Source organism: Furipterus horrens, unplaced genomic scaffold (assembly GCF_987537825.1).
Source record: "Furipterus horrens unplaced genomic scaffold, mFurHor1.1.pri manual_scaffold_43, whole genome shotgun sequence".
NCBI lineage: Eukaryota > Metazoa > Chordata > Mammalia > Chiroptera > Furipteridae > Furipterus > Furipterus horrens.
In genome coordinates this window covers 53,752-197,930 of record NW_028327213.1, presented here as the reverse complement: position 1 = coordinate 197,930, position 144,179 = coordinate 53,752, and the positions used below count along the sequence as shown (strand labels likewise).

The 144,179-nt window shown below is 42.4% G+C and overlaps 2 protein-coding genes across 2 annotated transcripts in view; both read right to left on the bottom strand.

The window, feature by feature from the left end:
• Positions 1–36,076: 36,076 nt before the first annotated feature.
• Positions 36,077–123,466, bottom strand: LOC149990002 (A-kinase anchor protein 4-like). The gene is made up of 6 exons (XM_090265719.1): positions 123,407–123,466; positions 44,144–44,239; positions 42,793–42,843; positions 42,165–42,266; positions 36,870–39,005; positions 36,077–36,232 (listed from the first exon to the last, which is right to left on the bottom strand). The coding sequence occupies exons 1-6, from the start codon at positions 123,464–123,466 to the stop codon at positions 36,077–36,079; spliced, it is 2,601 nt and encodes an 866-aa protein (XP_090121845.1).
• Positions 123,467–138,525: 15,059 nt separating this feature from the next.
• LOC149990001 (A-kinase anchor protein 4-like) overlaps positions 138,526–144,179 on the bottom strand; it is a gene marked incomplete at its 5' end in the record, with an annotated part of 8,163 nt that continues 2,509 nt past the window's right edge. The window contains 2 exons of the mRNA XM_090265721.1: positions 138,526–138,681; positions 139,318–141,453. Of these exons, the coding sequence (XP_090121847.1) occupies positions 138,526–138,681; positions 139,318–141,453 (2,292 nt within the window). The remainder of the gene's footprint in view (positions 138,682–139,317; positions 141,454–144,179) is intronic.

Below are 144,179 nucleotides of genomic sequence, written 5' to 3'. Positions count from 1 at the left end.
GAAAACTTTCCTCATTTGGTGAAGGAAATGGACATACAAGTCCAGGAAGCATACAGAGTCCCAAGCAAGCTAGGCCCAAAGAGGACCACACCAAGACGCATCATAATTAAAATGTCAAAGGTTAAAGATAAAGAGAGAATCTTAAAAGCAGAAAGAGAAAAGGACATAGTTACCTACAAAGGGGTCCCTATACACTATCAGGTGTTTTCTCCAAAGAAACTTTGTGAGCAATAATGGACTGGCAAGAAGTATCCAAAGTGATGAAAAGCAAGGACCTACAACCAAGATTATCCAGCAAAGCTGTCATTTAGAATGGAAGGGCAGATACAGTACTTTCCAGACAAGGTAAAGCTAAAGGAGTTCATCATCATCAAGCCATTATTATAGTAAATGTCAAAGAGACTTATTTAAGAAAAAGAAGAAGATCAAAACTATGAACATTAAAATGGCAACAAACTCACAACTATCAACAACAGGATCTGAGAAATAAGAACAAAAACAAGCTAAGCAAACAACCAGAATAGGAACATAATCGAAGATATGGGAATCAGTTGGAGGGTTATCAGCTGGGAAGGGGGAGGGGAAGAAATGGGGAAATGGTGCCGGGATTAAGAAGCATAAATGGTTGGTACAAAATAGGCCAGGGGATGTTAAGAGTCGTATAGGAAAGGCAATAGACAAAGAACATACAAGCATGACCCATGGACATGAACTAAGAGGGTTGGGACTGCTGGAGGGAAGGGGGGTACTGGGCAGAGGGGAGCAAAGGGAAAAGAAATGGGGACAACTGTAACAGCCTCATTAACGAGATGTAATTTTTTTTTTTAATTGTGAATCATGATTTTGGTATCATGTTTAAGAAAACTGTTAAACCCAAGTTTTGAAGATTTTATTTTATTCTAAAAGTTATATATTGAGTTAATTTTTGTTTAAAGTATAAGATATTAAGGTCAAGATTCATTAATTTATGTATGGAGTTCCAATTTCTGAACATCATTCGTAGAAATGAGTATCCTTTCTTCATTAAACTACTTTTCCACCTTTGTCAAAAGTTGTTGGCTATACTTGTTTGAGACATATTCTAAACTTTCCACTATGGTTGATTGAGCTAGGTTTTTGTTCCTATGCCAATATACACGATCTTGACAGTGAGTCTCATATCTATAACTATTAACTGTAAGTGTTAATGTAACTATATAATAAGTCCTAAAACCAGGTGGTACAAAAGAAGAGCTGTTGTGCACGGGCTGATCTATAGTGCAAGACTATTTTTAGTGATCCTCTGGTGCCATTGATGCCACCCTTCAGGCGTGTTGGTTTCAGAACTGGTTGATTAAAGCTCTGCTGCAGTCTGAAAGTGGTCATCTGTGTGTTGGGCCTGGAGACTCTTTGGAGCATCTCCAGTGCGGGTCAAACTTAGCTGGCACTTTGGCAGGCTTCGACCACTTTGTACAAGTTAAAAGGTGATCTGTGTTTGCTTGCTACTCGTGTTGGACTTGGAGGTACTTGGAAGAGGCTATACACTAAAAGCTGAGGCCAGCTGCCACTTTCCCTAGTCTTGTGGTTGCTTAGTTCAAGCTGTTAAAGGACAAGACCGGTTGCCACTTATGCCAAGCTTGGGGCCACTTGGTGGGATTCACAATGCAAATCAAGCTTGGTCGCTGCTTGTGCTGGGCTTGAGGTCACTTGGCTGGAGCTACAATGTACATCGAGGCTGACTACTATTTGTGTGGAAGTTTTGTGGAACTTTGCTATTTGTGTGGGGGGTTTGTGGAACTTTGAGAGATTCTTTAGCATGAGTTGAGGGCAGCCACTCTTTGTCTGTGGCTTTTGGACTTCTCAGAGAGTCTGAAATGTGAGCCAAATGCAGCTGCCACTTGTGTGAGGTTTGCCGACCTTCAAGAGAGTCTGAGGCACTAGCTGATGGCAGCCACCAGTTATGCCAAACTTCAGAGCCACTTGGGAGATGCTACAAAGTAATCTTCAGTTGGTTGCCACTTAGGCTAGGTTTGGAAGTTCTTGGGAGAAGCTGCAGCGTGAACCGAGACGGGCTGGCATTTGTGCCAGGCTTGAGAGTCTTCAGTGGACACTACCATGCGAGAAGACTCCAGCTGCCAGTCGTGATGTGCTCAGATATGCTTGGTTAGAACTATACTCCAGGCCACGACTGGCTGCCTCTTACAACAAGCTGTGAGCTACTTGATGGGATTTACAATACAGGTTAAAACTGGTAGTTGGCTGTTCTGGGCTTTGGGACACTTGGCAGGAGCTAAAATACCTGCAATGGCTACTGCTTGTGTGGCATTTGTGGATCTTTGAGAGACTGTAGCATGAGCCCAGGGTAGCTATCATCTGTGCGAGGTTTGCAAACTTCTGAGAAAGTCTGCAGTGCAAACTGTAGGCAGCCACCACTTGTGTGAGGTTTGTAAATTTGGGAGAAAGTCCGCCTCATGGGCTAGGCAGGTTGCTTGTTTGGAGAAGTTGCCATGAAATGTTTGGCCAGGGGAGCAAGGAGGGTGGTGCAGAATCACAGGGAGTCGCCAGGGCAGGGAGAAGTGTTAACCAGGTTAGTGGAGAGAACACGTTTGGTACCCACCTGTGCAGGGCCAGCTGAGTGGCAAGAGAATTCAACCAAGTAACAATGACACATGCCAGAACTTCCTTCCTCGGAGATTTGCCCCAACCCCTGCCTTTTAAGTCCTCCCCTTGACATTCAATTAAGGTCTACCTCCTATGTTCCTGGCACTTTCTGAGCTGCACTGGAACTTAGAAGGAGTGAGTTTGTGCTTGGATCCTTTAAGAGCAGCGTATCTATCTCCCACAGCTTTTGTCTCTCAAATGCAATCTCTGCTGGTTTTCACAGACAGATATTATGGGGATTCCTCTTCATGTCACTGGTTACCTGGACTGGCGAGCTGGGTGTGGGCCTGGGATCCCCCACTTCTCAGTGTGGGTGGGGGATTCACTATTGAGCTTCCTCTCCTGTTTTATAATCACCACCCTGTGGGTGTGGACCTGCAGGGTCCACATATTTGCCTCTACTACCAGTTTCAACATGGCTTCTTCTTAATATTCTTAGTTACAGGAGTTCTGTTCAGCTCCTCTTCAAGTAGCTCTCAATGTCTGTTTTTCCATAATTTAGTTGCAATTTCAATGTGCTTATTGGAAGAGGTGAGCTCATAGTATACCTACTCTGCCGTCTTGTCCAAAATCAGGCTTATTCTTCTTAGTTTGCATGGAATTCTTTTTTCTACTATTTTATTTTTTACATATCTACATCATTATTTATGAAGTAAATTTCTCATAGAATATAGATGGGATGATTTTGGTTGGTATTAATTTGACAGTCTCTGTTAGATGGGCCATTTATATTAAATACAACTATTTATAACTTAAGATTTAATTATGCCACTTTACTATTACCTTTCTTTTAGTTGGCTCCTTTTTTGTTCTGTTAAATCTCCTCTGCTTACCTGTGTGTTAGTTGAATTTTTAAAATATTTTCGTTTGAGATTGGCTCAAGAGAAATTAGCCATCTGAATACTACACCAAAAATATTCTAGAAATCGAACAGATTTTTAGGGACCTGGAAGACTGTAATAAAAGATCTAATGTTTTTGCACTTGGCTTATTTCTTCAAAGGGAGAGTAATGGAGAGTATCTGGGAAAGCATTCAAAAAATATTGTTTGAAAATTCTCCAAATTTGTTAAAAGACTTAAGTCTACGGACTAAAGAAGTTTAGGGAAATCCAAACAAGATAAACTTAATAAATCTCTGATAAGTTACATCATAGGCAAAATTTTAAAAATTGAGGAGTGATGTCACCAAGATGGCAGAATAGCAGATCACCAGCCCGCATCCCCCAAAGAAACAAATATTTCTCAGCCATCCATAGACCAAAATGACTTTGTGGTAGCTTTAAAATCTATGCAGAAGGTTGTGAAATCCCTGCGGAACCCAAGACTAAGGATGACTGCTTTCTGAAGGGAAAAACACACAGCAATGGTAGGCCGAACCATGGACTCTGCTATGGACAGAAAGAAGTCCTACCCTTCTCTTAACTCAGGTGTAGTTTTTCCCTTATGCGATCCCTTTGCCAACCAGGAGGAGCCGTGACCATCTGTACCATCGGTAATAGGCTTGAGAATCGTGGACCCAACTATGTTCATTAAAGCAGTTCATAACTTGAGTGTAATAGCACTCTCTCAGAATCACAAGTCAATACTGCATGCACAGTGGACCACCCAAGAGACCCAGTAGAAATCACAACTATAGGTGTTCCCATAACAGGGATGTAGACCTCAGACAGGGTTGTACATGAAGCAATCCTGTGAACAGGCTTCAGTCCTCTGGGACAGCAATTATGGAGGCAATCACTTCAGTTTTGAGCAAGAGAGGTGTTCGCCAGCTACAATCATTCTGCGCAGACTGGATGATGTTTCAGTTCTTTCAAAGTTACATCAGCATAAGGCTCCCTGGATCTCAAACATCAGGCAACCATAATGCCCCAAGAATATTAATAAAGCTCCTGTAATCAATACTAAAATAAAATGGAGACCCATGAACTGCTTCAATAATAAAACAATACTTATAAAGGAGCTCAGTGAGCAGCAAAAGAACACAGGTAGATAACTAAAACTCAGGAAAACAAGATACACAAAATGAGAAATTTTCAAAAGAAACAGAAAATGTAAGATAGAATCAAAAATAAATCCTGGAGGGGAGCTGAACTAAAAATATACAATAGAGACCCACCTTGAGCATCTGTCTCACCGAGGAGGGGTGTCAATAGAGGGGCCTGAAGCTAGAGCCCCAACTCCCCACCTCACAGCTCATCCCACACCCCTCCACCCTAGGAGTGCAGGACCCTGAGGAGCTTCATGTCCATGAACAAAATTTTAACAGGTTTGCAGGTCGTGCCAGTTTATCTCTTAAAAAAGATGTGGGAGAGACAAGAGAAAGATGGTGGCAGAGTAAATAGCAGTGTGGTCTGCCTGCTCCCATCGCGGAAGGACTTGGAGTATACACATGGAGCAGAGAGTGAGTGAGAGCAGCTTTCAGAGAGGGCGAACAGGGATGGGAGTGTGGGAACAGCGTGGGAGAGGCCAGTAACCATGGCCTGCACTCTCCAAGCAGAGTCACTGGGCTTCGTAGCCCAGCACCTCTGATGTACCAAAAGGGGCAGCTGCTGACCGGCTCATTAGCCGGGAGCTGCTTGGAAACTGCACTACCACCGTAGGCGTCCTGACCAGCGACATCCGGGAATGGAGTCAGCCAGAAGGTTTGGTGAAACAGTCGGAGGCACAGGAACACAGAGGCCAGCCCTGACTGCAAGGAACTGTGTGGATTAAGACTTGGTAGGGACCCCCGGGGCGGGCAGCCCTGCGCCCATGGGCGCATGCGCACAGAGGCTCTGCCAGACACAAATGCAGAACTGAGCTACAGAGAGGGATGCACATGGGGGAAACCTGAGGGACAACCTGGGATTTGGTAGGGACCATGGTCTGGCAGCCCTGTACCCACGAGCATGCACACACAAAGGTTCTGCCAGACAAAAACACAGACAGACCAGTGCTGCACTTTGGAAGCCACACAGAGACTTTTTTGGAAAAGGAGAGGAAAAAAGGCCCAAGACTGGGCAAGGACTATGGGCATGCACACCAGCTCATCGGCAGAGTAGAGTTGCTAAACAAAAATGAAGAGCACTACAGGGTACCACAGAACCAGTGGAGGGGGAGACCCCAACTCAGTGCAGGTCATAGCAGAGAGCTGTGGCAGACTCACGAGCGAGAGAATAGCAGCCCTAGAATTTAGCTATATCTCCTCACAGACAGAGAGCCGGAAAGGAAGATATGAAACCCATGGAACTCTGACCAGGGCCAGATCCAGAAAGAGATGAAAGCAGTAAAAACCAGATATTACTGGGGAAAATTCCACCATGGTATTTTTCGTGAGTTATTGTTTGTCCTCTCAGTTTATGCATTTTAAGTCACTATATCAGTTGTTATATTATAGTTTATTCCAAATATCATATGTTGCTCCCCCCTTGTATTACCCCACCTTAACCTCCGATCTCCTCTTCTTACTTTGGTCTTAAATTCTATCTTCTCTCCTATTTCTCTCATTCTGTAAGCTTAAATATGAAAAAAAATATTTTCCTCTCTTAGCATGGTTTTCACTCCTCATTCTTAGTATATCATCTCAGATTCACTTCCCTCACCTTTGGGCATCTCTTAAACTTTTCTTTCTTTCTTTTTACCCTCTTAGTCCCATCCCACTTATATCAACCATAGCCCAAAGGTTGTACTGGGGGAAAGCTCTTTCTTTGGTCTGTTTCCTACCTTCTCTCCCTCTTATTCTTATTCTTCTTTATGGTTTTTGTTTGCCTTGTTCATGCTCCCTCTTGCACTAAATATATAACATATAACTTCTGTATAAACGTAATACTATACACTTCCACTCTCTCACTTCATTCTACCCTCTCTGTCCCTTTTTCAACATACAATGTAAATATTACTTACTGTCTCACATTGCCGTGTCCCTACTCACTACTATTATTACTCCTCCACTTTCCCTCTCAAAAGTCATCTTCCTTTCAGTTAGCCAACTCTTATCTGCTTTTCCTTTAGTATAATAGTCTTAATCTCTTTACATCTATGTTAATGCTACCTCATTTGCTGCTGCTACAGTGATTATGGGTGGGGGATCTTTTGAGGGCATGGGTTTCTTGCCAGGGTTGTTTGTTTGTGTTTTAACATCATCTCCACAAAAGAATTGAACATGTGGTGGGAAGAGTGACTCTCAACTAGTGAGAGGAAAGGTTCCCCAAAAGAGCAATAGAACAACCACAAACACTGAAATACCACCAGACAGCCTAAACACACAGCATAAAGGGAATTCCAAGAGCATCAAGCTCAGGAGATCAAAGAGACTGCAACACTGAATCCCCCAGGTCTCCTATTACAGAAGGTCATACCATGAAGGCAGGAAGTCAAAGCAGACAAATCTAAGAAATAAAAACAAACAAGAAGAGGCACCTAAAATGGGGAGACAAAGAAACAAACCCCCAATGGGAACAAATAAAGGAGGAATAGCCAGAAAAAGAGCTAGATGAAACAGAGGCGAGCAAACTATCAGACATGGAATTCAAAAGAATGGTTATAAGGAAGCTCAATAAACTTGACAAACTCAGAGAAAACTACAACGAACTCCAAGGGAATTGCAGAAAAACTCCAGGGAAACTATAAAGAACTCCAGGGAAGCTATAAGGAACTTACTGAGAACTACGCCAGCATTAAAAAGGACATAGAAACTAGTTATAAGAGCCAGGAGGAAATGAAGAATACAAGTTATGAACTGAAGAACACAGTAGAAGGAATCAAAAGCAGGCTAGAGGAAGTAGAGGATTGGATCAGCGAGCTGGAGGACAAGGTAGAAAAAAATTCCCAGACAGTGCAACGGCAACAACAACAACAACAACAACAAAACACTGAAAAAGAATGAAGAAGGTATAAGAGAGCTTCAGGACAACATGAAACATAACACTATCCATATCATAGGGATACCAGAGGGAGAAGAAGGGGAGCAAGGGATAGAAAGCGTGTTTAAAAAGGGAATGACAGAAAACTTCCCTGACTTGAGGAGAGGAAGACATCATGCAAGTCCAAGAAGCACAGATGGTCCGAATGAAGATTAACCCAAAGAGGCTCACGCCAAGACTCATCGTAATTAAAATGGCAACATTCAAAGGCAAAGAGAGAATCCTAAAGGCAGCAAGAGAGAAACAGTCAATAACACACAAAGGAGCTCCAATAAGACTATCAGTGGAATTCTCAACAGAAACACTACAAGCCAGAAAGGGATGGCAAAACATATTTCAAGCAATGAAAAAAAAGGCCTACAACCAAGACTGCTCTACCCAGCGAGGCTCTCAGTCAAGATGGAAGGTCAAATAAGGAGTTTCCGAGGCAAAAGAAAACTAAAAGAATAAACTTCCACCAAACTGGCATTGCAAGAGATGCTAAAGAGACTGCTTTAAGAAGGTGAAGAAAAAGAGAAAGAGAGAAGAAGAAAGGTACAAAGGGGGGGGGAGCACAATGAATAAGTAACTATCTATAATAACCTTAAAAGTAAATAGATTAAATGTTCCAATAAAAAGGCATAGGGTAGCTGAGTGGATAAGAAAACATGACCCACATATATACTGTCTACAAGAGACCCACCTCAGAACAAAAGATCTACACAGACTAAAAATGAAGGGATGGAAAAAAGTATTTCAAGAAAACAGACATAAAAAAAAAAAGCGGGGATAGCAATACTTATATCAGACAAAATAGATTTCACAACAAAGGCCATAAAGAGAGACAGAGAAGGACATTTCATAATACTTAAAGGAACAACACATCAAGGAGATATAACCCTGGTAAACATATATGCACCAACATAGGACCACCCAAATATATAAAGAAAATCTTGCAAGACTATGAGGAGAGTATCAACAGCAACACAGTCATAGTAGAGAATTTTAACACCTTGTTATCACCAGTGGACAGATCTTCAAGCAAAGAAGCACCAAGGATATTGAGGCATTGAACAACACTCTAGGTCAAATGAACTTAGTTGATATATATAGAGCCTTTCACACCAGAGAAGCAAAATATACATTCTTGTCAAGTGCACATGGAACATTTTCAAAGAGAGACCACATGGTAGGACACAAAACAAGCCTCAACAAATTCAAGAAAATTGAAATTATATCAAGCATCTTCTCAGATCACAATGGCTTAAAATTGGAAATCAACCTCAAGGGAAAAACTCAAAAACACTTAAACACGTGGCGAATGAATAACATGATATTAAGTAATGAATGGGTTAACAATGACATCAAGGAAGAAATCAAGAAGTTTCTGGAAACAAATGATGATGAATACACAACAGCCCCAAACCTATGGGACACAGCAAAATCAGTCCTGAGAGGGAAGTTCATAGCAATACAGGCTTACCGAAAAAGGACAGAGGAATCCCCAATAAAAAATCTAACCCTACACCTACAAGAACTAGAGGAACAACAACAAACAAAGCCCAGAGTGAGAAGAAGGAAGGAAAACATCAAGACCAGAGCAGAATTAAATGACATAAAGACTCAACAAACAATTCAAAACATCAATAAAACCAGGAGCTGGTTCTTTGAAAAGACAAACAAAATTGACAAACCTTTAACCAGGCTCATCAAGAAAAAAAGAGAGAGAACCCAAATGAACAAAATCAAAACTGAAAGAGGAAAAATCACAACTGATACCACAGAAATACAAAAGATTATAAGAAATTAGTACAAACAACTATGTGAAAAGAGATAGGAATGATATGAAACCTGGATGAAATGGACAAATGTCCGGAAACATATCATCTTCCAAAACTGAATCAAGAAGAAACAGGAAGCCTAAGTAGACCAATAACCAAGTGTGAAATTGAAGCAGTAATCCAAAAACTCCCGGCACACAAAAGCCTTGGACTGGATGGCTTTACAGGTAAGTTTTACAACACATTCAGGGGAGAACTAACTCCTATCCTTCTCAAACTACTCCCAAAAATCCAAGAAGAGGGAAGACTCCCAAAATCTTTCTATGAAGCCAGTACTACCCCAATTCCAAAACCAGGTCAAGACACAACAAAGGAAGAAAACTACAGGCCAATATCGCTGATGTACATCGATGCTAAAATCCTCAACAAAATATTGACAAACCGGATCCAGCAGCACATTAAAAAGGTCGTCCACCACGAGCAAGTGGGATTCATCCCAGGCATGCAAGGATAGTTTAATATTCACAAATCAATAAACATAATGCACCACATAAACAAAACGAAAGACAAAAAAAAAAAATCACATGATCATATCCATAGATGCTGACAAAGCATTTGATAAAGTAAAACACCCATTTTGATGAAGACACTCAGAAAAATGGGAATTGAGGGAGCATACCTCGACATAAATAAAGGCCGTATACGAGAAACCTGAAGCCAACATCGTATTCAATGGGCAAAAACTGAAACATTCCCCCTAAGATCAGGAACAAGACAAGGATGTCCACTTTCTCCTCTCTTATTCAACATAGTTTTGGAAGTCCAAGTTACAGCAATCAGAGAAGAAAAATAAATAAAAGGCATCCAAACTGGAAAAGAGGAAGTAAAGCTATCATTATTTGCAGATGACATGATAGTGTACATAGAAAGCCTTATAGATTCCACCAAAAAACTACTCTGCCTAATAAGTGAATTTGGCAAAATAGCAGGGTACAAAGTCAATATTCAGAAATCAAAGGCATTTCTGTACACCAACAATAAAATGTTAGAAATAGAAACTAGAATAAAACCCATTTGCTATAGCAACAAGGAAAATAAAGTACTTAGGAATAAACTTAACCAAGAAGGTAAAAGACCTGTACTCGGGAAACTACAGAACACTGAAGAAAGAAATTAAGGAAGATACTGATAAATGGAAGCATATACCATGTTCACGGATGGGAAGAATCAACATCATTAAAATGTCCATACTACCCAAAGCAATTTATAGATTTAACACAATCCCTATTAAAATATCAACGACATATTTCACACACCTAGAATAACTACTTCTAAAATTTATAGGGAACCAAAAAAGACCACGAATAGTTGCAGCAATCTTGAGGAAGAAGAACACAGTAGGAGGACTCACAATGCCTGATATCAAACTGTACTACAAAGCCACGGTGATCACGACAGTCTGGTACTGGCATAAGAACAGAAATATAAATCAGTGGCACATAGAGAGCCCAGAAATAAACCCACGTCTCTATGGTCAACTAATATTTGACATATGGGGAAGAAACATAAAATGGAGTGAAAAGAGCCTCTCCAACAAATGGTGCTGGGAGAACTGGACAGGGACATACAAAAATATGAAACTAGACCACCAACTTACACCACACACGAGAATAAACTCAGGATGGATCAAAGACTTAAATGTAAGCCGTGACACCATAAAAGTCCTAGAGGAAAACATAGGCAGGGAAATCTCAGATACTCAATGTAGCAACATTTTCACCAACATATTTCCTAGAGCAAAGAGGAAACAAATGGGAGCACATCAAACTAAAGAGTTTCTGCTCGGCAAAAGAAAACATCAGCAAGATGAAAAGTGAACCAACCATATGGGAAAACATACTTGCCAATGTTACCTCAGACAAGGGTTTGATCTCCAAAATATATAAAGAACTTATAAGGGTTGGTGAAATATGGGGTGGTCTTCGGGCTTCACTTTAAAACTGGATTCTCTTTTCTATCCTAATGGCTTGGACATAAAGGGCCCAGAGGTGTGTGTGTGTGGGGGGGACTAAAATACTCCCCTCAGCCCAAAATTAGTACAGTGGACAAAAGGGCTTCGGACAGGTGTGATGTGTCTTGCACACCCTCTGTGAAAAAAGCCTTTTTCTTTTTCCTAAAGTGGCACATGGAAAAATTGTCTTCGGTAAAGATTTATTTCATTTACTTACAGCACATGGGCATGAGGACTAAGGGAGTAGGAGGTGAGCAGATTGGAAAGGTGCCTGGCAAGCACACAGTAGGTCTGCAATAAATATTAGCCAAGCAGGATTTCTTGGGCTGTATCCTGAGCCCCATTCTCTCTCCTCCCTACACCCTTCCTCTCACTTCTATTCTCTCCCAGAACTTTGACTTCTTCTGTAATGATTCCCAAATGTATTTGCAGCATGGAACTCTTTCCTGAGTTTCACATTCCTGTAGCCATATGTCCCTTGTTAATAATAAATATAAAGTTTATGAATAAACCATGTTGATTGCTAATAAGCCCTCTTCCCTTAGAAGCAGCACTTACAAGAATGTTCTTGACTTTTTATTTGAGCCAGTCCAAGTTTATTTATTTGAACAGTCCACTTCAACACAGGTGTCCAGCTCTAGTTGTAAACTGGGAGAGGAACATGAAAGGTTGGGGAAGGAAATTAACAGTGTGTGTAGGACTGCCTCTGAATTTCTGCTTGTTATCCAAAGCAGGTGTATATTCAAAGATAGCTCTACCCTTCAACCCTTATCACCTTCCTACCACAAAGTCATGAACACTGGGATTGTTGAGAGTGTGGTCAAACATGTGATCTCAAGGACCCTGACAACAGGCTATAAATGCTCCAGAACAGGAGACATATTCTGGTGATAAATAGCTACCTGGCACTTTGTTAAGGCTCCACATGCCTTAACCCACTTAAACATCATTATCAACTCCAAGGTGAGTGCTGACAATAGTCACATTTTCAGGTGGGTTCACGCTGGAATAGTAAAAGTTGCTCAAGATTACACAACTAGAAAGTAGAGGAACAAGAATATGAACACGTACTGTCATACTCCAGAGCCTCACTCTGTTCATCAAGGTTCCTTAACCCCAGCACGAGTGACATTTGGAGCCAGATACCTGTGCTGTGGAGGACCTCCTGTACACTGTAGGATGTTTAGCAACACCACTGGCCTCTACCCACTAAATGTCAAAAGCAAACCCCAAGTGGTGACAATCAAAAATGTCTCCAACATTGCCCAATGCCTCCTAGGGAGTAAAATTACCTCCCATTGAGAATCCCTGCTATAGATGGGAGTGGGCTAGTTTAGAGATTAAATAAGTTGCCGATCAATGATAACTAGTAAAGAGTCCAACCTGTATTCAAACCTAGCATGACTTGATGCCATATATTATGGCATATTAATCAATATGGCAGAAAAAACAAGAGCCTCCTCCACCACCACCCCCCAAAAAAAGAAAGAAAGGAGGAATAAAAGAAAATAAATAAGATGATTCTTTTCAAATGATTTGCTTTTGTTTAAAGCAAAAGAAAGAGAACAGAAGTAGTCCCTAAAGACTGTTAAAGAAACAGACTGTCAAAGATTGTTTTAAGAAAAAGAGTCTCTAATGTACTTAAACTTAACTAAGAGTACGCAGGAACATTCTATGAAGCAGTGTTTCCCAGACTCAGCTGTGTATTATAACGTCCCAGGGAGCTTTAAAAATACTGATATGAGTCCCAGCCCCAGGAGATTCTCATTTAATTGGTCTAGGATGTGGCCAGTGTTTAGGGATTTTTAAAGCTCTCCATGTGTTGCCCGCATGAATCCAAAGCTAAGAACCACTGCTATAAACAATTAAACTAACCTTATCAATTATGCATATTAAATTGATTATATCTCTTTAGCTTAATAGAAAACCAAATGGTTACTTAATAAACTGACTATGTACACTATTCTCAACATCCATTGAGCTACTGATCATCAAATTTGTAGACATCCATAGCATTCTATAGCCAGAAGGGAAGTATTCTCTAGTTCCTAACCTTTGGGCCATCTAGCCTCCCATCATTATTTGCAATAGAAAATGACCAAAAAATCTTGGAAAGGATATTTGTTATTTCATAATTTTTACAACATCGTAAAAACAAATTTTAGTTATTGGATAAAATCTGGTTTAGAATGGTTTTGAGGCTCTAAACATTCTTTTTATTATTCCAATATGTTTGACTGAGTGGTTTTTTCTAAAAGTTAACCTTGTCTCTACTATCATGAATAATCTAGAACTCAGTAGATGCATCAGTTTCTAATATGTGATTTATTCAGATGACAATAGGGCCTTATAGGTTTTCGTTAAGATAGTCTTCAAACTATGGAAATGATAACCATTTTTCTCAGCGAGCTTTCTGTCACAAAGACCAGGGAATCTTGTCTAATATGAACATAACCCTGCTGTTCACTCCAAGTATACTTCTTTTCCTTCCCTGGGCAATCTACACCTGCACATAAGCAATAAAACAGTGTGTGCGTTCTGATCATTTCTCCAATACCGATGACCTTTTCTAATCACACTGGACAAAAACTTGTCTAGCAATTTGCATTGATTCTTAGAAGACGGTCATTTCTCAAACACGCATCTAAATGTAGGTCATTTCTCACATACTGATCCATGGAATCTGCAAGGTTCTTCAGAATTAAACAAAAGAAACCAAAAATTATGTCCCGTTACAAGTTATCTTTCAATCACTACTCTGAAGATTAAGGGGTGGGTTTGCTTATTCTGTTTTGTGGTTTTTGCCCATTTTGTTGGGGCTTTTTTGGAGTAAGAAGAAGGCTGGGAAGTATAAAAACCTTTCCCCAGCCCTGTAAGTTTATAAATACCTTTCAAGAGTTGGATGGAGCTCAATAAGCTATGGTAGAAATGCTCTTCAAAAGAGTCTATACTTCCGTAATGGCTACCATTAGATTGGAGCCTTACTTTAGACACCAGAACTCAAAATAGCACTGACTCTGGGTAGCAGCAATATCTGAATTTATCTAACACCTAGATTCCCAAAGAGTTATGTGTAATTTAATTACATTTAATTCTGTTTTACTTATACAAACGGTCCACTATATCCTGCAGTTAACTCTTTCATTTAAAACAGATGAGGGCAGAGAGCACAAATGCTTACTTCTTTTGAGTCTCCATTGCATCTAGTAACCTGGTTTATGTTTAAAATATGCTTTTGTGTTCAAAATACGTGCTATTTCTTGGTTGTCAGAGGTAAATGATTCTTGCATCACAAATGATTATTCTCTAATTTCTGCTTTTCCTTGTTCCATTGCTCCTTCTAAACTAGAGAGAAATTTAGACCAGGATAAAGCCTATGAATGGAAAGGATGAAGTGACAAGGAAAAAGAATGGTGCAGATGTGAGCGTGGGTTTTTTGATGACTGTTGATTACTTGACTCTGGCTTTCAGTTTCCATCGATTGGTTGGGGTCGACTGGATTGACTACCATTATGCTTTGTTTCTGAGAGTGAGCATTTTATTTTCCGTGCAGCAGCATGCCCCTCGTGCATAAGTCATTTCCCTGAGACCTCAAGTATCCAGGAAACAGCCAAGAGCTAGGAAATAAGTCTGAACACTTCTGAGCATCCAAAATAGATATGGCCATTTCCCCACTGTCCAAAACCTTACATAAAGTGGTAAGCCCTTTAGAGCTCCCTGCACGTAATTCTCGTAAACTGAACTGTGTGAGTTTCTAACAAGGCATGTTAGAAGCAGCACATTTGTTAGGAGGTTTGCAAAAATAAGGCTGCCAAAGCCTGAGACACTGGCAACCACGAAATGGCACCTGAGAGACAGCAAGAGAGAAAAAGACCAAACAACAGCAACAAGATAGAAAGCCTGACAAAACAAGAACCAAGGAATCAAAACTCAGATATCTGATCATGCCTTGTAGAGGCAAATAACCCTGTAGTTGGACTGCATGTAAGGGCAACATTGTATTCTAATGGGGAGAGATTGAGTCATGGTGACAAAACTGAGAAAGCCAAGAGTAAGATACACCCAGGAAACTGTTGGAGGGGGCAGAAAAGTATGCAATATGCTTTAGATCTATAGCCAACATCGTTTTGCAGTTGTTTTTGTGTTTAAGTGAGCGAAGATCATGGGGGGAAATGATATCTTAATTCTTAACCAGTTAACAGTTTTTAACAAAAAACCCATTCTTATTTAAATGATTTAAATAAGTCATTTAAATATGCCACATCCTCCGTAACATGCTGGATACATTAGGCATTACTGTATTTCGAGCAAAGCATGAAAATCTCTTTAGAAGTGTCGTGTTCTACGAAGTGTCACCATTACAGCAATGGAAGGAGAGACAGAGAGAGAAAGAGATACAGAGAGACAGAGATTCCAAGTTCTGTCAGGGTTATTACAGTTCCATCTTCCTTGCGTTTCTTTTCCAGCCACATGTGCTTTCCATTTTGACATAGTTACTAACACAATATTTAATTCATTCTGCTTTTATTTTATTTACTATCCACCAGACTTATCTTTCCATGTACCTCCATAATAGTCACAATTTTCGTTTTGATGGCTGCCATGTTCCTAAATTGCTTCCAACTTCACTAATTATCCATAAGAACTAGTGTAATAAATAAACATCTATACATATATAGCTATTATGTGCTTTTGTAGTTCTGAATTACAAATGTACCTAAGGTAGAGTAAGAAACGTACCTGAAGAGTGACCAGCTTTACAAGACTGTGGTAAAAATAAGGTCAAAACACTAATCAAAGCCCTCCTCCTAAGATTAGCAGTAATCTAATCCCTGGAGATCTGTTCTCCCACTGCTCTGCATTGCCCAAGATCCTGGGGATTCATTCAAATTCTTCACTGAGAGAAAACTAGGTACTTACACCATCTGGCGGACACTTCGTGACACTGCTTCAGTTAGTCCTGTACCGTGGCCCCGACGACCCCATGCACCTCATGGGCAACATGCACGGCTCTTATACTGGGAACACTCCTTGCCCACCTGTGAAGGGGGCCCGGTGGGCATTAGCATTCCTCTACTAACAGAAGAACACAGAGAAGCTCTGAGAAGTGGTTCCCTGACCAAGGCGTCACAACCAGTAAGGGACAAAGGCAAATGTTTCATCCCCTAAAACAAACCGTTGTCCATTTCATCACATGATCTCATCATGCCAAGCAAAATCTGAAAATATTGGTGGGGGGGCACTATTCACCTGATTTTTTAACTGTGAGGGACACACTGTACCATATATATAGGTCTGCTTCTGTATCATAACTTTTAAAATATCTTGTGAAAACAGAAAACATACCATATGTGAAATGATGCTCCAAAACACCCTTACACATTATTGGGCTCAAATAATTTTAGTCAGTTGAAATTAACAGTGTTATTCTTTTCCTTTTCATTGAATATATTGGGGTGACACTGGTTAACAAAATTATACAGGTCTCAGGCGCACGGTTCTACAGCACATCATCTGTACACTGTATTGTGTGTTCACCACCCCAAGTCAAGTCTCCTTCCATCACCAGGTACCCTCTTTGCCCTCCTCCACCTCCCTAGACCTTCTCCCCCTTGGAAATCACACTGTTGTTGGTGTCCATGAGGTTTTTTCCTCTCTCCTATTTGCTCAGTCCCTCTACCCAGCCACCCAACCACCCCCAGACAGCTGTCATCCTGCTCTCCATCTATGAGTCTGTCTCTATTTTGCTTGTTAGTTCAGTTTGTTCATTACATTCCACATAAGAGTGAAATCGTATGGTAATACTTAGAGATTAACATAAAAAACAACGTGAAAGAATCGAGTTGGAAATGCAGTCTCCAAACAACACATTATGGAACTTCAGATGTGTAGTTACACTCATTTCCATGTGATGATATGTCACTGCAGCCTATGGCTGTGAGATGAATTCACTTCCTATTTGCTTTTGAAAGTGTTTCTCCAGCAATAACTCTGTATAGCTGTGCCCTCTGCTGGATGGAAATGGGTACCACTTTGTGGAGCTGTGCAGAGATGTGGTGTGTTATAATTCCATCTATTTAGGCAGAAATTTTCATTACTTGAAGTCTGAGTAATATTTCATAAATTAGTTGGCTCCATCCCACGCCATTCCTCACTCATCTTTATAAGTTACCGGTAAAGAATCTCATCTACTGAAGATTCAAAATACTGTTAACGATTAGGTCAGTACTGTTTATCTGCTGATACTGACTTGTTACTTCCAAAAAAAGTACTCATGAATTAATATAATAACATAAATACAGATTAATCTTTTTGGAGTCTCCCGTGGTTCAAGAAAATGCATCATGAAGCCTCTCATTAGAGTATTTAAGTTTGCAAATATCCAAAGAACCACAAGTATCATCCCATTTAATTTCATTGGGCCATTAAGCAAGTGTTCATTCCCAGGTGGTATGCTATGTTTCAAAGACACAGAACCAAATAAGGCATAGCCCCAGTTCTCAGGAGTTTTACCATGGAACAGAAGATGCTGAGAAGGAAATGGACAATTGTGGAGTAACACACGTCATGAACACTGGGCATAGCTCAGATGCCCCTTCATTGAAGGACTTGCTTCAGCCTCAGAAAGCCACCTCACCCAACACCATGCCCCCTTCCCGAGGCTCCTGTCCAGTGACTGCTGCCTATGAGAGAACAAAGGCCCTGACATCTCAGTCTAACTTGGACAACTGAGAAAGGCCATTTTAGCTCCTGAGATGCCTGCGGGTTCCACAGAGGCTGTTGTTAGGCCACATCCAAGTTCAACTCTTCTCTCTAGCCCAGTGCTTCTCAACTGGGGGTGATTTTGCAGCCCCCCTCCCCCAGCCGCATACTTGGCAATGTGGAAACAGTTCTGGTTGTCACAACTTGGGGAAGGAGAGTGGTGTGTGGGTGCTACTGACATCCAGAAGGTAGAGGACAGGGATGCTGCTAAACGTCCACAATTAGCAGCCCCACCGTAAAGCATTACCCATCTAGGTCAATATGCCAGCAGTTGAGAAATCCTGTCTACCCAGTCCTGCTTCTTTCATTTCCCTTTCATAGGTGTTGGCCCCGAGGTCATTCCTTAATAAACATCCTGCACACTAAATTCCGTTGTTGAGTCAGCGTTTGGAGGAACGGTTACAAAAGGATCTATAACAAGAACCCATTTTGGTTTTATGTGTGTATATAAGCAAGAGAGTGGCATGTATGTGTTGAAATGTATTAGTATAACACAAACCTGGAAGGACATACTCTAAAGATGAAGAGCCGGTATTTTACAGTAATGGGACTGTGTCTTGTTTCCTTTTGTGCTTAAGTGCCTGGTTTCTGAGATTTGTGTATTTCTTCTTGTGATCTGTTCTGTGCAGAGAGCACATGTTACTTTTGCAACTTGGGGAGGGAAAGTGGGGTAATTGCAAAGAAAGAGGGCATGGCCAATAGTATCAAACATTGCAGAGAGGCCAAATAATGCCAGATAATAGCTAGGAAGAAGCCAGCAGAGAGCCTCGGGGAGGTGGCTGTAGAAGGCGAGGGAATCAAAGTAGGTCGTTTTCTACAGCAGTAGGACCACAAAGAGAAGTTGAAGAATAGAAGAGTAAGGTGCAGGAGATGAAAAGTCGACCAAACCGATTGCCAAGATCAGAGCCTGGACGAGATTGATGCAGACGCAAAAGGGGCTGGGGAGAAGACATGTGCTGATGTAAGACAGAGGTGTGTAATTGGGCAAGGTGCGTGTGAGGGCGTGGGTTTGGATGCCAAGAACACAAGAATGGATTGGCCCAGGCAGAAGCCAAGAGCCCTCTTCTTCTAAAACAAGACGCACGGTCATTACGGAGTTCAGATGGCAACACATTTTGAAGTGATAAATTCTGCAACTGGTCATCTTCAATTTTTCAGTAGGAGGTGAGGTCGTCCACTGAAAGAGCGTCTGGGTGGCGGGACAGGAGTTTGCCAGGAAGGTGAAACGGAAGGGAAACGAGCGACCCAAAGCCCTGCCTGAGAGGGCATGCTCCTAGGAAACTTACCTTTCCTTTACCCAGTTTCAAAGTAAAATCTCAGGAGTGTTAGCACTACCGACATCACCGAGGCCAGGGAACGGGCTCCCAACCAGCGCTTCTCTACAACACTCAGGTGGCAGAGGGCTCCCAGAGGGTCCTAAAAGGCCCACCTGGCAGGATCAGCCACACCTGTACATCTCCACGGGGCTTTTGGGCACTCAGTATCACAGTCTGGGATTATTCTGTGCTACTTTCTGCTTTAGGGAACGGTGTCTGAAGATTTCCTTGCCTTGCCGTGGGGTTTCAAGAAGCTGTACAACCTCTCGCCGGGTCTTCTGGCATATCTCAATCTGATCTCCAGCTGCTGGGACTTCTCCAGAGTATAAAAAAGAGGGCATGTCATGCTGCAGCTGGAGCCTCGTTTTCTCCTAGCTCTCCCGGACACACCTGTCCACCCCCAGGACACGCTGATATGAGATCATTGTTAGCATATGGTCTTAATAGAGCGTGGAATTTTTAGGTGCTTTGTTAAAAGAAATGGTTCTCAACTGGGAGTAATTTTGCCTCCATGCCAAGGGGAGATTCTGCCATTTTGCTGAACATCCTACAATGCACAGGGCAGCTTCCACAACGAAGAATGATCTGTCCCCAAATGTCAATAGTGCTGAGGGTGAGAAACCCTGCTTTAAAGAGTTCCTTATCTGCAAGGACCTTTTCTTTTTTAAAATCCTCACTCCAGGATATGTTTTTAGTGATGAGAGAGGGAGACGGAGAAGGAGAGGGAGAGGGAGAGAAGGAGAGAGATTGATTGGTTGCCTCCTGTATGCACCCCGACCAGGAATCAAATCTGCAACCTATTGGTGCAGGGGAGACACTCCATCAACTGGGCCACCCAGCCAGGGCTGCAAGGACCTTTTTAAAGTCTTCCTAAAACCCATATAAGGGTTATTTTTAATTTGAAATTAGTGTCTAAAATAAATCAAAGAAAATGCCAGATGAGAGTGACGAATGGTAGGATTTATAAATGTCCACAAGATGGCACTGAAACACAGACGAAAATTCAATCTTCTCCAGCCTCCATTTCAGAATGCAGTTTCTCACTCACCCTGGTCAGCTTTCTAGGGTAACAAAAGCCCATCCTTTTTCTAAAGGGCTTGTCACTTTTTTGTGCCTAGTGTTCCCTACCACCAGTATTTTCATGCAAGTGAATTAAAATGATTAATGACTAAAACTTAGCCTGGAACATAAAAAGAACAGGGCCACCTACTCGATCAGCTACAGAATTTGCGGGAGAATCTGCTAGCTTCTTGCCTTCTTTTTAGCTTAACATTTAGCTGGACACCTGGCTAGCAGACATTTCCAAGACTCCAGTACCCTTAGGATGGTCAAGTGACAAAGCTCTGGCCACAAGTGGGATTTAAGCAGAAGTGTTGTTGGAGACTTCTGGGTAATACCCTTAAAGAAGTGGTTCTCAACGGGGGGGGGGTGACTTTGCCCCTAGGGGACATTTGGCCATGCCTGGGACATCTTTAATGGTCACAACTGGAGGATGCTAGTAACCTGTAGTGGGTAGAGCCCAGGGATGCTGCTAAATATCCTACAATGCACAGGACAGCCCCCCAAACACAGAATTACCCAGCTTCCAATGTAAATTGTGCCCCGGTTGGAAAATGCTACCTCAGAGGAACAGGGCATGCCACGGCTTCCCATACCTCTCTTCCCACTGGCTGTGACGGTACAGTGGTGCACCATCTTGGTCCATGTGGGCCAAGGCAACAAATCAGGGAGCATGAAGCTACAAGATAGGTGGCATCTGAGTCCCTGAGCCAGTGAATCTACCTTACCACTCTGAACACCTTCCACCCAGAGACAGAATATATACACACACACTCATGGCACTATAGTCCACATACTCGTAGTACTCCAGTAACTGCTCTACCTCAAACATATCTACTCTAGACCTGTCTGTTCTGCCTTACCCAGGAGGCCCTTGGCATTTTCTCCCTCCTACTTACCCCTATTTTTCTCATGGTCCTTCTCCCCTGATGTGGCCTCTTCCCTAAGGCAGATATTTCAACAGCCCCCAACTGATTTATCAGCCTCACTCCATACCTGACCTTTCCCAGAAGATACTACACTCCTAACCACTCCCCATACACCCCCACCTCCACCCCCATTCTATCCATAGATATTTCATTTTACCCCACATTCATTTCTTAAACAGAGCAAAACTACTAAAAAATGTCAGTATCATGAAAGAGCAATAAAAAAATCTGGGGAACTGTTCTAGATTGCAGGAGACTAAAAGATGGCAAAACGAAATATATGGATTGTGGATAGGGTAGAAACGAGTGGCAGTAGAGGCCATTATGGGATAGTTAAGGAAAATTGAATATGAATTGCATGTGGAAGAATGTCCTTGTTCCTAGGAGATGCATACTGAAGTATTTAAGATTGAATATCATGGTGTCTGCAACCAACTTCCGAATGGTTCAGCAAAATAAGGATTATTTTATATAATAACTACATATTCATAAGTTTAGTCAGTTGGGTGCTAGATAGATTTTAGATAAAGCAAGATGGCAAAACATTAATAATGGGTAAAACTGGATAAAGGGTCTATGAGTACTCATTGTACTGATTTTCCTTTGGGTTTTATTTTTTCCCAAAATATAAAGGGCTAATAGAACATCACTTGAAGAATGTTTTTCATAATACACGTGCTTCTGCTGTAGTCCAAAACCAAGGAATCAAGACTTTTCCTGGGTGGGACTTGGGAATCTGCATTTTAAAAGTCCTAGCGCCCCAAGTAAGAAACACGCCTGTGAAACTGCATCTCAGACCCGCCTCTGCCTCCTCTGGTCCTGGATTTCCTTCAGAACTTAAACCTTGACACTAGTTATTTTTGACAATGTTGAAAGCAGGTGCAGCTAGGGATTGGGGGTGGTGAGAAGAGCAGTGAACTGAGGATATGTTCGGGAGCACTCCAGTATTTTAAGATGGGCAGACAAGGAGAATTCCATGAGACATCAACAAGGAAGGGCCAGGGAAGTAAGATGGTAGAAATGCCAGGAGTGCACGTATATACTTCAAAAGAGGATAGAGATAGATGACAAGGCATTCTAGGTGCGCCTGCTCTAGAAGTTGCATCAGGATGAGGAAAACTAAGTTGTTACATCAGTTCAGAAATGGGTCATTTGATGCCAGAGTAGATTTTCTTGGCCAGCCCTCTCTTCCTTCCAGTTGCCAGTATGTGCCGTGGGACTGGCTGACAGAGCCACCTGATATCTCAGACGGGAGAAATTTCTTTTCCAAAAAAAGCAAGGTCTCTGGGAGGGAGATGCTATCAAGCCCCAGAGAGAAAGTTTAGCAGTTAAGGGGGGTTTCCTTTGCTTCTTCCTCCTGCTGAATTCTGGGACGGGATTTATAGTTCTTGGGAGGCAGTGTACAAAACCACCTCAGAGTCACAGAAAATACTCCTGTTTGACATTTGAGAGTGAAGCGGTTGGGGATCATGGAGCCTGGAATCTACGGCTTCTAGAATTGGGTGGTAGTGAGAGTGTTAAATACAAGCTGTGAGACTTGACGAAGGGAAGTAAAAACCTACCACTCCTTCACCAATTGACTCCATCACAGCTGGGGTTTTACAGCCCCAGTCATAAGGGGCACCCTTTCTCGCTCTTACTTGCCCCGCTAAGACGTGTGTGGACCCAGGTATGGATAAATCCTCTTCACTTTCAGTGGAGCTCAGTGAGGCATTTTTAAAAATGTAAAGTGAAAGGAAGGATACAAACAGAAGTTAACAAAGGAAGTAAAGAACAGTTGGTCAGGACAACGGTCCATTTGATCCATTCTTCCCATAGCAGACGGAGCAACTGCTCCAGAACACAAATCTCACCCTGAAAATGCCAGGCTCAGACCTTTTAAGTGGTTTTCCATTGACCTCAGAAAAGAGTCCAAAATTGTAAATGACACACAAGGCCTTTCTGATACTAGCTGACGTTTGGCTTTGTCACCCATCACTTCTCTTCACACACTCTACACTCCAGTTACCACTTTTGTATCTGTATGGCCACTGAAATCAAGCACAGTAGTTAAGAGTACAGACTCCAGAATCAGGCTACCAGGCCTTAATCTCAGACGTGAGCAAGACTCTGATCCTCTCTGCCTTCATTTCTTCAGTGACAAAACGAGGCTACCAACAGAGGTGCTTTAAGGATCAGATAAGAGGCCTGCCACAAAGTCAGCACACAATACATGTTAGCTGTTCCTCAACAAACAATGATTGGCTGACTGCCTGTCACGTCCATTTATCACATGCTACTTCTCACCTAGAGGAAAGGCAGACATGTAAACAGGACATTATCATACGTTGTGATCAAAGTGAGGATAGAGCTGTGTGAGCCAGAGGGAACAACTCGTGGGTTTCCTCCCTCGCACCCTTCCCTCAGCTACATTCATCAAAGGTGTTACTTCAAATTCAACTTTTAGCCAGGCCCTGAGGCTTGAGAAAAGTAAATAATTTCCAATTTAATGCTGGCATTAGAACTTTAGGCACTGGCATAGTCCTACTGCCTGTTAAAATATCAAAATACTTTCATATTGCTTAGCAAATGCCCTGAGCACCTGAAGTGTTCTGGCTCTCGGGAGCACTGACTGGACACCATCAGCGTCCACCCTCGTTCCCCCTATGGCACATGTGTGGCAGCTTGTCCGACACTGTTCTTTTGCTCTCATACCCCACCCCGATGGTAGCAACTCTAGGCACTGTGAGCAAATGGGAATTACCAGTTTGTTCAAGCCAGCATTCATTTGGATATCACCTTGGCTTGCACTTGGGGATACCGCCTGCTCTATGAGTCCTAGGAGCTGTCTCTGTTTGCTTGTTGAGACGCCTGTTGTCTTAGGATAGCTTTTGGCCTTCTTTTGGGCCATGGCCTATGCCTGCAATACTCTTTGGAAACCTGTGCCTATCCACCAGCCTGGCTTCCTTCTAGCCATCTATCTACCCCACGTGAGAGGTTTCTGTTGCCTCCTAAAGGCACCCAATCCATTCTGTCGGTATTACCAGCTCTACGTACGCTAGGACTTATCATGACATGTGGCATTAGGAACATGTCCTGGTATCTATGAAAGAATACAAAGTGAGAGATTTGGAACCAGAGCTATCTGTCCTTGAATCCCAGCTCTACCATTTCTTAACTCTCTGAACTTGAGCAGGGTATTCAGCTTCTCTGGGCCTCAGTTGCCTCACCTGCAAAATCAGATAATACTAATATGTACTTCATAGGGCTTTGGGGAAAATTAAAAGACATAGTAGTGAAAAGCACTTAGAAGAATGCCTGGTACATAGGAAAAGCTCAGTAAATGTTATTATTGCTATTGTTACTATTCTTATTATTTTATATCGAAGCTTTAATGGGCACATTGAGCATATTTTCAAATAGTTTTACCTTGCTTGCCTTTTCGAGTGGCTCAACACCTCCACAAATGTAGGTACGAAAGACATTGATTAGCATGCCAATTTCCAAGGGGAAGAAACTGATGCTCAGCTATATTAAGGGATTAAGTGACATTAAGTGGCAGTGGTGAATGACACATTTTTGACTCCCTATTTTCTGTCATTTTCCCCACCTGGGAACACTGAAATAGGTGGATCATTATTTATTCAATAAAAATTTATTAAATGGCTACTATGTACCAGATATTGCGCTAAGCACCGAGGATACAGTAGTGAGCAAGACTGACATTCTAGTGGGAATAAACAGTCAATAACCAAACAAATAAGAATATAAATGACATATCAATTGGTATGATGAAAATAAAACAGGGTGATGTTTAAAGAATAACTGTGAGAGTTCGGTGAAGGAAGGAAGGCTTTTCTGAGGAGGAGACTTTCATGACAAGAAGACAAGCTGGAACCCTTTTCTTTTCTTTTCTTTTCCTTTTTTTTTTTTTTTCCTGTGTGGTTGCCTCTCACTCGCGCCCGCAACTGGGGACCTGATGTGCAACCTGGTAATGTTCCCTGACTGGGAATCGAACCAGCGACACTTGATTCTCAGGCCGATGCTCAATCCACTGAGCCACAGCAGCCAGGGCTTGGAACCCTTTTCACATTTGATATGTGACTGGGATCTGGGAGGGAAGTTCTCACAGAAAGGAACTTCCTGCTCTGGGCCTCCACAGACAAGTGGAAGAAGCAGGAGGGAGGGCTGCAAGTTAAGGGTGGCTCAGGGCCTAAAGTCAGAATTAGAGACTTTCTGGAGAAGCACAAAGCAAAGAAACTCGTGAATAGTGCAAGGCATTTTCCTTACAAGTATTTATTAAGTCTATATTTTTCAATTAACTTTACTGAGATATAATTTAGATAGAATAATGTTCAGATAGAATAATGTTTACTAATTTCAAGTGTATAGTTTGCTGAGCCTTGAGAAATGTACACATAAACCTGCACTAACCACCCCCCTCTGTTATTATCAAGGTGCATAGATGACATTTCCATAACCCTAAAACATTCCCTTGTGAATCTTTGCAGTCAATTATTGTGAGGTATTTTGTATAATGTCCCTCGATTTGAGTTTACCGAATCATTTTCATGATTACGCCGGAGTCATGCTTTTTTTTTTGCAAAACTGCCATAGAGGTAATGTGCCCTTCTCTTGACATCATGTCTGGAGGTAGGTGGTGTCAATGTCTTTACTGGCAATGTTAACCTTGATCACCTAATTAAAATGTGACTGATGGGGTTTATCTATTGTAGTTACTCCTTTTCCCTTTGTAATTAATAAATATTTTGTGGGAGGAGTGATATCCCATAAAGATTTACACTGGCATTGTATGAGACCTATGTGTTGAATTAGAGAATATTGTTTTGTTTTATTTAGTTATAGTAGAAGCATAGTCTGTTTCTGTATTTATCAGCTTTCCTCTGTTTTCCTCGTTCATGTTTTATGGCTTTGTTTTTTAATAAACACGGGTTCTGAATGAATAGGAAAACAGTGTGAGAAGAATGGAAAGAAACATAGAGAAGCAAACTTGGATTTGAATACCAACTCTCCCACTTACTGATCACATGACCTTGCAAAAGTCTTTTAAACGTAAGCCTCTAGTTTCTCATCGGTAAAAATGGCTAATAACAAACCACGTCACAAGGTTTTAGGAAGAATTAAAGCACTTAGTAGTGTCTGGCACTCAGTAAGTGCTCTGTAAATGCCATTTCTTGCCTTCCTTAATATGCCAGTGTTTAATATTGTCATTGTCTTTCTCTGACTGGGTGGCTCTAGGATATAGAAACACAATCAATTTTTAGATGTTTTTCATGTTCTGACAGCACAAAGACTTTAGTGCAGGGGTAGTGCTCAACCTTTTACATGTTTCTGAGTCGCTGGGGAGAAAGAATCTGGAACTGTTTTAGTTGATGGCAAATTCTTACACCTCACTAGTATTTTCTATCTTATACTTCTGCAAAGTTCACTTATTACTTCTGGTATTAGGGGACGTGATTTTCATGGATGTACAAATATATATCATTTGCAAAAGTAGCATTTTTATTTGTCTTTTTTCCGTATTAGAACTATTTTAAAGCAGAATTTTGAAAGGTCGATTTTGTGTTGTCCCTGTTTTCAAGCAGAATTAATGCAATATGAGCTTTGTTGGGAAGATGTACTCCTATGTTCAGCAAGAGAGGAAACACTACAGACATCCTTCTCCTTCTCCCTGATATTTGTAAGGTTTCAGTGAAACTTTGATTTCTCTGCTTTTTCCTTGCTCCAAGTTTTATTTCCCCTTTCCTAAACTTGTTTGATTTGTTCCCTACGTTCTTTAAGCAGGAGCCAATGCATTGGCTTCTTTTGTACTGATACACGTTTTTAGGACAAGACGTTCTCTAAGTACTGCCTTGGCAATATAATGCCTACCCATTTTTGCTTTTGCCTCAAGTTCCATTATGGTTTGGCATGGCACTGTTACTGTATCTTCTGTATCACAATCAAGGAATTTTTTGCATTAATTTTTTATTGAATTTGTTGGGGTGACATTGGTTAATAAAATTACAATCTATAGGTTTCAGGCGTACAGTTCTATAATAAGCCTTCTGTATATTGTATTGTGTGTTCACCACCCCTAGTCATATCTCCTTCTGTTAGGGATAAAGAAGCAAGCCAGTGACTCTCAAACCAGCAGGAGATAATTAACAGATGAATCATGGAAAAGGGGCGAGGGAACGACATTCTGCAGCTCCTCACACATATCTCTGGGCTCAAAAGGAGAAAGACTGTTGTCACCAAACACAGAGAAATGGGAAGATGTAGCTAGATAACTTGGCAAGTACAGTAAGTTGGACATAGACCTATAACTAGATTACCCTTAGTTAATCACACCCTGAGTTAAGTAGTTAATCACATTAGAATAGATTGTGAACCCGGATTAACCAGTAGTGGAGAAACCGGGGAGAAGGAGAGGGGAGGAGAGCTCATCGCCTTAGTATAAAACCAGTTTACTTTGTCTACTTTGCGCGCACATGCTCCTGGCTGGTGGTGCGCCCAGCTCCGCAGACTCACGAATAAATGCCTCGCTTTGCTGCTCAAGTCCTGTGTACCAGTGATTTATTGTGAGCGTTTCTCACCCTTCCATCACCATTTTTCTCCCCTTTATCCTCTGCCTCCCCCAATTCCTTTTCCCTTTGGTAATCACCATACTGTTGTCTATGTCTATGAGGTGGGTTTTTTTTTCCTTTTTCTTTTTTGGCTTAATTTCTTCACCTTTTCCACACAGCCTCTCAACCTCCCTCCCTTGTGACAGTTGTCAGTCTGTTCTCTACCTGTTTTGTTTGTTTATTTTGTTCATTAGATTCCACATATGAGTGAAATCATATGGTACTTGTCTTTCTCTGACTGCTATTAATTTTGACTTAAAAAAACATTACACAGTATGGAATTTCCTCAAAAAACTAAAAATGGAACTGCCTTTTTACACATTGATTCCACCGCTGGGATTATACCCTAAGAACCCTGAAACACCAATTCAAAAGAACCTATGTACCTCAATGTTCATAGCAGTGTTATTTACATTAGCTAAGGGCTGGAAACAGCCTAAGTGCCCATCAATAAGTGAGTGGATCAAAAACTGTGATGCATTTACACAGTGCAATACTACACAGCAGAACGAAAGAAGGAACTCTCGCCCTTCACAAGAGCATGAGTGGACCTGGAGAATATTATGCTTAATGAAATCAGCTAGCGGTGAAAGGCAAATACTATACGATCTCACCTAATACAGGAAGCTAATGAACAAAACAAACAGACAAATGAGCAAAATAGAGCCAGTGATATATAAACAAAGAGCAGACTGACAGCGACCAAAGGGGAAGGGGAAGGGGAAGGGGAGTAATGGGGGAAAGAAAGGGAAGGGTCGAGTCAAGGAGCAAGTATAAAGGACCCATGGTCATGAGCAAAAGGTAAGAACTGACTATGAATGTGGGAGTGGGGGTGGGCGGGGCAGGGGAGAGCAATGGGAAAAGGATTAGGACAACTGTAGTTGAACAACAATAAAATTAAAAATTAAAGAACTAAAAGCATATTAAAATAAAAATAGTACATTGAAATATTATTTATCTTGATTACTGAGTTTTCTGGTACCCCCTTAAAATGTGACCCTGAAGCAAGTGCTTCTAACACTTCACCTCAACACAGCCCTAGACCTGCAGTAACCTTCTAGATGAGTTATGCTCACAACTTCCTTTTAAAATGGATGCCTGATGCTCAGATAGACTAAAACTGTTAGAGATAGCAAACCAATTAATTACACCACCTATCAGGAGATAATTGTGATTTTCCCCTCCTTCTTCTCCTGTCTTCCCTTTTTACACGTTGGGTTCGCGGCTCAGCAGAAATCTTTGCCCATTTCCAACTGTTGGCACTGAGGAAGGCCGCATTGCTAATATGGTGCCGGGGAGCACTTCTCAATTTATAGAGGTGAAAGGCCAGGGTCCCACCCTCCAGGGATAAACCTCAAGAGTGCAGAGCTGTTCCAGACACTTGCCAGGGCCCTTTGAGGCCCAAAGCATTCTTTTCTCTCTTGGAGTTTGTCAATTAGTTCTGGCAAAAATCAAGTTTCCTCACCCTGATCTTACCTCATCTACACAGGTTTCCCTGAGAAAATATGGAAAAGAAACTCTTATAATCCTGAAATATCAGAAGTAAAAAAGCCCTCAAGGAGAATCTTACCCCAATGCCTTCCACTTAACAGCACTTATAACTTCCTGTGCTGTATCTCCACAGTCCCAGGAATCCCTAAGGCTGCCTCATAATAAAAATCAGGAGCAAGTCAAGAGCCAAGTTAATCAAGGAAGTAAACTACTATGGGCCCCAGTTATGCTCAGGGAGATCTGAGTCATCAGAAATGCAGCCCTGGCCCTGTAACTTGTTTATTAAGGATTTTCCTAAGGACAGAGACAAGGATCTGTAGTGGCTCAACTCCAAAGCTCTTCATGGGGTGGGATGGGACTGCAAAAGATTTGACTAGCTTTAATTTGAGTTGTGGAGCTTTAAAGGTTCTGCTTTAAAGGGGCCTGCCTTTCCTTCTGACAGGTCCAGGCACTGTGAAGGTAAAGTTTGCCTCCATGCCTCTTATCCCCCACCCCTCACCCCGTAAAGTGTCTCTCTAGGTTACATTGTCAGAGAATTTTGTTTTTATTTTAAAATATATCAAGAACACTTGCAAATGTGTTAGGATGGGCTTTGAGACATACAGCTTCCTTCACATAGCCACATTTATAAGATTCACCTTGTGCAAAGCATCACATCCATTCCTCCAGCTTAAACAGTGAGGGTAATTTCTGGCTACATTTTACACGTGAAGAAACAGGCTTACAGTCTAGGTGACTCTGTAAGGCCACGTAGCTAGTAAGAGGCAAAAGCTTTGACTTTTGAATTCAGAAGGATGCCACATCTTGTGCTTGTTCTACAAAGCCACTCGCACCTCAAAGGTGCTAAGGTATGCCACAGCAAACTAGCTAGTAGAGGACCACAGGGTCGAAACCACTATCTTGATCTCATCTGATCTGCAATGAATTCTAGCATTATAATTGACTTCTGAGAAGCATACAACAAATCTAGGAACTTAGTGCTAGTCTCAATGGAATTCGCATAGCATGGCTATGAGGAATTTACCATTCTGTAGTTTATTCTCAGAAAAATTTCCTTTCAGACTGGTAGAAGACAAGGAAATCTCATCAATTGAAGGAAATGACTTATAAGGAAACTTTATTCACACAGGGGGGAGGATCAGAACACATTGTAGTTCAGTCAGTAAATACTAAATAGCCATGGCTAAATAGTAAGTACTAAATAGCCACATGCAGTTGATATGGAGTGTGTGTGTGTGTGTGTGTGTGTGTGGGCGTGCGCGAGCGCGCGCGTGCATGTGGCAAGTGGTCACAATGTCCTTGAGTAATATACCTATCAATTTTTTTTTTGTCTAAGCTAGCTGTCCTGTCATGATGACTGTAGTCAAGAACCCTGCCTCAACACCCACGTATTTCTCCAGCTTATCCTTACATAAAAGAGTGCCTTAGTATGCAGGTGCCACACTATCTCACAGTTCTTGTTGGCCCTGTGCTACTTCTGTTTAATTTCTTATATATATGAGTCCCTGTTGTCCAGGCAGTATGGATAATTTGTTACTGTCTTGCCTGCCGCCACGAGAATAAAGTTGGTGTGAATTCCTTCTGCAACGCCCCACTGTCATTTTGCAGTCTCACTGAATCCAAAGTTAACCTGCCTGGAGCTGAGCTCCTGCGGCACTTGGTACAGTCAGCAGGACTTGCCACAAACGAAAGCTATGGAGCAGGGGTCAGCCACGGGGCACGGCCACTCAGGGTGGGCTATCGGGTTGGCCTGCATGGATATGTGGTTCATGGTGGTGACCGTGTTGGAGGCTTCGGTGCCCCTGCAAGATTGGGAGAGGGTAGAAGTGACTCCTGAGGTGAGAGAAGAGGCTCTGCTGAAGATAGGGGGCTCTCTAGGGAAGAAAAGTGCCTGGGTAGGGGCTGGTGCTGTAGGCTGGCTATTTCTCTGTTCTGCATAAAGCATTCAGGGAGTTGCTTGAATTGGAAGCCCAGGTCCGAGAGTTGAAAGAGGACCTGTCTCAGGAGCAGGAATTGAGGGCTGCCTGGGAGAAAACATGGGAGCTATTAGAGGTGGAAGTGGCCACCCTGAGGGCCTGGATCAGGACTGGTTTTGTGACAGGATCAGAGGTACAGGTCATAGACTCCTCGGAGGATGAGGATGAGGAGGAGGATGTTGGGGAGGGCTAGACCTCACCCATTTCAGCCATGCCTGGGGTGGCGGTGGTGGTAATGCAGAAGATTAAGACTAAGTGTCCTTGAATGACTGAGGGTCAAGCCAGCCCCCTCTGCCAGTCACAGAGCACTCCACAGTGCATCCGTACTTGCAAGCAGAGCTGGTGGATTTGGGGAGCTGCTTCTGGCAAAAGGCGTCAGAATCTTTGGCGGCTTGGTTGCTAAGATTATGGGATGTAGGGGCGGGTGGCATTTTACTTCCTGGCCAGGGAATGGGTAAGCTTGTATCCAACCCCACGCACCCAGTGCTGAGGCAGCAGCTGCAAAATGCACACGAGACTCCAGGCAATCATTCCCTGTTAGATTGGATCAAGGCAGCTGATCGCATTACGTGGCCGAACCCAGGAGATCTTCCATCTACGTCCAGCAGGTGGCAGTTGTATACTGGGTTACAGCAGCTATTAGGAGAACTGGGACTGAAGGATGCTATTTATACTGTAATTTGAAAACTCATGGCCTGGATGAAGAAGTGTTCACAGCGAGAATAAGGGATTTGGTCCTACAAACTGCACTGTAGTAGTTATTCAGACCCAACAGAAACTACCCTGGGGAGGGGAGTAAAGGTGTGGTATACAAAACCAGGGAGGGACCTGATACCTGCTATTGTGTTATCTCAAGATATCTCTTTAGCATGCAGCCTACCGGACGAGCAAGACCTACCTTTGTTAGTACCACTAAAACCTATTTTTAAAATCACCCTTAGGGTCAGTCTGTAGCAATGTGTACATGGACTGGGCATACACCCTTTGCTGAGGTGGCAAATGCCTTGGCATGCAGTGTCAGCACAGAGACGCCAAGCAGAATTGCCACCGGCTTACCATGGAGAGCGTGGATCCTTTGTTCCTGTCTCACCTGCTGCCACAAGAATAAACTTGGGACTTCTGGCCAAAATGGAGACATAGGTAGACACGCTGCATCTCCTTCCACAACTGAAAAGGAATACAACTACCTCAAAACTGGAGACACCCAGAAGTTCCAGAAAGTCGAGCTGCATGGAAGTTCAACAAACACAGATTTAAAGAAGAAAAACTCATCCAGAGAGGCAGGAGGGATGGAGCCGGGGCAGAGAGGAAGCAGTGAGGTGGCAGTGGCAGCTGTGGCATCGGCAGTGGCAGACCAGTGGAAAACGCAGTCACACCTTTAAAAAAAGTAGGGAGGAACACCTGGGGAGAGCTCTCAGCACCAGACCAGACAGTGCAGCTCACAGTTCCAGCACCAGGGAAAATAAAACCCATTGCTCGTGACTGAAAGCCAGTGGGGGTTGGGGCATGGGTAGAAGCTGCTGGTCTCTCAGCAGAGTTCCTTTGTTTAGAGGCCCTCAGAGTCCTAGAATGCCACAAACCCACCCATTCTGGGAACCACAGCCAGAGAAATAGCTAGAGACAGCCAGTTCCACACAGGAAGTGGGAGAAGTGCCTGGAAAAGGGGCGAGGGTTGAGCAAGCAGCTTTGTTCCCTCTCAGACTCCTCTCCCTCATATGGCACCACAACGTGGCAAAATGGGTCGCCCCATACTAACGAAGACCTAAGGCTCTGCCCCTCACAATGTAGCAGTTGTGACAGCTCTACTAACACAGAGGCAAACACAGAAGCCTCTCAAGTTAATGAGACAGAGAAGTATGGCCCAAAAGAGAGAACGGATCAAGGTTCCAGTGGAAGAACTAAGCGATGAGGAGATAGGCAACCTAACAGACTGAGAGTTCAAACCACTGGTGATAAAGATGCTCACAGATGTGACAGATATGCTGGAGTGTGGCAAATGCAGAAGGGAACAAGTGAAGGCTAAGTTAAGTGAAACCAAGGACAATCCACACAAAACCAATAGTAAAGGGAAGGAAGTCTGGGTTCAAATCAATGACTTGGGACATAAGGAAGAAATAAACAGTCAACCATTGTAGAAGGAGGAAACAAGAATTGAAAAAAAAGAATGAGGACAGGCTTAGGAACCTCTGGGACAACTTGAAACGTGCCGTCATCTGAATCATAGGAGTGCCAGAAAGAGAAGAGGAAGAGCAAGAAATTGAACCTTATGTAAAAATAAATAAATAAATAAATAAATAAATAAATAAATAATGCCAACTTTGGCAAAGGGAAGAGACATACACGTCCAGGAAGCACAGAGTCCCAAACAAACTAGACCCAAAGAGGACCACACCAAGACACATCACGATTAAAATGCCCAAGGTCAAAGATAGAGAATCTTCAAAGCAGCAAGAGAAAAGCAGAGTTACCTACAAAGGGGTGCCTGCAAGACTATCAGCTGATTTCTCAAAAGAAACTTTGCAGGCAAGAAGGGACTGGTAAGAAGTATTCAAAGTGATGAAAAACAAGGATTTACAACCAAGATTACTCTATCCAGGAAAGCTATCATTTAGAATGGAAGGGCAGATAAAGTGCTCCCCAGACAATGTGAAGTTAAAGGAGTTCATCATCACCAAGCCCTTATTATATGAAACGTTAAAGGCACTTATTTAAGAGAAAGAGGGTCAAAACTATGAACATTAAAATGACAACAAAGTCACAACTATCAACAACAGAACCTAAAAAATAAAAACAAACCAATAAAAGTAAACAGGCAACCAGAATAGGAACAGAATCATAGGCATAGGGATCATTTGGAGGGTTATCGGCTGGGAAGGGGAAGGAGGAGAAGTAGTGCAGGGATTAAGGAGCATAATTAGTAGGTACAAAATAGGCAGGGGGACATTAAGAATAATATAGGAAAGGGTGAAGCTGAAGAACTGGTATGCACAACCAATGGACATGAACTAAGGGGGGTGGGACTGCTGGAAGGAAGAAGGATACTGGGTGGAGGGGAGCAAAGAGAAAAGAAATTGGGACAACTGTAACAGCATAATCAATAAAATATACTTAATTAAAAAAATCAACTTGGCACCTTCCTCCAAAGAAACCCTTTTGTTCCTCTAATGTGGGACATTGAAAAATTAATACCTGCCTTTTGTCATCTAGTGGTTATGGATTGAATGATGTCTTTTAACCCTGTTGCCAAAACTGTTGTCCCGAGAATACAACAAGGATGCCAGCCCGTTAAACCAAGCACGCCATTGTCCGGGGACAACCAACGGACCTGGAGTCTGCAAGACCCTTCCCCATGTGAAAAGACCACCCTCCCCTCCACACCCCCATTCTTATTAGCGATGTCTGGACCCAAGGGTAGGTAGGCCGACGGCCATGTCCAGAAGCAGCTAGAGGAGCTCCAGACCGTCACCCATTGTCCTTTATAAGATTATAAAGGGTCTTAAGTCTGAGAGGGGGGATTGTTATTTTTTATTGTTAGAATAATTAGTTAATTGATTAATTAATTAATTTAAAAAAAGAACAATATAGGAAAGGATGAAGCCAGAACTTGTATGTACGACCCATTGGCATGGACTGGGTTGGGGGGGTTGCTGGGGGAGGGGTGCTGCTGGGTAGAGGGGAGCAAAGGGGGAAAATTGGAGCTATTGTAACAATATAATTAATAAAATATACTTAAAAATAAATAAATAAACTTGGAATGAATTCCCTCTCAAACACTCCACTGTCACTTTTTGGTCTCACTTAATCCAAAGTTAACCTGCCTGGAGCTGAGCTCCTGCAGCACAGTAGCCCATCTGCAAATTCCTGACAAAGACCGAGAAAACCGTACCCTCGGGATTAGAGGGGAGATTATCAAGTTATATGTGTAATGTGGCAGAAACAGGGGGTCCACAGGTGGCAAACCTCTGGATCATAATGGACAAACCATATTACTTAGAGATTTGGACATGAGTTATATCTTTATGTCTTGGGTGCTCAGAAAATTGCCTAAGGTCAGATATAGACCCAAGCCCAACACTGTATCACTAATCCTTGGATTTAGACCCACTCCCCTCTTTTGCCTCAGATATATCTGATTAAGAAACACGACTTTTTTTTTCTAGCCCTGGCTGCTGTGGCTCAGTGGATTGAGCATCGGCCTGCGAGCCAAGTGTCGTTGGTTCAATTCCCAGTCAGGGCACATGCCTGGGTTGCAGGTCAAGGTCCCAGTTGGGGGCTCGTGAGAGGCAACCACACATTGATGTTTCCATCTCTTTCTCCCTCCGCTCCCCTCACTCTGGAAATAAATAAATAAATAAAATCTAAATAATAATAAAAAAGTTAACAATAGAACGTATATTTTAAAAAAAGAACACAACGACTTTTTTTTTAAAATTTTTAAATTCATGTTGTTGCCTAGCTTATTTAACACCTTGTACTTGCATAGTCCAACTGCTCAGACGTATTGGGAAAGACAGTCGTGTAGTGTGTTGTTCAACTTGCCTAATGAAGGGGCGCCCAGATGGCATGGAATGCTGCTGTGGGGATGGGGTGACTAGCTACAGAGCTGTTGAAGGGACTGTTAGTTTACAAGTTAGTGAGCAGCCAGTCCAGAAGTTGTTTTCTAGCCATGTTGTCCATGGCTTCATCCAGTTGTCGTTCCTTGGCAAACCTCATTACTTCTCGAAGGAGATCTCCAACACTGTACCCCTTCTCTGCTGCCTTAGCTGAAACTTCTGGAAGCTGTGGAGGGAGCAGAGATAGCTTGAGTCATGTGATACTTTTGAAGAAAGGTCTCAGGTGGATAAAGTGAACTACCCCCCTCACCCACCTTTCCGCCCATGACTAAGATTAGAGTAAAAGCTTTCGCTGATCCAGGACTGCCTTCCCTCTCCTTTTTCCTTGACCCTCCTCTAATGTCATAGATCAAAATGAAAAACATAACTTCATTTTGAGCATCAAAAAACAAAACCTGGAATCAGTTGTCTTTACTAAATACTTCTCTCCAAGGCCTGGGTCTTTTGGTTAGTCTGTGCTGATTGCTAGGTCAAGGTTAGGGGTGGCCATCTCCCCCACCTTCCTAAAACATATTTTACCAAGTAGTTTGTTTAAAGGGTCACTGAATTTAAAAAAAAAAAAAAAAAAAGCTAATCTTTCTCGCCTCCTCTTGGCTGAAATGTGCAGACCCCAAGGTGCTACAGCCTCAATTAATGGTTCATTGCTTTTGTGTCTTTTTATGAGGATAAAGTAATTCATAAAGCACATAGTAAAGAGCATACTTGAGCAAAATTTGGACTGCTCGTGAGCCCTAAGTACAGTTTTGCCTCCCTTCCCCTGCCCAGTCTAACCATCTTTCTTCTTGTGCTTTGCCATTGCTTACCTTCTCCAGTTGTCCATCATCATCTCTCACGAAACAGAGCACAGGCACCTTAAATTGGGAGGCTGCAATCCACTGCAGGACAGCCTGGAGCTGTTTCTGCAAGCTACTTGTTGAGCACCAATTATTGATGATGACTTCCGGCCCAGAAAACTCTCGATAGTTCTGTGACATTGCACTACTGTGACTGCATCTGGGGCCACCAACTTGGAAACTTGGGTTGTGTACCAAGGCTGCTTGTTCTTCCAATTCGGCCAGGGCTTCCCTGTTGTTGTGATACCTAGCCATGATAAGGCACAGCTTCCTCACAGGTTCTACCAGTTGATTGATGAATTGCCAGTTCATTTGCATCATCCCGCTGGCAAAACCAAGGTCTAAATTCTCCTGGAATTGTTTTTCCCCTCTCTTGGACATTGAAGTTGCTTTGTTTGGCCTGGGCTCAGAAGGCTTGCTCTCCCCTTCAGATTGCTCTTCACTGTTGAAGGAGGTCTCACTGAGCAGTTTCTGAATCAGTGATAGAATGATGTTTGACATATCGGACTTTTGGCACTCCGCCTGTTGTTGAGTCTCCTTTACAGAGGTAGATGGCCCAGGAGCTCCACAAGATTCTAGATGTTTCACTGAAAGTGCCTTGGCACTTTGGTCACTTGCGTTCTTTTCAAATTGGGCACTCTGAGTCCTATGGCCTATGGTGGAACCAGGATAGTCATCTTCAAGTGCATCTTTGGCCTCGGCCTGCTGGGTCAGGTGGTACTGAATCAGCATAGGGGCAGAGACAATCAAGTCCTTCGCCAGTGACTCTGTGGAAGGGCTGATCTTCTCTCTTTTTTCTTCCTTACTCACGCATGCTTTGCCAGCCATCTCGCCTTGGTTTCGTTGTTTTTGGTTCCACATGGACAGGCTCTCCTTGAGGATGTGTTCACCAACTTTTTCAGCGCTAATCAATGACTTGCACTCCTCTGGTTTTATTTTGCATTTGTCCTTCCCCTTCAATTCAGTTTTCATGGTGGAGAATTCAAGATTTTGGTTTTGACTTTGGTTATCGTATTTGGGACTGTGGGAGCCGGCCTTCAAGGATGCGTACAACAGAGGCTGTGATTTATACTCCTTCTCTCCAAGCAGAACAGTAGCCAGGCGCTTCAGCATGGCCTCCATTATATGTGTAGCATTTTGTTTTCCGTGGTTGAACAGACTCTTCTTGACAGCTGAGATAAAGTCGCAGTCAGTCATCAGGGCCGCAGTGATATTATGCAGGTTCTTCAAGCAGGAATCAATCAAATCAGAGACAACTTCCTGGGTGTGTTTTAACAACACCCTCTTCAGGACCACACAAGCGGGAATTGGCTTCCCAGGAGCATGCACTTTCAAGGTCTTCAAAATGGAGACCATCAGGTCAGATGCCACCTGATTTGCATAAACCGTGAGTCCTTTACTGATAGAGTGTGAAAAATCTTTGCTCTCTTGTTGGCACATCTCTTTGTCTACCCCCTTGTTCTTGTTGGATAATTCACTATACATAAACATTTTCCTGCCACCTTCCCTGCCCTCTTCTCCAGTGCCCCGCCTTTCCACATAGGATATTTCCTCAGCATCATGGGCCATGTCAGAAACGATCTTGCTCACAGCGCTGCGGGGAGTGTTTTTCCCTTTGTTCCCAGAGGGTGGATAGATTGAATGACGAAAGCATTTGCTTCCATTTTCCAACTTCTTGATTTCATTACAAGGCATCTCCATTACCAGATTAGATAGCCGGATGATGGTGAAGGAAAGGTCATCCATGGGACATTCTCCCTCAGGAGAGATTACTGCCCTGTTAGTGCTAGAAGATTTTGCTGGAGAGGTGGAAGGACTCTGATTTTTGTTGGTATTCTTGGCTGCAGTCATGTCTACATGTGGGCTTTGAGGTCTATTGGCCATGTAATCGATATTCAGTTTATCATCATAGATGCTGTAGCAGTTTGCAGAGGGTAATTTGTGATGTTCATCTTCATCTCCTATTTTATGTTTGCAGCTAGAGGCTGAGGGACTTAGTGCATGTTCGAAACCCAAGGCATACTTCTGGATATCATTTAGAAGCCAATTTACAACAGTTATAGGATCAGAGGGAGCTTGTGTGAAAAGGCATATAGATCCGTCCATCTAAAAAAAAAAAAAAAAAAAGAACACCTAAGAGTTTGGGGAGGCTACTTTCCCCCCTTATTTTATTTAGAAGACATATCTTTCTAAACTGCATACATTAGGGGTTTACCCTTTAGGATTTGCATGGAAACATAATACATAATTATATCCCTTTGAGCACAAGTGGTAGCGTGTCAATTTCACATGAGCACGTGTGCTTATCTCAACATGTGTCAAAAATGTATAAATGTGTCTGTCATGTGTGTGTGTGTGTGAATAACAGTATAGCAATTCATAAGTGGGGACATCTCAGTAGATGTGAGAATGTTCAGTCTGTGTTGTTAGCGTGTGTGTCCGTGTGCACATGTCAGTGCACATGTATGCCTGCCTGTGTGTAAGCCTGTGTAACAATGTGTTGACATCAATACCGATTTTATATGTTTCCTGTACGGGCCAACGTGTGCATGATAGCGTGTACATTTTGTACACTGTGTGAATGTAAAAATGAATGTGTATGTCAGTGTGTCTGAATATGTAAATGACAAGTGTCGATTTGAGTGATCTGCATGTTTGTTTATAATACAAATCTAATAGAATGTATCATGGAGCTATACCTATATGTGTATTAATCCTGTCTGCAGCGCGGCCTCCTGAGACTCAACGGTTTGGCTGAACTAAGTGGCTGGGTTGGTGAAGAATGGGGTGGTTTGTGGGCTTCACTTTAAAACTGGTTTCTCTGTTCTATCCTAATGGCTTGGACCGAAAGGGCCCAGAGGTCTAAGAGTGGGGAAAGCTAAACTATTTCCCTCAGCCCAAACTAAGTAGAATGGGCAAAAGGGTTTTGGACAGGTGAGATGCGCCTGGCACACCTTCCTCCAAAGAAGCCCGTTTCTTTTCCCTAATGTGGAACATTGAAAAATTAATCCCTGCCTTTTGTCATCTAGTGGTTATGGATTGAAGATGTCTTTAAACCCTTTTGCCAAATCTGTTGCCCCCAGAATACAACAAGGATGCCAGCCTGTTAAACCAAGCACGCCGTTGTCTGGGGACAGCCAACTGACCTGGAGTCTGCACGATCCTTCCCCATGTGGGAAGGCAACTCTCCCCTCCACACCCCCACTCTTATTAGGGATGTCTGGACCAAGGGTAGGTAGGACGAACGACAACCATGTCCAGCTTGAAGCAGCTAGAGGAGCTTGAGACCTTCGCCCATTGTCCTTTATAAGATTATAAAGGGTCTTAATGTCTGAGAGGGAGGGATTGTTATTTCCTATTGTTAAAATAACTAATTAATCTTTTATTTATTTAAAAAAAAAGAATAAAAAAAGAATAAATTCACATGTTAACATATATAGTAATTAATAGATAATAGATAATACATCAATAAATGTTTATGTTCAATGTGGATCGGTGCTAATATAATGACTGTGTATGTCAATAAATTGGGTATCAGTTTATGTTATATTTATATGCTACGTGAATGATTGAGAATGTGTGTCAGTGTTGCACACACCCTGGGTATTTGAGTACTTGTGTGAATACGTGAGTGGGGATGTCATTGTATTTGTGTCAAGGTATGTATCAGTGCATTCAAATGTTGTTAGTGTCACTTTGCTTAAGTTTGTATGTGTGCGTATCAACATGAGGTATATTTACAGAGTGGGGCGAAAAGTAGGTTTGCAGTTGTATGTATGGAAAATAATAAGTAATAATTCAAGAATAAACCGTTTCACATACTCATAACTGTAAACCTACTTTTGCCCCACCCTGTGTAAGAGTGCATGCCTATCACCTGAACTTGTACAGTCACTGTGTTTTGATCGAGGCTCATGTGTGTATGTTTATGTGTAGTGTGCATGTTTATGCATAGTGTGCATGGATGCATATATAGATGTTGATGTGTCACATGTGGGTATGTCAATGCAGCTGACTCTATACCTTTGTGTAGGTGAGTCATTGTTTATGAATATACACACACATGTGTTGTTTCAATGCTTGTGTGTGTTCACCAGTGTCATATGTAGACACGTAGCCAGGGATGTGTGTGTCACGGCTCGTATAAATTATTTTGTATATATTGCTGTGTGTCAGTGTAAATTATGTGCATATACTCATGTCTAGATATGTGTATATGTATTATACATGTCTTCCACTCCTTGCTAAGTACCATCGTCCTCTTTACCCCTTCCATTGCTTCATCTCCTTACTTTCTACTGAATCCCTAGAAGTTTGAGGTCATGATAAGTTCAACATTTTGAAAATGGGTTTAGGTTACAATCAAGGACACCTGCATTATGTGTAGGAAATATGTGCTGCACTTTTAAGAATAAACATTAGGTATAATTTATCCCTTTCTTAAGACTTCAAAATGGAGTCCTCCTTCCAACTAAACCCAAAACTCTTTGAAGAATATTTTTAAACTTTTTTTCTTCCTTAGGAGCCACTCTCATCACTCCAAATGTGTCTGAGGCCAGAAATGTTGTTCCTGGTTATAAGATAAGCATAGAGATGCAGAACAAAAAAAAAAAAATTGACTCCTTTGAGATAAAACCAAATATCCTATTTCAATATCAACTACTCCAGGTTTGTAGGACTGTGAAGGTGACTTGTCATGGGCCAGGAGCCCAACAGATATAATTTAGGTAGTTACAGAAAAACAAAAGGACTTGCATGTGACAGTGGTATCCAAATCGAATTGCTTCTAACTTTACGCTACCTAACAGTCTGTAATCTCTTAGGCAACAGGTTTGGGGAACAAGCCACTACAGTTCTTGGTCATTGTGGATTCTCTCTGTTCCATATATGCTTGTTCTTTTTCTTTTTTTGGACACTGGGCAATGTGGAGCACACAAGCCCATTAGAAGACAACAGAAAGCACTGAAAAAGATCATGCTTTCATTCCACATCTTTGTTAGGATAAGGGTAGCAAGATTCTGTTTGGAGTAGGGACCTGCAATCAGGGAAGGGCATTCTGAACCTCTGTGATTAGTGCCATTGTTAGATACCTGGACATTAAACTTACCTGACTTTGAACTTAGGCCTGTGAACTCTGGAATATCATAGTAGTCAAATGTAGGGGCTTGTTTGGAAATATTTCTCTTACCTTTTGTGAACCAGAGTCTTCGGAGTCAGCACTGGACTCTGGGAATTAGAAAGGGTGGACTCGGAAGCTAAGCATACCTTAGACTGGTTTTGCTTCTCGGTAGCCTTGATTATAATAACTTCTTTCTCTTTCAGATGGTGTTGCGTTAGGTCACCTCCGGAACAGGAACCACCAGCATCCTATGGGATGAAGTGGTGAGATTCTTATGAATAACTGCTTTTTGAGACTTCTCCAAGCTGCCCTCTCCAAAACATGAATGTCATATCTCTTATCTTTTCCTTTCAATGGAGAAGGATAAGTAGGCTTGTGATGCTAGCTAATGTTTGAAGAATGAGATATTGTTCTCCTCACAAATTACTACCCCTCCAGAGGCATTCACAAATCCATAAATCTTAGGAATCATATTTCATGAATCGTCAAACTTTTGGACAGTTTTCTCACTGCTCTGACATGCTACCTTCCATGCTGTAATTCTTTCAGGCCTACCAGCAAATTAAGTTCCTTCTAGAATGAGATTTGGCATCAAGAGTGACAGTATATTCTCAACCGGGGGTTTGGGGTTTTCAAAAATGATGGCTGCCCACCTGAATCTCCTCCATCCTTCCACCCTCTGGCACAGACTTTCCCTTTTATTATGCTGCCACTGATAACTCTTTCAGCAGTTTCTCACTCATTCCAACTCTGGGGGGAGCAGAGAATACTCACCTTGGAACCTTTATCTTCCACTTTCAGGGTGGACACATCGACAAAGCATATCTGCACCAAATTAGGACAGCGTATTGAGGAAAATTCTAGAGAAAAGACTGCGGTTTCTCTTTGAGACGATAAAGCACCTACCGCATAGGGGTTCTTGTGAGGATTGATTGAGAGTGAATACAAAGCTTTCAGCAGAGTACCTGTACATAGTAAGTACTCAATAAATGCTATTAGGCAGAGAGAATCTTATCATTATTGTATTTCCTAGATAAGAATACCTACCTGTCAGAGATGCCCAAATTACAATACCTACATTTACTGAAAAAAGTAAGAAGAAAGGTGCCTTGCCCAACTGACGCAAACTCAAAGCTGAAACTTACATTAGAACTCAATTCAGGAAACTAAAGAGCAACACAAACAAACGAACTAAATAGGCAAAGACTAGAATAGTAGTCAGTAGGGGGGAGGGGGGAGCGGGAGAAGGGGGATAAGTAAGGGAAGGGTCTAGTCGAGGAACGTATATGAATGACTCATGGACATGGACAACAGGGAGGGATATAACTGTGGGAGAAGGGATGAACTGGGAGGGAGGAGCAATGGGGGGAAATGGGACAACTGTAATTGAATAACCAAAAAATAAAATTATAAATAAATAAATAAATAAATAAATAAACATTAAAAAAAAAAAGAAACCAATTCCCTGACTTTCAGTTAGAGCACTTTCAACTACCATAGTGTTCCCCAAAAGTGGTGTTTTTACTACTGATGTTATAGAAAACTTTAAGTGATACATGGATAAACATTTCTGTGTTTAATATATGTACTTTTTTGTTGTTTAGTAGGAAAAATACATACTAAAACATAAAACCTGTGACATTATGTATAATATTGCTTAGGTTGATGGTAATTTTTAAACGTCAGTCAATTAAAAAAGCATTAAATACATAACAGTACAAATGGCATTTGAACGTGATAAAAAATGTGAAGTATTACACATTTTGCCCTCCTGTGGGAGTCCCACTTGAGTGCAACTTACTTGTAGCTAGCTGATATTATTATGATTCCATTAGGCTGCTAAAACTAGGCAACCACCACTCCTCCCTCCCCTGAGGCTCCCCCCACCCCCCTCCCCAGCTACTCTTCATTCTCTCCCTCCCTTCACGTGTCCCTCTGTGATGTATAAGCATACTGCGCCCCGCCCCCACCCCAATCCCCACCCCCCAGCCCACAAACTTTACTGAACTTGATATCTTAGAGAAACGACACTATCACCCTCCATTAGTCTATTCTGGGTTCCAGGATATCTGTATCCATAAAGCAATCCTTTCCACCCCTTAGTGGGAGTAATTTAGTATCTTACCACTTTCCGTTCCTGTTCTTGCTGTCCTTTTGGGCTATGGAGCTTGACCTTGCACACACCCCTGGCGCTGTGTAACCACTCAATATTATCAGGCCTCTGGAAAGACAAAAGAAAAGGAATCCGAAAGGCTTATATATGGTTTTTAGAAACTGGCTCAGTTTGGATAAGAAGGCCCTGGAACTCAGCTATGTAGTTCATATTGGGTTAGGCTAGAAACTGGTGGGGTGAGTAGTGGGAAAGGGATTCTCTGAAATTATCAGGATCATTTTAGCATACTTCGTTGGGAAGCAAATTTAAAAGGAAGTATAGAGAACGTGGAGATTAACTTTAGAGACTTATTTCTACTAAACTCCACTAAATCTCACCTGCCTCTACTTCCTTTGCCATTCTTAAGCACCTTCAAGGAATCAAGCATACCTCATCCCCCTTAATTGAATTTTAGTTAACCCCAGTTCAACCAGAGCCTTTCTCATGATATAAGGAGTGAAATGGGATAAACAGCTGTAACACTTACCACATAGAGCCATTGGAAAAGACTAAGGCCAACACTAGTAGAGTGAAAAAATAACCTTTTTAATTAAAACAACATATGAGATCCCACAATAGAACAAGATTCTGAACACTGAGAAAACTCGGTCTAATAGCTATAAAAACCAGGCCCCGATCCCATAGAACCATACTTAATTTTTTTTTTGAAAGAATAATCATCTCTGCCAACTTCTCTTACCACTCCCCACCAGCTACCACCCCAGCCTGGAATTAAAAGTAAAAAGAAAGTGGAAAAAGCCCTAAATAATGTTTGTTATGTAAGACCTTAGACCCATGTACAGGAAGACACAGTTATGGGTTCAGTAGAATTGTTTTGGTACCTCGTACTTGGATTTGACTTTGTTTTTTAACTAACAAGAGAAACTTTTTGCCAAATGGTAGAGGGCTATTGAATTCCTCTCCTCCAACTTCCTTCAAAATTTAGACCCCTTTAACCTCTAGCTCCCTTCTCCTCTTCCCCTCTTTTTCCCCCTCCCTTCCTCCCTTTACCTTCTTCCATTTTTCTCTCCCTCTCTCCCTCCTATACTCAGCTATCCTTTCACCGGATAGTATTACATGCCTACCCTTTATGACCCCCCCAACCCTCCAAGATCTTTGAGGGTCTCCCAAACATTTAGGAAAAGGCTTCCCATACCCTCAAAAGAGGGGGTTTCTTTTTTCCCAGAACTAGAGATCACTAGCCTAGAAACAAAGAGAGGGAGGCAAAGAGGTCTCTCGTGTCCAGATTCTAAAGAACTGTAAAAAAAACAAAACAAAAAACAACAACAACAAAATATATAAACTCATTACCTTGATAATGAAGTTCTTTTGGCTGAAAATGTGCCACCAAGAAAGGAGATATGTCCCTTTAGATGGATCTGGGCAGTGTCAAGTTCTCGGGTACCCGCAGCTGGCTGCTGCCCTTGTCAGCAGTTGGACAAGACTGAAGGGCCAAAGCCTTTCCTGCTGCTTATGACCCTGGGACATGACACCAGAGTTTGTTGGGTCACAATGCCTGAAACCATAGCAACTGCAGCAAAAGTGTAGCAGGCTGGCAAACTCAACATCTCTTCATATGAAAACCACCTCAAGCTGCCTTCTGTATGACAACCTTCTGTTCTCTCTAGAAGGGTACACATAATCCTTTCATGTTTTGTCCAGTTCACAACACCTTGAAACCTCCTTTCTCTTTCTTCTTCTTGCTGGACTTCCAGAACAATCTAATCATACTCGTTACCAGTAGAGTCTATTTTTCACAGAGCAGTGTTGATTTTCACATCTTAGCTTAATTTTCTTTGGTTTCCCCCCTGAAGGTTCAGAGTTAGAGACAGAGTTAATCAAAGTCCTTTCTGGGTATCCTGAATGAAGGTATGAAAATAGAAAGTTGGAGACTTCCTTAGCAGCTTCTGTGGTTTTATCTCGCCATTAAGACACTTTTAGTCAAAAAGAAGTTCAGAAGACTTGTGCAATATTGGAGTAGGTTATTTCATAAGAACTTGAAATAATTCTTTTCTCGTGCATTTGGATGCTATGATAATCCTTCCAGTCTGACATAAGATGTTCGTTCTTTCCTCAACTCCCCATACTCTCCTAAAGCCTTGACCACCAGCTAGTACTAGGACTTCTACTTCATGACATTGCTGTTTCTTTCTATAGCTGACAATAACAGCACAAAGTTGGGTGTCCTTAGGATCCTGGGTGCCTAACTGGTCCAACAAGCTCTAACCTTCATCATGAAACATTATTAGCCCAGAATAAAAGCCAATAGTCTTGGGACAGGGTCAGCCTTTCAGAGGCTCCTCAAGCCCCTCTTTATTATTCTCCACTATCGCCAGTGCTGGGTTTCTTGGTACGGTATTCTTTAGAAGGTCATCCATTACACTTTGGGGTGCCTTTAGCTTATCCCCAGTGTGGAACCACTAGCCCACAACCAAATGACTTGCAGGGCGCTCAAGTATTATTTTGTTCTCTCCTTTTCTTTTTTTCACATCTCTCCACTTTAACCTCCTACATGAGAAGAACTGCATCTGAATTTTTAAAAGATCGGTTGAGATGACTCTCCTAAACGCTAGGGTTTCATAGTCTTGGTCTGACTTCATTTGTTACTTTCCCTGTTACCTCTAGGATTTCATGTCTTAAACTTGTTGTCCAGTTCTGATCTTTTTAGTTCATGGCATCGAAGAGAAACAGAGCTGGACATCTGTTAAAGGTGGCAAGGTAGATTTTATTCAGGCTACTGCAGTAGAGGAGAGACTTTAGATAACTAGAGCTCAACTCCAGTGCAACAAAAGGCAGGAGCCCTTTAAATGCTGGGGTGTGCTAAAGGAAAAGTATTGAGGGACATTTTGGGGGCCAACGGAGTTTGATCACCATGATCAGGGCCTCTGCGTTTGCTAACTGGCACTTATCAAAGTTGAACTCCTATCCTTCCATAGAGATTGGGAAACAGAGGCTCTGTCTTTCTTGATGATTACATTTCGAAGGGATGGCTCCCAGGTCCTGGAAACAGATATTTCTGGGTTGTAGAAGATATGTCTCAAAGGGACAGAGAAAGGATTTACAATTACAAGTTCTGTAAATGCTCTATGAAAAGGGAGGGGAGGCAGGGGCCCATGGTCAGGTTTTGGCTGAAACAGACAGGGAATTCTTTTGGCAATGTTGAGCTTTCTCAGGCCGGTATATTAAGGAGGCTGGGATCATCATTCTAAGGACATGCCTTGAGCTCATAAAAACCAAAAGTTGGAGTTTTTATAAGCCAAAGGTGAGGCCTAATTGAGAAGAAGGTTCAGATAAGCCTGACTATATCAAACCATTATGTTATATACCTTAAATACACACAGCTTTTATTAAAAATTAATTTTGGTCAAGAAGGGAGCTTTCGTCAATAGCGATGGGCTAAAATCCACAGTATAAAACTTGTTTTTCCTTTACCACCCTTTTGTCACGGGGAACTTCTGATATTTAAGTTGGAGCTCCTGTGTCTGGCTCATGTCTATGGAATAAGAAGCAAAGAAAGGAAATGTTTATTTATTCTCCAAGCACAAGAATGTATATCCCTAAGGTTAAAAAAACAAAACAAACAAACGGACAAACAAACAAACAAAAAACCCTCTGTGTCTCCAAGCCCAGAAGGGAAAATCTGTGATCTGGGCCTGGAAAAATGTCTTATCAAATCCTCCAAACGACAAAGAGAGAACTCTTATTGATGATTAGAGCCCTGTCCCATGGTACCCCAACCTTGTCATCCTGGAGGCTAACAAGAGCAGTTTTTGGATGATAAACCAGTAATGAAAATGCAAGGAGGCTCAGTCATATGGTACTGCCTCTTCTTTCTCTTAAGCTGCGGAGGCTCTCAGAGTGTCCCGTATTGACAGATGGGGAAGAAAGGATGTTCAGAGTCAAAAAAAAAGGAACATGCTACATTAGTGTGTGGATATGTGTAAAGTAGTATGCACTGAGGTTATCCTCTAAGAGACAAACATAAATATGTTAAACCCAGAAGCTTTGGTCACCTTTTTTTCCCCCTAAGACCATCATTCATTTTCTAGCCTTGTTTATTCTATCCAAATATCTTCTCCTCCATACAAACTTGTGAATAGCCATACAAATCACACTTTAACTATGCTTTCAGTTTGTATTTGATTTGAAAGAGCTATTAATAAAAATGGAACCTGTGTTTGTAATGTAATTATTATGAATAATGGCAACATGAAGTTGAACTGAACCGAACTATCAGCCTTCATGAAACTGGTCTGCCTGTCAGTGCCACCAAGTATCTTTCAGCCTCAGATTTAGCCTCCCTAATTTAGTTTATGCAATGATACTGTGACCATTAGGTTTAATCAACTTTTCCTATTCTTGGATCACCTACACTGAAACCTTGAAGACAGGTTCTCTCTTTCTCTTCGTATCCGTGGTGATACGGGCTACAGAGTTGGGCTCAAGAAACAAATAACGGTTTTGAAAGTTCAGGCAGGAAACATAATTCAGAAAGCATGGAGTCATGGAATCTGAAATAATAACAAAGATTTTGGTTAGCTATTTGAGTGGGCAGCGTTCTTCATAAAGCAAAAACTCACACTTCAGGCATGCCTCAGAATCACCTGGAGAGCGTATTGAAACAGATAGTTGGGTCCCCTCCCAGCGTTTCTAACTCTGCAGGTCTGAACATTTGCCCGGTGCTGTGTTTTGCATGCATTATCTCATTTATTTCTCACGCAGCTGTATGATATGGGTACTATTTTAATCCAGGTTTTATTAACGGCAAAATGGAGCCCAGAGAGGCCATTTGATTGGTGGTTCAGCCACTTCCGGTATGAGCCACTTCCAGTACGAGCCGCTTCCATTATCTTGGGGACGGGGGTTTACGTGTGTGTGCTCAGAGATTAGCACGCGTTTACTCTCTTCTAGGGTCCGAAGATGCAGAAGAGGAATCCCCATAGCAAAAAAAGCAAGGGTAAAAGGTACCTAGTCTGAATTTTTGGCCCTCTCTGGTGGTTTCAAGCCTGATTGAAAAGTGTTGATCGGTTATCTCGCCCTGCCGGTGAGCATGCTAAGGTCGGCGCACCACCTGTTGGCCCTTAGTGTGAGGCGGTTGGTCTGAAACCGTCGGTCGTGAGGCCGCTGGTCTGACGTGGTAATTCCGAGGCGGTTAGTTCCTTATCTCTCTGCCCCTCATCTGTTTGTTTTGTTATGTTCTGTTTTGTTTCGTCTTTTTCCGTTACTGACTGGTGGGGAGCGGCTCTCCCGTGTGTAGCTTTAGCTTTCAATCCATGTATGGCTTGTTAATGGTGCTTTAAAAAAATGTTTATGTCAGAGCTGGAGAAGTGGCTGAGGAAACTAGGCTGTTAGTCGGGATTCTTTTTCGTTTTTTATCAGACCAACAAACTTTTCTGACAGAAAAGTATTTAAATGTAATATTAGTTGCTGACAGTTTTTCTCCTTCCCTCCAGAGAGTGTCTTTATTTGTCAATAAATGTTTCAAACAAAGGCCTCGGAGGAAAGAAAGGGGATCTGGAAGCATAAACCTCTTCAGGTTCCCTCATAGTGCTTATAGGCATCGATCCGCCCACACACCCTTCAGGATCGCCCCTGGTTTTAGGGACATTTAAATAGGATGAAGACTGCCCTAGTCTTCAGCTTTGTCAGGTAGTTGCCCCGCGGGGATGTCAGACTTAACCTTTCTGTGCCTGTTGCTCTCAAAGCTAGATGGTAATGAGTTCGTGTGGCCACTAGGAGTTCGCAGCTGCTTGGGAAACGTGTTTCCACACGGTACAAGATCACTCCATACAAAAACCCATTTTGCCAAGGCATTCCTCAAATTAAAAGGGAACTCGGCGAATCCCCCCTCTAGAATAACTTGCATCCGAAAACCTGCCGTTTTATGTATGTTACATTTATAACCTAATATTTCATAATTATTTATAATAGAGATGACACACTTATAACATTAATGTACTATTTCCTTAGTAGTCCCATCATAAAGATGTGTTAGGTTCAAGGAAGAACTTCGCCTAACTCTCTGTATAGACTCTTAAGAGTTGCTCATGTACTTAGACACTCAGTAATCATTCTTGGTGATGTTGGGCTGAATATGACAACAGTGACTGTACTGGCAATAATGGTGTGCCGAATAACATGTCCTCTGAAATCCTTAGCAGTTGTATTTTAGCCTTGCTTTGGCACGTATCATGTTCTTTCGTGTGTTGGTAGTTATTTCATTATGAGCGTTACCTTTCCAAATACAGAATGAGCGTGTTTTACTCATTGTCATTTCTCCTGCCAGGGGTACTATTAGGTTCATATATATTAGTAAGTGCTTAAGGCTATTTATATAATTCAAAATCAGTGTGTGCATCGAAAACTGATATGTTTGTTATATGTCTGTTATATCGCAATTTTTTTTTAAAAGAAAGAAAATTACTGATAACGGTTGTTCAAGAATTGCTGTGCCCAGAACCTTATAGAACTGCTTGGCCGTGACCAAGAACATTGGACTATTTTGGTACAAATTGCCTGGCTTATTGAACCAACTTCCTCACTGGTTCCATGGAGTCTTTCCTGTCACTCTTCAACAGACTTTTTAAAGAACCAATATATTTTATTACCCACTGTAATTGTATAACAGCTTCATTGACACCTAATTCAAATACCATCCATATAAAGTGTACAATTCAGTGACTTTCAGTGTACTCACAGAGTTGTGCAGTCATCACCAAAATAGATTCTAGAACATCTTCATCACCAAAAAAAGAGACCTCATGCCCTTTAGCTATCGTAACTCCCCCAACTCTATACCTCTCCAGCTGTTGGCGGCCAGTAATCTGCTTTGTGGATGTATAGATTGACTTATTCTGGACATTTAATATAAATGGAACCATATAATAGGTAGTCTGTTGTGACTGCTTTCACTTAGTATAGCTTTTTGCAATGAAGAGTTGTGACAACTTGTGTGGAAATGCTGTTTATGAGGACAGCTCATTAGAGACAGTGCCAAGGGCTTTCATTAGGGGCTGGTCCTCCAGGCACCCTCTGCCTAGCACATACCAAAATCCCAGAGTCCCAGGGGGAAAGCTGTTGTTCACCATAAATCATATTGTTTGCACAAACAGTTAAGGTACAATAAGCTACTCTCATCAGTTGGGATAGTGGGAGCCCTTCCCTCCGACCAAATCCAAGTTCCTAGATCCCAGCCAAGGGCCAACCTTGCAAGCAGGATTTTCAAAAACGATAGCATTGTCAGGCCCACTATGTTAACTCTTCTCTGCACAGATTTTGATACAGATTGTATTGATTCTGTAGATCAATTTGAGGGCTGCCATCTTAACAATATTAAGTATCCTACTTGATGAACATGGGATGTCTTTACATTTGTTTAGGTCTTTAATTTCTCTCGATATTTTGTGGGTCTCGGTGTACAAGTCTTGTAGTTCTTTGATTACATTTATTTTCTAAGTCTTTTATTATTTTTGATGTCATCGTAAGTAGAATTGTCTTAATTTTATTTTCACATTGTTTCTTGCAAATGAATACAATTGAAATAGAAATACAATTCAATAGAAATACAACTGAGTTTTGTATGGTCTTATGTCCTGTACCCTTGAGCTGGTTTATTAGCTCTCATAGCTTTCTTTTTGTGCTCATGGATTCCTTGGCCTATTAACGTGGATTGATTTTTTTGAAGCAGCCTCGCATCCCTAGAATAAACCTCACTAGGTCATGGCATATAATATACTTCTTATATTTGGATACGTTCTGTTTGCAACAGCTTGCTAAAGATTTTGAGTCTATTTTCATGAGGGATATCGGTCTGTAGTTTTCTTTTCTCATACTGTCTTTGTATGGTTTGGTATCATGGTAAAAGTGTTCTCATATAAGTAGTTGTAAGGTATTTCCTCCTCTTCTGTGTCTTAGAGAGATGGTATAGAATTGATGTTAGTTATTCTTTAAACATTTAGTTTCATTCTCCAGTGAAATATTTTGGGCCGAAAGACTTTTTTTAATTACAAATGTAATCCCTTTAAAACAATGGAACTATTCAAATTATGTATTAAATACTGAGTATATCCTGGTCGTTTCTGATTTCCAAGGGATTTTTCCATTTCAATTAAGTTGTCAAGTTTATATCTATCATAGGGTCTGTAATGATATCCTTTGTTTCATTTCTGCTATTGCTAATTTGTATTTAATTGTCAGTCTTGCTAGAGGTTTGTCAATTTTATTGATCTTTGCAAAGAAACAGCGTTCTGTTTTATTAATTTTCTCTATTGATTTTTCTATTTTCTATTTCATCAATTTTTGCTTTTATCTTGAATATTCCCTACTTTATCTTTGCTTTGGATTTATTTTGCTCTTCTTTTTCTAGTTTTGATGTGGAGCTTAGATTGACTTTTAGACGTTTCCTCTTTTCTAATATAGACAGTGGGCTATAAACTTCTCTTGCAGCACTGCTCTGTGTCCTACAAACTTTGATGTATTGTATTTTCATACTCATTCAGTTCAATGCGTTTTTATTTGCCTTAATATTTCCCCTTTGATCAATGAGGTGCATTGTTTAGTTTCAAAGTATTTGGGGATATTCCTGTTACTTTTGTTATCGATTCCTTTGTGGTCAGAGGTAACACTCAATGATAATTTCGCTTGTTTTATGTTTGCTGGTTTGTTTTATTTATTTATTTTTCCTTTTATTTATTTATTTATTTATTTATTTAGGTTTTTCAATTACAGTTGTCCCATTGTCCCCCATTGCTCCCCCCACCCAGCCCATCCCTTCTCCCACAATCATATCCCTCCCCATTGTCCATGTCCATGAGTCGTTTATACATGTTCCTTGACTAGTCCCTTCCCTTACTTATCCCCCTTCTCTCCCTCCCCCCTCCCCACTACTGACTGCTATTCTAGTCTTTGTCCTATTCAGTTCGTTTGTTTGTGTTGCTCTTTAGTTTCCTGTATTAGGGGATATCATACGGTATTTTGCTATCTTTGCCTGGCTTATTTCACTAAGCATAATTCTCTCTAGTTCTATCCATGTTGTCGCAAATGGCAGGAGTTCCTTCTTTCTTTCTGCTACATAGTATTCCATTGTGTAAATGTACCACAGTGTTTTGATCCACTCATCTACAGATGGGCACTTAGGCTGTTTCCAGCACTTAGCTATTGTAAACAGGGCTGCTATGAACATAGGGGTGCATAGGTTTTTTTGAATTAGGGTTTTAGGATTTTTCGGGTATAATCCTAGCAGTGGAATCGCTGTTTCAAAAGGCAGTTCCATTTTTAGTTTTCTGAGGTAATTCCATACTGTTTTGCATAGTGGCTGCACCAGTCTGCATTCCCGCCAACAGTGCAGTAGGTTTCCGTTTCTCCACATCCTGGCCAGTATTTGTTGTTTGTTGATTTGTTGATGATGACCATTCTGACAGGTGTAAAGTGGTGTCTCATTGTGGTTTTTATTTGCATCTCCCTGATGGCCAATGATGTTGAGCATTTTTTCATGTGCCTATGGACCTTCTGTATGTCCTCTTCGGAGAAGTGTTTGTTCAGGTCCTTCGCCCGTTATTTAATTGGGTTGTTTATTTTCTTGATGTTGAGTCATATAAGCTCCTTATATATTTTGGAGATCAGTCCCCTGTCTGCGATATCATTGGCAGATATGTTTTCCCATATGGTTGGTTTCCTTTTCATCGTGCTGATGTTTTCTTTTGCTGAGCAGAAACTCTTTAGTTTGATGTAGTCGCATTTGTTTATTTTTTCCTTTATTTCTCTTGCCTTAGGAGATGTATCCGTGAAGATATTGTTACGTGGGATATCTGAAATTTTCCTGCCTACGTTTTCCTCTAGGACTTTTGTGGTGTCACGTCTTACATTTAAGTCTTTAATCCATCTTGAGTTTATTCTCGTGTGTGGTGTAAGTTGGTGGTCTAGTTTCATTTTTTTGCACGTCCCTGTCCAGTTTTCCCAGCACCATTAGTTAGAGAGGCTCTTCTCACTCCATTTTATGTCCCTTCCTCCTTTATCAAAGATTAGTTGACCATAGAGGCCTGGGTTGTTTTCTGGACTCTCTATTGTGTTCCACTGATCTATGTGTCTGTTCTTATGCCAGTACCAGACTGTTTTGATCACAGTGGCTTTGTAGTATTGTTTGATGTCTGGTATCGTGATTCCTCCTGCTGTGTTCTTCTGTCTCAAGATTGCTGTTGGTATTCGGGGTCTTTTTTGTTCCATATGAATTTTTGGAGTATTTGTTCTAGGTCAGTGAAATATGTCAATGGCATTTTAATAGGGATTGCATTGAAACTGTAAATTGCTTTGGGTAGTAGGGCCATTTTGATGATGTTGATTCTTCCCATCCAAGAACATGGTATTTGCTTCCATTTTTTTTTGTATCTTCCTTCAATGTGGCGTGATTTTCAGTGTACGGGTCTTTTTATCTCTTTGGTTAAGTTTATTCCTAGGTATTTTGTTTTTCTTACTGCTATAGTAAATGGTATTTTCTCTTTTGCCTCTGTCTCCGATAGTTTATTGTTGGTGTACAGAAATGCCTTAGATTTCTGTATATTTATTTTGTACCCTGCTATTTTGCCAAATTCACTTATTATATCGAGTAGTCTTTTAGTGGGGTTTATAGGGTTTTCTAGGTATGCTATCATGTCGTCTGCAAATAGTGATAGTTTTACGTCTTCTTTCCCAATTTGGATGCCTTCTATTTCTTTGTCTTGTCTGATTGCTGTGGCTAGGACTTCCAACACTATGTTGAATAGGAGTGGAGAGAGTGGACAGCCTTGTCGAGTTCCTGATTTCAGGGGAACGCTTTCAGTTTTTGTCCATTGAGTATGATGTTGGCTTCGGGCTTCTCCTATAAAGCCTTAATTATGTTAACGTATGCTCCCTCTATTCCCATTTTGCTGAGTGTTTTCATCATCAATGGGTGTTGTACTTTATCAAATGCTTTCTCTGCATCTATAGATAGGATCATGTGATTTTTGTCTTTCATTTTGTTTAGGTGATGTGTTATATTTATTGCTTTGAGAATATTAAACCATCCTTGCATCCCCGGGATGAATCCCACTTGATCATGTTGTATGATCTTTTTGATGTATTGCTGGATCCTGTTTGCCAAAATCGTATTGAGGATTTTAGCATCTATGTTCATCAGTGATATTGGCCTGTAGTTCTTTTTCTTCGTTGTGTCTTGACCTGGTTTAGAATTAGGGTAGAAAGAGTTTGGGATTTTTTCCCTCTTCTTGGATTTTTTGGAATAGTTTGGTTAGGGTAGGAGTTAGTTCTTCCCTCAATGTTTTGTAAAATTTGCCTGTGAAGCCATCCGGTCCAGGGCTTTTGTGTGCAGGGAGCTTTTGGATCGCTGTTTCGATTTCCTCCTTTGTTATTGGTCTGTCGAGACTTTCTACTTCTTCTTGGTTCAGTTTTGGAAGGTTATACGTTTCTAGAAATTTGTTCATTTATTCTAGGTTGTCGAATTTCTTGCCATACAGTTGTCTGTAGTAATTTCTTACAATTGTTTGTATTTCTGAGGTATCAGTCGTGATTTCTCCTCTTTCCTTTCTGATTTCGTTTATTTGTGTCTTCTCTCTTTTTTTCTTGATGAACCTGGCTAGAGGCTTGTCGATTTTGTTTATTTTTTCAAAGAACCAGCTCTTGGTTTTGTTGATTTTTTGGAGTGTTTGTTTAGTCTCTATGTCACTTAGTTCTGCTCTGATCTTGAGGATTTCCTTTCTTCTTCTTGCCCTAGGCTTTGTTTGTTGCTGTTGTTCTAGTTCTTGTAGCTTTAGGATTAGTTTTTTATTTTTATTTTTATTTGAGCTTCTTCTGTTCTTTTCAGATATGCCTGTATTGCTATGAACTTCCCTCTTAGGACTGCTTTTGCCGTGTCCCATAGGTTTTGGGCTGTTGTGTGTTCATTGTCATTAGTTTCTAGAAATTTCTTGATTTCCTCTTTGATGTCATTGTTAACCCATTCGTTATTTAATAGCGTGTTATTCATTCTCCATGAGTTTGGGTGTCTTTGATTCTTTTCTCTGAGGTTGATGTTTCGTTTCAAGGCATTGTGGTCTGAAATGATGCTTGATATCATTTCAATTTTCTTGAATTTGTTGAGGCTTGTTTTGTGTCCTATCATATGGTCTATCTTTGAAAACGTCCCATGTGCCTTTGAAAAGAATGTACATTTTGCTTCTTTGGGGTGAAAAGTTCTATATACATATATATATCAGTTAAGTCCGTGTGGTTTAGTGTGTTGTTCAATGCCTGTATATCCTTGGTGTTTCTTTGCTTGGATGATCTCTTTGTTGTTGATAATGGAGTGTTGAAGTCCCCTACTATGAGTGTGTTGTTGTTAATATCCTTCTTGTGGTCTTCTAGTATTTGCTTTATGTATTCGGGTGCTCCTATGTCGGGTGCATATATGTTTATCAGTGTTATATCTTCTTGATGGACTGTTCCTTTAAGTATTATGAAATGTCCTTCTTTGTCTCTTTGTATTGCCCTTGCTTTGAAATCCGTTTTGTCTGATATGAGTACTGCTACCCCAGCTCTTTTGTCAGGTCTGTTTGCTTGGAATACTTTTTTATATCCCTTTACTTTCAGTCTATGTAAATCTTTTGTTTTGAGGTGTGTTTCTTGTAGAAAGCAAATATGTGGGTCCTGTTTTCTTATCCATTCTGTTACCCTATGTCTTTTAATTGGAGCATTTAATCCATTTACATTTAAGGTTATTCTCAACATGTATTTATTCATTTCCCTTTGTAGCTCTGTTCCTCTACTCTTTATATACATTATATATATATATATATATTTTTTTTCTCTTTCTTTTTCTTAGACTATTCCCTTTAGCATCTCTTGCAATGCTGGTTTGGTGGAGATGTATTCTTTTAGTCTTCCTTTGTCTGAGAAACTCCTTATTTCCCCTTCTATTTTGAGTGAGAGCCTTGCCGGGTCGAATATTCTTGGTTGTAGGCCTTTGTTTTTCATTGCTTGAAATATTTTTGACCATTCCCTTGTGGCTTGTAGTGTTTCTGTTGAGAAATCGGTCGACAGCCTTATTGGAGCTCCCTTGTAAGTTATTTGCTGTTTTTCTCTTGCTGATTTTAGGATTCTCTGTCTTGGAATGTTGCCATTTTAACTATGATGTGCCTTGGAGTGGGTTTTGGGGGGTTCCTCTTTATTGGAACTCTCTGTGCTTTCTGGACTTGCATAACTCTTTCTCTCATCAGGTTGGGAAATTTTTCTGTCACTATTTTTCCTATCAGTTTATCTATTCCTTGTTCTTCTGATTCCTCTTTGATTCCAATTACTCTTATATTGCTCTTCCTTATGCTATCCTGCAACTCCCTTATCTCTTCTTCATACTTTTTAAATCTTTTTTTCATTTTGCAGTATCGTCTGAGAATTTTTTCCTACATTGTCCTCTATCTCACTAATACGATCCTCTGCTTCGTTTAGTCTGCTTTTGACTGATTCTACTGTGTTGTTCAGTTCAGAGATTGCATTCTTCATTTCTTCCTGGTTCTTGTTGATAGTTTCTATGTCTTTTTTATGCTGGTGTAGTTCTCTGCAAGTTCCCTGTAATTTTCTTGCAGCTGTTGGTAACTTCCTTGGAGGTTGTCGTAGTTGTTTTTGAGGTTGTCGAGTATATTGAGCTTCTTCACCATCATTGTTTTGAATTCCATGTCTGACATTTGGACTATGTCTATTCCATCTACCTCAAAATAAAACTACCATGCCTCCTTCTTGATTAGAGCACCTCAAGTGGTGAACCTCTTTAGTTTGATAACCCAGCTTGCTTGAACAGACTCACATATTAAAATGGTAAAAGAAAGAGAGAGAGAGAGAGAGAGAGAGAGAGAGAGAGAAACAAATAAAAAGAAAGAGAGAGAGAGAGAAAGGAAGGAAGGAAGGAAGAAACAAAGAAAGAAAGAAAGAAAGAAAGAAAGAAAAGAAGGAAAGAAGGAAGGAAGGAAGGAAGGAAGGAAGAACAGAGTGGTAAGATATTGAGTATAGTACAACCTAGTAAGATTCTAAGAAGGGAACCATCGGGAAAGGTTGCCACTAATAAGTATGACTTAGGCTGGTCTTTATAAGTTTAGAACAGTCAGAGAAGCGTATTCTAAGCAATGGAAATTGCATAAAGGCTTGGAAGAAGAAACATATAGGATGTGGTGTCTCCTGAGAATGAGGCAGCCTCCCCAGGGAGTGGTGATTTATGAGGGAGGTATGGAGAGCTCTGGAACAAGGAAGGGGCCTTTCAATTTGACTTCAGAAGTGCTAGAGAGTCACTGTGTGTCCTCGAACAGCTAGAGCAATGTAACAAACCTAGTACTGTGTGACATTAGGACTACAGCAGTTTTCAGGAAAAGCTTACTGGAGAAGATGTGTCGGGGACAGAGGTCACCTGAAGATGAAAGTGCAGACTTGGGAGCGGACAAGAAGAGAAGCAACAGAGCTTGGTTCAAGATTGGAGTCAGGGAGCAGAGAGAGGGAACACTCAAAGCTAACTCTAGGGTTTCTAGCTTGGGTAGTGTTGTAGGTTGAATTGTGTCGCTTTCAAATTCACATGCCTAAGTCCTAATGTGCAGAACTTCAGAACATGACCTTAATTTGGAGACGGTCTCTACAGAAGTGATCAAGTTAAAATGACGTTATTAGGGTGGCCTCGATTCATTATGATTGCTGCCCTGGACACAGGGAGAAACCATGCGAAGACAAAGTTGGGGGTCAGGTGTACCACAGATTTCCAGCAAAACAGGAAGCTCTCACAAGAAACCAACCTGCCAAAACCTTGATCTTAGACTTCTCTGGCCTCTATAACTATGAGAGAATGAATTTCAGCTGCTTTTTACTTATTACTTTTTTAAACAAAAGAAATGTAGTTTCTCACATTTCTGGAGGCTTGCTTAAGATAAAAGTATCATCACGGTTGATTTCTTCAGAGGTGTCTTTCTTAAGCGTATAGATGACCATCTCCCTGTGTCTGTACATGTCTGTTCTCTGTCCATCTCTGTGTCTAAATTTCCTCTTTTTAAATCCCCGCCCACTTTGATTTTATTTTAATTTGATTACCTCTTTAAGTATCTCCAAATATAGTCACATTCTGAGGTACTAGAGGTTAGAACTTCAACATATGAATGGGGGGAGCATTCAGCCCATACAGGGAAAGAAGAAAATACAAAAGGGGAGGCAGATGAAAAGAAGGAAAAAAGGGTGAAGGGTATGTATCAGTTTTGAATGGCTTCCTCTGCAGGTCATAGTAATTCACAGAGTATTGAACCAGGGCTTTGCTTTTATCACTGACATTAAGTTCGATGGGGGTGGTGTGCCAACACTGGCTCAGCTGGGAAAAAAAGGTCGTCAAAGACCAGGCTCTTGCACTATTTCTACTCTGCCATCTTTGCGTTTTTCATCTGAATGCTGGTTGTGTCGCGGGGACAAGATTGCTGTTGCAAACCCAGAGATTCTGTCTGCCTTCAAGACAGGAAGATGGGGAAATAGGCTCTACCGATGATCTCCCTTCTCTGTCCTTTTCATGGAGAAGCCAGGTCTGTCCCGGAAGCCCCCTAACACATTTCCATTTATGTTTCCTTGGCCATAATTGGGTCACGTGGCCAGCCCTGGCCACCAGAAACTCTGGCTTCCCATATCCTTTGGTAAGAGGCAGCAAGGAAGAAGGGGGTCAAGATACCTCATGAATTAGTCAATCAAGTTCAGGTTAGGGAGGGAGAGAGGAGTGAGCAAAAAGAATAGTAGGGAGCTGGGGGAAGAGAAGAAGAGGAAACTTGTCTGCAATCATTTTTAATTACTTTATGAAAAAGGTGAAGTTTTCAAATGGTAACCCTTTCCAGGGTAATCCCCTCGTCTAATCATTAGTTATTGTAATAGCCAAAGTATAGTTCAATAGCTAAACAACCTCTCATCTCTTGGCAAAAACATATGCATTTCTGCTGTTTTGAAAAGAGTAAAAAATAAAAAGAATTGTGTTTGGAAATAACAATACTTCAGAGACAGGCCTTAAACGCTTTCTTTGTCCCTTAAGAAAAGCCCTGCAGAGATATGGCCAAACCAATGTAAGAATCAGCATTCAAAAGAGGAAGGGAGCCCACCCATGAGGGCCCTCAGGGTAAATTTCATGAAAAATCTGGAAGGGATACCTACATGCAGGTACTACTGGCAGGCTCAGGTTTCAACTTAATAGCAAGTAAGGGAGTTCAATAAGTTACTTGGGAATAAACATGGAGATTCAAGGAATCCCTGAAAACATATACATAATAATTTTGGAGTTGAGGGAAACTCTGATTAAAATAAAAATGTATTAGTCCTGGCATTCAGAGTAAGATATACAAGAGGTCAAGAGGCCAAGGAGAGCCCTAACCAGTGTGGCTCAGCTGGTTGGGCATCATCCATTAAAGTGAGAAGTCACTGGTTCAATTCCTGCTCAGGGCACATGCCTGGATTGCAGGCCAGGTCCCCATTGGGGCACCTGTGACAGAGGCACCCGATCGATGTTTCTCTCTCACGCCAATGTTTCTCTCCTCTTTCACAGAGGGCCAAGCACTGAGTGAGGTTGCATAGGACAGGTCACAGAGGGAAGGTCACCAGGGCAGGTCACAGAGGGCAGGTCATGGGGGAGTTCAAAGAGGCACGGCTGTGAGTGAGGATATAGGGCCAAGTAATGGAGGGTAGGTCACCAGGGCCAGTCACAGAAGTCATGTCACTGAGGGAGGTAATGGGGAGCAGGCCACAAATACCACATGAAGGAAGCCAGAGCTTAGAGCAGGACACACAGGCCTGGTCACAGTGGACAGTCACTGAGTACAGGTCACAGATGGATGCTCCCAGGGGGCAGGTCGCAGACAGCGGTCATAGCATGTTACTGAGGGAGGTCATAGAATGCAGGTCAAGGAGGGCAGGTCCCAGGAGGCTAGTCAAAGCATGAAGCTTTCAGAGAGCACGTCACAGACAGCAGGTCCCTAGGGCAGGTCACTGGAGCCCAGGTCACAGAGGGTACAATAGACCGGGCATGTCACAGATGGCAGGTAAGAGAGGGCCACACACACGGAAGGCAGGTGACTGAGGCAGGTCACACAGAGCTGCTCACTGATGGCAGGAATGAAGGAAGTTCACTCGGGCCGCTCACTGAGCAGGGTCACAGAGGGCAAGTCACAGACAGTAGGTGACAGAAGGCAGGTAACACAGAGAAGGTCAGAGAGGGCAGGTCACAAAGGCATTTCACCCAGGGTAGGTAAGATAGGCCAGGCCTTGGAAGTCATGTCACTGAAGGGGTTAAGAGGGGGCAGGTCCCAAAGCCCAGGTGAAGGAAGCCAGGTCTTAGGGCAAGTCATAGAGGCTAGGTCGCAGAGGGCAGATCACAGAGGTCACGTCACAGAGGGCAGGATACTTAAGGCAAGTTACTGATGGCTGGTCACACAGGGCTGGGCACACAGGGCTGGGCACTGATGGCAGGATGAGGGAAGTTCACCAGGGCAGGTCTCTGAAGGAGGTTACAGAAGTCACAGAGGCTCAGGCACTAAGTGAGGTCCCATAGGGTGGGTCACCGAAGGCAGGTCACTGAAGGCCGGTCACAGAGGCAGGTCATAGAAGGCATGTCACCGAAGGACGTAATATGGGGCAGATCCCAAATCCCAGGCGAAGGAAGCAAGGCCTCAGGGCAGATCACCGTGGTCGGGTCACGGATGGCCGAACTGAGGACAGGACCCACAGATCACATCACTGAGGGTAGGTCACAGAGGGCTGGTCCTGATGGAAGTACTGAGTGAAGGTCACTAGAGCAAGTCACTGAGTGAGGTCATAGAGTGCGAGTGACAGGGCGGTGGCTCACAAAAGACAGATGACAGAGGGCAGGTCATGAAGGAGGTCACAGATGTGAGGGAGAGCATACAGGGCAAGACACTGAGGGAGGCCAAAGAGAGCATGTTACTGAGGCAGTCACAGAGGGCAGGCATCAGAGGGCAGGTCACTGAAGGCAGGTGAGTGAGGGCTGGTTACTGATGGCTGGTCACACAGGGCTGGGTACTGATGGCAGGACTGACGGAAGGTCACTGGGGCAGCTCACCGAGAGAGGTCACAGAAGTGAAGTCACAGAGGGCCAAGCACTGAGTGAGGGAGGTCGCATAGGACAGGTCACAGAGGGAAGGTCACCAAGGCAGGTCACAATGGGCAGGTCATGATGGAGGTCAAAGAGGGCAGGGTAGTGAGTGAGGACCTAGGGCCAAGTCTCCGAGGGTAGGTCACCAGGGTAAGTCATAGAAGTCATGTCACTGAGGGAGGTAATGGGGAGCAGGCCACAAATACCACATGAAGGAAGCCAGAGCTTAGAGCAGGACACACAGGCCTGGTCACAGTGGACAGTCACTGAGTCCATGTCACAGATGGATGCTCCCAGGGGGCAGGTCACAGACTGCGGTCATAGCATGTTACTGAGGGAGGTCATAGAATGCAGGTCAAGGAGGGGAGATCCAGGAGGCTAGTCAAAGAATGAAGGTTTCAGAGAGCACGTCACACACAGCAGGTTCCTAGGGCAGGTCACTGGAGTCCAGGTCACAGAGGGCACAATATAGCTCATGACAGGTTTTCAGGATGGAAGGTATACACTTTGGAAGATGATGCTGCAGAACTACCAAGAATGGATTGGAGAAGAGAGAAATCAGGTAAGAATTGAATAGTATGATCTAGGAATGATGAGGTCCTGAACAGGGGAGCAGCAGTAGGAATTTAAAGAAAGAAATTAAAGTCCAATTGCAGTGACATCTTCTCAAGCAGCAGTGAGAGCAGCTGCTCCTTTAGTTTCGCTCTGCCGCCCAAGGATGACAACAAGAAGAAAGATGTGAGAAAGCTAAAAAGACAAAAGATCCAGTGAACAACCTGGGGACAAGGCCAAAAAGAAGAAGTGGCCCAAAGACAAATTTCAGGCCAAGCTCCATAACCAAGTCTTGTTTGACAAAGCAACATGTGAAAAACTGTTAGGAACTTCCTAAGTACAAGCTTATAACCCCAGCTGCTGTCTATGAGAGACTGAAGATGTGCAGTTCCTTGGCCAGGGCCGCCACCCTTCAGGGGATCCTCAGTAAAGGCCTCATCCAACTAGTTTCAAAGCACAGAGCTCAAGTAATTTACACCAGCTGTCCCAGCTGTTGGTGAAGATGAGTGGACAACAGGTCCCATCAGCTATACATTTTGAAAAATAAAAATGTATTAAATCAGTAAAATAAAAAGAGTACAGCTGCAGAGGTAAAAATGGCAGGGCCTAGCAATAATAACTGGATGGGAAGGATAAGGGGCTCTGGATGAGTCAAACATGATACTAAAGTTCCTACTCCAAGGGCTGACACGTAGGAGCAAACTTTAGAAGAAATCTTCCTTAGTACTTCATCAAATCTTCACACCAATCAATAATTGGTTCCCAGGGAACATTAGAGCAACCCACTGTGTCCTTGGAAACACTCGTAAGACAGCTATTTCATATATGTAATTCTAAAGTGTTCAAAGAATATGGATTTTAAAACTCTTTTACTGCTTTACCTAAGCCACCTCAATTAGTTTAGAAGAGTGACATATGACAGATACTTGAACAAGATTAATAAAAGGGGCATCCTATCCAAAAAAGAAGGGGTATATCCAGGATTCGACCACCTCCGAAATAGGTGTGTATCCATACGAAGCAGAGGATAATGTCACGAGGACAATCTGCTCGTGTGAGAATGAGACAGTACGTGACTCTCAATTCCTAAGCTTTTTGCTCTCCTGAAGTTTTTTCATACTGTCATGCATCCAGGCCTTCTCCTGTGATTGTAAGTTTGCATGTAAAGCAATTTTCAGTCCCTATAGTTATTCCAGCAACAAGTGCGCCATACGACACTCACATAATATATTTGAAAATAAGAAAGGTATTCAGTAATTACAATTACTGCTTCCTGTTTTACATAAACCAGTGCAACAGCACACGTGGAAGCCATTGGAACCTGATCATAGACTTTTTAGGATCCACAATCTGGTCATTGTTAATCTCCTGAGAACTGATTGCTGAATACAAAATGACGATCAAAGCATCACTTTAAATCACAATGTGTCTATTTCTAGGTAATATTCCCATTTTACCATCTCTTGTTTAATAATATCACAGCCCTTGAAATAAACCCTGCTAATAAAAATAAATATAGCACTTAACATTAAACTGAGAACAGCAAGTCCAAATGGAAAATAGGTAAGAATCTAAAATGTGTAATTAAAATATTGTTCTCATAAGTTATGAAACGGTTTAACTTCTGCTTCAGAATAGCCATTATGTTTTATAAGAATGTACTGTTACCAAATACAACAGACCTTAAAGAACTGCTCATCGAAATTTTTCAGTTTCTTCCAGTCTTTGGCTCTGAACAGTTCTAGCGTGTTGAAAAAGCTTTTGTTGCTTGTTGAACAAAATCTACATGTATAGAAGAAAAAAAGCTGAGATAAAATGTGGTTAGTTTAACAGCTAGCAAAACATAATTCTGTATTCCCGGCAAAAGGATCATTTTTTAAGTCAGCATTTTTAACAGTTTCTGTGTTAACTTTTATAACAAAGTTCAAGCATTTGTGCTCCCCAGTAAAATACAAAAAATATAATAATAGTATACATCAGTCCTTGAGAAGAAAATTTCCAATCCTACACCATACATAGTTATTAAATACAATAATTCCAGGTAGTTTCAAAATCCACATATGGCCCTTACAATCAATGCTTTAGCAAAAAGTAAGTGAAAACCATGCAACAATCTTACTTAGTAATTAGGCGAGAACAATTATTTCCTAACAATATTCAAAGCACGTAATAATTATTGGTCATTCAGCATCCACACAGGTGACTTTTCCAATAATGCAGGCCTTTGAGTTCTTTGACCTAATCTTTGAAACAATTTTGTCTCCTTCCCTAGTTTAACTGTTTACTGACATGTTTGTACCCTAGATTCTGTCATCCCCAACAACTGTGACATCTATATGATACGAAGGAGAGCAGCCTTATATAGAAACTGTGTGTCAGATCTTCTGTAGAAAAATTTTCAACGACCTTATTATATATAGGACCTCATTTATCCTCAGAACAAACCTATGATGTAGGTACTCTTATTACACTCCTTCATAGATGAGGGACACTGAGACGCAGAGATACATAATCTGCCCGTGGCTCCACAGTTAGCAATTAGTCAATCAGAAATGGATCCCTAACATTATGGCTCCACAGCCCAGGGTCTTGACCACTCCATACAATATGCTTTCTCTCTATGTCTCCCAACATTTGTCCTCACCTCCCTATGTTTGTTGCTCACTCCCTTTCATACTACAGCTCAGTACTTATCAATACCTAAGACCGATTGAATCAATCACTTTTCACTGCCCCCTGTTGCGTCACATGTCTTTACTTTCCTCCTTCCCAGCTAAATTCCATGGTCAATCATAATACCTACACCCCTGCTGTATATTCCTTGTCCCCATCTCATTCTGTCCATGTGCATGTACAAATCCCACCGTGAAAAATCCAACCCGCCAGCTGCTCTGCCACAGCATTGCATGCTAGTCTCCCAATGGACTCATAATCACTATAACACTAACCTAAGTTAGGCCCATAATGATGCTTGGCAATGATATTTCCCAAGTCCATTCACTGGCCCCCTCCCAGGAAATATTTCCTATTCTTGTCCTCTGCCCCCCAAAAGCAACACTGCCCTGGCTGGTGTGGCTCAGTGGATTGAGCGCTGGCCTGAGAACCAAAGGGTCACTGGTTCAATTCCCGGTCAGAACACATGCCTGGGTTGTGGGCCAGGCCCCCATTTCGGTGTGTGTGAGAGGCAACCACTCATCGATGTTTCTCTCCCTCTCTTTCTCCCTCCTTTCCCCTCTCTCTAAAAACAAATAAATAAAGTTTTTTTAAAAACCTGCCTTAAAAAAAAAAAAGGTGAGTCCATGTGAAAAACAGTTATTTTGAACCAAAACAATATTAAATTTAAAATAAACAAATACTATTTGATTCTAACCTGACATTGAAGGCTCTGTGTGCGCAGGATTTTCACATAGTTTAAGCAACAGAACATAATGCGCACCGCTTCCATACGTAGTTATTTTGGAGAACTCAGCTGTAGGTTTTTAAAAAGAAAATCAAAGTACCTTACTCAGGATAGTCACACATTTAATATTTGCTGGATTTAGGGAACATTAATACTTACTCAGTCTTTCATAGGCGCTCAATAAATGGCAGTTGTTTTATTAATGGTTAACATTTTTAATGGACTTTATATATTAAAGAAGCATGTGGTTCTGACGCTGAAGAGTGTATTTCCCAATGACCCATTAAACAAAGACAGCAATAGACTGGGATAGACACTTTTATCTTTAGTTTGAGTATCTGAGGAATATTTAAAGAAATTGCACACACCTGTGATAATCATAAAGAGTTCTTCATGTTCAATAAGGTGATTAATCCCTCTGTTGTTTATTAGCAGCTTCTTCTTTTTTTTTTTTTTTTTTTTTTTTTTTTTTTTTTTTTTTTTTTTTTCTGTGCTTGTCTTCCCAGATTAGGGTAACATCTTGCCAACGAAGTGAACTGAATACATTGGAACTGGAGGTTAACTTTCCTCATACTAATGGAAAGGAAGGAATAACGTTAGTGGTACCAGGGCCATTAGATTTATCTAGTTCAGTTTCTGTCTCCACCGTTCCTTTCCTGATGCTTTACAGTACTAAAATGCTTTCTGCTCTCAGTACAAGACTGTAAGTTGAGTGACATAGTGTAAATTCACTTGGTTTATTGAGGCTGGTCTGCCCACATTTGGGCACCAGATGAGGCCACACACCTGGGTGTCAGATGATGCAGAGATGCCTCCAACACCCCAGCTCGGTTGGAAACTACTCTGTCCAGCAGAGGTTTCATGACCATGGTGGAACAAGTCTATCCAGGACACTGTATTTTATCTGGGGGTAGAGAGGCACCTGTTCCCTCTAGTGGAGAAAGTGCAAGACCTCCATTCCTCAGGCTTTTTATTGAGAAGGGTACATATGAGAGATACAAGTCAAAATTCATAAATCATCAATAGCTCTTAGGCACCTGGATTACAGTTGGCAATTACAGAGTACAAGTACCAATATAGAGGGCACAGTGACCAGTCTGTGTCAGCATCTATTAAACCTCTTGACACAACGTTAGCATTAGGTGCAAGGTTTCATACGTTCCTTGCCAGAGATTGCTTATAGTTAACTAAGAGATAAGCAAAACAGAGCACGCTCCAAAGCATAATAAGCGTTCTTTAAATCCAATTCCCATGGAAACCCTCTGAATGGCCTTTGGCCCTGTCTTCCTCATTGCCTTCCAGTGTTCTGTTGAGACTTAAAGACAACCCAGAGGGGCCAGAGGCAAGTCTGGCTCACGGCCAGGGTTACAATTCCCGAAGCCACAATGATCATTTCCCCACATCTCCCCCTTTTTTGTTTTTTGTAATACCCATAGTAGAAAGGCCTATAAAGCTTGTTACTTGCTTTTCTCAGATACGATCACGGGTAAATTACTTGTAGACACATGGGAGGACACAGTACGATAATGACCAATAAATGTCCAGCTGCTCCTATTATCCATCTATGTAAATTTAGTCCTTACAACCAATTTTTAGGGTTAAGCCATTGAAGATTATTACTTAGGGTTTGAAACACTTTTTGTTCAGCAAGCTGCTTAATGTCCATAAGTTTAAATTGTAGCCAATCAATTGGGCCTTTTAGATTGGTGGGAAAGGCATCCCATAGATGATGTATTGTCAGCCCTAGAATGCTGACTAGAGTTACATTTTACTGGAGTGACACATAGTCTTAAGAATCCAGGGTTGCAGGCAAGCTGTTGTCGGGTGACCAGGGCATCCTGTCATTCCTCCAGCCAGAGTATGGCTGATTCCGTGGCTGAGAGTTGGGCCAGGATTTCCTGATTAACATGGCTCTGCAACAGAAGATCTTAGGGACCAGTCTGTTGTTTAGCCAGGGGCTGTTCAGGGCCTTGAGCCTTCCAGGTCTTCAGTAAGACTTGGGCCCCTGGGCGGAGTGGGTGTGGGGGCTTGTCAGGTGGATAGATAAACCTGCAATGAGAAAACTTGTACAAAATGGTTTATTTACATAATAACTTATAAACCAGACTTTGGGTCTATAAGACTGTGGAGCTAGCCAGTCACAGGGCCTTTGCTGGAATGATAGTATTTTTGATGATGTTACAAACCAGGACGTCCTCAGTATAAAGCAGAGACCAGCCTATTTCTGTAATTAACGGGTTAAACAGTGGCAGCTATTCCCTGGAAGGGAGTTGGGAGTGTAGCGTGCCTCCCTGTTCCTGCTCTGAAACTAGACAAAGAGAAACAATTTTATTTTTGGTGATTACTGCATTCCTTTAATGTGCTTAAAAGTGGGCTATTCTCATTTTTTAAGGACCTTGATAATCTTCACAGAGGCTAGAGAAGGCAGGGGAGATAGCAAGCTTAGCACTGCTCGTTCCTGGCACTGCAGCTTCTAGGTCTAAAATTTACAATGCTTCAAAGACATACATGCTTACTTGTACTTCTTATTTCTTTTCCGCTTCTACTTCTATTCTCGAGTTACCCACTCAAATGTCCTTTCTTCCCATGCCACGCACAATCTCTTTCCTTTATGCCTTTTTACCCTTTCTTTACCTTCTTAATTCCTTCTTTTTTCTTCCTTTTCCCTCACTTTATTTTTTCCTCTCTTCCCCCTACACAATTCTCTTTTAACTTGCGCAGACCGTCTACGACTAACTCGGACTTTCTGCAACATATGTAATTTTTTTGACCCAGCATTCTACAAGAAACATAATCAATTTTTTAAAACTTACATCTAATTAGGTTGCTAAATTATTTCGATTCTTTGGGGAGGACTCCATACTCCCCCTTTTTAGCATTTTAGGAAAATTTTTAAAGGTATGTTGGGCTTTGTAGCCTGATTTATTATCAGTTTTTATTTGCTGTGGTCGACCTAAGAAATTAAACGCCTGTAGCCAATAAGCTCGAATATGTTTGGCTGATTTTCCTGCAAGAGCGGAGGCATGCAACACCTTAGAGTAAGTACTTATTGATATATGGAGGTATTTACATTTTTAAAGTAGGGGGTAATGAGTGACATTTGTTTGTTAAATTACTTGCGGGGCCAATCCTCGAGGGTTGGTCCCACTGCTGGGTGTTGCTGTACCCAGCCCCTGGCAGTCTGCGCATTCCCGGGTAATTTGCTTAGCTTTAGAACAGGAAATGCCAAATTCTCTGAGAAGTGCTTGAGAAGTTTGGTGGTAAAACTGATGAGAGGCAACTGCCTTTTGGAAGGTAGTTAATACACTGACTAAGACATCAGCATGTTCGTTGCCTTTTGCCACAGGGCCTGGGAGGCCTGAATGAGAGCGAATATGGGTGACAAATATGGGATGCGCACTCCTATCAACCGAACTTTGTAAAGTTAGGAATAAACGAAGTAAGTGGGGGTCTATAGACCCCTTAAGTAAAGCTTGATCTATGTGGAGTATAGTATACACCAGATACCCAGAATCACAGACGAGATTCCGGGGTTCATTTGGCCATTGTTGGAGGGCCGTAATGGCTGCAGAGAGTTCAGCTCTCTGGGTGGATGAGCAGTTGTGAGGTACACAATTTTTTCAACTCTGTCCTTCCCTGTATGTGATGGCTGCTTTTCCAGTTTTTCCTGATTCATTTACATAAATAGTTTTTGCTCCAGATATTGCGGTAGGACTAATTTTACTTCTAATATGTAAATTTAATTGAGGAATATTTTATAAAAGTTTATCTGAAGGAAGATTGATCTTGAGCTTTTTGATAGAATCAGTTATTGTGCATTGAAATTTCAAGGGTTGACAAAAAGCTTGTAAATAAATTTGAGGTAAGGGTGTTGAAAAGATAAATAAGCTGGCGAGTAGTCATACCGAGGCTAGGCCTTGGCCAATTGATAACACCTAACAATTGTTGGAGATTATTGCGAGTTAAAGACTTTGGAGAATTAATTTGGAGCATTTGAGGCTGCCAAGGCTTCAACTGTTGTACTTCCTTAAGAGCTGCTTGTAAGCCTGCCTGGGCTGTAGATTGCTGGAAATGAGCAAAGGTATTAGCCAATTGTTTCTGAGCTTTTTTGTAACATTTTCTTCTTTGACAAAGCTATCCAAGTATTTCAAAATGTATTAAGCCTGATTGGCCTGGAGTTTTCTTCTTTCTGGTAAGAAGAAAATAATAAATCTTTGAGATATTTCAAGGGCCCTTTGAAACCCCTGAGGCTCTAAGGAAGTCTTTCACATTTTAAATCTTTGAAATCTTGTCAACTACGGTATATATATTATGAAATGATATTTGACTATTTACTTAAAGTGATAATAAAAGGTTTATAATATTAATATAGACTGACAAAAATTCAGTTGAGAGACATGAATTTTTGAATAGTAGCTGAATATTTGAGTAATATGCCACACTATATAATTATTTTACTAAACAGAACCTTAGTTTTTAGGCAATTAGAGGAAAAACATTTTTACAGTTTTTCTGTTAAGGTCTCGGTCAAGCAGGAGTAGGCGGACATGGGTCAGTCAGTGGAGGGAGCAAGAGACATGATGACTTTCCAGGATCCCAGAGGGAAGGGGTCTGCAGTGTCGATCGTTTGGCAGTGCTCCACATATTCCCCTTTTCCTCCCCCTTTCCTACTTCTGTCACAGCTGTGGCACCTCTTAAACCTGAGTTATTTCCTTTAGTTTCCCTTTGTTTTTCTGGGACCACAGTGCTTTGAGCCACGGCAGTATGCAGTAAATTAATCAGATGCCTTTCCTTCATCTGGCATCCAGTTCCTTGTATTAGTTGCTGGAGTAATCTAAAGTAAAGCTATTGTTCTTCGGATAACCCTGACCCCATTCTTTCATGGGTAGTGGGCCCCCTTTTGTCAGTTTTGGTTTTGCCCTCTTATCCTGCCTCTCTTTTGAAGTGGACCATACTTTTTCTGACTCTAAACTAGGGATTAATTGGTGTAGTGGGTCGAAGTGTGCTGCTTGTGAAAAGGGCTCCCAAGGGTGTCACACCATGGTCATCCCAACCTCTCTTACGTGTCTCGGTTTCCCTCCCAGTCGTCTAGAACAACTGGAAGGTCTCGGCGTGCTGAATGACCAGTTCTTATTTCGCACATCCCCAGACGAGCCACGAATGATATGACTGTGAGTAGAATGTCCTACGAGGCCCTTGCATGTCTCATGGTTTGACCCCCCGACACCTCTGCTAGGTCCCAACTCACGTAGGGACACCCGAGAATTCGAGCCAGAGGGAGGAAGTGCCTCTTACTTCAGAGCTCGGTCATCGCCGGAGCCCTCATACAAATCCCATTTCTGTCCTAAAGCTTCTCTGGCTCTCACAAAATCCTATTCAGGGGGAAACACCACAGGGATCGGGCAGTGAGTGCTTGTGACTGTGTTCCTGGGTTGCACGGACATTGGCTTGTGGCTGGCAGGTGCCTAGTGCTCTAACCCGGTCCATGTGCCAGCTTATCCTGTCACAGGAGTCTTACAAATGGCAAGTACCCTATTGGCTTATAAGTGCTTTTCCTGTGCCCGTAAGATTGTGCTGACTTATTGAATGAGAGAAGCCAAAATGGTCCCTTAGTGAGTGAGAGGAGACAAAGACGAAACCAAAACTCCCACCAGAGAGAGTGGCAGAAAGAAGAAAGACTCCCCTCCCTTTTCCTAACCACACAGGCAGCCTTTTCCAGAGGGAACCTGTGGGACTGCAAGCCCTTACCAGGGGCAGAGGCACCAAAATTCCTGTCCATGCAGTGCGGTTGTCCATGGTTAGGCTCTTGGTCCCACAGCCATTCCAGGCGTCACTTCTCTTGAGTGCCCCTTGCCCAGGCACCAGATGAGGCCCCACATTCAGGAGCCAGATGAGGCTGACCTCCCCCATGTTTGGGCACCAGGTGAGGTGCAGTTGCCTCCAATACCCTAGGCTTGGTTGGAAACTTCTGTCCAGCAGAGGTCCACGACCACAGCGGAACAAATCCATCCAGGACACTGTTATTTTGTCGGGGGGTGGGGGTAAGGGAGGTGGCTGTTCCCTCTAATGGAGAAAGGGCAAGACCTCCACCCCTCATGCTTTTTATTGAGAAGGGTACGCATGGGAGATACAAGTCAAAACTCATAAATCATCAATAGCTTTTAGGTGCTTGGATTACAGTTGACAATTACAGGTTACGTGGACCACTACAGAGGGCACAGTGACCAGTCCGTGTCAGGGTCTATTAAACATCTTGACAGCACTGTGGCATTAGGCGCAAGGTTTCATACATTCCTTGCTAGAGATTGCTTATAGTTAACTAAGAGATAAGAAAAGCAGAGCATGCTCCAAAGCATAATAAGCATTCTTTCAACCCAGTTCCCATGGAAACCCTCTGAATGGCCTTCAGTCATGTCTCCCTGATGGCCTTCCAGTGTCCTGTTGAGACTTAAAGACAACCCCGGGGGTAGGGGCAAGTCTGGCTCGTGGCCAGGGTTATAGTTCCCAGAACAAGTTTATTAATCACTTTAAGTTTATGGTGTCATAAACATCACACAGCTCTATCTTCAGTCTTGAAACTGATTTGCCCAAGTACTGGACGTGTTGCTAGCATAAACATTTGTATCCAGTCTTCCTCTTTCCCGACTGGTAGCTCACAGAACAGTGCTTTTCCATTAGGATTCTGTCATTTATTTTGTTTATCGCTTCCTGGCCCTTTCGCACAGGACAACCCTAAACTGGTGACTCAGGTTTCAGAAAGCCACTCAGTAAGTCAAAGATAAAGTTATTTCTCTTCTTTTGCTGGTCCCGCCTCCTTGCAAGCTTTATCTTCGCGTGAACGATGTTGAACTGCATTGCAACATACACGCACTCAATGACAAAAGATAAGCAAGCCCTTTGCAACGTGTCTCTCCATCTGCCCAAACAGAGAGTACATTTTTAGTCCGAAGTCGGACATTTTTTGCATCAAGAAAAACATCGTTTTTTGGTTCTCACATAGAATAATTAGTACCATAAAGCAGTAAGCTCAACCCAGGTTTCTAAGGTCAAGTCAGAGGCTTGAGTGCTATGCCCAAGTCTAAGTATGTCTTGTAATTTCAACAGTCGATGTCCTCTTTGCTTAAAGACTTTGTTCATTGGTCCCTCACCTGCCCCCCCCCAGCCCCCAGCATGTTATACAGCTGTGTAAGATATGGCCGAGTTCCCAGGCAGAAAGCTAACGAATAGGCATCGTCAGTAATTGCCCATGTGAAGACCACAGTGTCAATGGTCGTTGGTGTGCTTCTGGAAGAGTTCATGTTCTTAACACAGCAGGTGAAACTGTTAATGGTTAAAAATCATTGTTCTCTTTGTCTGAGTACAAGTAATTTTGGAGTTCTGTTAAAAATTAATTTCCCATATTTTATAAATGTTTGCCTTCAGTCTAATAGGACATACTAACAAAAAATTGTGTCAGAATAGCAATAATATTTAATAAGTGCAGATGCTCTGTTTTATGTGAAAGAATGAAGATTTTCCTTGTCTATGTTGGCCGATGAGCAGAACAGGTGAACCTTCCATTTGGCCCCACAAAAGCAGTTAACAATTTCTCTTGAATCAAAACAGGAAGGAAATTTCTAGGGCAGCCTTCCTGCATGGGGACCATCTTGTCCTCACGCCCTTGAGATGTCGTTCTCAGGCTGCTATCACATGACCTCCAGATGACCCCTCAGAAAAAAGGGGAAATAACAAGTGTCATGGGGAGAGTGGAGTAAACAAAGGCTTTACACATTGCTCGTGGTACTTTTAAATGCTACAGTGGCTGTTGAAAATGGTTTGGTGTTCCATCAAAAGCTTCAACATATAATAAGTACATGATTCAGTAATTCCACTCCCAGGGATACACCCCCACCCCCCTAATAAAAACATTTAAAAACACGGAAGTATCAACATTCAAAACAGCCAATGATGGAAGCAACCCAAGTGCCCATGGGCTGACGGATGGATAAACATCTTGCAGACTATCCATGCAATGGCACAGTATACAGCCATAAGAAAGAGTGTTAAAATGTGGATGAGCTCTGAAGCCATTATTCTAAGTGAAAGAAACCACACACCAGAGGTCACATAATGTATGATTCAATGTACATGAAGTGTCCAGAATAAGCCAGTCCGTAAAGGCAGAAAGTAGTTCAGTGGTTGCCAGGGATTCTGGGCAGGAGGAATGAATGAAGAGTTGTTACTGGGTAAAAGATTTCTTTCAGGACTTGGCAAAGTGTTTTGTAAGAAGACAGGCTTGATAGTTTCACAATACGGTGAACTTACGCAATGCCACCGAATGGAATACTTTACAATGATTAATTTTACAATGTGTCAGTTTTGATTTCAAGCAATTTTAACTATAAAAATAACACTTTTCAGTCCACTGTCATAAAATAGTCCAGTATTTGGGGAAAACTAAGCTATTGATTTTAATGCATCAATTTAAAATAATAGGAAGCCCATTGTTGCTTCCATGTAAACGTGCTTGATGAAAAATATCACTCTATTCCTTTCAAATATTTCATTCCTTTTATTGATTCTAGAGAGAAGGGAAGGGAAGGAGGGAGGGAGGCAAGGAAATGCCCTGACCGGGTTGTGGGATGACACCCAACCAACTGAGCCACACCAGCCAGGTCAAAATCACTCTACTTTTTGAAAATAAAATAAGTACTGAAAGTGTGGTTTTGACTTAAATGTGGGCAAAGGCTCTTAGTGGACACTTCTCCAAAGAGGACAGACAGACGGCCAAGAAACCTATGAAAAAATGCTCAATGTCACTCATCATCAGAGACATGCAAATTCAAACCACAATGAGATATCACCTCTCACCTATCAGAATGGCTATCACCAATAAATCAACAATGGTGTTTAAGCAGCCTCTTGAGAGAAGAAGCGCTATTAATTGATTTGTCAAAATTATAGACTAGGGAACAGAGATGTCAGGTCACAATATGAGAGTCACGCAGCTGAAGAGAAGCAGAGCTCAGACTCAAACCCGTATCCGTCTTTTGGAAAGCCTCTCTGATTTACAAACATTGACTGTGAATGTACCACACTATTTACCGTCCCCCAAAACTGGATAGGCTAGAGGGTAGGTCTTGATATCTTTCTCCCTCTCCTCCACACTAACAACCTGTTGAAAGCCTACAGTTATAGAAAAGTCCAGCTTGGCCTTCTCTTGTGGATTGCATGTGGAGTGGGATGGCTTTGTCTGGCCCTAGAGGCTGGGATCCTGGGCTGTGCTGGGTCTGTCTGGAGCCATCAGCCCATGAAGGCTTATCTGGGGCATCAGTTGCCAATTCTGCATCCAGTGGACCCCATGTTGGTGGCTTGAAATCGGCCATGATGGGAGAATTTACATCGTGAAAATAAGAAGACCCTAGAAATCAGACCTGCACTCTCCCCTCCCAAGGGCCTGTCCCCAGCACGTCACTGCCCAGGACTGACCACAGAAGGTCACCTGGAGCTCATTAACGGAAGGGAGAGCTACATCACAGGGCAGCTCTGCCCCCCACTGTAAATGACTATGAGAGAGGAAGTGTGTGCCCTCTGCCCCGACGACAGGAGCCTGTCTCTGAACATAATGTCCGTTGGCAGTGAGTGTGCTTAGAGCAATACACACTGAGCTCAGATTCCACATGGGAGAGGTTCATCCTGACCTCCGATCATCCTAGGTCAAGGGCTCTTTGTGGGCTCATCCCTTCCCAGGAAGCATGTTGTGCTGATGACCCTGTCAATACACATTTGTCTGAGGGTAGACCCAAGGTCCTTGGTCGTGCCACGGGACCCTGGGTCCCTGATTTGCCTTCCTCTGGCTTCCAGGTGTTTCATCCATTCAGTTTGTCCCCTCTGTTTTACTTTATTTTATTTCATTTCATTTTTATTTACTTTCAAAATCCTCACCTGAGGATATGTCGTTTATTGATTTTAGAGAGAGGAAGGGAGAGAGAGGAACATCGATGTGAGAAATATGGATCGGTCTCCTCCCAAACATGGCCCACACAGGGATCAGACCCCCAATTCAGGTATGTGCCCTGACTAGGAATCAAGCCTGCAACCTATTGGTGTACAGGACAACATTCCAAACAACGGAGCCACCCTGGCCAGGGCTCTTTAGGTCATTTTCAATTGACAGAGTTTCCTTGGATATCACCTGCACAAACATATCATGCCTCATATGTCCTGGCAGGTTGAGAAGAGGTCCTTAACAGGACGTGGAACCGAATTGTGTGTCTGAGTGCACAAACTTGCATGTGTGTGATTGTGTGTCTGATGTGTGTGTGTGTATGTGTCTCAATCAAGGGAGGACAGAGCTGTTATCCTTTTGGTTTTCCATGGCACCCTTTGTTAAAAACTCTCCTGCCCCTCAATGCTTATTCTATGAGAACATCAGGTATTCTCTCTATATTCATTTATTAATTTATTCATCCATTCATTCCTTGGATTGGTTGGGGTGTAACTGACTGAGAGCTAGATCAATGCTGTGCATCTATGGAAACCAGTTTCCATAGAGAACGGTTTGTTGACATTCCATTCCAGTTTCCATGGCAACTAGGGTAAGCCATTTTTTTCTGGTGGCAGAAACATTTACAGACTGGAGAGCTGCAGTAACGGTAGAAACATCAAGACTAGTCGGTGTCTCCAATCAATGTGAGTCCTGTGTGTGTGTGTGTGTGTGTGTGTGTGTGTGTGTGTTGCCAGTGTTTGGCCTTTAGTTGGACATTAAGAGCTCTGATCCTTCCTGTTTTATAAGAGAGGATGGCAGCTCCTCTTGTTGTGGGCTAGGGTGGTTGAGTAACCTGTCATACCCCATCCCCATGTCAGTGTCCTCAGTGACATCTGTTGCATGAGGGTATTGTCACCTGAGTTCTTGAAAGCAGAGATCCCCAAGTATTTCTCTTTTACACCTCTGCTTACTTACAGTGATTGTCACATGAACCCTTAAAGCCATAAGCTTATTCATTTACACCTGCTCATAGTAAAGAGCTATTATGTGTGTGATGTGAGAGAGAGGATTTGAAGCCTGCAAACAAGACAAATAGGCAGGGTTGGAAGATGTAAGGTAACTTTGTGTAACCTGCGGGATGATATTGTGCTCACCCTGAGTCGCTCTCACACACACACACACAAAGAAGTGTGTTCTCTACCAGTCAAATGTCCTCGTATCATACCATTAATTACAGTTAAGTAAACAATTCAGATCAGTTAATGGCTCCTTCTTTATTGTACAAGCATAAATACAAGTTCCTTCTTGAAGGCTCTGTGTTTTTTGGTTATGTGTTGGAAAGTGAATGCTGCTGATGTTACAGTTTGTATATGTTTATTTGTGTTTCTAAAGAAAAACAGCTTTTGTAGTATGTACCATTGCGTTCTTTATCAGGGATGCGCCTCCAGAAGAAGCAGGTTCCAGGTAAAGGTTACCCATGCCTTTCAGCTCAGTCCTGTACACTGCTGTATGATCCTGACACTGCACTCTGCCCATTCCATTTTCCCTCTGCCTTCTAGCTGCCTGTGAGGCTCAACCAGGGGGCCACGGGCAGTCTGGACATGACACAGTGACACAAGCAGCTGTACCTTCCTCTCCATTCCTGCTCCTCTTGGGGCCACCCCAATAACGGCCCTTCATATGACAGGGGCAGGGCATGTGATTGCAGTAGGGGCCAGCACCGACAGACTGGTGAACAGTCTCCTGACACATCGGAGTCCCAGGTCAAGGGCGGGGGTGGCCCCTCTCAGATCCCAGAGCTGCGGCTGGAATGCTTCACTTTTCCCCATCAACAGTGGGAGGGGTCTTGGGTTTGAGCATCCTTCCCTTGACCTCCTGGAGAAACCACACAGAGTTGGGCAGCCCCTTTTCCTTACAAATCTGAGCCCAAGCTCTGAGGCCTCCTCCTCTAGGGTCATGAGTTCTCAGAACCACCATTGCTTCCCCTGGTTTTTCCAGACCTACAGGTGCCCACTCTGCCTACCATGGCATCCTTCTTTATTTTTTAAGTATATTTGATTGATCATGTTGTTACAGTAGTCCCAATTTTACCCCCTCTGCTCCCCCTCGGCCCAGTACCCCCCTTCTTTCCAGCAATCCCACCCCCATTATTCATGTCCACTGGTCGTGCATATACGTTCTTTGGCTTCCCCCTTTCCTATATTATTCTTAACTTCCCCCTGTCTATTTTGTACCAACCGTGGCACCCTTCTGAGTGTCCCATTGCTCCCTCTTTGCTTTTCCTGGACTCCAAATCGTTCTATTAAACAATAAGACGGCCCTGCCAATAAGCAGGTTGGCTTTTCTTCTTTTTGCTTTTAAGGTCTTGCATTTTGCTTTGGTTCCTAGAAGTTTTACTATGAAGAGCCTATATGTGTTTGTACATGTGCTTGCATAACTGTGCTTGTGTAGGGGTGTGTGTGTGTGTGTGTGAGTGTGTGTGTGAATGAATGAAGATAGTGGTTTGGACACACGAACTATACCACATGAAATGATTCTTTATCTTGGAAAATTGCTGGCTATTGCTCTTTCACACATTCTGCAACACCCCTCTCTCTGCTTGGACTGCTATAATTATCTTTGTGTGTTTCTTTGCTCAAGTGCTCATGCTTCTCCTTCTCTGAGTAGATGGCCCAAAAAGTGAGTTCCTGCTTGTTTGTTAAGGAGAAATTGGGAGACAGAGCTTGGTAATTGGCTGATGCATGTATCTTTAGAGTCAGATCTGATTATTTGCAGGTGAGACAGAAATCTAACTTTTTTATTCCTTTGAGAAAACTGAGGACAGTTCATGCTTTTCCAGTTTGTAGTAGTTCTCGTTTAAATAGTATGTATAAGAACAACCCACATCTCCAGGTAGGCGTGCCATCTATGCATTTGTGAAACTAGTGAATGACATAAGAAAAAATGTTCCAAGATATCACATCTCACTCAATCATTCTACAAATAGAATTTAAGCCCAATGAAATCTTTATTGTTCTTTTTATTATTATTTCTTACAGCCAACTGTAGATATTGATCTCAAAATAACATTTCAGTTAAAAGGATATATAAAACAATGCTTAAAGTATTCAGACGATGCAGCTTAGACAGTCCATGGATATTTAATTTGGCTCCAGACTCCTAACCATTTCTTCTGCTTGTTCATATTTAAATTTCTTATGACAATATCTGCCCTATGACTGTATGAGAAGCTTCAAAAAAAGCAGTGAGAAGGTTTATGCTGAATTCATCTGGGAATGAGGGGTGCAAAAATAGGCAAGAATGTATTTTCTTCATAACAGAACATTGAGAGTGTTGCTCTGTTATAACAAAGGGAACTGCCAAGTCACGTTTTTATGGAAATACAAGTTTGGGGGACAGTTCAAATCACAAAACCTGCCATTTCAAAGAAGCTCCACGAAACTGCTAGTCACTGTAGGGAGGGGGAGTTGGGGTGAACATGAAAGAACGTCTGGCTCTGGGGGTGGTGCTGAGGGCGGTGTTGGGGGCTCTCTCTTGGAGACACCACCTTCAGAGCACTGGCTCCTCCCTTTTTCCTTCAGAAATGATTACAGCCCTCACAGGGGAAAGGAGAATAGAGCTTCCAAATAGTTCTTCCAAAACTCGTGGCTGTTGACTGGGGACACGAAAGCTCTGTCTTCCACTTCTTTGTTTGCTCAAGCAAAGAGCAGATGGGATAGAACAGAAGTTATACCAGGACCTGAAATATCAAAGCTAGTGCATTTGAGAACTTGATTTCCCAATGGCCTGAAATGAACTATGAAGCTAGAGGTTACGGAGTTGCTATTGATTGTGCCCCCTGTTGTTTTGTCTTCTTCTGTGTATCCTCTCTCTTCGGGCATGTCAGATGTGATTGTGAACTAAAACATTAGAAGCATCTTCATGTCCAAGTCTCCAAGAATTTGGGGTTACTTTATTTTTTTGAATATATATATATATATACATATATATAATTTTATTTTATTTTTTATTGGTTTTCAATTACAGTTGTCCCATTCTCCCCCCTTTGCTCCCCGCCCCACCCAGCCCACCCCTTCTCCCACAGTCATATTCCACCCCGTTGTGCATGTCCATGAGTCATTTATACACGTTCTTTGATTAAACCCTTCCGTTACTTATCCCCCTTCTCTCCCTCCCCCCTCCCCACTACTGACTGCTATTCTAGTCTTTGTCCTATTCAGTTCGTTTGTTTGTGTTGCTCTTTAGTCTCCTGTATTAGCGGATATCATATGATATTTTTCTTTCATTGCCTCGCTTATTTCACTAAGCATGATTCTCTCTAGTTCCATCCATGTTGTCACAAACGGCAGGAGTTCCTTCTTACTCTCTGCTGCATAGTACTCCATTGTGTAAATGTATCACAGTTTTTGATCCACTCACCTACAGATGGGCACTTAGGTTGTTTCTAGCACTTAGCCATTGTAAACAGGGCTGCTATGAACATAGGGGTGCATAAGTTCTTTTGAATTGAGGTTTCAGGATTTGGGGGGTATAATTCTAGCAGTGGAATCGCTGGTTCAAGTGGCAGTTCAATTTTTAGTTTTTTTGAGGTAATTCCATACTGTTTTCCATAGTGGCTTCACCAGTCTGCATTCCCACCAACAGTGCAGTAAGGTTCCCGTTTCTCCACATCCTCGCCAGCACTTGTTTGTTGATTTGTTCATGATGGCCATTCTGGCAAGTGTAAAGTGGTATCTCATTGTGATTTTTTTATTTGCATTTCTCTGATGGTTAGTGACGTTGAGCATTATTTCATGTGTCTATGAACCCGCTGTGTATCCTCCCTGCAGAAGTGTTTGTTCAGGTCTTTTGGCCATTTTTTAATTGGGCTGTCTGTCTTCTTGGTGTTTAATGAGTAAGTTCTTTATATATTTTGGAGATCAACCCCTTGTCTGAGGTATCATTGGCAAATATGTTTTCCCATATGGTTGGTTTCCTTTTCATCGTGCTGCTGTTTTCTTTTGCTGAGCAGAAATTCTTTAGTTTGATGTAGTCCCATTTGTTTATTTATTTATTTTTATTTCCCTTGTCTTAGGAGGTGTATCAGTGACAATATTGCTACATGGGATATCTGAAATTTTCCTGCCTGTTTTTCTCTAGGACTTTTATGGTGTCACTACTTACATTTAAGTCTTTGATCCATCTTGAGTTTATTCTCATGTGTGGTGTAAGTTGGTGGTCTAGTTTCATTTTTTTGCATGTCCCTGTCCAGTTCTCGCAACACCATTTGTTGAAGGGGCTCTTCTCACCCCGTTTTCTGCTCCTTCCCCCTTTGTCAAATACTAGTTGACCATATAGACCCGGGTTTATTTCTGGACTCTCTATTCTGTTCCATTGATCTGTATGTCTGTTCTTATGCCAGTATCAGACTGTTTTGATCACAGAGGCTTTGGAGTATAGTTTGATACCTGGTATTCTGATTCCTCCTGCTGTGTTCTTCTGTCTCAAGATTGCTTTGGCTATTCGGGGTCTTTTTTGGTTCCATCTAAATTTTTGAAGTATTTCGTCTAGGTCTGTGAAATATGTCATTAGTATTTTAACAGGGATTGCGTTGAATCTGTATATTGCTTTGGGAAGTATGAACATTTTAATGATGTTGATTCTTCCCACCCACCAACATGGTATTTGCTTCCATTTATTTGTACCTTCCTAATTTCTTTCTTCAGTGTTACATAGTTTTCTGAGTACAGGTCTTTTATCTCTTTGGTTAAGTTTATTCCTAGGTACTTTGTTTTTCTTGTTGCTATAGTCGATGGGATTTTTGTTTGTTTGTTTCTATGTCTGATATTTCATTGTTGGTGTACAGAGATGCCTTCGATTTCTGTATATTTATTTTGGTACCCTGCTACTTTGCCAAATTCACTTATTGTGTCGAGTAATTTTTTCGTGGAGTCTGTAGGGTTTTTTAAGTACACTATCATGTCATCTGCAAATAATGACAGTTTTTCTTCCTCTTTCCCAATTTGGATGCCTTTTATTTCTTTTTCTTCTCTGATTGCTGTGGCTAGAACTTCCAACACTATGTTAAATAGGAGTGGAGAGAGTGGACATCCTTGTCTTGTTCCTGATCTCAGGGGGAATGTTTTCTATTTTTGTCCCTTGAATATGATGTTGGCTTCAGGTTTCTCAATTATAGCCTTAAATATGTTGAGGTATGCTCCCTCTATTCCCATTTTGCTGAATGTTTTCATCATCCATGGGTGTTGTACTTTATCAAATGCTTTTTCTGCATTTATTGATCATGTGATTTTTGTCTTTCATTTTGTTTAGGTGGTGTATTATATTTATTGATTTGCAAATATTAAACCATTCTTGCATCCCTGGGATGAATGCCACTAGATCGTGGTGTATGATCTTTTTAATGTGTTGCTGAATCCAGTTTTCCAATATTGTGTTTCGGGTTTTAGCATCTATATTCATCAGTGATATTGGTCTGTAGATTTTTTTCTTCGTTGTGTCTTGACCTGGTTTTGGAATTAGGGTGATACTGGCTTCATAGAAAGAGTATGGGATTTTTCCCTCTTCTTGGATTTTTTAGAATAGTTTGATTAGGGTAGGAGTTAGTTCTTCCCTAAATGTTTTGTTAAATTTACCTGTGAAGCCATCCGGTCCAGGGCTTTTGTGTGCCTGGAGACTTTTGATTACTATTTCAATTTCACTCTGTGTTATTGGTCTGTTCAGGCTTTCTACTTATTCTTGATTCAGTTTTAGAAGATTGTATGTTTCTAGAAATTTGTCCATTTCATCTAGGTTGTCAAGTTTCTTGCCATACAGTTGTTTGTAGTAATTTCTTACAATCCTTTGTATTTCTGTGGTATCAGTCATGATTTCTCCTCTTCCATTTCTGATTTTGTTTATTTGGGTCCTCTCTCTTTTTTGCTTGATGAGCCTGGCCAAAGGCTTGTCGATTTTGGTTTTGTTTGTTTGTTTTTTCAAAGAACCAGCTCCTGCTTTTGTTGATCTTTGGAAGTGTTTGTTTAGTCTCTCTGTCATTTAATTCTGCTCTGATCTTGATGATTTCCTTCTGTCTACTCTCCCGGGCTTTGTTTGTTGTTGTTGTTCTAGTTCTTGTAGATGTAGGGTTAGATTTTTTATTTGAGATTCTTCTATACTTTTCATGTGAGCCTGTATTTCTATGAACATCGCTCTCAGGACTGCTTTTGCTGTGTCCCATAAGTTTTGGGCTGTGGTGTATTCATTATCGTTAGTTTCCAGAAACTTCTTGATTTCTTCCTTGCTGTCATTGTTAACCTATTCATTTCTTAATATCCTGTTATTCATTCTCCATGAGTTTGGAAGTCTTTGATTTTTTTCCCTTGAGGTTGCTTTCTAGTTTCAAAGCATTGTGGTCGAAAAGATGCTTGATATGATTTCAATTTTCTTGAATTTGTTGAGGATTGTTTTGTGTCCTATTTATTATGTGGTCTATCTTTGAAAATGTCCCATGTGCCGTTGAAAAGAATGTATATTTTGCTTGTTTGGGGTGAAAAGTTCTATATAACAGTTAAGTCCATTTGGTTTTGTGTGTTGTTCAATGCCTCAATATCCTTGGTGTTTCTTTGCTTCGGAGATCTGTCTATTGAGTGTGTCGCTGTTGATATCCTTCTTGTAGTCTTCTAGAATTTTCCTTATATATTTGGGTGCTCCTACGTTGGGTGCATATATGTTTACCAGGGTTACATCTTCTTGATGGATTGTTCTTTTAAGTATTATGAAATGTCCTTCTTTGTCTCTTTTTATGGCTCTTGCTGTGAAATCCGTTTTGTCTGATGTAAGTGTTGCTACCCCAGCTTTTTCTTTCCTGTCCGTTTGCTTGGAATACTTTTTCCATCCCTTCACTTTCAGTCTGTGTAAATCTTTCGTTTTGACGTGTGTCTCTTGTAGGTATCATATATGTGGGTCATGTTTTCGTATCCTTTTCAGACCCTATGCCTTTTGGTTGGAGCATTTAATCCATTTACATTTAAGGTTATTATTGACATGTATGTATTCATTTCCCTTTGTACCTGTGTTCCTCTCCCTCTCTTTCTTCTTTCTCTTAAAGCATTCCCTTTAGCATGTCTTGCAATGCTGGTTTGGTGGAGACATATTCTTTTAGTCTTCCTTTGTCTGGGAAACTCCTTATTTCACCTTCCATTTCGAAGGAGAGCCTTGCTGGGTAGAGTAGTCTCGGTTGCAGGCCTTTGTTTTTCATTGCTTGGAATATTTTTTGCCATTCCCTTCTGGCTTGTAGTGTTTCTGTTGAGAAATCGGTTGCTAGCCTTATCGGAGCTCCCTTGTATATTATTTGGTGTTTTTCTCTTGTTGCTCTTAGGATTCTCGCTTTGTCTTTGAATGTTGCCATTTTAATTATGATGTGCCTTGGAGTGGGCCTTTTTGGGTTCATCTTCATTGGGAGCCTCTGTGCTTCCTGAACTTGCATGACTTTTTCTCTCATCAGGTTAGGAAAATTGTCTGTCATTATTTTTTCTCAGGTTGTCTATCCCTTGCTCCTCCTCTTCTCCTTTTTGTATCCCTATGATTCTAATGCTCTTTAGTCCCATGTTGTCTTGCAGTTCGCTTCAACCCTCTTTATTCTTTTTGAATCTTTTTTCATTTTGTTGTATTGTCTGGGAATTTTTTTCTACATTGTACTCTAACTCACCGATCTGATCCTCTGCTTCATTTAGCATGCTTTTGATGGATTCTACTGTGTTCTTCAGTTCAGAAATTGTATTCTTCATTTATTCCTGATTCTTATTAATAGTTTCTATGTCCTTTTTTATGCTGTTGTAGTTCTCTGTAAGTTCCTTGTAGCTTCCCTGAGATTCTTTGTGGTTTCCTTGGAGTTCCTTGTAATTTCCCTGGAGGTTTTTGTAGTTTTCTTTGAGATTGTCAAGTACATGGAGCTTCTTTATAACCATTCTTTTGAATTCCGTGTCTGATAGTTGGCTTATGTCTATTCCATCACTCTCTCTTTTCTGGGGATCCCTCCTTTCCTTTCATTGGGAGGATGTTTCTGTGTCTCCCCATGTTGGAGTCTTCTTGTTTGTTTTTGTTCATTAAAATTGATGGCTTCGATTTCCCGCCTTTGTGGTATGAGATTTTTTATAGGAGTCCTTGGGGATTCAGTGGTATAGTCTCTTCGATCTCCTGAGCCTGACGCTCTTGGGATGCCCAAGTTTCAGGAGTCCATATAGAGTCTGGGTCTGTAAGGCAGCGTCCTTGGTGGCTTTGGAGTGAGCTGGAGCGGGCACCTTCAAAGCAGCAGCATGCCTGCATCCTTACTAGTTCAGGTCACATGGCTGATTCCTGACTGCACACTGCACAGCTGCTTCTTGTCACATGGCTCCTACAACCTGCTCCACCACGTCATGGGGCACTCCTTTACACTTCTCTTCCATGCTCCTTCTTACTCCAGCTCTTAGCCCAAAACCGCATGGCCCCTTCTTTCACACCAGACCTCATGGTCAATGGAGGGGCCCTTCTACATCTTTTCAAACAGCATGCCCCCCTTCCTGACGGCTCCCCTAATTTTCAATGCTGACCCTATCCACCATAAATCATTGCTATGAAAAGTATCTTAAGCCTTATCATCTGCCCTTTCACCCAGGCAGCAGCACAGCTATTATCTAGCTCCCAGCCTGCCATTGGCATGCAAAGTACCTTAAAAGTACTTCCCCAACCTCCAACCATGGGCTGTGGGGACTTTCGGGATGTCTCCCCTGCCTTGCTACATCTTGCATCTTGGTGTGGTCCTCTTTGGGACCAACTTGTTTGTGACTCTGTGTGCTTCCTGGACTTGTATATCTAGTTCCTTCACCAAATTAGGGAAGTTTTCCTTCATCATTTTTTCAAATAAGCTTTCGATTTCTTGCTCTTCCTCTTCTCCTTCTGGCACCTCTGTGATTCAGAGGTTGATATGCTTAAAGTTGACCCAGAGGTTCCTAAGCCTCCCCTCATTTTTTTTTTTAATATTCTTGTTTCTTCATTCTGTACTGGTTGATTGGTTATTTCTTCCTATGTTTCAATACATTGATTTTAACCCTGGCTTCCTTCCATTCACTATTAGTTTCATGTGGCTTTTTCTTCATTCCACATAGTGTAGCCTTCGCTTCTTCCCTTATGCACTTGCCATACTCAGTTGTTTCTCTGAGCATCCTTATTAGTAGTGTTTTGAACTCTGTGTCAATTAGGTTGGCTCTGTCTTCCTCGCTTAGTTATCCCTCTGGAGCCTTGATCTACTCTTTCTTTGGGGCCATACTCCTGTTTGCTCAACTTGCCAGCCTCCTTTGTTTGCCTCTGCGCTTTAGGTAGAATTGTTGTACTTGTTACTTTTAAGGAGCGGAGCCTTAGGTTTTCGTCAGTGCTGCGCGACCTGTTTCAACGCCTTGTGATGCTGTATGTGGGGGAGGAGTCAGAGGGGGAACAATGGTGCTTGCCCAGCACCTGCCACTTTTCCAGTCATTTCACCTGCTTCCCATATGTGACCGGCACCCTTGTAGCCGTGGCTCTGGTGATGGTTCCCAGAGTGGGTGGGTTTGCACACATTCTAGCACTGTGGGGGCCCTCTGAACTCTCCTGAGAGACAAGCAGTTTCTTCTGCCACACCAATCCCTCTGGTTTTCACAGTAGAAACAGAAAGGCTTTATTTTCCCGGTGCTGGAGACATGAGCTTTGCGGTCTGAACTGGGAGTGGGGTCGCTCCCCAGGTGTCCCTCTCAGTTTCTATAATGTATGACCACTGGTTCGCCAGCTGCAGCCACTGCTTTGCCGCCCCCGCTGCAGCTACACCTCATCCTCTCGCCCCAGCTCCTAGTCTCCGCCCCTCCCACCATCTGGATGAGTATTAATTCTTTATAGATTTGTTTGTTGGGCTTCTATGCGGTTCAATTCTCTTGCAGTTCTAGGTGGTTCTTTGTCTTGAGGTAGATGTAATCCTTACGGTTGTGCAAGGAGGTATGATGTGTCCACCTACACCTCCACTTTTGCCCTGGCGTTACTTTAAATGTTAGTTTGTGTTGTTCAGAGTTCTGGTTTTAACACATTGTGACTGGTGTGCAAAAGAGGATCGAGATTTACATACTATTCTATCTGTCTATCTATCTACCAATCATGTATCCACTACCCACACACACCTTTAGAGAGAGAATTGAGTTGCAATCTTAGTACAAAATAGGAGAGGAAAATTATCTGCAACATTATGTACCAACCCTTAATGGAAGATGTTTGAACCATGGATCAAAGCATACGATGGCAGGACAATTTACTGTTTTCATTCAACACCCTTCCATTTGGTGATTGTCTCACTTAAGGAGGTGTTGTTTTACTAGTTGGAAAGTTAACTGTGGCTGATATTTTGGTTGTCTCCTGAAAGTGGTCCACTAAAGGGTTTGACACTTGAAAAGATGTACACACATGTGAATATGAGAGAATATTCAAAATGTTTCTACAATTTCAAAAGTGGTTTTCTATGTTATATAATATATGTATAAACAGAATAAAATGTCTCGAGTCCATGCATTACACATTTGCAGTAAGCATTCCTAGGTGTTAGATTAGATTATTGACGCTTAGTATTTGTCCCACTCTCTAATTTGAAACATCATTTTGGGTTTTCCATGTGCGTTTTTGAAATAAGGAACTAAAAGAAACTGCAAATAACATCTATACTAGAAGCAGAAACATGTGCATGCGTGTGTGGAGGCAGAGAGCAAGGATTACGTGTATCAATATCAGGCATCTGTGTCTCTAATGTGATTCTGGGTGATTGCGCGCGCGCGCTTGCTTGTGTGTGTGTGTGTGTGTGTGTGTGTGTGTGTGTGTGTATGTACATGTGCCTTGGGATGCTGGCTGCTCTCTGGTTGGAGTTGAGGTCACCCAGGCACTCCTGCTTTGTGTGGCAGGCTGGCAAGTCTTGTTGCAGAGAGGCTGCAAGGACTGAGTTACCTGTTTTTCCTTCCTCCTTTCTTTCTGTGCTCAGAGCAGGTACACTAAGTTCTCTAAGGCAGAGAACCTGAAACCTGCATGACAATGTTATGTCCAAATTATACACATTAAGTCACGGTATAGTTCATATATCTATGAGTGTGTGTGAACAAAGCTGCACATGCAGGCATTTACTACCGAAATCATATTCCATCTTCTAAAGAGCATCATTGGAGACTGATAACGGATGAGCTAAAATCTATAAGTGAATTATAATGCCTATCTGTACGGTGAATACAGAAAAGTAGAACCTATGAACATGGTACTTCTGGGTGGGAAGAGGAGGATTAAGAAAAGGATTGCATGTGCATCCCATACAACTAAATGTCTGAAATTTACTTCAAGTTCTTAAATTTCGGAAGGTCCACATTGTCAAGAGATTCACAAGAATGGTGTGAAAGTAGGCACTCACATGAAACGGTGATCAAGATGCTCTTGAGTGAGGAAATGCAATGGTAGGTCATAGGTGCAGGTATGTGCATACGAGTGCACGGGAGATGTGTGGGAAGCCCATTCGCCATCATACTGAGAGCGAGCATCTACAATGTGTCATCTCCTGCATACATTGCTCTGCACGTTTTACATTCTCCACAAGCCCATGTGATGTGTCTTTAGATGGACAAAACAACACACACTAGCATTACAGACCCAATGTTTGTGTCACACACACACCACGCACACACATGCTGCTACTCTGAAAGACTATGAGTCCAAGGAAAAGGAGGACTGTCATGAAAGCAGTAGTGCCCACTCCTGTGGAGTAGGAGGGACTGGCATCAATGGAGTAGCTTCAGTTGGAAATAGATTGAAATGCAAAAAAGGAAGAAAAGAAGCATGGCATCTACATTATAAATAAGATTTAACTAACATTTCTGTTTAAGAATGGCATGCGTTCCAAGGTTGGGGAAGGGAAAATGATGACTCTATCCCCATTTATTCTTTTAAATATATATTTTTAATTATACTGTCATAGTTGTGCCAATTATTTTTCCCCTTGCTCCCCTCCACCCAGTACCCCCTTTCCCTCCAGCTATCCCACCCCCCTTACTTCATGTCCATGGGTCGTGCATGTAAGTTCTTTGGCTTCACCCTTTCCTATATTATACTTAACTTCCCCCTGTCTATTTTGTACCAATCAGTTATGCTTCTTAATCCCTGCACCTTTTCCACCATTCTCCTTCTTCCCCCTCCCAGCTCATAACCCTCCAACTAATCCCCAGACCGACGATTATGCTCCTATTCTGGTTGTTTGCTTAGCTTGCTTTTGTTCTTAGCTTTTAGATTCTGTGTTGATAGGTATGAGTTTGTTGTCATTTGAATATTCATAGTCTGGATCTCCTTGTTCTTAAATAAGTCCCTTTAACATTTCATATAATAATGGCTTGATGATGATGAACTCCTTTAGCTTTACCTTGTCTGGGAAGCACTGTATCTCCCCTTCCGTTCTAAATGATAGCTTTGCTGGATAGACTAATCTTGGTTGTAGGTCCTTGCTCTGCATCACTTTGAATACTTCTTGCCAGTTCCTTCCTGCCTGAAAAGTTTCTTTTGGAAAATCGGCTGACAGTTTTATAGGAACTCATTTGTAGAAGACTCATCTCTTCTCTTGCTGCTTTTAAGAGTCTCTCTGTCTTTCACCTTTGGCATTTAAACTACTACGTGTCTTGGTGTGGAACTCTTTGGATCCAGCTTGTTTGGGACTCTCTGTGCTTCCTGGACTTGTATGTCTGTTTCCTTTGTCATATTAAGAAAGTTTTTCTTCACCATTTTTTCACTACATTTTCAATTTCTGGCTATTCTTCTTCTTCTTCTTCTTCTTCTTCTTCTTCTTCTTCTTCTTCTTCTTCTTCTTCTTCTTCTGGCACCCCTATGATTCAGATGTTGACACGTTTAAAGTTGTCCCAGAGGTTCCTAAGCCTCTCCTCGTTTTCTTCTATTCTTTTTCTTCATTTTGCACTGGTTGACTGTTAATTTCAGCCTTATGTTCCAAACCATTGATTTGAACCCTGGTTTCCTTCCCTCCACCATTGGTTTTGTGTGGATTTTCCTGCATTTCACTTTGTATAGTCTTCACTTCTTCCCTTAAGAGTTTGTCATACTCAAGCATGTCTTTCCAGTCTGTGAGCATCGTTATTACCAGTATCTAACTCTGCATCTCTTAGGTTGGCTATCTCCTCATCTCTTAGTTTTCCCACTGGAACCTTGATCCCTTCCCTCTTTTGGGCCATATTTCTGTCTCCCCAACTTGACCTGCTCCTGTGTTTGCCTCTGTGTCTTAGGTAGAGCTGTTGTACCTGTTACATGGTAAGGGGCAGAGCCTTAGGTGTTTCTCAGTACAGGGCAACCTGTTTCACCACATTGTGGCACTGTATATGGGGGAGGCGTCTGAGAGGGAACAATGCTGCTTGCTCAGCACTCATCCCTTTTCCAGGAGCTTCTCCCACTTCCTGTATGGGACTGGCACACCTCTAACTGTTTCCCTGGCCGTCGTTCCCAGGGTGGGTGGATTTGTGGATGTTCTAGGACTGCTGAGAGACTGGCGGCTTCTTCCTCCACCCCAATCCCCACTGGTTCTCACGGTCAGAAGCAACAAGGCTTTATTTTCCCGAGCCCTGGAACCGTAAGCTGTGTGGTCTGGTCTGGAGCTGGGATATATTCCCCAGTTGTCCTCTAGACTTTCATAATGTGTGACTGCACTTTCTGCTGGCCGTCCACTGCCACTGCCTTGCTGCCACTGCCATCGCTGCCTCTGCCACCGCCACCACACCACCTGCTCTCCACCCCAGTTCTGCCCCTCCTACCTGTGTGGATGAGTATTACTTCTGTGTATATGTTCATTGGACTTCCATGCCGTGCAATGTTCTGGTAGTTCTGGGTGTTTTTAGTTCTGAGGTAGTTGTATTCCTTCTTATGGTTGTGGAGGGAGGGGAAGCATGTGTACCTGTGCTGCCATCTTGGCTGGAAGTACACCCTCTTCTCTCATTCCCCATTTAACTAACTCGCTTGGATTTCCTAGATTAATATAGAGGTGCATTTGGTACCATTTTATCCCTGGAAGAGCAGTGCACTTCAGAAGCCCAGAGAAGGGTAAAGGGCCTGTCCCACAAGCAGTTGGAGTTCAACAGATCCTGCTCACAGAACCTCGCCTACCACAGTCCACCTGGCATTCGGTAAGACTTTCCCATTGTACTACACATCTCATCTGCAATCATTTGTTTCATGTTGACATTTGGCATGTGTTTTATTTTTGCTCCTCACTGCACAGTCACTACTTCACACTGATTTGGTGCTTGAGGGTGGGGGTGGGGATCCATTTAAACCACCATGGAGAAGCAAAGAGGTGTGTGTCCCAGCCAGTGGCCTGTGCCTGCAGCGATCCTTATGAACGGGAATACCTCTAACACCCACAAGAACTTCATGAACCCCTGGCTTCTATGTTCCCACTCTTGGACATGCTATCATGCTGATACCCATGTCTGTAGATCGGAGGTCATCTCTGACTTCCTTGGGTGCACAGGGCCATGCTCGCACACCAGAAAAGAGACCCTGAAGCATTCCCCTAGGATGAGCCCCGAGGAGCACAAAAGGCACTGGATGTCCAATGGCACAAATGAGATCCTGGACATGACGCCAACCTCCACACACAAGTGATCTTTATTATGCAGTAGTGACAACAGGACACAAAGTGGGTTCAGAGGGCTGTGGAATTCTTCTGGTATCTTTCATATTTTTTCCCAAATAGTTGCCTTGTACTCGGCCTCCCCCAACTCTGCCTGTTACACACCAAAACAGTTCTTTCTGACACTCTTCTTCTTTTCCTTTTCCATATTCCAGTATTCTTCAGTTCAGTCTATCAAAACACAAGTTCCAGCATTTCTGGGAGATTCAGGTGGAGAAGAACAGGTCACACAAGCAATAATCCCTCTCAAGTCCTAGGCAAAAACATGTGGTGAAACACATTGCCTGAGGACAAACCTGCTGTAGCTGTGGGACAGCTGCACCCCTAGACTTCTGTTAATTACCTTTCAATACCCAAGACCAGTCATAATGGACTCCAAATATGTCTTGTGCAGTTGGAAAGGCCAGTTCTGGCCAGCAAGGGTTTTGTCCAGATCCGGACGCTCACCAAAAAATAAGAAGAAAAAGCCATGTTATCTACAAGTTGAAATACTCTCAGTAGGTAAAACTATTCAAGTGAAACGCAGGGAAGTAAAGATCCTAAATGAGTCTCAAGTTGAATCCATCTTCTCTTCGATAGTGGCCCAGCCAAAGGCCAGCGTCCCACCAGGAGAGCGAGCAGCCTACAGGAGAGCTTTGACATTGGCACAGAAGATTCTGAAAAAGAGAGCAAAGTTGGGTCCATCCAGAGCATCAGATGATCCAGAGACCATTACAATGTCTCCAAAGGGGCCACGGATACAGTCTCATAAAAAATCTCGGAAGCCCAAAGGGCATTCACTGAGATGTCTTAGCCAAAGGAAAACCCCCAGATCACTGTTGGTACATTCAGGGGATGAAGACACCCCTGATGGTGACAAATCACAGGTACACACATGTGTCGCTCCTGTTCCAAGAAAAAAGCAAACAAAGTCCTCAGAGAGTTTCAGCATGTGCTCAAACTCCCCATTGCTTTCAGAAGACAACCATGAGAAAGAGGGCAAGGAAAAGACAAACACCTCAAAAGCTAGGTCCCGGAATTGCACAGTCAGGAAGAACGGTGCAGGTGCTAAAAGGGGAGGCGTGCTTCCATGTCGGCCACCCAGTTTCATCGTCACTGTGCCCAAGGCTCTGAAAAGAAAGGCACCATGCAGAAGCTGCCCAAACACCTCGGCTGTCTCCTCTGACTGCTCCGGGAACATCGAGGACCCTGGAGAGGGTGCCTGGAAGCCAGGCTCCAAAGGTGTGGCAGCACCCTCCAGTGCCTCTAAACCAGGGCTGCGGTATTCACGCCGTTTGGCATGCAAACAAAGGAAGCGGTGGGCACCAGAGTTTCAAAGAACACAGCAGGAACCTCAACCTCTTGTTGACTCAAAGGCTATGAACCCCACCACCGCCATGAAGAAGGATGTTGCCGAGGATGTGGGACAACCGATAGTCAGGAAGAACGGTGCAGGTGCTAAAAGGGGAGGCGTACTTCCATGTCGGCCACCCAGTTTCATCGTCACTGTGCCCAAGGCTCTGAAAAGAAAGGCACCATGCAGAAGCTGCCCAAACACCTCGGCTGACTCCTCTGACTGCTCCGGGAACATCGAGGACCCTGGAGAGGGTGCCTGGAAGCCAGGCTCCAAAGGTGTGGCAGCACCCTCCAGTGCCTCTAACCCAGGGCTGCGGTATTCACGCCGTTTGGCATGCAAACAAAGGAAGCGGTGGGCACCAGAGTTTCAGAGAACACGGCAGGAACCTCAACCATTTGTTGACTCAAAGACTGTGAACCCCACCACCGCTATGAAGAAGTATGCTGCTGAGGATGTGGGACAACCGATCGTCAGGAAGAACAGTGCAGGGGCTAAAAGGGGAGCCATCCTTCCATCTCTGCCACCCAGTTTCATCGTCACTGTGCCCAAGGCTCCGAAAAGAAAGGCACCATGCAGAAGCTGCCCAAAGACCTCGGCTGTCTCCTCTGACTGCTCCGGGAACATCGAGGACCCTGGAGAGGGTGCCTGGAAGCCAGGCTCCAAAGGTGTGGCAGCACCCTCCAGTGCCTCTAACCCAGGGCTGCGGTATTCACGCCGTTTGGCATGCAAACAAAGGAAGCGGTGGGCACCAGAGTTTCAGAGAACACGGCAGGAACCTCAACCTTTTGTTGACTCAAAGGCTGTGAACCCCACCGCCGCCGTGAAGAAAGATGTTGCCGAGGATGTGGGACAACCGAGCGTCAGGAAGAACAGTGCAGGTGCTAAAAGGGGAGGCATGCTTCCATCTCAGCCACCCAGTTTCATCGTCACTGTGCCCAAGGCTCTGAAAAGAAAGGCACCATGCAGAAGCTGCCCAAACACCTCGGCTGTCTCCTCTGACTGCTCCGGGAACATCGAGGACCCTGGAGAGGGTGCCTGGAAGCCAGGCTCCAAAGGTGTGGCAGCACCCTCCAGTGCCTCTAACCCAGGGCTGCGGTATTCACGCCGTTTGGTATGCAAACAAAGGAAGCGGTGGGCACCAGAGTTTCAAAGAACACGGCAGGAACCTCAACCATTTGTTGACTCAAAGGCTGTGAACCCCGCCACCGCTATGAAGAAGGATGCTGCTGAGGATGTGGGACAACCGATCGTCAGGAAGAACAGTGCAGGGGCTGAAAGGGGAGCCATCCTTCCATCTCTGCCACACAGTTCCATAGTCACTGTGCCCAAGGCTCCGAAAAGAAAGGCATCACGTAGCACCTGCCCAAAGACCCCAACTGTCTCCTCTGACTGTTCCGTGAACATCAAGGACCCTGCACAGGGTGCCTGGAAGCCAGGCTCTGAAGGTGTGGCAGCACCCTCCAGTGCCCCTAACCCAGAGCTGCGGTGTTCACGCCGTTTGGCATGCAAACCAAGGAAGCGGTGGGCACCAGAGTTTCAGAGAACACGGCAGGAACCTCAACCTTTTGTTGACTCAAAGGCTCTGAACCCCACCACCGCTATGAGGAAGCATGGCGCCAAGGATGTGCCACAACTGATAAGCAAGGCTGTCCCACAGGAGCTCGGCCCCATTGAAAGAGGAATGGTGGTCTGGTTTAAATTTCAAAACCACCCGTTTTGGCCAGCAGTGGTGAAGACTGTCAACCACCCAGAGAAGACTGCAAGGGTGCTTCTGATTGATGCAAACATGTGCGCAGCATGGAGCGGCATTCGAGTGCCTCTTCGCAGGTTAAAGCATCTGCATTGTAAGGAGAAGGAGAAACTAATGGAGAGAGCCAAGAAAGTGTACGAGCATGGTGTGAACTGGTGCTTCTCCCTGATTTCCCACTATGGAGAACAGCTCAGTCACGGGTCTTTTGTGGGTTCTTTCCTGGACTACTATGCCGCCGACATCAGCTACCCAATTAGGAAAGCCATCCAAGAGGCACATCTTGGGGTTGATTTCCCGAAGGTGAATTACGCCGACCTGGAAGATTCCGAGGAGGAGAGCTCCCCAGGCGGGAAGGGGCCCTGCAAGAAAACGCTCCCTGACCAGATGAGGGCTGCTTGGGACCGAGAAAACCAGAAGCTCGTGGACTTCATCGTGAGGAGAAAGGGAGCCGACTCCCATCTTCTGGACATCCTCAAAGGCAGGAAACAGTCCAGGTGGCTGGTGTCATTTATGAAATCAGCCAGATATGTGATCTGCGTTGAGACATACCTGGAGGATGAAGACCAGTTGGATGACGTGGTAGGGCATTTACAAGAGCTCTACAAGCAAATAGACAAGAAGGCGCTGTCTCTGACAAGGGATGACAAAGTAAGTTTTGTTCTGGAAGTCCTTCTGCCAGAAGCCATAATTTGTTCAATTGCTGCCCTTGATGGGCTAGATTACAAGGAGGCAGAAGTAAAGTACCTGCAAGGGCCACCTGTGCATTACCGGGAAAAAGAACTATTTGATAAAAATATCTTAAGGGAAATAAAAAAGAGATCGGCAATCGTGAGCAAGGCGAAATAACTCTCCCCCTGCACCCACACCTTAGCCAAGAGACCTCTCACTCGTAGCATTAGTAAGAAACCCCGACTGCACGAAACGTGTGATCCCTCCATCCTTTACCACACATAAAGACATTCTGGAAATTCGAGAATGTGCTAAGTTTGTTTTAGATCTTTCTCTGGCAGTTGTGGGTGGCACGGTCCTCATCATTTTTTGTTCACAAATTAATTTGTTAAAATATCACTGACACTTGTACTTGCCTCTGCTTGCTCAGATGTGTGACTCTCCAGGTCATTTAATAAAGTTGCTTTTGACCGTATATAGTTTGTATTTTCTTATAAGACACACACTCTGTCACTACCTGAAAGAGCCCTGGTAACAGGTACTAAGCAACAATTGCTTTCAAACTCTGAGACGTATTTTACAGAAACGTCACATGAGCTGCTCGTTCTTTTTGTGATACATTCATATAAACGATTGAATTCCTTCCCAATATAATTCCTGAGTTTCCCCTGCTATGTGTATTCCTTTGGGGGAAGGGGGCGGGAACATCCCTGAGATGTGAGACCAATGACAGAGATCTTTTTCTATATATTATCACTACCATCAGATGGTTCTTGGAAAGGCAATCTGAAATCCAGACCAAGTGAAGGGATCATCTGCATATAGCCCACCTGTGAGTAAATGAGATCTCAGCATGCAGTAAACACTTGATCAGCCCGTGCTGGTAGAGCTGCTCCTACTGGGCCTCAGGGTTCTCAGCCCTCCTAGGGGGTCTGACGAGTCTTCCAGGGCCAGGACAGTGAAAGACCAGGTCCTCAGCGGACGCCCCGTGTACATCCTCCAGGATCTGCTCCACCGTGGGGGCCGCTGGGCGAGTGGGCAGCACCACGTGCTTTTTGGCCTTCGGGCCCGTCATCCCTCACCCCTTCAGTGTCCGGGGCCGGTGGAGGTCCACCTCTGCCTCTGTTTCCCCGCTGAAGTCACCTCACCTCACCTGGGCACGCGCCCAGGGCTGCTGGCACCAGAGGGAAGTCTAGTTTGACTCTTATGAACACATTTCACAACCTGTAGAAACATAGTTTCTTCTATTGGCAAATACACTCGCTTTCAAGAATCACACCTCTAACAAAGACATTTATCAGCAAGGCACTCATTAACAGCTCCAAATCCATTCTACAGCCTCTGCAACAAAAGCCAAAGCAGGCAAACCCAAGACTTGTCTAGCAATCAACGTTTTAGCATTTCAAAATATCTAGATATCCAATAACTTTCACCAAAATTCACTAATTTAGAGAGGAATAGGTGCAGTAAATTAAATCAAGGTGATCAGGTGTGGCTCGAGGTTTTTTTTTCAACACTTTTAATAAGATTTACCTTCCAGAAATTTGCACATTAAGATAGTCCAGATAAGAGTTATTGGACACCAGGCATTTGCATTTCAAAGGCAAACTTTGGTTTTGGAGTTGTGGGCGCGAGGTGAGCCCACAGGCTTCAGAAGCCTTCTTTAGCTCAGAGATAGTCTCTAAATTTTCTTGTTAACCTTTGAAAAGGTTATCTGTGCTCCTCCTAGAGGCTTTTAATTTCTAAATCAATAAGCTTCTCATTCATTCAGTTTAGTTTTAGAGCCAGTATTTTCTAATTTTGCATGCAAAAAAAAATTAGGCTCCAAAAGAAAACTGTAGTTTGGCCATTTTAAGTTGGTAACACTTCTGGTTAAACCCTCCCCTTTCTTTAATGCACGTACAAGTCAAGGCTTTCTACCAGGAGTATTAATGAGGGCTGGGGGGTGGGAGTTTCTCTGGCTTTGGAGGCACAGTTTACCATGTTAATTTTAGTTTGATTTTGAGATCTGTACAGTCTGTACTTCACATTCACAGAAAGCAATACGAATTGAAAAGCAAAATTAAAAAACCACCCACTCATTTTTCCCCTCCAGCCCTGCCTTAACCTGGGTTCTGTCAACCTTTAATCTTAGTTCCACTTTGAAGATTTAAAAAGACAACTCAGATAAAGTCAGGGTCTCATACCTTAAAACAGGGAGGTCTGGAATTCCAGTTGAAACTCACCCGAGTTCACCATTTGCAAAACGAAGAGCCAGTGAGGCACAATGGGCCTCTGCTGATACATAGCATGAGTCTGGGTCTGCAACGTGGTTCGGGGTAAGATTCTTCGGAATCCTGCTGACTCTGTCAAGTTGTTATCGATGTAAGAAACATTTGAAAATACAGAGAATTTTTGGAGAGTTTATTTGAGCCAAATTGATGGCCAGGAAGCAATATCTCAATGGATTCAGAAATGCTCCCACATTTGAATTCACGTGAATCAGAAACCTCTTAGCACTGAAAAGAAAGATATTAAGGTTTCTAAATTTATAACCCTCGGTTTAAGTCTGTTTATTTAACAGATTTATTGTAGTTTATTTGTAAAAACAGAGAACAATGATTGTAGTTTTAATAGTATTATTCTGAAAGTGATATGTAATAATGATAATGAAATGTTTAGGCATATAATGTTGAATGTATGTTAAGTTATTAACTTTTATTCTCCTCATTATTATTATTTTTTTTTTTTTTACACCATGAACTTGTAATTTTGAGTCACTTAGTCAGGATTGTGGTTTGGGAGGTGATGATATAATAGTTCGTTTCTTCATAAGATTTCTTCCTATGTAACGATTGGACTTATGATAGTGGCCTCCTATGAACCAGCTTTTATCAATATATTGAGTTCACCAATAACAAAGAAAATAAAATAACTCTTAATGTGGGGCTCTTCACTTCACAGTGGTTTATAAAAATGCAAATTAGTAACACTTTCTAATATGATGGACAATTTTGAATTATGAAATGTTCTATTGAATTTATTTATTTTAATACTTAATGTATGAGATAAATTTTGGCTTGTAATCGGTAGTATAACTAGTATATTTCATTGTGGGCTCAGAATGCTTGGTTTAGATTTAAAAGTTGAGCTATGAGCATTGTTTTCTCTACTGAATTACACAAAGTCTTTGCTATATGGAAATGGATATAGTATAAAAAAGGCATGCCTTCTCTTCCATAACAAACATTAGTACAGGGGCAATCGATACTGTAGCCCTATAAATCTAACTGAGCCAGGGGCGATACTAAATATGTGTGATTGATTAGCTAAAAACAATCTTTAAGTAATAGCTCAAGTGATGGTTAAAAGTAGTTATAAATAGGGACTTCTGGCCAAGGTGGAGACCTAGACCAACACGCTGCATCTCCCTCCACCACTAAGAAGGAATACAATTACCTCAAAACTAAACATAATGAGAAGTTTCAGAAAATCAAGCTGCATAGAAGTCCAACAAAGATATAAAGAAGAAATACTCATCCAGACAGGAGGGGCAGAGCCAGGGTGGAGAGGATGCGGTGTCGTGGCAGCGGCGGCGGCGGCGGTGGCAGCAGCAGCAGGCCAGCAGAAAGCACAGTCACACATTTTTTAAAGTCAGGAGGGGCACCTGGGGAGCGTTCCCAGCACCAGACCAGACCACACAGCTCACAGTCCCAGCACTGGGGAAAATAAAGCCTCACTGCTTCTGACTCTGCAAACCAGTGAGGATTGAGGCAGAGGAAGAAACTGCCAGTGTCTCAGCAGAGTACACTTGTTGAAAGGGTCCCCACAATCCTAGAATGTCCACAGACCCACCTACTCTGGGAACAATGGCCAGGGCAACAGCTAGAGAGGCGCCGGTCCCATACAAAGTGGGAGAAGTGCCTGGAAAAGGGGCGAGTGCTGAGCAAGTGGCATTGTTCCCTCTCAGACCCCTCCCCCACAAACAGCACCACAACGTGGTGAAACGGGTAGCCCTGTACTGACAAATACCTAAGGCTCCGCCCCTTATAACATAACAGCAGTGACAGCACTACCTAAGACACAGAGGCAAACAAACTCAGGAGCCTGCCAAGATGAGGAGACAGAGAAGTATGGCCCAGAAGAGGGAATGGATCAAGGTTCTAGTGGGAGAACTAAGTGACGAGGAGATAGCCAACCTAATGGAATCAGAGTTCAGAACAGTGGTGATAAAGATACTCACTGGTTTGACAGATATACTTAAGTATGGCAAGCAAGTGCAAAAGGGAAGAAGTGAAGGCTATGCTAAATGAAGTGAAGGAAAATCCACACAAAACTAATGGTGAAGGGAAGGAAACCAAAGTTCAAATCAATGACTTGGAATATAAGGGAAAAACGGTCAACCAGTACAGAATGAGGAAACAATTAAGAAAAAAAATGAGGAGAGGCTTAGGAACCTCTGGGACAACTTTAAACATGTGAACATCCAGACCGTAGGGGTACTGGAGGGAGAAGAGGAAGAGCAAAAACTTTAAAACTTATGTGAGAAAATAATGAAGGAAAACTCTCCAAATTTGGCAAAGGAAACAGACATACAAGTCCAGGAAGCATACAGAGTCCCAAACAAACTAGTCCCAAAGAGGACCACACTAAGACACATCATAATTTAAATGCCAAAGGTTAAAGATAAAGAGAGAATCTTGAAAGCAGCAAGAGAAAAGCAAAGAGTTTCCTACAAGGGGGTGCCTATAGGACTATAGGCTGATTTCTCAAAAGGAACTTTGCAGGCAAGAAGGGACTGGCAAAAAGTATTCAAGGTGATGAAAAGCAAGGATTTACAACCAAGATTACTCTATCCAGCAAAGCTATCATTTAGAATGAAAGGGCAGATAAAGTGCTTCCCAGACAAGTTAAAACTAAAGGAGCTCATCACCACCATGCTCTTATTAGATGAAATATCAAAGGGACTTACTTAAGAAAAGGGTCAAAATTATGAACGTTAAAATGACACAAACTCACAACTGTTAACAGCTGAATCTAAAAAGTAAAAACAAAATCCAACTAAGCAAACCAGAATAGGAACAGAATCAAAGATATGGGGATTATTTGGAGGGTTATTAGCTGGGAGTGGGGAGGGGGATAAATGGGGAAATGGTGGAAGGATTAAGAAGAATACTTGTTTGGTACAAAATAGACAGGGGGAAGTTAAGAACAATATGGAAAAGGGTGAAGACAATGAACTTATATGTATGACACATGGACATGAACTAAGGGGGTGGGATTGCTGGAGGGAAAGGGGTACTGGGCAGAGGGGAGCAAAGGGAAAAAATTGGGACCACTGGAACAACATAATCAATAAAATATACTTAAAAATAATTTTAAAAGAAAAAAAGAGTAGTTATAAATAAATGTTTCGGGACTTCCAGCCAAGATGGAGGTGTAGGTAGACAGACACGCTGCGTCTCCCTCCACAACTGAGAAGCAATACAACTACCTCAAAACTGTAGACAACCAGAAGTTCCAGAAATCCGAGCTGCATGGAAGTCCAACAAACAAAGATATAAAGAAGAAATACTCATTCAGACAGGCAGGAGGGGCAGAGCTGGGGTGGAGAGAATGTGGTGTGTTGGCAGCAGTGACAGCAGCTGTGACTGGCCGACAGAAAGCACAGTCACACATTAAGAAAAAAGTAGGGAGGGACATCTGGGGAACGGTCCGAGCCCCAGACAAGGCTGCACAGCTCACAGTTCTGGTTCCAGGGAAAACAAAGCCTCATTGCTTCTGACTGTGCAAAGCAGTGGGGGGTGGGGTGGCAGAAGAAACTGCTGGTCTCTCAGCAGACTCCATTTCTTTAGAAGGCCTCCATGGTCCTAGAATATCCACAAACCTACCCACTCTGGGAACCACAACCAGAGCAACAGCTAGAAGGGTGCCAGTCCCATACAGGAAGTAGGGCAAGTGCCTGGAAAAGGGGCAAGTGCTGAGCAAGTGGCATTGTTACCACGCAGACACCTCCCCCACGTACACCACAATGCGGTGAAACAAGTCGCCTGTCACTGACAAATACCTAAAGCTCCACTTCTTACAATGTGACAGGTGCAACAGCTCCACCTAAAACACAGAAGCAAACACAGGAAGATGTGAATTGAGAACACAGAGGTATCGCCCAAAAGAGGGAGCAGATCAAGGTTCTAGCGGGAGAACTAAGTGATGAGGAGATCGCCAACCTAACAGACGCAGAGATGAAAACACTGGTGATAAAGGTGCTCACATTGAGCATTGGCCTGCGGACCAAGTGTCGCTGGTTTGAGTCCCATTCAGGGCACATGACTAGGTTGCATGCCAGATCCCCAGCTGGGGATGCGTGAGAGGCAACCGCACATTGATGTTTCTCTCCCTCTCTTTCTCCTTTCCCCTCTCTCTCAAACAGATAAATAAAATAAATAAAGTCACCCTTGTGAAAAATTAATTCATTAATTAATATTATAAAAAATAAATAAAGTTCTAAAAAAGAAAAGGTGCTCACAGACTTGACAAATACGCTTGACTATTGCAAATGCAGAAGGAAAGAAGTGAGGACTAGGCTAAGTGAAATGAATTAAAATATGCATGAAATCAATGGTGAAGGGAAGGAAACCAGGGTTCAAAGCAACAATCTGGAACATAAGGAAGAAATAAATAGTCAACCAGTAGAGAATGAAGAAACAATTTTTGAAAATGAGGAGGGGCTTAGGAACCTCTGGGACAACTTCAAACGTGCCAACATCCAAATCATAGGAGGGCCAGCAGCAGAAGAGGAAGAGCAAGAAATTGGAAACTTATGTGAAAAAAAATAATGAAGGAAAACTTTCCTCATTTGGTGAAGGAAATGGACATACAAGTCCAGGAAGCATACAGAGTCCCAAGCAAGCTAGGCCCAAAGAGGACCACACCAAGACGCATCATAATTAAAATGTCAAAGGTTAAAGATAAAGAGAGAATCTTAAAAGCAGCAAGAGAAAAGGACATAGTTACCTACAAAGGGGTCCCTATACACTATCAGGTGTTTTCTCCAAAGAAACTTTGTGAGCAATAATGGACTGGCAAGAAGTATCCAAAGTGATGAAAAGCAAGGACCTACAACCAAGATTATCCAGCAAAGCTGTCATTTAGAATGGAAGGGCAGATACAGTACTTTCCAGACAAGGTAAAGCTAAAGGAGTTCATCATCATCAAGCCATTATTATAGTAAATGTTAAAGAGACTTATTTAAGAAAAAGAAGAAGATCAAAACTATGAACATTAAAATGGCAACAAACTCACAACTATCAACAACAGGATCTGAGAAATAAGAACAAAAACAAGCTAAGCAAACAACCAGAATAGGAACATAATCGAAGATATGGGAATCAGTTGGAGGGTTATCAGCTGGGAAGGGGGAGGGGGAGAAATGGGGAAATGGTGCCGGGATTAAGAAGCATAATTGGTTGGTACAAAATAGGCCAGGGGATGTTAAGAGTCGTATAGGAAAGGCAATAGACAAAGAACATACAAGCATGACCCATGGACATGAACTAAGAGGGTTGGGACTGCTGGAGGGAAGGGGGGTACTGGGCAGAGGGGAGCAAAGGGAAAAGAAATGGGGACAACTGTAACAGCCTCATTAACGAGATGTAATTTTTGTTTTTTTAATTGTGAATCATGATTTTGGTATCATGTTTAAGAAAACTGTTAAACCCAAGTTTTGAAGATTTTATTTTATTCTAAAAGTTATATATTGAGTTAATTTTTGTTTAAAGTATAAGATATTAAGGTCAAGATTCATTAATTTATGTATGGAGTTCCAATTTCTGAACATCATTCGTAGAAATGAGTATCCTTTCTTCATTAAACTACTTTTCCACCTTTGTCAAAAGTTGTTGGCTATACTTGTTTGAGACATATTCTAAACTTTCCACTATGGTTGATTGAGCTAGGTTTTTGTTCCTATGCCAATATACACGATCTTGACAGTGAGTCTCATATCTATAACTATTAACTGTAAGTGTTAATGTAACTATATAATAAGTCCTAAAACCAGGTGGTACAAAAGAAGAGCTGTTGTGCACGGGCTGATCTATAGTGCAAGACTATTTTTAGTGATCCTCTGGTGCCATTGATGCCACCCTTCAGGCGTGTTGGTTTCAGAACTGGTTGATTAAAGCTCTGCTGCAGTCTGAAAGTGGTCATCTGTGTGTTGGGCCTGGAGACTCTTTGGAGCATCTCCAGTGCGGGTCAAACTTAGCTGGCACTTTGGCAGGCTTCGACCACTTTGTACAAGTTAAAAGGTGATCTGTGTTTGCTTGCTACTCGTGTTGGACTTGGAGGTACTTGGAAGAGGCTATACACTAAAAGCTGAGGCCAGCTGCCACTTTCCCTAGTCTTGTGGTTGCTTAGTTCAAGCTGTTAAAGGACAAGACCGGTTGCCACTTATGCCAAGCTTGGGGCCACTTGGTGGGATTCACAATGCAAATCAAGCTTGGTCGCTGCTTGTGCTGGGCTTGAGGTCACTTGGCTGGAGCTACAATGTACATCGAGGCTGACTACTATTTGTGTGGAAGTTTTGTGGAACTTTGCTATTTGTGTGGGGGGTTTGTGGAACTTTGAGAGATTCTTTAGCATGAGTTGAGGGCAGCCACTCTTTGTCTGTGGCTTTTGGACTTCTCAGAGAGTCTGAAATGTGAGCCAAATGCAGCTGCCACTTGTGTGAGGTTTGCCGACCTTCAAGAGAGTCTGAGGCACTAGCTGATGGCAGCCACCAGTTATGCCAAACTTCAGAGCCACTTGGGAGATGCTACAAAGTAATCTTCAGTTGGTTGCCACTTAGGCTAGGTTTGGAAGTTCTTGGGAGAAGCTGCAGCGTGAACCGAGACGGGCTGGCATTTGTGCCAGGCTTGAGAGTCTTCAGCGGACACTACCATGCGAGAAGACTCCAGCTGCCAGTCGTGATGTGCTCAGATATGCTTGGTTAGAACTATACTCCAGGCCACGACTGGCTGCCTCTTACAACAAGCTGTGAGCTACTTGATGGGATTTACAATACAGGTTAAAACTGGTAGTTGGCTGTTCTGGGCTTTGGGACACTTGGCAGGAGCTAAAATACCTGCAATGGCTACTGCTTGTGTGGCATTTGTGGATCTTTGAGAGACTGTAGCATGAGCCCAGGGTAGCTATCATCTGTGCGAGGTTTGCAAACTTCTGAGAAAGTCTGCAGTGCAAACTGTAGGCAGCCACCACTTGTGTGAGGTTTGTAAATTTGGGAGAAAGTCCGCCTCATGGGCTAGGCAGGTTGCTTGTTTGGAGAAGTTGCCATGAAATGTTTGGCCAGGGGAGCAAGGAGGGTGGTGCAGAATCACAGGGAGTCGCCAGGGCAGGGAGAAGTGTTAACCAGGTTAGTGGAGAGAACACGTTTGGTACCCACCTGTGCAGGGCCAGCTGAGTGGCAAGAGAATTCAACCAAGTAACAATGACACATGCCAGAACTTCCTTCCTCGGAGATTTGCCCCAACCCCTGCCTTTTAAGTCCTCCCCTTGACATTCAATTAAGGTCTACCTCCTATGTTCCTGGCACTTTCTGAGCTGCACTGGAACTTAGAAGGAGTGAGTTTGTGCTTGGATCCTTTAAGAGCAGCGTATCTATCTCCCACAGCTTTTGTCTCTCAAATGCAATCTCTGCTGGTTTTCACAGACAGATATTATGGGGATTCCTCTTCATGTCACTGGTTACCTGGACTGGCGAGCTGGGTGTGGGCCTGGGATCCCCCACTTCTCAGTGTGGGTGGGGGATTCACTATTGAGCTTCCTCTCCTGTTTTATAATCACCACCCTGTGGGTGTGGACCTGCAGGGTCCACATATTTGCCTCTACTACCAGTTTCAACATGGCTTCTTCTTAATATTCTTAGTTACAGGAGTTCTGTTCAGCTCCTCTTCAAGTAGCTCTCAATGTCTGTTTTTCCATAATTTAGTTGCAATTTCAATGTGCTTATTGGAAGAGGTGAGCTCATAGTATACCTACTCTGCCGTCTTGTCCAAAATCAGGCTTATTCTTCTTAGTTTGCATGGAATTCTTTTTTCTACTATTTTATTTTTTTACATATCTACATCATTATTTATGAAGTAAATTTCTCATAGAATATAGATGGGATGATTTTGGTTGGTATTAATTTGACAGTCTCTGTTAGATGGGCCATTTATATTAAATACAACTATTTATAACTTAAGATTTAATTATGCCACTTTACTATTACCTTTCTTTTAGTTGGCTCCTTTTTTGTTCTGTTAAATCTCCTCTGCTTACCTGTGTGTTAGTTGAATTTTTAAAATATTTTCGTTTGAGATTGGCTCAAGAGAAATTAGCCATCTGAATACTACACCAAAAATATTCTAGAAATCGAACAGATTTTTAGGGACCTGGAAGACTGTAATAAAAGATCTAATGTTTTTGCACTTGGCTTATTTCTTCAAAGGGAGAGTAATGGAGAGTATCTGGGAAAGCATTCAAAAAATATTTTTTGAAAATTCTCCAAATTTGTTAAAAGACTGAAGTCTACGGACTAAAGAAGTTTAGGGAAATCCAAACAAGATAAACTTAATAAATCTCTGATAAGTTACATCATAGGCAAAATTTTAAAAATTGAGGAGTGATGTCACCAAGATGGCAGAATAGCAGATCACCAGCCCGCATCCCCCAAAGAAACAAATATTTCTCAGCCATCCATAGACCAAAATGACTTTGTGGTAGCTTTAAAATCTATGCAGAAGGTTGTGAAATCCCAGCGGAACCCAAGACTAAGGATGACTGCTTTCTGAAGGGAAAAACACACAGCAATGGTAGGCCGAACCATGGACTCTGCTATGGACAGAAAGAAGTCCTACCCTTCTCTTAACTCAGGTGTAGTTTTTCCCTTATGCGATCCCTTTGCCAACCAGGAGGAGCCATGACCATCTGTACCATCGGTAATAGGCTTGAGAATCGTGGACCCAACTATGTTCATTAAAGCAGTTCATAACTTGAGTGTAATAGCACTCTCTCAGAATCACAAGTCAATACTGTATGCACAGTGGACCACCCAAGAGACCCAGTAGAAATCACAACTATAGGTGTTCCCATAACAGGGATGTAGACCTCAGACAGGGTTGTACATGAAGCAATCCTGTGAACAGGCTTCAGTCCTCTGGGACAGCAATTATGGAGGCAATCACTTCAGTTTTGAGCAAGAGAGGTGTTCGCCAGCTACAATCATTCTGCGCAGACTGGATGATGTTTCAGTTCTTTCAAAGTTACATCAGCATAAGGCTCCCTGGATCTCAAACATCAGGCAACCATAATGCCCCAAGAATATTAATAAAGCTCCTGTAATCAATACTAAAATAAAATGGAGACCCATGAACTGCTTCAATAATAAAACAATACTTATAAAGGAGCTCAGTGAGCAGCAAAAGAACACAGGTAGATAACTAAAACTCAGGAAAACAAGATACACAAAATGAGAAATTTTCAAAAGAAACAGAAAATGTAAGATAGAATCAAAAATAAATCCTGGAGGGGAGCTGAACTAAAAATATACAATAGAGACCCACCTTGAGCATCTGTCTCACCGAGGAGGGGTGTCAATAGAGGGGCCTGAAGCTAGAGCCCCAACTCCCCACCTCACAGCTCATCCCACACCCCACCACCCTAGGAGTGCAGGACCCTGAGGAGCTTCATGTCCATGAACAAAATTTTAACAGGTTTGCAGGTCGTGCCAGTTTATCTCTTAAAAAAGATGTGGGAGAGACAAGAGAAAGATGGTGGCAGAGTAAATAGCAGTGTGGTCTGCCTGCTCCCATCGCGGAAGGACTTGGAGTATACACATGGAGCAGAGAGTGAGTGAGAGCAGCTTTCAGAGAGGGCGAACAGGGATGGGAGTGTGGGAACAGCATGGGAGAGGCCAGTAACCATGGCCTGCACTCTCCAAGCAGAGTCACTGGGCTTCGTAGCCCAGCACCTCTGATGTACCAAAAGGGGCAGCTGCTGACCGGCTCATTAGCCGGGAGCTGCTTGGAAACTGCACTACCACCGTAGGCGTCCTGACCAGCGACATCCGGGAATGGAGTCAGCCAGAAGGTTTGGTGAAACAGTCGGAGGCACAGGAACACAGAGGCCAGCCCTGACTGCAAGGAACTGTGTGGATTAAGACTTGGTAGGGACCCCCGGGGCGGGCAGCCCTGCGCCCATGGGCGCATGCACACAGAGGCTCTGCCAGACACAAATGCAGAACTGAGCTACAGAGAGGGATGCACATGGGGGAAACCTGAGGGACAACCTGGGATTTGGTAGGGACCATGGTCTGGCAGCCCTGTACCCACGAGCATGCACACACAAAGGTTCTGCCAGACAAAAACACAGACAGACCAGTGCTGCACTTTGGAAGCCACACAGAGACTTTTTTGGAAAAGGAGAGGAAAAAAGGCCCAAGACTGGGCAAGGACTATGGGCATGCACACCAGCTCATCGGCAGAGTAGAGTTGCTAAACAAAAATGAAGAGCACTACAGGGTACCACAGAACCAGTGGAGGGGGAGACCCCAACTCAGAGCAGGTCATAGCAGAGAGCTGTGGCAGACTCACGAGCGAGAGAATAGCAGCCCTAGAATTTAGCTATATCTCCTCACAGACAGAGAGCCGGAAAGGAAGATATGAAACCCATGGAACTCTGACCAGGGCCAGATCCAGAAAGAGATGAAAGCAGTAAAAACCAGATATTACTGGGGAAAATTCCACCATGGTATTTTTTGTGAGTTATTTTTTGTCCTCTCAGTTTATGCATTTTAAGTCACTATATCAGTTGTTATATTATAGTTTATTCCAAATATCATATGTTGCTCCCCCCTTGTATTACCCCACCTTAACCTCCGATCTCCTCTTCTTACTTTGGTCTTAAATTCTATCTTCTCTCCTATTTCTCTCATTCTGTAAGCTTAAATATGAAAAAAAATATTTTCCTCTCTTAGCATGGTTTTCACTCCTCATTCTTAGTATATCATCTCAGATTCACTTCCCTCACCTTTGGGCATCTCTTAAACTTTTCTTTCTTTCTTTTTACCCTCTTAGTCCCATCCCACTTATATCAACCATAGCCCAAAGGTTGTACTGGGGGAAAGCTCTTTCTTTGGTCTGTTTCCTACCTTCTCTCCCTCTTATTCTTATTCTTCTTTATGGTTTTTGTTTGCCTTGTTCATGCTCCCTCTTGCACTAAATATATAACATATAACTTCTGTATAAACGTAATACTATACACTTCCACTCTCTCACTTCATTCTACCCTCTCTGTCCCTTTTTCAACATACAATGTAAATATTACTTACTGTCTCACATTGCCGTGTCCCTACTCACTACTATTATTACTCCTCCACTTTCCCTCTCAAAAGTCATCTTCCTTTCAGTTAGCCAACTCTTATCTGCTTTTCCTTTAGTATAATAGTCTTAATCTCTTTACATCTATGTTAATGCTACCTCATTTGCTGCTGCTACAGTGATTATGGGTGGGGGATCTTTTGAGGGCATGGGTTTCTTGCCAGGGTTGTTTGTTTGTGTTTTAACATCATCTCCACAAAAGAATTGAACATCTGGTGGGAAGAGTGACTCTCAACTAGTGAGAGGAAAGGTTCCCCAAAAGAGCAATAGAACAACCACAAACACTGAAATACCACCAGACAGCCTAAACACACAGCATAAAGGGAATTCCAAGAGCATCAAGCTCAGGAGATCAAAGAGACTGCAACACTGAATCCCCCAGGTCTCCTATTACAGAAGGTCATACCATGAAGGCAGGAAGTCAAAGCAGACAAATCTAAGAAATAAAAACAAACAAGAAGATGCACCTAAAATGGGGAGACAAAGAAACAAACCCCCAATGGGAACAAATAAAGGAGGAATAGCCAGAAAAAGAGCTAGATGAAACAGAGGCGAGCAAACTATCAGACATGGAATTCAAAAGAATGGTTATAAGGAAGCTCAATAAACTTGACAAACTCAGAGAAAACTACAACGAACTCCAAGGGAATTGCAGAAAAACTCCAGGGAAACTATAAAGAACTCCAGGGAAGCTATAAGGAACTTACTGAGAACTACGCCAGCATTAAAAAGGACATAGAAACTAGTTATAAGAGCCAGGAGGAAATGAAGAATACAAGTTATGAACTGAAGAACACAGTAGAAGGAATCAAAAGCAGGCTAGAGGAAGTAGAGGATTGGATCAGCGAGCTGGAGGACAAGGTAGAAAAAAATTCCCAGACAGTGCAACGGCAACAACAACAACAACAACAACAAAACACTGAAAAAGAATGAAGAAGGTATAAGAGAGCTTCAGGACAACATGAAACATAACACTATCCATATCATAGGGATACCAGAGGGAGAAGAAGGGGAGCAAGGGATAGAAAGCGTGTTTAAAAAGGGAATGACAGAAAACTTCCCTGACTTGAGGAGAGGAAGACATCATGCAAGTCCAAGAAGCACAGATGGTCCGAATGAAGATTAACCCAAAGAGGCTCACGCCAAGACTCATCGTAATTAAAATGGCAACATTCAAAGGCAAAGAGAGAATCCTAAAGGCAGCAAGAGAGAAACAGTCAATAACACACAAAGGAGCTCCAATAAGACTATCAGTGGAATTCTCAACAGAAACACTACAAGCCAGAAAGGGATGGCAAAACATATTTCAAGCAATGAAAAAAAAGGCCTACAACCAAGACTGCTCTACCCAGCGAGGCTCTCAGTCAAGATGGAAGGTCAAATAAGGAGTTTCCGAGGCAAAAGAAAACTAAAAGAATAAACTTCCACCAAACTGGCATTGCAAGAGATGCTAAAGAGACTGCTTTAAGAAGGTGAAGAAAAAGAGAAAGAGAGAAGAAGAAAGGTACAAAGGGGGGGGGGAGCACAATGAATAAGTAACTATCTATAATAACCTTAAAAGTAAATAGATTAAATGTTCCAATAAAAAGGCATAGGGTAGCTGAGTGGATAAGAAAACATGACCCACATATATACTGTCTACAAGAGACCCACCTCAGAACAAAAGATCTACACAGACTAAAAATGAAGGGATGGAAAAAAGTATTTCAAGAAAACAGACATAAAAAAAAAAAAGCGGGGATAGCAATACTTATATCAGACAAAATAGATTTCACAACAAAGGCCATAAAGAGAGACAGAGAAGGACATTTCATAATACTTAAAGGAACAACACATCAAGGAGATATAACCCTGGTAAACATATATGCACCAACATAGGACCACCCAAATATATAAAGAAAATCTTGCAAGACTATGAGGAGAGTATCAACAGCAACACAGTCATAGTAGAGAATTTTAACACCTTGTTATCACCAGTGGACAGATCTTCAAGCAAAGAAGCACCAAGGATATTGAGGCATTGAACAACACTCTAGGTCAAATGAACTTAGTTGATATATATAGAGCCTTTCACACCAGAGAAGCAAAATATACATTCTTGTCAAGTGCACATGGAACATTTTCAAAGAGAGACCACATGGTAGGACACAAAACAAGCCTCAACAAATTCAAGAAAATTGAAATTATATCAAGCATCTTCTCAGATCACAATGGCTTAAAATTGGAAATCAACCTCAAGGGAAAAACTCAAAAACACTTAAACACGTGGCGAATGAATAACATGATATTAAGTAATGAATGGGTTAACAATGACATCAAGGAAGAAATCAAGAAGTTTCTGGAAACAAATGATGATGAATACACAACAGCCCCAAACCTATGGGACACAGCAAAATCAGTCCTGAGAGGGAAGTTCATAGCAATACAGGCTTACCGAAAAAGGACAGAGGAATCCCCAATAAAAAATCTAACCCTACACCTACAAGAACTAGAGGAACAACAACAAACAAAGCCCAGAGTGAGAAGAAGGAAGGAAAACATCAAGACCAGAGCAGAATTAAATGACATAAAGACTCAACAAACAATTCAAAACATCAATAAAACCAGGAGCTGGTTCTTTGAAAAGACAAACAAAATTGACAAACCTTTAACCAGGCTCATCAAGAAAAAAAGAGAGAGAACCCAAATGAACAAAATCAAAACTGAAAGAGGAAAAATCACAACTGATACCACAGAAATACAAAAGATTATAAGAAATTAGTACAAACAACTATGTGAAAAGAGATAGGAATGATATGAAACCTGGATGAAATGGACAAATGTCCGGAAACATATCATCTTCCAAAACTGAATCAAGAAGAAACAGGAAGCCTAAGTAGACCAATAACCAAGTGTGAAATTGAAGCAGTAATCCAAAAACTCCCGGCACACAAAAGCCTTGGACTGGATGGCTTTACAGGTAAGTTTTACAACACATTCAGGGGAGAACTAACTCCTATCCTTCTCAAACTACTCCCAAAAATCCAAGAAGAGGGAAGACTCCCAAAATCTTTCTATGAAGCCAGTACTACCCCAATTCCAAAACCAGGTCAAGACACAACAAAGGAAGAAAACTACAGGCCAATATCGCTGATGTACATCGATGCTAAAATCCTCAACAAAATATTGACAAACCGGATCCAGCAGCACATTAAAAAGGTCGTCCACCACGAGCAAGTGGGATTCATCCCAGGCATGCAAGGATAGTTTAATATTCACAAATCAATAAACATAATGCACCACATAAACAAAACGAAAGACAAAAAAAAAAAAATCACATGATCATATCCATAGATGCTGACAAAGCATTTGATAAAGTAAAACACCCATTTTGATGAAGACACTCAGAAAAATGGGAATTGAGGGAGCATACCTCGACATAAATAAAGGCCGTATACGAGAAACCTGAAGCCAACATCGTATTCAATGGGCAAAAACTGAAACATTCCCCCTAAGATCAGGAACAAGACAAGGATGTCCACTTTCTCCTCTCTTATTCAACATAGTTTTGGAAGTCCAAGTTACAGCAATCAGAGAAGAAAAATAAATAAAAGGCATCCAAACTGGAAAAGAGGAAGTAAAGCTATCATTATTTGCAGATGACATGATAGTGTACATAGAAAGCCTTATAGATTCCACCAAAAAACTACTCTGCCTAATAAGTGAATTTGGCAAAATAGCAGGGTACAAAGTCAATATTCAGAAATCAAAGGCATTTCTGTACACCAACAATAAAATGTTAGAAATAGAAACTAGAATAAAACCCATTTGCTATAGCAACAAGGAAAATAAAGTACTTAGGAATAAGTACTCGGGAAACTACAGAACACTGAAGAAAGAAATTAAGGAAGATACTGATAAATGGAAGCATATACCATGTTCACGGATGGGAAGAATCAACATCATTAAAATGTCCATACTACCCAAAGCAATTTATAGATTTAACACAATCCCTATTAAAATATCAACGACATATTTCACACACCTAGAATAACTACTTCTAAAATTTATAGGGAACCAAAAAAGACCACGAATAGTTGCAGCAATCTTGAGGAAGAAGAACACAGTAGGAGGACTCACAATGCCTGATATCAAACTGTACTACAAAGCCACGGTGATCACGACAGTCTGGTACTGGCATAAGAACAGAAATATAAATCAGTGGCACATAGAGAGCCCAGAAATAAACCCACGTCTCTATGGTCAACTAATATTTGACATATGGGGAAGAAACATAAAATGGAGTGAAAAGAGCCTCTCCAACAAATGGTGCTGGGAGAACTGGACAGGGACATACAAAAAAATGAAACTAGACCACCAACTTACACCACACACGAGAATAAACTCAGGATGGATCAAAGACTTAAATGTAAGCCGTGACACCATAAAGTCCTAGAGGAAAACATAGGCAGGGAAATCTCAGATACTCAATGTAGCAACATTTTCACCAACATATTTCCTAGAGCAAAGAGGAAACAAAGGGGAGCACATCAAACTAAAGAGTTTCTGCTCGGCAAAAGAAAACATCAGCAAGATGAAAAGTGAACCAACCATATGGGAAAACATACTTGCCAATGTTACCTCAGACAAGGGTTTGATCTCCAAAATATATAAAGAACTTATAAGGGTTGGTGAAATATGGGGTGGTCTTCGGGCTTCACTTTAAAACTGGATTCTCTTTTCTATCCTAATGGCTTGGACATAAAGGGCCCAGAGGTGTGTGTGTGCGGGGGACTAAAATACTCCCCTCAGCCCAAAATTAGTACAGTGGACAAAAGGGCTTCGGACAGGTGTGATGTGTCTTGCACACCCTCTGTGAAAAAAGCCTTTTTCTTTTTCCTTAAGTGGCACATGGAAAAATTGTCTTCGGTAAAGATTTATTTCATTTACTTACAGCACATGGGCATGAGGACTAAGGGAGTAGGAGGTGAGCAGATTGGAAAGGTGCCTGGCAAGCACACAGTAGGTCTGCAATAAATATTAGCCAAGCAGGATTTCTTGGGCTGTATCCTGAGCCCCATTCTCTCTCCTCCCTACACCCTTCCTCTCACTTCTATTCTCTCCCAGAACTTTGACTTCTTCTGTAATGATTCCCAAATGTATTTGCAGCATGGAACTCTTTCCTGAGTTTCACATTCCTGTAGCCATATGTCCCTTGTTAATAATAAATATAAAGTTTATGAATAAACCATGTTGATTGCTAATAAGCCCTCTTCCCTTAGAAGCAGCACTTACAAGAATGTTCTTGACTTTTTATTTGAGCCAGTCCAAGTTTATTTATTTGAACAGTCCACTTCAACACAGGTGTCCAGCTCTAGTTGTAAACTGGGAGAGGAACATGAAAGGTTGGGGAAGGAAATTAACAGTGTGTGTAGGACTGCCTCTGAATTTCTGCTTGTTATCCAAAGCAGGTGTATATTCAAAGATAGCTCTACCCTTCAACCCTTATCACCTTCCTACCACAAAGTCATGAACACTGGGATTGTTGAGAGTGTGGTCAAACATGTGATCTCAAGGACCCTGACAACAGGCTATAAATGCTCCAGAACAGGAGACATATTCTGGTGATAAATAGCTACCTGGCACTTTGTTAAGGCTCCACATGCCTTAACCCACTTAAACATCATTATCAACTCCAAGGTGAGTGCTGACAATAGTCACATTTTCAGGTGGGTTCACGCTGGAATAGTAAAAGTTGCTCAAGATTACACAGCTAGAAAGTAGAGGAACAAGAATATGAACACGTACTGTCATACTCCAGAGCCTCACTCTGTTCATCAAGGTTCCTTAACCCCAGCACGAGTGACATTTGGAGCCAGAAACCTGTGCTGTGGAGGACCTCCTGTACACTGTAGGATGTTTAGCAACACCACTGGCCTCTACCCACTAAATGTCAAAAGCAAACCCCAAGTGGTGACAATCAAAAATGTCTCCAACATTGCCCAATGCCTCCTAGGGAGTAAAATTACCTCCCATTGAGAATCCCTGCTATAGATGGGAGTGGGCTAGTTTAGAGATTAAATAAGTTGCCGATCAATGATAACTAGTAAAGAGTCCAACCTGTATTCAAACCTAGCATGACTTGATGCCATATATTATGGCATATTAATCAATATGGCAGAAAAAACAAGAGCCTCCTCCACCACCACCCCCCAAAAAAAGAAAGAAAGGAGGAATAAAAGAAAATAAATAAGATGATTCTTTTCAAATGATTTGCTTTTGTTTAAAGCAAAAGAAAGAGAACAGAAGTAGTCCCTAAAGACTGTTAAAGAAACAGACTGTCAAAGATTGTTTTAAGAAAAAGAGTCTCTAATGTACTTAAACTTAACTAAGAGTACGCAGGAACATTCTATGAAGCAGTGTTTCCCAGACTCAGCTGTGTATTATAACGTCCCAGGGAGCTTTAAAAATACTGATATGAGTCCCAGCCCCAGGAGATTCTCATTTAATTGGTCTAGGATGTGGCCAGTGTTTAGGGATTTTTAAAGCTCTCCATGTGTTGCCCGCATGAATCCAAAGCTAAGAACCACTGCTATAAACAATTAAACTAACCTTATCAATTATGCATATTAAATTGATTATATCTCTTTAGCTTAATAGAAAACCAAATGGTTACTTAATAAACTGACTATGTACACTATTCTCAACATCCATTGAGCTACTGATCATCAAATTTGTAGACATCCATAGCATTCTATAGCCAGAAGGGAAGTATTCTCTAGTTCCTAACCTTTGGGCCATCTAGCCTCCCATCATTATTTGCAATAGAAAATGAGCAAAAAAACTTGGAAAGGATATTTGTTATTTCATAATTTTTACAACATCGTAAAAACAAATATTAGTTATTGGATAAAATCTGGTTTAGAATGGTTTTGAGGCTCTAAACATTCTTTTTATTATTCCAATATGTTTGACTGAGTGGTTTTTTCTAAAAGTTAACCTTGTCTCTACTATCATGAATAATCTAGAACTCAGTAGATGCATCAGTTTCTAATATGTGATTTATTCAGATGACAATAGGGCCTTATAGGTTTTCGTTAAGATAGTCTTCAAACTATGGAAATGATAACCATTTTTCTCAGCGAGCTTTCTGTCACAAAGACCAGGGAATCTTGTCTAATATGAACATAACCCTGCTGTTCACTCCAAGTATACTTCTTTTCCTTCCCTGGGCAATCTACACCTGCACATAAGCAATAAAACAGTGTGTGCGTTCTGATCATTTCTCCAATACCGATGACCTTTTCGAATCACACTGGACAAAAACTTGTCTAGCAATTTGCATTGATTCTTAGAAGACGGTCATTTCTCAAACACGCATCTAAATGTAGGTCATTTCTCACATACTGATCCATGGAATCTGCAAGGTTCTTCAGAATTAAACAAAAGAAACCAAAAATTATGTCCCGTTACAAGTTATCTTTCAATCACTACTCTGAAGATTAAGGGGTGGGTTTGCTTATTCTGTTTTGTGGTTTTTGCCCATTTTGTTGGGGCTTTTTTGGAGTAAGAAGAAGGCTGGGAAGTATAAAAACCTTTCCCCAGCCCTGTAAGTTTATAAATACCTTTCAAGAGTTGGATGGAGCTCAATAAGCTATGGTAGAAATGCTCTTCAAAAGAGTCTATACTTCCGTAATGGCTACCATTACATTGGAGCCTTACTTTAGACACCAGAACTCAAAATAGCACTGACTCTGGGTAGCAGCAATATCTGAATTTATCTAACACCTAGATTCCCAAAGAGTTATGTGTAATTTAATTACATTTAATTCTGTTTTACTTATACAAACGGTCCACTATATCCTGCAGTTAACTCTTTCATTTAAAACAGATGAGGGCAGAGAGCACAAATGCTTACTTCTTTTGAGTCTCCATTGCATCTAGTAACCTGGTTTATGTTTAAAATATGCTTTTGTGTTCAAAATACGTGCTATTTCTTGGTTGTCAGAGGTAAATGATTCTTGCATCACAAATGATTATTCTCTAATTTCTGCTTTTCCTTGTTCCATTGCTCCTTCTAAACTAGAGAGAAATTTAGACCAGGATAAAGCCTATGAATGGAAAGGATGAAGTGACAAGGAAAAAGAATGGTGCAGATGTGAGTGTGGGTTTTTTGATGACTGTTGATTACTTGACTCTGGCTTTCAGTTTCCATCGATTGGTTGGGGTCGACTGGATTGACTACCATTATGCTTTGTTTCTGAGAGTGAGCATTTTATTTTCCGTGCAGCAGCATGCCCCTCGTGCATAGGTCATTTCCCTGAGACCTCAAGTATCCAGGAAACAGCCAAGAGCTAGGAAATAAGTCTGAACACTTCTGAGCATCCAAAATAGATATGGCCATTTCCCCACTGTCCAAAACCTTACATAAAGTGGTAAGCCCTTTAGAGCTCCCTGCACGTAATTCTCGTAAACTGAACTGTGTGAGTTTCTAACAAGGCATGTTAGAAGCAGCACATTTGTTAGGAGGTTTGCAAAAATAAGGCTGCCAAAGCCTGAGACACTGGCAACCACGAAATGGCACCTGAGAGACAGCAAGAGAGAAAAAGACCAAACAACAGCAACAAGATAGAAAGCCTGACAAAACAAGAACCAAGGAATCAAAACTCAGATATCTGATCATGCCTTGTAGAGGCAAATAACCCTGTAGTTGGACTGCATGTAAGGGCAACATTGTATTCTAATGGGGAGAGATTGAGTCATGGTGACAAAACTGAGAAAGCCAAGAGTAAGATACACCCAGGAAACTGTTGGAGGGGGCAGAAAAGTATGCAATATGCTTTAGATCTATAGCCAACATCGTTTTGCAGTTGTTTTTGTGTTTAAGTGAGCGAAGATCATGGGGGGAAATGATATCTTAATTCTTAACCAGTTAACAGTTTTTAACAAAAAACCCATTCTTATTTAAATGATTTAAATAAGTCATTTAAATATGCCACATCCTCCGTAACATGCTGGATACATTAGGCATTACTGTATTTCGAGCAAAGCATGAAAATCTCTTTAGAAGTGTCGTGTTCTACGAAGTGTCACCATTACAGCAATGGAAGGAGAGACAGAGAGAGGAAGAGATACAGAGAGACAGAGATTCCAAGTTCTGTCAGGGTTATTACAGTTCCATCTTCCTTGCGTTTCTTTTCCAGCCACATGTGCTTTCCATTTTGACATAGTTACTAACACAATATTTAATTCATTCTGCTTTTATTTTATTTACTATCCACCAGACTTATCTTTCCATGTATCTCCATAATAGTCACAATTTTCGTTTTGATGGCTGCCATGTTCCTAAATTGCTTCCAACTTCACTAATTATCCATAAGAACTAGTGTAATAAATAAACATCTATACATATATAGCTATTATGTGCTTTTGTAGTTCTGAATTACAAATATACCTAAGGTAGAGTAAGAAACGTACCTGAAGAGTGACCAGCTTTACAAGACTGTGGTAAAAATAAGGTCAAAACACTAATCAAAGCCCTCCTCCTAAGATTAGCAGTAATCTAATCCCTGGAGATCTGTTCTCCCACTGCTCTGCATTGCCCAAGATCCTGGGGATTCATTCAAATTCTTCACTGAGAGAAAACTAGGTACTTACCACCATCTGGCGGACACTTCGTGACACTGCTTCAGTTAGTCCTGTACCGTGGCCCCGACGACCCCATGCACCTCATGGGCAACATGCACGGCTCTTATACTGGGAACACTCCTTGCCCACCTGTGAAGGGGGCCCGGTGGGCATTAGCATTCCTCTACTAACAGAAGAACACAGAGAAGCTCTGAGAAGTGGTTCCCTGACCAAGGCGTCACAACCAGTAAGGGACAAAGGCAAACGTTTCATCCCCTAAAACAAACCGTTGTCCATTTCATCACATGATCTCATCATGCCAAGCAAAATCTGAAAATATTGGTGGGGGGGCACTATTCACCTGATTTTTTAACTGTGAGGGACACACTGTACCATATATATAGGTCTGCTTCTGTATCATAACTTTTAAAATATCTTGTGAAAACAGAAAACATACCATATGTGAAATGATGCTCCAAAACACCCTTACACATTATTGGGCTCAAATAATTTTAGTCAGTTGAAATTAACAGTGTTATTCTTTTCCTTTTCATTGAATATATTGGGGTGACACTGGTTAACAAAATTATACAGGTCTCAGGCGCACGGTTCTACAGCACATCATCTGTACACTGTATTGTGTGTTCACCACCCCAAGTCAAGTCTCCTTCCATCACCAGGTACCCTCTTTGCCCTCCTCCACCTCCCTAGACCTTCTCCCCCTTGGAAATCACACTGTTGTTGGTGTCCATGAGGTTTTTTCCTCTCTCCTATTTGCTCAGTCCCTCTACCCAGCCACCCAACCACCCCCAGACAGCTGTCATCCTGCTCTCCATCTATGAGTCTGTCTCTATTTTGCTTGTTAGTTCAGTTTGTTCATTACATTCCACATAAGAGTGAAATCGTATGGTAATACTTAGAGATTAACATAAAAAACAACGTGAAAGAATCGAGTTGGAAATGCAGTCTCCAAACAACACATTATGGAACTTCAGATGTGTAGTTACACTCATTTCCATGTGATGATATGTCACTGCAGCCTATGGCTGTGAGATGAATTCACTTCCTATTTGCTTTTGAAAGTGTTTCTCCAGCAATAACTCTGTATAGCTGTGCCCTCTGCTGGATGGAAATGGGTACCACTTTGTGGAGCTGTGCAGAGATGTGGTGTGTTATAATTCCATCTATTTAGGCAGAAATTTTCATTACTTGAAGTCTGAGTAATATTTCATAAATTAGTTGGCTCCATCCCACGCCATTCCTCACTCATCTTTATAAGTTACCGGTAAAGAATCTCATCTACTGAAGATTCAAAATACTGTTAACGATTAGGTCAGTACTGTTTATCTGCTGATACTGACTTGTTACTTCCAAAAAAAGTACTCATGAATTAATATAATAACATAAATACAGATTAATCTTTTTGGAGTCTCCCGTGGTTCAAGAAAATGCATCATGAAGCCTCTCATTAGAGTATTTAAGTTTGCAAATATCCAAAGAACCACAAGTATCATCCCATTTAATTTCATTGGGCCATTAAGCAAGTGTTCATTCCCAGGTGGTATGCTATGTTTCAAAGACACAGAACCAAATAAGGCATAGCCCCAGTTCTCAGGAGTTTTACCATGGAACAGAAGATGCTGAGAAGGAAATGGACAATTGTGGAGTAACACACGTCATGAACACTGGGCATAGCTCAGATGCCCCTTCATTGAAGGACTTGCTTCAGCCTCAGAAAGCCACCTCACCCAACACCATGCCCCCTTCCCGGGGCTCCTGTCCAGTGACTGCTGCCTATGAGAGAACAAAGGCCCTGACATCTCAGTCTAACTTGGACAACTGAGAAAGGCCATTTTAGCTCCTGAGATGCCTGCGGGTTCCACAGAGGCTGTTGTTAGGCCACATCCAAGTTCAACTCTTCTCTCTAGCCCAGTGCTTCTCAACTGGGGGTGATTTTGCAGCCCCCCTCCCCCAGCCGCATACTTGGCAATGTGGAAACAGTTCTGGTTGTCACAACTTGGGGAAGGAGAGTGGTGTGTGGGTGCTACTGACATCCAGAAGGTAGAGGACAGGGATGCTGCTAAACGTCCACAATTAGCAGCCCCACCGTAAAGCATTACCCATCTAGGTCAATATGCCAGCAGTTGAGAAATCCTGTCTACCCAGTCCTGCTTCTTTCATTTCCCTTTCATAGGTGTTGGCCCCGAGGTCATTCCTTAATAAACATCCTGCACACTAAATTCCGTTGTTGAGTCAGCGTTTGGAGGAACGGTTACAAAAGGATCTATAACAAGAACCCATTTTGGTTTTATGTGTGTATATAAGCAAGAGAGTGGCATGTATGTGTTGAAATGTATTAGTATAACACAAACCTGGAAGGACATACTCTAAAGATGAAGAGCCGGTATTTTACAGTAATGGGACTGTGTCTTGTTTCCTTTTGTGCTTAAGTGCCTGGTTTCTGAGATTTGTGTATTTCTTCTTGTGATCTGTTCTGTGCAGAGAGCACATGTTACTTTTGCAACTTGGGGAGGGAAAGTGGGGTAATTGCAAAGAAAGAGGGCATGGCCAATAGTATCAAACATTGCAGAGAGGCCAAATAATGCCAGATAATAGCTAGGAAGAAGCCAGCAGAGAGCCTCGGGGAGGTGGCTGTAGAAGGCGAGGGAATCAAAGTAGGTCGTTTTCTACAGCAGTAGGACCACAAAGAGAAGTTGAAGAATAGAAGAGTAAGGTGCAGGAGATGAAAAGTCGACCAAACCGATTGCCAAGATCAGAGCCTGGACGAGATTGATGCAGACGCAAAAGGGGCTGGGGAGAAGACATGTGCTGATGTAAGACAGAGGTGTGTAATTGGGCAAGGTGCGTGTGAGGGCGTGGGTTTGGATGCCAAGAACACAAGAATGGATTGGCCCAGGCAGAAGCCAAGAGCCCTCTTCTTCTAAAACAAGACGCACGGTCATTACGGAGTTCAGATGGCAACACATTTTGAAGTGATAAATTCTGCAACTGGTCATCTTCAATTTTTCAGTAGGAGGTGAGGTCGTCCACTGAAAGAGCGTCTGGGTGGCGGGACAGGAGTTTGCCAGGAAGGTGAAACGGAAGGGAAACGAGCGACCCAAAGCCCTGCCTGAGAGGGCATGCTCCTAGGAAACTTACCTTTCCTTTACCCAGTTTCAAAGTAAAATCTCAGGAGTGTTAGCACTACCGACATCACCGAGGCCAGGGAACGGGCTCCCAACCAGCGCTTCTCTACAACACTCAGGTGGCAGAGGGCTCCCAGAGGGTCCTAAAAGGCCCACCTGGCAGGATCAGCCACACCTGTACATCTCCACGGGGCTTTTGGGCACTCAGTATCACAGTCTGGGATTATTCTGTGCTACTTTCTGCTTTAGGGAACGGTGTCTGAAGATTTCCTTGCCTTGCCGTGGGGTTTCAAGAAGCTGTACAACCTCTCGCCGGGTCTTCTGGCATATCTCAATCTGATCTCCAGCTGCTGGGACTTCTCCAGAGTATAAAAAAGAGGGCATGTCATGCTGCAGCTGGAGCCTCGTTTTCTCCTAGCTCTCCCGGACACACCTGTCCACCCCCAGGACACGCTGATATGAGATCATTGTTAGCATATGGTCTTAATAGAGCGTGGAATTTTTAGGTGCTTTGTTAAAAGAAATGGTTCTCAACTGGGAGTAATTTTGCCTCCATGCCAAGGGGAGATTCGGCCATTTTGCTGAACATCCTACAATGCACAGGGCAGCTTCCACAACGAAGAATGATCTGTCCCCAAATGTCAATAGTGCTGAGGGTGAGAAACCCTGCTTTAAAGAGTTCCTTATCTGCAAGGACCTTTTCTTTTTTAAAATCCTCACTCCAGGATATGTTTTTAGTGATGAGAGAGGGAGACGGAGAAGGAGAGGGAGAGGGAGAGAAGGAGAGAGATTGATTGGTTGCCTCCTGTATGCACCCCGACCAGGAATCAAATCTGCAACCTATTGGTGCAGGGGAGACACTCCATCAACTGGGCCACCCAGCCAGGGCTGCAAGGACCTTTTTAAAGTCTTCCTAAAACCCATATAAGGGTTATTTTTAATTTGAAATTAGTGTCTAAAATAAATCAAAGAAAATGCCAGATGAGAGTGACGAATGGTAGGATTTATAAATGTCCACAAGATGGCACTGAAACACAGACGAAAATTCAATCTTCTCCAGCCTCCATTTCAGAATGCAGTTTCTCACTCACCCTGGTCAGCTTTCTAGGGTAACAAAAGCCCATCCTTTTTCTAAAGGGCTTGTCACTTTTTTGTGCCTAGTGTTCCCTACCACCAGTATTTTCATGCAAGTGAATTAAAATGATTAATGACTAAAACTTAGCCTGGAACATAAAAAGAACAGGGCCACCTACTCGATCAGCTACAGAATTTGCGGGAGAATCTGCTAGCTTCTTGCCTTCTTTTTAGCTTAACATTTAGCTGGACACCTGGCTAGCAGACATTTCCAAGACTCCAGTACCCTTAGGATGGTCAAGTGACAAAGCTCTGGCCACAAGTGGGATTTAAGCAGAAGTGTTGTTGGAGACTTCTGGGTAATACCCTTAAAGAAGTGGTTCTCAATGGGGGGGGTGACTTTGCCCCTAGGGGACATTTGGCCATGCCTGGGACATCTTTAATGGTCACAACTGGAGGATGCTAGTAACCTGTAGTGGGTAGAGCCCAGGGATGCTGCTAAATATCCTACAATGCACAGGACAGCCCCCCAAACACAGAATTACCCAGCTTCCAATGTAAATTGTGCCCCGGTGGGAAAATGCTACCTCAGAGGAACAGGGCATGCCACGGCTTCCCATACCTCTCTTCCCACTGGCTGTGACGGTACAGTGGTGCACCATCTTGGTCCATGTGGGCCAAGGCAACAAATCAGGGAGCATGAGGCTACAAGATAGGTGGCATCTGAGTCCCTGAGCCAGTGAATCTACCTTACCACTCTGAACACCTTCCACCCAGAGACAGAATATATACACACACACTCATGGCACTATAGTCCACATACTCGTAGTACTCCAGTAACTGCTCTACCTCAAACATATCTACTCTAGACCTGTCTGTTCTGCCTTACCCAGGAGGCCCTTGGCATTTTCTCCCTCCTACTTACCCCTATTTTTCTCATGGTCCTTCTCCCCTGATGTGGCCTCTTCCCTAAGGCAGATATTTCAACAGCCCCCAACTGATTTATCAGCCTCACTCCATACCTGACCTTTCCCAGAAGATACTACACTCCTAACCACTCCCCATACACCCCCACCTCCACCCCCATTCTATCCATAGATATTTCATTTTACCCCACATTCATTTCTTAAACAGAGCAAAACTACTAAAAAATGTCAGTATCATGAAAGAGCAATAAAAAAATCTGGGGAACTGTTCTAGATTGCAGGAGACTAAAAGATGGCAAAACGAAATATATGGATTGTGGATAGGGTAGAAACGAGTGGCAGTAGAGGCCATTATGGGATAGTTAAGGAAAATTGAATATGAATTGCATGTGGAAGAATGTCCTTGTTCCTAGGAGATGCATACTGAAGTATTTAAGATTGAATATCATGGTGTCTGCAACCAACTTCCGAATGGTTCAGCAAAATAAGGATTATTTTATATAATAACTACATATTCATAAGTTTAGTCAGTTGGGTGCTAGATAGATTTTAGATAAAGCAAGATGGCAAAACATTAATAATGGGTAAAACTGGATAAAGGGTCTATGAGTACTCATTGTACTGATTTTCCTTTGGGTTTTATTTTTTCCCAAAATATAAAGGGCTAATAGAACATCACTTGAAGAATGTTTTTCATAATACACGTGCTTCTGCTGTAGTCCAAAACCAAGGAATCAAGACTTTTCCTGGGTGGGACTTGGGAATCTGCATTTTAAAAGTCCTAGCGCCCCAAGTAAGAAACACGCCTGTGAAACTGCATCTCAGACCCGCCTCTGCCTCCTCTGGTCCTGGATTTCCTTCAGAACTTAAACCTTGACACTAGTTATTTTTGACAATGTTGAAAGCAGGTGCAGCTAGGGATTGGGGGTGGTGAGAAGAGCAGTGAACTGAGGATATGTTCGGGAGCACTCCAGTATTTTAAGATGGGCAGACAAGGAGAATTCCATGAGACATCAACAAGGAAGGGCCAGGGAAGTAAGATGGTAGAAATGCCAGGAGTGCACGTATATACTTCAAAAGAGGATAGAGATAGATGACAAGGCATTCTAGGTGCGCCTGCTCTAGAAGTTGCATCAGGATGAGGAAAACTAAGTTGTTACATCAGTTCAGAAATGGGTCATTTGATGCCAGAGTAGATTTTCTTGGCCAGCCCTCTCTTCCTTCCAGTTGCCAGTATGTGCCGTGGGACTGGCTGACAGAGCCACCTGATATCTCAGACGGGAGAAATTTCTTTTCCAAAAAAAGCAAGGTCTCTGGGAGAGAGATGCTATCAAGCCCCAGAGAGAAAGTTTAGCAGTTAAGGGGGGTTTCCTTTGCTTCTTCCTCCTGCTGAATTCTGGGACGGGATTTATAGTTCTTGGGAGGCAGTGTACAAAACCACCTCAGAGTCACAGAAAATACTCCTGTTTGACATTTGAGAGTGAAGCGGTTGGGGATCATGGAGCCTGGAATCTACGGCTTCTAGAATTGGGTGGTAGTGAGAGTGTTAAATACAAGCTGTGAGACTTGACGAAGGGAAGTAAAAACCTACCACTCCTTCACCAATTGACTCCATCACAGCTGGGGTTTTACAGCCCCAGTCATAAGGGGCACCCTTTCTCGCTCTTACTTGCCCCGCTAAGACGTGTGTGGACCCAGGTATGGATAAATCCTCTTCACTTTCAGTGGAGCTCAGTGAGGCATTTTTAAAAATGTAAAGTGAAAGGAAGGATACAAACAGAAGTTAACAAAGGAAGTAAAGAACAGTTGGTCAGGACAACGGTCCATTTGATCCATTCTTCCCATAGCAGACGGAGCAACTGCTCCAGAACACAAATCTCACCCTGAAAATGCCAGGCTCAGACCTTTTAAGTGGTTTTCCATTGACCTCAGAAAAGAGTCCAAAATTGTAAATGACACACAAGGCCTTTCTGATACTAGCTGACGTTTGGCTTTGTCACCCATCAGTTCTCTTCACACACTCTACACTCCAGTTACCACTTTTGTATCTGTATGGCCACTGAAATCAAGCACAGTAGTTAAGAGTACAGACTCCAGAGTCAGGCTACCAGGCCTTAATCTCAGACGTGAGCAAGACTCTGATCCTCTCTGCCTTCATTTCTTCAGTGACAAAACGAGGCTACCAACAGAGGTGCTTTAAGGATCAGATAAGAGGCCTGCCACAAAGTCAGCACACAATACATGTTAGCTGTTCCTCAACAAACAATGATTGGCTGACTGCCTGTCACGTCCATTTATCACATGCTACTTCTCACCTAGAGGAAAGGCAGACATGTAAACAGGACATTATCATACGTTGTGATCAAAGTGAGGATAGAGCTGTGTGAGCCAGAGGGAACAACTCGTGGGTTTCCTCCCTCGCACCCTTCCCTCAGCTACATTCATCAAAGGTGTTACTTCAAATTCAACTTTTAGCCAGGCCCTGAGGCTTGAGAAAAGTAAATAATTTCCAATTTAATGCTGGCATTAGAACTTTAGGCATTGGCATAGTCCTACTGCCTGTTAAAATATCAAAATACTTTCATATTGCTTAGCAAATGCCCTGAGCACCTGAAGTGTTCTGGCTCTCGGGAGCACTGACTGGACACCATCAGCGTCCACCCTCGTTCCCCCTATGGCACATGTGTGGCAGCTTGTCCGACACTGTTCTTTTGCTCTCATACCCCACCCCTATGGTAGCAACTCTAGGCACTGTGAGCAAATGGGAATTACCAGTTTGTTCAAGCCAGCATTCATTTGGATATCACCTTGGCTTGCACTTGGGGATACCGCCTGCTCTATGAGTCCTAGGAGCTGTCTCTGTTTGCTTGTTGAGACGCCTGTTGTCTTAGGATAGCTTTTGGCCTTCTTTTGGGCCATGGCCTATGCCTGCAATACTCTTTGGAAACCTGTGCCTATCCACCAGCCTGGCTTCCTTCTAGCCATCTATCTACCCCACGTGAGAGGTTTCTGTTGCCTCCTAAAGGCACCCAATCCATTCTGTCGGTATTACCAGCTCTACGTACGCTAGGACTTATCATGACATGTGGCATTAGGAACATGTCCTGGTATCTATGAAAGAATACAAAGTGAGAGATTTGGAACCAGAGCTATCTGTCCTTGAATCCCAGCTCTACCATTTCTTAACTCTCTGAACTTGAGCAGGGTATTCAGCTTCTCTGGGCCTCAGTTGCCTCACCTGCAAAATCAGATAATACTAATATGTACTTCATAGGGCTTTGGGGAAAATTAAAAGACATAGTAGTGAAAAGCACTTAGAAGAATGCCTGGTACATAGGAAAAGCTCAGTAAATGTTATTATTGCTATTGTTACTATTCTTATTATTTTATATCGAAGCTTTAATGGGCACATTGAGCATATTTTCAAATAGTTTTACCTTGCTTGCCTTTTCGAGTGGCTCAACACCTCCACAAATGTAGGTACGAAAGACATTGATTAGCATGCCAATTTCCAAGGGGAAGAAACTGATGCTCAGCTATATTAAGGGATTAAGTGACATTAAGTGGCAGTGGTGAATGACACATTTTTGACTCCCTATTTTCTGTCATTTTCCCCACCTGGGAACACTGAAATAGGTGGATCATTATTTATTCAATAAAAATTTATTAAATGGCTACTATGTACCAGATATTGCGCTAAGCACCGAGGATACAGTAGTGAGCAAGACTGACATTCTAGTGGGAATAAACAGTCAATAACCAAACAAATAAGAATATAAATGACATATCAATTGGTATGATGAAAATAAAACAGGGTGATGTTTAAAGAATAACTGTGAGAGTTCGGTGAAGGAAGGAAGGCTTTTCTGAGGAGGAGACTTTCATGACAAGAAGACAAGCTGGAACCCTTTTCTTTTCTTTTCTTTTCCTTTTTTTTTTTTTTTTTTTTTTTTTTTTCTGTGTGGTTGCCTCTCACTCGCGCCCGCAACTGGGGACCTGATGTGCAACCTGGTAATGTTCCCTGACTGGGAATCGAACCAGCGACACTTGATTCTCAGGCCGATGCTCAATCCACTGAGCCACAGCAGCCAGGGCTTGGAACCCTTTTCACATTTGATATGTGACTGGGATCTGGGAGGGAAGTTCTCACAGAAAGGAACTTCCTGCTCTGGGCCTCCACAGACAAGTGGAAGAAGCAGGAGGGAGGGCTGCAAGTTAAGGGTGGCTCAGGGCCTAAAGTCAGAATTAGAGACTTTCTGGAGAAGCACAAAAGCAAAGAAACTCGTGAATAGTGCAAGGCATTTTCCTTACAAGTATTTATTAAGTCTATATTTTTCAATTAACTTTACTGAGATATAATTTAGATAGAATAATGTTCAGATAGAATAATGTTTACTAATTTCAAGTGTATAGTTTGCTGAGCCTTGAGAAATGTACACATAAACCTGCACTAACCACCCCCTCTGTTATTATCAAGGTGCATAGATGACATTTCCATAACCCTAAAACATTCCCTTGTGAATCTTTGCAGTCAATTATTGTGAGGTATTTTGTATAATGTCCCTCGATTTGAGTTTACCGAATCATTTTCATGATTACGCCGGAGTCATGCTTTTTTTTTTTTTGGCAAAAATGCCGTAGAGGTAATGTGCCCTTCTCTTGACATCATGTCTGGAGGTAGGTGGTGTCAATGTCTTTACTGGCAATGTTAACCTTGATCACCTAATTAAAATGTGACTGATGGGGTTTATCTATTGTAGTTACTCCTTTTCCCTTTGTAATTAATAAATATTTTGTGGGAGGAGTGATATCCCATAAAGATTTACACTGGCATTGTATGAGACCTATGTGTTGAATTAGAGAATATTGTTTTGTTTTATTTAGTTATAGTAGAAGCATAGTCTGTTTCTGTATTTATCAGCTTTCCTCTATTTTCCTCGTTCATGTTTTATGGCTTTGTTTTTTAATAAACACGGGTTCTGAATGAATAGGAAAACAGTGTGAGAAGAATGGAAAGAAACATAGAGAAGCAAACTTGGATTGAATACCAACTCTCCCACTTACTGATCACATGACCTTGCAAAAGTCTTTTAAACCTAAGCCTCTAGTTTCTCATCGGTAAAAATGGCTAATAACAAACCACGTCACAAGGTTTTAGGAAGAATTATAGCACTTAGTAGTGTCTGGCACTCAGTAAGTGCTCTGTAAATGCCATTTCTTGCCTTCCTTAATATGCCAGTGTTTAATATTGTCATTGTCTTTCTCTGACTGGGTGGCTCTAGGATATAGAAACACAATCAATTTTTAGATGTTTTTCATGTTCTGACAGCACAAAGACTTTAGTGCAGGGGTAGTGCTCAACCTTTTACATGTTTCTGAGTCGCTGGGGAGAAAGAATCTGGAACTGTTTTAGTTGATGGCAAATTCTTACACCTCACTAGTATTTTCTATCTTATACTTCTGCAAAGTTCACTTATTACTTCTGGTATTAGGGGACGTGATTTTCATGGATGTACAAATATATATCATTTGCAAAAGTAGCATTTTTATTTGTCTTTTTTCCGTATTAGAACTATTTTAAAGCAGAATTTTGAAAGGTCGATTTTGTGTTGTCCCTGTTTTCAAGCAGAATTAATGCAATATGAGCTTTGTTGGGAAGATGTACTCCTATGTTCAGCAAGAGAGGAAACACTACAGACATCCTTCTCCTTCTCCCTGATATTTGTAAGGTTTCAGTGAAACTTTGATTTCTCTGCTTTTTCCTTGCTCCAAGTTTTATTTCCCCTTTCCTAAACTTGTTTGATTTGTTCCCTACGTTCTTTAAGCAGGAGCCAATGCATTGGCTTCTTTTGTACTGATACACGTTTTTAGGACAAGACGTTCTCTAAGTACTGCCTTGGCAATATAATGCCTACCCATTTTTGCTTTTGCCTCAAGTTCCATTATGGTTTGGCATGGCACTGTTACTGTATCTTCTGTATCACAATCAAGGAATTTTTTGCATTAATTTTTTATTGAATTTGTTGGGGTGACATTGGTTAATAAAATTACAATCTATAGGTTTCAGGCGTACAGTTCTATAATAAGCCTTCTGTATATTGTATTGTGTGTTCACCACCCCTAGTCATATCTCCTTCTGTTAGGGATAAAGAAGCAAGCCAGTGACTCTCAAACCAGCAGGAGATAATTAACAGATGAATCATGGAAAAGGGGCGAGGGAACGACATTCTGCAGCTCCTCACACATATCTCTGGGCTCAAAAGGAGAAAGACTGTTGTCACCAAACACAGAGAAATGGGAAGATGTAGCTAGATAACTTGGCAAGTACAGTAAGTTGGACATAGACCTATAACTAGATTACCCTTAGTTAATCACACCCTGAGTTAAGTAGTTAATCACATTAGAATAGATTGTGAACCCGGATTAACCAGTAGTGGAGAAACCGGGGAGAAGGAGAGGGGAGGAGAGCTCATCGCCTTAGTATAAAACCAGTTTACTTTGTCTACTTTGCGCGCACATGCTCCTGGCTGGTGGTGCGCCCAGCTCCGCAGACTCACGAATAAATGCCTCGCTTTGCTGCTCAAGTCCTGTGTACCAGTGATTTATTGTGAGCGTTTCTCACCCTTCCATCACCATTTTTCTCCCCTTTATCCTCTGCCTCCCCCAATTCCTTTTCCCTTTGGTAATCACCATACTGTTGTCTATGTCTATGAGGTGGGTTTTTTTTTCCTTTTTCTTTTTTGGCTTAATTTCTTCACCTTTTCCACACAGCCTCTCAACCTCCCTCCCTTGTGACAGTTGTCAGTCTGTTCTCTACCTGTTTTGTTTGTTTATTTTGTTCATTAGATTCCACATATGAGTGAAATCATATGGTACTTGTCTTTCTCTGACTGCTATTAATTTTGACTTAAAAAAACATTACACAGTATGGAATTTCCTCAAAAAACTAAAAATGGAACTGCCTTTTTACACATTGATTCCACCGCTGGGATTATACCCTAAGAACCCTGAAACACCAATTCAAAAGAACCTATGTACCTCAATGTTCATAGCAGTGTTATTTACATTAGCTAAGGGCTGGAAACAGCCTAAGTGCCCATCAATAAGTGAGTGGATCAAAAACTGTGATGCATTTACACAGTGCAATACTACACAGCAGAACGAAAGAAGGAACTCTCGCCCTTCACAAGAGCATGAGTGGACCTGGAGAATATTATGCTTAATGAAATCAGCTAGCGGTGAAAGGCAAATACTATACGATCTCACCTAATACAGGAAGCTAATGAACAAAACAAACAGACAAATGAGCAAAATAGAGCCAGTGATATATAAACAAAGAGCAGACTGACAGTGACCAAAGGGGAAGGGGAAGGGGAAGGGGAGTAATGGGGGAAAGAAAGGGAAGGGTCGAGTCAAGGAGCAAGTATAAAGGACCCATGGTCATGAGCAAAAGGTAAGAACTGACTATGAATGTGGGAGTGGGGGTGGGCGGGGCAGGGGAGAGCAATGGGAAAAGGATTAGGACAACTGTAGTTGAACAACAATAAAATTAAAAATTAAAGAACTAAAAGCATATTAAAATAAAAATAGTACATTGAAATATTATTTATCTTGATTACTGAGTTTTCTGGTACCCCCTTAAAATGTGACCCTGAAGCAAGTGCTTCTAACACTTCACCTCAACACAGCCCTAGACCTGCAGTAACCTTCTAGATGAGTTATGCTCACAACTTCCTTTTAAAATGGATGCCTGATGCTCAGATAGACTAAAACTGTTAGAGATAGCAAACCAATTAATTACACCACCTATCAGGAGATAATTGTGATTTTCCCCTCCTTCTTCTCCTGTCTTCCCTTTTTACACGTTGGGTTCGCGGCTCAGCAGAAATCTTTGCCCATTTCCAACTGTTGGCACTGAGGAAGGCCGCATTGCTAATATGGTGCCGGGGAGCACTTCTCAATTTATAGAGGTGAAAGGCCAGGGTCCCACCCTCCAGGGATAAACCTCAAGAGTGCAGAGCTGTTCCAGACACTTGCCAGGGCCCTTTGAGGCCCAAAGCATTCTTTTCTCTCTTGGAGTTTGTCAATTAGTTCTGGCAAAAATCAAGTTTCCTCACCCTGATCTTACCTCATCTACACAGGTTTCCCTGAGAAAATATGGAAAAGAAACTCTTATAATCCTGAAATATCAGAAGTAAAAAAGCCCTCAAGGAGAATCTTACCCCAATGCCTTCCACTTAACAGCACTTATAACTTCCTGTGCTGTATCTCCACAGTCCCAGGAATCCCTAAGGCTGCCTCATAATAAAAATCAGGAGCAAGTCAAGAGCCAAGTTAATCAAGGAAGTAAACTACTATGGGCCCCAGTTATGCTCAGGGAGATCTGAGTCATCAGAAATGCAGCCCTGGCCCTGTAACTTGTTTATTAAGGATTTTCCTAAGGACAGAGACAAGGATCTGTAGTGGCTCAACTCCAAAGCTCTTCATGGGGTGGGATGGGACTGCAAAAGATTTGACTAGCTTTCATTTGAGTTGTGGAGCTTTAAAGGTTCTGCTTTAAAGGGGCCTGCCTTTCCTTCTGACAGGTCCAGGCACTGTGAAGGTAAAGTTTGCCTCCATGCCTCTTATCCCCCACCCCTCACCCCGTAAAGTGTCTCTCTAGGTTACATTGTCAGAGAATTTTGTTTTTATTTTAAAATATATCAAGAACACTTGCAAATGTGTTAGGATGGGCTTTGAGACATACAGCTTCCTTCACATAGCCACATTTATAAGATTCACCTTGTGCAAAGCATCACATCCATTCCTCCAGCTTAAACAGTGAGGGTAATTTCTGGCTACATTTTACACGTGAAGAAACAGGCTTACAGTCTAGGTGACTCTGTAAGGCCACGTAGCTAGTAAGAGGCAAAAGCTTTGACTTTTGAATTCAGAAGGATGCCACATCTTGTGCTTGTTCTACAAAGCCACTCGCACCTCAAAGGTGCTAAGGTATGCCACAGCAAACTAGCTAGTAGAGGACCACAGGGTCGAAACCACTATCTTGATCTCATCTGATCTGCAATGAATTCTAGCATTATAATTGACTTCTGAGAAGCATACAACAAATCTAGGAACTTAGTGCTAGTCTCAATGGAATTCGCATAGCATGGCTATGAGGAATTTACCATTCTGTAGTTTATTCTCAGAAAAATTTCCTTTCAGACTGGTAGAAGACAAGGAAATCTCATCAATTGAAGGAAATGACTTATAAGGAAACTTTATTCACACAGGGGGGAGGATCAGAACACATTGTAGTTCAGTCAGTAAATACTAAATAGCCATGGCTAAATAGTAAGTACTAAATAGCCACATGCAGTTGATATGGAGTGTGTGTGTGTGTGTGTGTGTGTGTGGGCGTGCGCGAGCGCGCGCGTGCATGTGGCAAGTGGTCACAATGTCCTTGAGTAATATACCTATCAATTTTTTTTTTGTCTAAGCTAGCTGTCCTGTCATGATGACTGTAGTCAAGAACCCTGCCTCAACACCCACGTATTTCTCCAGCTTATCCTTACATAAAAGAGTGCCTTAGTATGCAGGTGCCACACTATCTCACAGTTCTTGTTGGCCCTGTGCTACTTCTGTTTAATTTCTTATATATATGAGTCCCTGTTGTCCAGGCAGTATGGATAATTTGTTACTGTCTTGCCTGCCGCCACGAGAATAAAGTTGGTGTGAATTCCTTCTGCAACGCCCCACTGTCATTTTGCAGTCTCACTGAATCCAAAGTTAACCTGCCTGGAGCTGAGCTCCTGCGGCACTTGGTACAGTCAGCAGGACTTGCCACAAACGAAAGCTATGGAGCAGGGGTCAGCCACGGGGCACGGCCACTCAGGGTGGGCTATCGGGTTGGCCTGCATGGATATGTGGTTCATGGTGGTGACCGTGTTGGAGGCTTCGGTGCCCCTGCAAGATTGGGAGAGGGTAGAAGTGACTCCTGAGGTGAGAGAAGAGGCTCTGCTGAAGATAGGGGGCTCTCTAGGGAAGAAAAGTGCCTGGGTAGGGGCTGGTGCTGTAGGCTGGCTATTTCTCTGTTCTGCATAAAGCATTCAGGGAGTTGCTTGAATTGGAAGCCCAGGTCCGAGAGTTGAAAGAGGACCTGTCTCAGGAGCAGGAATTGAGGGCTGCCTGGGAGAAAACATGGGAGCTATTAGAGGTGGAAGTGGCCACCCTGAGGGCCTGGATCAGGACTGGTTTTGTGACAGGATCAGAGGTACAGGTCATAGACTCCTCGGAGGATGAGGATGAGGAGGAGGATGTTGGGGAGGGCTAGACCTCACCCATTTCAGCCATGCCTGGGGTGGCGGTGGTGGTAATGCAGAAGATTAAGACTAAGTGTCCTTGAATGACTGAGGGTCAAGCCAGCCCCCTCTGCCAGTCACAGAGCACTCCACAGTGCATCCGTACTTGCAAGCAGAGCTGGTGGATTTGGGGAGCTGCTTCTGGCAAAAGGCGTCAGAATCTTTGGCGGCTTGGTTGCTAAGATTATGGGATGTAGGGGCGGGTGGCATTTTACTTCCTGGCCAGGGAATGGGTAAGCTTGTATCCAACCCCACGCACCCAGTGCTGAGGCAGCAGCTGCAAAATGCACACGAGACTCCAGGCAATCATTCCCTGTTAGATTGGATCAAGGCAGCTGATCGCATTACGTGGCCGAACCCAGGAGATCTTCCATCTACGTCCAGCAGGTGGCAGTTGTATACTGGGTTACAGCAGCTATTAGGAGAACTGGGACTGAAGGATGCTATTTATACTGTAATTTGAAAACTCATGGCCTGGATGAAGAAGTGTTCACAGCGAGAATAAGGGATTTGGTCCTACAAACTGCACTGTAGTAGTTATTCAGACCCAACAGAAACTACCCTGGGGAGGGGAGTAAAGGTGTGGTATACAAAACCAGGGAGGGACCTGATACCTGCTATTGTGTTATCTCAAGATATCTCTTTAGCATGCAGCCTACCGGACGAGCAAGACCTACCTTTGTTAGTACCACTAAAACCTATTTTTAAAATCACCCTTAGGGTCAGTCTGTAGCAATGTGTACATGGACTGGGCATACACCCTTTGCTGAGGTGGCAAATGCCTTGGCATGCAGTGTCAGCACAGAGACGCCAAGCAGAATTGCCACCGGCTTACCATGGAGAGCGTGGATCCTTTGTTCCTGTCTCACCTGCTGCCACAAGAATAAACTTGGGACTTCTGGCCAAAATGGAGACATAGGTAGACACGCTGCATCTCCTTCCACAACTGAAAAGGAATACAACTACCTCAAAACTGGAGACACCCAGAAGTTCCAGAAAGTCGAGCTGCATGGAAGTTCAACAAACACAGATTTAAAGAAGAAAAACTCATCCAGAGAGGCAGGAGGGATGGAGCCGGGGCAGAGAGGAAGCAGTGAGGTGGCAGTGGCAGCTGTGGCATCGGCAGTGGCAGACCAGTGGAAAACGCAGTCACACCTTTAAAAAAAGTAGGGAGGAACACCTGGGGAGAGCTCTCAGCACCAGACCAGACAGTGCAGCTCACAGTTCCAGCACCAGGGAAAATAAAACCCATTGCTCGTGACTGAAAGCCAGTGGGGGTTGGGGCATGGGTAGAAGCTGCTGGTCTCTCAGCAGAGTTCCTTTGTTTAGAGGCCCTCAGAGTCCTAGAATGCCACAAACCCACCCATTCTGGGAACCACAGCCAGAGAAATAGCTAGAGACAGCCAGTTCCACACAGGAAGTGGGAGAAGTGCCTGGAAAAGGGGCGAGGGTTGAGCAAGCAGCTTTGTTCCCTCTCAGACTCCTCTCCCTCATATGGCACCACAACGTGGCCAAATGGGTCGCCCCATACTAACGAAGACCTAAGGCTCTGCCCCTCACAATGTAGCAGTTGTGACAGCTCTACTAACACAGAGGCAAACACAGAAGCCTCTCAAGTTAATGAGACAGAGAAGTATGGCCCAAAAGAGAGAACGGATCAAGGTTCCAGTGGAAGAACTAAGCGATGAGGAGATAGGCAACCTAACAGACTGAGAGTTCAAACCACTGGTGATAAAGATGCTCACAGATGTGACAGATATGCTGGAGTGTGGCAAATGCAGAAGGGAACAAGTGAAGGCTAAGTTAAGTGAAACCAAGGACAATCCACACAAAACCAATAGTAAAGGGAAGGAAGTCTGGGTTCAAATCAATGACTTGGGACATAAGGAAGAAATAAACAGTCAACCATTGTAGAAGGAGGAAACAAGAATTGAAAAAAAAGAATGAGGACAGGCTTAGGAACCTCTGGGACAACTTGAAACGTGCCGTCATCTGAATCATAGGAGTGCCAGAAAGAGAAGAGGAAGAGCAAGAAATTGAACCTTATGTAAAAATAAATAAATAAATAAATAAATAAATAAATAATGCCAACTTTGGCAAAGGGAAGAGACATACACGTCCAGGAAGCACAGAGTCCCAAACAAACTAGACCCAAAGAGGACCACACCAAGACACATCACGATTAAAATGCCCAAGGTCAAAGATAGAGAATCTTCAAAGCAGCAAGAGAAAAGCAGAGTTACCTACAAAGGGGTGCCTGCAAGACTATCAGCTGATTTCTCAAAAGAAACTTTGCAGGCAAGAAGGGACTGGTAAGAAGTATTCAAAGTGATGAAAAACAAGGATTTACAACCAAGATTACTCTATCCAGGAAAGCTATCATTTAGAATGGAAGGGCAGATAAAGTGCTCCCCAGACAATGTGAAGTTAAAGGAGTTCATCATCACCAAGCCCTTATTATATGAAACGTTAAAGGCACTTATTTAAGAGAAAGAGGGTCAAAACTATGAACATTAAAATGACAACAAAGTCACAACTATCAACAACAGAACCTAAAAAATAAAAACAAACCAATAAAAGTAAACAGGCAACCAGAATAGGAACAGAATCATAGGCATAGGGATCATTTGGAGGGTTATCGGCTGGGAAGGGGAAGGAGGAGAAGTAGTGCAGGGATTAAGGAGCATAATTAGTAGGTACAAAATAGGCAGGGGGACATTAAGAATAATATAGGAAAGGGTGAAGCTGAAGAACTGGTATGCACAACCAATGGACATGAACTAAGGGGGGTGGGACTGCTGGAAGGAAGAAGGATACTGGGTGGAGGGGAGCAAAGAGAAAAGAAATTGGGACAACTGTAACAGCATAATCAATAAAATATACTTAATTAAAAAAATCAACTTGGCACCTTCCTCCAAAGAAACCCTTTTGTTCCTCTAATGTGGGACATTGAAAAATTAATACCTGCCTTTTGTCATCTAGTGGTTATGGATTGAATGATGTCTTTTAACCCTGTTGCCAAAACTGTTGTCCCGAGAATACAACAAGGATGCCAGCCCGTTAAACCAAGCACGCCATTGTCCGGGGACAACCAACGGACCTGGAGTCTGCAAGACCCTTCCCCATGTGAAAAGACCACCCTCCCCTCCACACCCCCATTCTTATTAGCGATGTCTGGACCCAAGGGTAGGTAGGCCGACGGCCATGTCCAGAAGCAGCTAGAGGAGCTCCAGACCGTCACCCATTGTCCTTTATAAGATTATAAAGGGTCTTAAGTCTGAGAGGGGGGATTGTTATTTTTTATTGTTAGAATAATTAGTTAATTGATTAATTAATTAATTTTAAAAAAGAACAATATAGGAAAGGATGAAGCCAGAACTTGTATGTACGACCCATTGGCATGGACTGGGTTGGGGGGGTTGCTGGGGGAGGGGTGCTGCTGGGTAGAGGGGAGCAAAGGGGGAAAATTGGAGCTATTGTAACAATATAATTAATAAAATATACTTAAAAATAAATAAATAAACTTGGAATGAATTCCCTCTCAAACACTCCACTGTCACTTTTTGGTCTCACTTAATCCAAAGTTAACCTGCCTGGAGCTGAGCTCCTGCAGCACAGTAGCCCATCTGCAAATTCCTGACAAAGACCGAGAAAACCGTACCCTCGGGATTAGAGGGGAGATTATCAAGTTATATGTGTAATGTGGCAGAAACAGGGGGTCCACAGGTGGCAAACCTCTGGATCATAATGGACAAACCATATTACTTAGAGATTTGGACATGAGTTATATCTTTATGTCTTGGGTGCTCAGAAAATTGCCTAAGGTCAGATATAGACCCAAGCCCAACACTGTATCACTAATCCTTGGATTTAGACCCACTCCCCTCTTTTGCCTCAGATATATCTGATTAAGAAACACGACTTTTTTTTTCTAGCCCTGGCTGCTGTGGCTCAGTGGATTGAGCATCGGCCTGCGAGCCAAGTGTCGTTGGTTCAATTCCCAGTCAGGGCACATGCCTGGGTTGCAGGTCAAGGTCCCAGTTGGGGGCTCGTGAGAGGCAACCACACATTGATGTTTCCATCTCTTTCTCCCTCCGCTCCCCTCACTCTGGAAATAAATAAATAAATAAAATCTAAATAATAATAAAAAAGTTAACAATAGAACGTATATTTTAAAAAAAGAACACAACGACTTTTTTTTTAAAATTTTTAAATTCATGTTGTTGCCTAGCTTATTTAACACCTTGTACTTGCATAGTCCAACTGCTCAGACGTATTGGGAAAGACAGTCGTGTAGTGTGTTGTTCAACTTGCCTAATGAAGGGGCGCCCAGATGGCATGGAATGCTGCTGTGGGGATGGGGTGACTAGCTACAGAGCTGTTGAAGGGACTGTTAGTTTACAAGTTAGTGAGCAGCCAGTCCAGAAGTTGTTTTCTAGCCATGTTGTCCATGGCTTCATCCAGTTGTCGTTCCTTGGCAAACCTCATTACTTCTCGAAGGAGATCTCCAACACTGTACCCCTTCTCTGCTGCCTTAGCTGAAACTTCTGGAAGCTGTGGAGGGAGCAGAGATAGCTTGAGTCATGTGATACTTTTGAAGAAAGGTCTCAGGTGGATAAAGTGAACTACCCCCCTCACCCACCTTTCCGCCCATGACTAAGATTAGAGTAAAAGCTTTCGCTGATCCAGGACTGCCTTCCCTCTCCTTTTTCCTTGACCCTCCTCTAATGTCATAGATCAAAATGAAAAACATAACTTCATTTTGAGCATCAAAAAACAAAACCTGGAATCAGTTGTCTTTACTAAATACTTCTCTCCAAGGCCTGGGTCTTTTGGTTAGTCTGTGCTGATTGCTAGGTCAAGGTTAGGGGTGGCCATCTCCCCCACCTTCCTAAAACATATTTTACCAAGTAGTTTGTTTAAAGGGTCACTGAATTTAAAAAAAAAAAAAAAAAAGCTAATCTTTCTCGCCTCCTCTTGGCTGAAATGTGCAGACCCCAAGGTGCTACAGCCTCAATTAATGGTTCATTGCTTTTGTGTCTTTTTATGAGGATAAAGTAATTCATAAAGCACATAGTAAAGAGCATACTTGAGCAAAATTTGGACTGCTCGTGAGCCCTAAGTACAGTTTTGCCTCCCTTCCCCTGCCCAGTCTAACCATCTTTCTTCTTGTGCTTTGCCATTGCTTACCTTCTCCAGTTGTCCATCATCATCTCTCACGAAACAGAGCACAGGCACCTTAAATTGGGAGGCTGCAATCCACTGCAGGACAGCCTGGAGCTGTTTCTGCAAGCTACTTGTTGAGCACCAATTATTGATGATGACTTCCGGCCCAGAAAACTCTCGATAGTTCTGTGACATTGCACTACTGTGACTGCATCTGGGGCCACCAACTTGGAAACTTGGGTTGTGTACCAAGGCTGCTTGTTCTTCCAATTCGGCCAGGGCTTCCCTGTTGTTGTGATACCTAGCCATGATAAGGCACAGCTTCCTCACAGGTTCTACCAGTTGATTGATGAATTGCCAGTTCATTTGCATCATCCCGCTGGCAAAACCAAGGTCTAAATTCTCCTGGAATTGTTTTTCCCCTCTCTTGGACATTGAAGTTGCTTTGTTTGGCCTGGGCTCAGAAGGCTTGCTCTCCCCTTCAGATTGCTCTTCACTGTTGAAGGAGGTCTCACTGAGCAGTTTCTGAATCAGTGATAGAATGATGTTTGACATATCGGACTTTTGGCACTCCGCCTGTTGTTGAGTCTCCTTTACAGAGGTAGATGGCCCAGGAGCTCCACAAGATTCTAGATGTTTCACTGCAAGTGCCTTGGCACTTTGGTCACTTGCGTTCTTTTCAAATTGGGCACTCTGAGTCCTATGGCCTATGGTGGAACCAGGATAGTCATCTTCAAGTGCATCTTTGGCCTCGGCCTGCTGGGTCAGGTGGTACTGAATCAGCATAGGGGCAGAGACAATCAAGTCCTTCGCCAGTGACTCTGTGGAAGGGCTGATCTTCTCTCTTTTTTCTTCCTTACTCACGCATGCTTTGCCAGCCATCTCGCCTTGGTTTCGTTGTTTTTGGTTCCACATGGACAGGCTCTCCTTGAGGATGTGTTCACCAACTTTTTCAGCGCTAATCAATGACTTGCACTCCTCTGGTTTTATTTTGCATTTGTCCTTCCCCTTCAATTCAGTTTTCATGGTGGAGAATTCAAGATTTTGGTTTTGACTTTGGTTATCGTATTTGGGACTGTGGGAGCCGGCCTTCAAGGATGCGTACAACAGAGGCTGTGATTTATACTCCTTCTCTCCAAGCAGAACAGTAGCCAGGCGCTTCAGCATGGCCTCCATTATATGTGTAGCATTTTGTTTTCCGTGGTTGAACAGACTCTTCTTGACAGCTGAGATAAAGTCGCAGTCAGTCATCAGGGCCGCAGTGATATTATGCAGGTTCTTCAAGCAGGAATCAATCAAATCAGAGACAACTTCCTGGGTGTGTTTTAACAACACCCTCTTCAGGACCACACAAGCGGGAATTGGCTTCCCAGGAGCATGCACTTTCAAGGTCTTCAAAATGGAGACCATCAGGTCAGATGCCACCTGATTTGCATAAACCGTGAGTCCTTTACTGATAGAGTGTGAAAAATCTTTGCTCTCTTGTTGGCACATCTCTTTGTCTACCCCCTTGTTCTTGTTGGATAATTCACTATACATAAACATTTTCCTGCCACCTTCCCTGCCCTCTTCTCCAGTGCCCCGCCTTTCCACATAGGATATTTCCTCAGCATCATGGGCCATGTCAGAAACGATCTTGCTCACAGCGCTGCGGGGAGTGTTTTTCCCTTTGTTCCCAGAGGGTGGATAGATTGAATGACGAAAGCATTTGCTTCCATTTTCCAACTTCTTGATTTCATTACAAGGCATCTCCATTACCAGATTAGATAGCCGGATGATGGTGAAGGAAAGGTCATCCATGGGACATTCTCCCTCAGGAGAGATTACTGCCCTGTTAGTGCTAGAAGATTTTGCTGGAGAGGTGGAAGGACTCTGATTTTTGTTGGTATTCTTGGCTGCAGTCATGTCTACATGTGGGCTTTGAGGTCTATTGGCCATGTAATCGATATTCAGTTTATCATCATAGATGCTGTAGCAGTTTGCAGAGGGTAATTTGTGATGTTCATCTTCATCTCCTATTTTATGTTTGCAGCTAGAGGCTGAGGGACTTAGTGCATGTTCGAAACCCAAGGCATACTTCTGGATATCATTTAGAAGCCAATTTACAACAGTTATAGGATCAGAGGGAGCTTGTGTGAAAAGGCATATAGATCCGTCCATCTAAAAAAAAAAAAAAAAAAAGAACACCTAAGAGTTTGGGGAGGCTACTTTCCCCCCTTATTTTATTTAGAAGACATATCTTTCTAAACTGCATACATTAGGGGTTTACCCTTTAGGATTTGCATGGAAACATAATACATAATTATATCCCTTTGAGCACAAGTGGTAGCGTGTCAATTTCACATGAGCACGTGTGCTTATCTCAACATGTGTCAAAAATGTATCAATGTGTCTGTCATGTGTGTGTGTGTGTGAATAACAGTATAGCAATTCATAAGTGGGGACATCTCAGTAGATGTGAGAATGTTCAGTCTGTGTTGTTAGCGTGTGTGTCCGTGTGCACATGTCAGTGCACATGTATGCCTGCCTGTGTGTAAGCCTGTGTAACAATGTGTTGACATCAATACCGATTTTATATGTTTCCTGTACGGGCCAACGTGTGCATGATAGCGTGTACATTTTGTACACTGTGTGAATGTAAAAATGAATGTGTATGTCAGTGTGTCTGAATATGTAAATGACAAGTGTCGATTTGAGTGATCTGCATGTTTGTTTATAATACAAATCTAATAGAATGTATCATGGAGCTATACCTATATGTGTATTAATCCTGTCTGCAGCGCGGCCTCCTGAGACTCAACGGTTTGGCTGAACTAAGTGGCTGGGTTGGTGAAGAATGGGGTGGTTTGTGGGCTTCACTTTAAAACTGGTTTCTCTGTTCTATCCTAATGGCTTGGACCGAAAGGGCCCAGAGGTCTAAGAGTGGGGAAAGCTAAACTATTTCCCTCAGCCCAAACTAAGTAGAATGGGCAAAAGGGTTTTGGACAGGTGAGATGCGCCTGGCACACCTTCCTCCAAAGAAGCCCGTTTCTTTTCCCTAATGTGGAACATTGAAAAATTAATCCCTGCCTTTTGTCATCTAGTGGTTATGGATTGAAGATGTCTTTAAACCCTTTTGCCAAATCTGTTGCCCCCAGAATACAACAAGGATGCCAGCCTGTTAAACCAAGCACGCCGTTGTCTGGGGACAGCCAACTGACCTGGAGTCTGCACGATCCTTCCCCATGTGGGAAGGCAACTCTCCCCTCCACACCCCCACTCTTATTAGGGATGTCTGGACCAAGGGTAGGTAGGACGAACGACAACCATGTCCAGCTTGAAGCAGCTAGAGGAGCTTGAGACCTTCGCCCATTGTCCTTTATAAGATTATAAAGGGTCTTAATGTCTGAGAGGGAGGGATTGTTATTTCCTATTGTTAAAATAACTAATTAATCTTTTATTTATTTAAAAAAAAAGAATAAAAAAAGAATAAATTCACATGTTAACATATATAGTAATTAATAGATAATAGATAATACATCAATAAATGTTTATGTTCAATGTGGATCGGTGCTAATATAATGACTGTGTATGTCAATAAATTGGGTATCAGTTTATGTTATATTTATATGCTACGTGAATGATTGAGAATGTGTGTCAGTGTTGCACACACCCTGGGTATTTGAGTACTTGTGTGAATACGTGAGTGGGGATGTCATTGTATTTGTGTCAAGGTATGTATCAGTGCATTCAAATGTTGTTAGTGTCACTTTGCTTAAGTTTGTATGTGTGCGTATCAACATGAGGTATATTTACAGAGTGGGGCGAAAAGTAGGTTTGCAGTTGTATGTATGGAAAATAATAAGTAATAATTCAAGAATAAACCGTTTCACATACTCATAACTGTAAACCTACTTTTGCCCCACCCTGTGTAAGAGTGCATGCCTATCACCTGAACTTGTACAGTCACTGTGTTTTGATCGAGGCTCATGTGTGTATGTTTATGTGTAGTGTGCATGTTTATGCATAGTGTGCATGGATGCATATATAGATGTTGATGTGTCACATGTGGGTATGTCAATGCAGCTGACTCTATACCTTTGTGTAGGTGAGTCATTGTTTATGAATATACACACACATGTGTTGTTTCAATGCTTGTGTGTGTTCACCAGTGTCATATGTAGACACGTAGCCAGGGATGTGTGTGTCACGGCTCGTATAAATTATTTTGTATATATTGCTGTGTGTCAGTGTAAATTATGTGCATATACTCATGTCTAGATATGTGTATATGTATTATACATGTCTTCCACTCCTTGCTAAGTACCATCGTCCTCTTTACCCCTTCCATTGCTTCATCTCCTTACTTTCTACTGAATCCCTAGAAGTTTGAGGTCATGATAAGTTCAACATTTTGAAAATGGGTTTAGGTTACAATCAAGGACACCTGCATTATGTGTAGGAAATATGTGCTGCACTTTTAAGAATAAACATTAGGTATAATTTATCCCTTTCTTAAGACTTCAAAATGGAGTCCTCCTTCCAACTAAACCCAAAACTCTTTGAAGAATATTTTTAAACTTTTTTTCTTCCTTAGGAGCCACTCTCATCACTCCAAATGTGTCTGAGGCCAGAAATGTTGTTCCTGGTTATAAGATAAGCATAGAGATGCAGAACAAAAAAAAAAAAATTGACTCCTTTGAGATAAAACCAAATATCCTATTTCAATATCAACTACTCCAGGTTTGTAGGACTGTGAAGGTGACTTGTCATGGGCCAGGAGCCCAACAGATATAATTTAGGTAGTTACAGAAAAACAAAAGGACTTGCATGTGACAGTGGTATCCAAATCGAATTGCTTCTAACTTTACGCTACCTAACAGTCTGTAATCTCTTAGGCAACAGGT

Coding starts and splice junctions, on each gene's coding strand:
- LOC149990002 (XM_090265719.1), bottom strand. CDS start 123,466: ATGCCCTGTTCCTCTGAGGTAGCATTTTCCCACCGGGGCACAATTTAC. Junction 44,240..123,406: donor CAATTTACATTGGAAGCTGG/GTAATTCTGTGT, acceptor TTGTCTTTCCAG/AGGCCTGATAATATTGAGTG. Junction 42,267..42,792: donor TGGAAGATAAAGGTTCCAAG/GTGAGTATTCTC, acceptor TTCATCCCATAG/GATGCTGGTGGTTCCTGTTC.